General features: G+C 34.5%; 4 protein-coding genes across 4 annotated transcripts; 2 read left to right on the top strand and 2 right to left on the bottom strand.

Moving 5' to 3' along the window:
• Positions 1–31129: 31129 nt before the first annotated feature.
• Positions 31130–52576, top strand: LOC123542492 (ferroxidase HEPHL1-like). Its single transcript, XM_045328390.2, has 14 exons — positions 31130–31527; positions 33047–33294; positions 34602–34814; positions 36027–36169; positions 39204–39388; positions 40020–40126; positions 40360–40522; positions 42124–42404; positions 42754–42965; positions 43569–43716; positions 48192–48404; positions 49320–49551; positions 49803–50834; positions 51292–52576. The coding sequence occupies exons 1-14, from the start codon at positions 31388–31390 to the stop codon at positions 51320–51322; spliced, it is 3348 nt and encodes a 1115-aa protein (XP_045184325.2). The 5' UTR covers positions 31130–31387; the 3' UTR covers positions 51323–52576.
• An 806-nt stretch (positions 52577–53382) lies between these two features.
• On the top strand, positions 53383–80972 carry LOC123542482 (ceruloplasmin-like). Its single transcript, XM_045328379.2, has 15 exons — positions 53383–53741; positions 56550–56797; positions 61297–61509; positions 63613–63755; positions 64053–64237; positions 65224–65330; positions 65875–66040; positions 69259–69539; positions 69918–70129; positions 71914–72064; positions 74968–75180; positions 75660–75954; positions 76308–77552; positions 78607–78659; positions 80805–80972. The coding sequence occupies exons 1-15, from the start codon at positions 53605–53607 to the stop codon at positions 80819–80821; spliced, it is 3666 nt and encodes a 1221-aa protein (XP_045184314.2). The 5' UTR covers positions 53383–53604; the 3' UTR covers positions 80822–80972.
• Positions 80973–80999: 27 nt separating this feature from the next.
• On the bottom strand, positions 81000–87721 carry LOC123523787 (uncharacterized). Its single transcript, XM_045301447.2, has 4 exons — positions 87624–87721; positions 86958–87080; positions 85873–86036; positions 81000–84606 (listed from the first exon to the last, which is right to left on the bottom strand). Exons 1-4 carry the CDS (start codon positions 87719–87721, stop codon positions 84500–84502), a joined length of 492 nt encoding a protein of 163 aa, XP_045157382.1. The 3' UTR covers positions 81000–84499.
• Positions 87722–89216: 1495 nt separating this feature from the next.
• On the bottom strand, positions 89217–133244 carry LOC123523795 (uncharacterized). Its single transcript, XM_045301459.2, has 15 exons — positions 132375–133244; positions 124917–124999; positions 123931–124051; positions 118593–118721; positions 114508–114627; positions 110048–110166; positions 108153–108257; positions 96370–96496; positions 95673–95874; positions 95165–95309; positions 93320–93484; positions 91463–91527; positions 90431–90512; positions 90062–90131; positions 89217–89456 (listed from the first exon to the last, which is right to left on the bottom strand). The coding sequence occupies exons 1-15, from the start codon at positions 132978–132980 to the stop codon at positions 89217–89219; spliced, it is 2379 nt and encodes a 792-aa protein (XP_045157394.2). The 5' UTR covers positions 132981–133244.
• Between the last annotated feature and the right edge of the window lie 10935 nt (positions 133245–144179).

The following is a 144179-nucleotide window of genomic DNA, read 5'->3' as shown; positions in this document are numbered from 1 at the left end:
GGCTCAAAAACTAGGTCACTAGATCATATCAAATAAAATACTTGTTTAAACTCAAGAGACCACATTTTTGGTCCAATTCTAATGAAAATTGGCCAGAATATTTGTTTCCATGAAATCCCTAGGTCAAACATGTTTAAACTGTTATGGTGTGTTTCTCAGGTGAGCGACCTAGGGCCATCTTGGCTCTCTTGTTTGTTTGTTTTTTGTTTATTTTTTATCGTAATCGCACTAATATCCATGCGATGATTATATTAATTGAAATGTTTTTATTTAATTTTCATTTTTAAAACCTCATGTAAAAGTCCTGCCCTTTCGGACAATTGATATCAAAATGCACGAAAAAACGATCATAATTACGGATAAATTGAATGGGCGAATTAAAAGAAGTAAGGTTCATTCTAAAGTTTGAAATCTCAAGGGATTTTAATCGAACTTCAACTTTATACCTTAACTTCGCAAGAGACGTTGAAGGGGAAGGGGAAGGTTGAAATCTCAAACTCTCTTATGTTGAATATTCAACGTTATATCAGGACACTATCAAACTGCAGAAAATTTATACCACAAACTTAAAAGGCACACACCTCTGTTAAATTGTCGTATTTTAAATCATCTACATAAAACAGTGGTGTGATCTCTGTAATTGTCATTCATTTTTTGATTTCCTTATATTTCATAGGGACTGAAAATATATTCTCGTGAATAATATAAATAAGGACTGTAATTGTTGTAGATTTGAAATGAAAGGTTGAAGCAAGTCTATGTTGAATAGGCAACCTTATATCAGAACACTTTACTATGTTTGTAACCGATTGTCCTTTGTTAGTTTTGTCCATTTTATAGATTATTGTGCTAATATCGCTCTATACACACGATCATTTTCCTACACCTGACCTGTTCATTATTAACCTGTAACTGTCCATTCTTAAATTACTGGATATTTAAAGAATGGAAAAGTAGCAGGTAATGTACATCTATAGTAACAATCTTGTGCGTCGAGGGGTGCGAGTACATAACCTTTGGGATTTAAAAAACTGGAAACGAAATTCTGTTCAGGCTGATCATGTTCTGCTCTGTTCGCAATTGCCAGTAAATTTTCAGTGAACACTCCTTCGAATAATAATGGTATTGCCCAAATTGAATGATGGACCAGTCAAATTTAGAAATTTAGCAGGCTAAGGGTTAAAACAAGAAGGTCGTAATTACCCTTATTCGTGAGTAATATGAGTTGCATGTTTTAAATGTCAAGCTGATGCTAAAATATTGAGAAAGTAGGACAGTAGGTCACATTCATGGTCACTAAAAGTAGGTTTTAAGATTGGTGTGCAAAGCTGTATATGTCATTCGAATTTCAACGCTGTTTCTTAAAAAAACAAAGTAGGTCAGTAAGTCAAGCTCTTAGTCAAGTGACCTCTAATTACTTGAGGTCATAGGATAATTATAATTTAAAAGTTAGGAAATATGATCAGATAACTTTTAGTTTATACTAATTTGTTTTAGCTCGATTGTGATGAAAGCTTCAAGCTTATTGGAACCACTCTCGAGTCCGCTTCCTGGAAAAAAGAACAGTACTGGTGTCATATGAGAAGTCATGGTCGTGACCCCAGTGGGGCTCGAACCAACGAACCCTGGATTGAGCGGCTGACACCTTGACCACCGCTCCCCAGATAACTTTTGAAGTATATGTACCTATACAACCCGTATAAAAACTAAGTGAGTTCGGGGTGGGGCTTTGAATGGACCCTGGGTCATGATTAGAACAATTTCAGTAAAAGACCACTAGACAATGCGACATGTTACATGTCTAAGCTTTGTGCCTATCGGTTTCAATGAACTCTACGTAAATTTGCGGGGCTGGACCAATATTGACTATGGGGTCATATTTCGAACAATCTTGGTAAAAATCCACTAGACAATTCCACATACAAATAAGGCGGCCATGTTTTTTTTTTTCTTTTTTTTTTTTTTTTTTTTTTTTAAATAGAACGGCTTAAGCAATCTTGGTAGAAAGTCATCTAGTAGAGATCGTTTATACAAAATATTTTGAAATCCGACCGACAGCTACTGAGAAGAAAATTTTTGAAGATTTTCCTTTCCGTTGCCATGGCAACCACAGTTCTAAATGGATTTTATCTTTTGTTAAGAAGGCCACATAATGATAATTTCTGAGAAGTTTGGTGTAAATCTGCCTAGTGAGTTTAAAGGATTTTTTTTAAATTACAATAAAGTTATACAGGGAAAATAAGTCCTTCCCCCTGGCGGCCATACTTTTTACCAAAATAGAACAGCTTAAACAATTTGGAAGAGTGTCACATAGAGATCATTTCAGCAAAAACAGTTTTGAAATCCGGCTAAAAGTTTCTGAGAAGAAGATTAGTCTTGATGAATGATCCTTTCGGTTGCTATGGCAAACACAGTTCCGAATGGATTTTAATTCCTTGAGCAATTTTGGAAGGGGGCAAGAAACATTCCAGTGAAGTTTGATGTAAATCAGTCTATTTGTTTTGAAGAAGATATTTTTAGAAAATAATGATGTACGGACGACGCACGACAGACGACGGAAATCAAGCAGTCTCAAAAGAGTACCAATTTGAATTTTATTTTCATAACTTAATACTTATTAAGAAAATAAAAATTGTTCTTTACATGTCTGTTTCGTTGTCTGTTTAAAAATGCTGACTAAAATTTGAAAAAATACATACACTGTAGAATGTTTTCACCTGGAATCAAATTACTCGATACAAAATAAAAATGCTAACTTAGCACGAAAAATAAATAAATAAAAAAGAATAGCGGACAGCAATTCCTGCACATATCATAAGACCAAGTTGAATTGTAGTTTTGTAAATGTATTTTAAACATGCAAATATAACAAGGCAAGACATAGGCGTAGGAGCGAGTTAAACTTGAGGGTGGGGGTAGACCTCTTCAACGGGGTGGGGGGAGGGGTTGTTCTGGCAAGGGATTTCCGATGCATTCATGACAAAACCTTGTCCAGGGGCCAAATGGACCGTAAGCAGCCTCAAGCCGCCGTGTTTTAGCAATCACCGAGTTACTCTAATGTATTTCTAGTCGATACCTATATAGGCTTACGACTATGTGCAGAAGCTTCTGCTGTGAAACTTTATCGGTCAAAATATGTATTGTTCTAATTAAGCGAGCCATTTTTTACAGTCTTCGGTTGAAGCCCTGGATATACAATCAAATAGCGCTGCAGTTGTCTTATTGTGATATAAAATAGTGGAAATATTATTTTCCTTGATTAGACAATGAAAAATGTAAAAACATACCTGTGTAAGCTGGCTAAATACATACATCGTTCTGCAGACACCCAAATATAATTGAACAAGTGTTAAATACTCACCTTACGGAGAGAAACAAGTCAGAATGCAAGGATAGGTCAAAAGCAATAATCAGAAATCAGGTTGAAAAAAATTATATGATACTAAATAAATGTTATGTTAGGCTGCAAGTTATACCACTTTTCCAAAATATAAGGAGAGGGGGAGGGGGTGAGGGCAAACTATAGCTTTTACCCCCATCCTAGCTTTGGGGGCAGGCCCCCGCTGACACCCCCCGGCTCCTACGCCTATGCAAAACGAGACCTATTTCAAACTTTTCTATGAATCAGCACTGAATTAACATTATTGTTTAAAAATCTTTTGATCGCAATATATCTTTAAATGCAATTTTATCTTAACTCCGTTTGACTTGTTTTTAGTTAAGAAGAGAGACACAAATCAATCAGTTGTATTAACCCTGAAGATGACAATACTACAGAAATTTTACAGTATTACGACAGTCATTGACTTTTTCGTGTGGACCATGTTTTATGTCAGAGAAAAGCCTCAAACTATCCATCATATGAAATAATAGACAATCTCGGCGTTGTCCATTCTTTTACATAATGGACAATGTTCGGCTTTTCGCCTTTACTGAGTTCTTCAGTGTCCATAAAGGAATATATGTTTTTAGATAAATTCTTATTGTAAATATCAGTCAGTTTAGGTCGCACAGCCTTTGGAAGATTTTTATCAAGCTTGTTGAAAATGAGAGTGCGCTTTCATATGATAGAGAGTAAATCAATGCCATGGATTTAAAGTAAGTTTAAACCTTATGTAGAACTTTTCTTAACTCGTTATTTGCTACACAATATCGGAATAAAAAACTAAAACATGCTGTTTGTCCTCTTCGTTAACACTGATTTCTTTAAAAACATGTTTAGCATTTTTTAATTTGACCATGCATACATACTTCCTTAAAATATTCATTTAGCCATCCTTGAAATTTCACTACCTATTTTATTTATCAGTTTGCTTTTTTTTGGTCATACCCACGTGCGCATCTCCCGAACTAAACTTGATTTTTGCTGTAATATTTCATAACAGTGAATATATATCATAAGACGAGTTACCAAATTAGTACTCATAATTTGTCGACGAAATATTTAACTTTAGTTTTGCTTTTTAAGTTATGAAAAATATCATTCATTACGTTGATAATGAAACATTTTTTTCAGCTCAAGATTAAGCAGTGTCATACAAGAAAAATTTCTAAGTTTCAACTATCTTGGGAAAAGAGACTACGCCCACCCCACCTTGCGATCATGTCTTGTTTTGTATTGTCTTGTTTTTAATAATAATTTGAAAAATCTTGGTGGAGTGGAAAATTACAGAAGGACTATTTGCGAAAAATAATTGCTAAATCTAAAATTATTTCAAAATCGGACAAGCGGTTTAGAAGGGTTTAAACAATGTTTAGCGCTGGCAGTCCCTATGTGCAACCAAAATAATATTTAAATAATTTTGAAAGCGGACCATGTAAGGAACACATAAGCTTCGTTTCGTCTACTTACGTGAAACGGTTTCAGAAGTCCTCTTAAAAAGAAAATGAAGATGGACGACGAAGCCGGACGAACAAGCACCGGATGGTGAGCGGATTCAATAGCCTACCGCGTGAAATTCGTGCTCAGATGAGCTGAAAATGATCACGCCCCTGATCGTTTTTTTTTAAATCAAAATAACTTTGACAACAATCTAGGTAAAGGGTTACACTACGACAATTTGTGTGAAATTATTCTAAAATCGATCAGCAGTTTCATTCAGATTATTTTCATGCTTCCACGATAAACATAAAGGGAAGATTGGCCCTGTCACAGTTTGTGATGAATCGGAACAATTTGAAGAATATTGGTAGAGGTTACATTAAACCAAATGTGTCAAATTATCTTAGAATAGGCCTGGCGGTTAAGGAGAAGATGCCACTTAGCTCCGGTGCCCTCTATGTGCAACCTAGGGAAACGGTTTGTGCACTTTTGGAAGAAGACCATCAAAAATATCTATACTAATTCAACTGAGATGTCATTTTAAGAAAAGTGTAGACGGACGGACAATGCGGAGACGGAGTGACGGACGCCGAACAGGGAGTGATCAAAACATCTCACCCTTAACATTTTGTGCTCAGGTGAGCTAAAGGTGAGCTAGTTCTGTATACGAATTTGTAAACTGTTGTTAAAAATGACAGTAATTCTTCAAATTACGGGCCAAGTTCGTAATAAACAAGTGAAATGTCACGCTAGGACAAACAAATGTGTTATTCGCTATTAAAATCAGTGTGTTTCGTATTATATATATAGGAGAAAAGGCGCATCAGAAAAATGAGTTTCTTGTTACTAAATTATCCATATAACATATAAGTGAGTTTTACTGTACAATATAGTTTTGTTATTAAAATGTTTATATCTTTTTTTTTACTTTCACACACAAAAAATATGTATCGAAAGCTAAACATTGGGAGCTTTCATCCATCTACTATGGACTTCGTCAGCCAACTGATTTTCATTACATTGACTGAGGATTAAGACTAACAACACCCAAGGGTGTGAGCGATGTTTATGCTGTGTCCCATATGTGCGGTTACTGAAAACAGCATTAACATCGCTCACACCCTTGGGTGGTATTATTCTTAATCCTCAGTCAATGTAAAGAAAATCAGTTGGCTGATGAAGTCCATAGTAGATGGATGAAAGCTCCAAAAGCTTAGCTTTCAATACATTTTTTGTGTGTAAAAGTAAAAAGATATAAACATTTTAACAATGACTGAAACCACACAGTAGAATTTTCATTCAAAAATAATATAGTTTTGGTTGACAATAAAATTCATTGAAAAATAACATTTTTATTGTGATTTTATTTAGCGAGTTTATAAATCAGTTTAAAAGTTACAATCGTCTAATGCCTTCTACAATTCGCATATGAAAATGAAAGTAAAAATTTCGAAGTATATTTTAACTGTTAAAGAGAATCAAAATTTAATAGGTAAGGGCAGATTTCTCGGAAGCACAGCACACCAAAACCACAGCCCCAGAGCCAGGCATTTGCATAGTAGGCCCACAACAAAAAGAAGCTGTAATGGAAAAATATTTCAGACGGGTTGCTTCAAGCATCCAACTTATGCTAAATATATAGATGGAGGGGAAGGAAATGGTAAGGGGCAAAATGGGACCGGGGGTGGGGTGAGGAACCCGAAGGGGAAAGTTGAACAAGGACGAACATACAAAGGGAATGCCATGTTCTTTAATAACAGTCACACTGCAACGTAAACCACAATAGCGCAGACACTCATGTACCAAAGATAAACACACAGCCACGATCAACTGAATAACATAGAAAAACGAACAAGCAACACATAAGAAAACAGTAGGCACCGTTATAGACTTACAAGCATTCACACGCACCCACACAAGTAGGAAAAAACAATTGTGTACCGATTCTGGCTGCCAAAACAAAGGGGAGCCACGAAAACTTACTCCAAGTAAATGGGGAAGGGATGTAAAAAGTAGCGTAAATGCAAGGGAAAGGAGGGAGCAATAGGGGGAGTGAAGAGAAGGAAAAAACGCTTACAACAAACAAGAAAACATACGCAACAGACAATACTAAAAAGACAAAACAACCAGTTGAAAGTAGGGACACCGCCTTTGAACGGTCACTAACCTATATAAAGGAACTGGGGGGTTTAAACGCGTTTAGGGCATGCCAACCTCGCACTAACCCTATTTTCAACAAGTAAGCCAATACAATGTAAACAAAATTCCCGCTGAGAAAGGCTCTAACATTAGTGCAAAAATAACAGATAAATAAAGCAAAACATAAAATTAAGGTAAATTTAAAGTATAATAACACCAGTGTACTCAACAACTTGCCTGAAATCAGAGCAACAAGAGCCTAACTTTTAAGGGCACGACTAAGAAAACTGTAAGACAAAAATCAACTCCCTCCGTCCGTTGTATGTAGGATTTAGGAGAAAAGCATCATGGAGACTTACACTTTATTAGTCATCGCACCATCAAATAGGAAAGCGTAGCAATTAACTGTAGAGGGATCAGTCACTTAGCATGCACTGTGCTTCACGATTTTCACAACACTATTTAGACTGACTAATAACTTCTAGACAATGACTAGACAAGTAAATGGAGAAGACGTGCAATACATAAAAACTGTAAACGTTTACTCTTACGCTGTGTGTATATGCGTGCAAAGACGACAAATAACATATTCCTTTCCAATGATTTGTTTATGGTTATTTCACTGTCTGGGTCAGTATAATAGCGATATTGCACGACCTAAAGTTGCTCAACAAGTTGACTAAAGACATAACGCCTGTATATTAAGCTTAACAATTCATGACTTGCTATGTTGTGTTCCCAGCGAGTCCATTCTTACCTTCTTATTATTGAATATGTTTTCATCACTTAGTAGCATACGAAAAAATGATTGTTTTTATTAAAAAATTATATATGTCAGATCCATGTTTTAATGTATTTAAACACGTCGATTAGGTTATGCGCCTATGGAAAAAATTTCACTTGGGAGTTGGCATTTTCATAGAAATCGTGTTCAAAGTTTGTCAAAAGTTTATGTTATAGGTTTCTGATCCGGTAAGTTTTTGGCTTTCTTGGAATACGTGTATTAGCTGGAAAATACATTCTGGATAGAAATATAAAGGCAAAGTTAGATTTCCCGGAAGCACAGAGAACCAAAACACGGTCAGAGAGGCACATTCACATAATCGGTAATCAAGCATCATAAATATTTTCAGTCTTCGTTCTAGTTTAAATCAACATTTTAGAAACAACAGGGCTTTAAGAAATATGCTTCCACGTATCGTATTCACATCTTAACTGTTTTAATGAAAGCATATTCACATAAAATAAATAGGTTTCGTGCCGAACCTTAAGTTTAGTTAAGTATCTTATCGGCTATTTACCATTTATCGTATTTGAATTACCGCATTAAAGCTTTTCTCGTATACATTATGTCAGCTGATCATATGTTATGTGTAAAACGTAAAAAGGAAATATGAGCCGTGCCATGAGAAAACCAGCATAGTGGGTTTGCGACCAGCATGGATCCAGACCAGCCTGCGCATCCGCGCAGTCTGGTCAGGCTCCATGCTGTTCGCTTTTAAAGCCTATTGGAACTTGAGAAACTGTTAGCGAACAGCATGGATCCTGACCAGACTGCGCGGATGCGCAGGCTGGTCTGGATACATGCTGGTCGCAAAGCCACTATGTTGGTTTTCTCATGGCGCGGCTCATATGCTGAAATTTTTAAGAAATACAGAAAGCAGGTTAAAATATATTAGTTTTAAGCTTCCGAACTACACAAAACATCGAGATAAGAGTTATGTTTGTGGATGTGTTTTACCGGACACACTAAAGAACATTTCGAGCATTTTCTGTATATTGCACTGTCTTCCCATTAGAAATTATGAACAGTTCTAAAGGAGTCGTCCATAGGGGGAACCAGTGTCATTCATAAATGAATAAGCTTGCACAAATACATACATTTATATAATTAGGCGGATACAGCAAGTGCCTTTGGAAAACTCAATTTAATTCAGAAACATGTAAGACAGTAAGTAAAAGATTGGAATTAATTTGAAATTACAAGTCATTGTTATAGAATAGAGGTTGTACTAATATTTCTAGCTTAGAGGCGAGTCCATGGTCCTGGATCATCAAACGTTTTGTTGATGTGAATTTCATTTTCTTCTGATCTTTTTGTTCTTTTCGTCTTCCCTATATAAAGACAAAAGCATAAAATCTTACATACAAAGGAGGAAAAACACGAAATCTTGCCTACACAGAAGTAAATGCATTATTTCTACCCTATCACTGACTGTGTACAACTAATAAACCTATTCTGTTGAGCCCCTAAAGTGATATACGACACTTTTATTTTAGGCATAACACTTATTTTTTTTTTGCCGAAAACAAAACCTTTCCTGAAATTTACGAAATATATTGTAGTTTTTTTTATATAAAATGTGTAATATCTGTAATAAAAGTTGCGGACGTCATTTTAGTGACTCCGTACTATTCCATGCTCTCTATGCAATAAGTATTCATATTATATACTCTTCTAAAATGCACTCATTTGACTGGTCGAAATGAATGCACGCGCGGATCCGCAAAAAGCGATATTGACCTGCAAAGGTGATAATGATCCTTGTGATATCACGTTTTCTTATTAGTATGAAATATCGGCCAGTAAAATGAATGCATTTGAAAAGGGCATATAATATAACAATTATAGACTTCTGTTTCGGTCAATATGTGCTTTTACGGACCTACGAAAATGATACTGACCGAGGACGCAGGTCCGTAAAAATACATATTGCCTGAAACATAACTCACATAACTGTATATGATCCTGTTGCTATTCTTGGAAGATAGAATATTAAGACGAGTTCTACAAGAGATGAAAAGATATATTTTTATGAAGCCTAGTTAATTCTTTTTTGAAAGGATGTTATGACTTGCATTTCTTTTCCTCTGTATGCTGGATGCTTCTGTTATTAAATAATCTCTTCAAACATAACGTTGTAATTTGCCTACCAATTTTGATAGAAATCCACCCTCTTACACATTTATTCCCTATTCAGACGGACACACAAGCCTTCTTTAGACAATCTATCTGACAAATCTTCGCATGTAATATTTCAGAATGCAGAAAAAATCTCCTGCAAACAGGTTTTATATCTTACATATTTTTATTTCATATTCCTTTTTTATCAAGTATATTGACACGTCTAAAGTCTATAAAACGTTGGGATCGGAATACATATAATTCTAAATATAATCTTATCTTATTCCGTTCTCGGTAGCTTTTGAGAGATTATTTTACAATTCCTAACTGTATATTTTTAATTCTATGTTCGAAACTGAATACTCACCGTCCAAACTGTATTCCTTGTTCGATAGTCTCCGGCAAATTTCGATTCAACGTCTCAGGAAGGTGAAGTGCTAAAAGACCCGCACATATTGACACAGACTGACAAAGTGCCAAAAACAATCTGTGGAAGTGCTTCCCTAAGCTTCCACTAACAAGGCAATCCTGAAATGCAATTTGAACAAATGGCTACTGTTTGCTAGTTTGTTAAGAAAAAATTACCCTTGTGCATGCTAGAGAGTTTAATCAGTAACAGTTCTTTCTCAGTTGTCTCCACTCATTGTGAAGAGGCCTCTACCTCAATGAATATTTTAAACAGGATTTTGATAAATCTTTTTTATCATTTAATACCAAAATTTAGTTCTTAAAATGATTTTGAATATATTTGATAGGTCATGTCTCTGAGCACGTAAGTAGCTCATGAAGGCTTATTTCCAGCGGGGTCCTTTGTAATCTACTAACTACGAATATATTACACTAACCTTACAATTAAATAAATTAGATACAATGTAATTCTGGATTTTGAAATTTGGAAGTTACTGCATGAGATATTCACCACTTACTCTAGATTTCGAGAGTTATTAATGGAGCAAAATGTAATATATCTCTAAGAAAATCATACAAACCAAATCGGCAATGTATGGAGCTGTCATGCCCCCTACACGGGCCATACAGGAGCTCGAACCCATTCCTGCATTCCGTACTACTGTTGGAAACAGCTCGGCAGAGTAAACGTACACCACTGAGAAAGCAGCGGACGAACCGATCTTTTCTAGCATAGCTAGCACTTTTGTTGCAACACTGTTTTCTGGTAAAAGTGGAACAGATCGTGATAAAACATTTTTTTAGAATGCTTAAGCAATAATGCATTTTCATTAAAAACTATCGCCCAGTCAACTCAGAATCCTGCTTTCAAACCATATAAAATTCACGGTTTCTTCTTTTATGGCGCCAGTACTTAAAGTAGAAAGCGTTTCTGAAATTAGCTTTCATAATTCACGTATGTAAATGATAATCCTAATATGAATTCATACCAACGAAATAATATAGCTGTTTATCAAAATATAAACTTATAAATGTTTGTCTGGTACCTTCTCTGCCGTACATAATGGTAAACACTGTTCCTAGGCAACCGAGCCCTCCGATTCATACTTCCAACTAGCAATGTTTTTCTTCCGGTTCTGTCAAGAAGGACAAATTTGTTGTAGCCGGAAATTCCATTAGAGCTATGAGGAAGAAATTTAGGTACATGCTTCCTCCCAGATCCCCACTATTCAAAGCTAGGCCATAATTATCGTTTTCATTTTCAACAGGAACCCTTGCACCTGAAGAAATACAGAATAAGTGTTCCTTATCATCTATGGAGAACGGATCTATGAATCCCCGGATAGCATTTACTGTCTCACAGACTTCTTGATCACTTCTCTGAATTTCTGCAGGCCGAAGGTTTCTATGCCATGTGCCAGATTCTGAATCAATCAACATATCTGCCATATCAAATGTTGACCTCACATACTTTGATCTTTCATGAGTTATCCGTACCCACCGCTGATATGCATCATAACTTCCAGCTATACCAGTAACACCACAACCACTTCCTCCTGCTACACTTCGACATTTAGCATGTCTCATAAAGGTTTCTTCCATTGTTTTGTCTACAGCACATCTGTTACCAGGAATGAAAGATCTGACAACACTCATAGCACCTCTTTTCAGAAGCTCTGTTGCTCCAGGGTGTGAGTCTTCAAGATTGGCTATGAATACAGAGAAAAATGTTAAACACCTTGCACAGTTTTGTCCATCAAAACTGAAGAAAATGTCTGACATCCGGTATAGACATTCTGCATATAACAGAAAGTCGTTATTCACTGCCCGTATAAGATACAGTACAAGCCAAATATGATCCATATAAGCCACCCAGAACATAGCAGTTTTCCCTAGTTCTCCTTCACGAACATTAAGTTTGTAAGCAGAATACTTTCTAATAAAGCTACTTATATGTTCATCATTCAAAACTTCTTCAAGCATATTCTTTGATGGAGACTGTGTAAGATTTTGCATCTTTTCTCTCGAATGTTTTGGCAGTCTTTCAAAGACATTTTCTATTTCTTCTTGTACTAAAATCTTCTCTAGCAAAATATGCTGTAAACTTTCTAATACAATTTTATGACAGTGCATAGCCCTTTCGTAGTGTTTTCCACTAAAAACACCTTGAATTTAACCAGTTCCAATTAGTCCAGCTTCTAGCATTACATCAGACAATCCAGAACCCGCCATTTTCTTTCCAACCATCTTCAAATAAGCACAGATTAAATGAAATGTTCCGATCATGACAGTATGTTTCTTATATGTCTCAGGATTGTTCCAAATAAACGGGAAAGCTTTCATACACACTCCAAGGTCAAATGTTGTCACCGTATATGTCTGTCCGACTTCTTCTGTCGCTTCTTCAGCATAGCGTTAGCATTCTTGGACTGTCCTGTAATCTGTAATGGGATGGTTAAGCACAGGAAAATAATCAATGGTCGTCAAGTTTCTTGGTTGAATTCCTGTAACAGAGACAAACCCTGCCCACCCTGGTACTTCTAGATCATAAGGAGACCTATCTTGTCTGAGAAATAACCAAGCCATGTTCATATCAGTAGACATATCTATTGACCCCTCACTGCCAGGATAAATCTTATGACTTACTGTATAGCTTGGACTTTTTCTAACACCGACAAAACAGTCAGGTAATTGTTCTTGAATTGGTAGATGTAGGGAGCGATCTTTACTTCTCGGTATTCCTGGTACATCAGGGACTGTACCTCTATGACTTTGTGAATCATCATTAAGTATTTCTTGCATCATTATGCCATGGGCAGTATGAACTGAGTCAGAGCCTGTCATAGTGTTAACCAATTGGTCAAAATTGTCAGTTTCTAGCTCTACTGAGAAAGAGTGACTTTCACAACGATCTAAACGGTTTAGAATTGTTGTCAACTGCTTACTTCTGTACAGGTGACGCAAAGCCATAGCAACAAGAATGTGCTTCGGTAACTTCCATTCCCCATTTGTAACTGCTCTGCAAATGTCCTGACCAACTGAGGTTACAAGTCTGTTTGTCTGTGTAGAAAGATCTTCTACTTTTCCGGAAAAAAAGAAGTTGTTTAGTATTAACGGAATAATTTCTTCTACGCTATCTATATAGTCAGAAATTAGTGGCCATGTTAACTCGTCTGATTTATCGGAAGCATTAAAAATAGTATTTCGCAAAAACAGAGCTGATTCTAACAAAATATCTTTGCTTCTTAATACAAATGCACTCTTAAATGCTGTCTCAAGTTTCAAATTGGTACTGTATACTAGTTGAGATACGAACTTACCTTTTGTTTCTAGCTTACAAAATGCAATCTCTTCTCTAAACTTACTTTCTAGTTTAGCCTTCAGTTTATTACTCCTATACTCGGGATTAGAGAATTCTGTGCCCTCTAGCGCTTTAATGTATGTGTCAAGCAAATCAGTCAACTTTACAACTCATTGCTCTTGCATTATTTCTTTTGTTACTTTTTCACACACCTTGCTAAATGCATTTTCATGTGCTTATTCAATGCTTTCTTGATATAACTTAGCTTTACTATCCATACTTTTCCAGCTCTGAGGATCTATTATATACTTTTTCCTACAGCTTGGATGGAAATGTGCTTCTGATGCAAATTAGTCATAGCCTTTGATTCGTGCCAAAATTTTTCATCACTCTTTATTTCTGCACATTCAAGAACTGTTTTCCACGCATCAGACTGAAACTGTTTTGTTCTACCCGTTGTCTAACGGCCTGACATTTTGACACCAATTTTACCTTCTTTATTGCAAAATATACAGTCTTTCGCAAACAATGTTACTTTATCATCACTATGTCACCTTTGTTTTGTATGAGTATCTGTTGATTGCCCTGCTATAGGCTCTGATATCTTCAACCTAACAATATTCTTCGTAAAATGTTGATAGCAGTCTCTATGGTAGCAATACTGATCTTCAACATCAGACGGTATCAACCCGCATATAGATTCCATTCTATGTTTAGAACCTAGAGGTTTAGACAAACAAAAATCACGTATTTCATGAAGATATTTTAATCTTTCTTCTGGATTTCTTATGTCAGATAAAAATAATGAAAGAGACACATTTTGATATATCAAAATGGAGTATACATATCCGGTTCTTCTTTGATGTTGGTTGGCTTACTTCATCCCCCCTCCAATGCTTTCCGCTTTCTGGCTCTACCCCGTTTAGCATATATTATGTCGTCAACAGATCACTGGAACGTCCCTGCAACACAGTTTTCTAAGTTATATAAACACAATTGGTGATTTTCTACTGTACTAATATATATGGTTATACAGACAAATTGTAACTTGAATTATCTTTAAATGTGCGTAAATCATTACTAGAAAGAAAAAATGCAGGAACTTTTTGTAAATTTTAGTAATACAGATTTCCGGATAAAATATAAATACCTTCTACATTTAATAAATCCAAATATTGCAACTTGAAATCCTCAAAGTTGAACTTTTCCAGTGGTTATTGTTTTGCTGATTACGTTCTAAAGATAGACAGTAAGCATTTCAGAACTGAAATGTTATACATACATAGAGGTAAAGTCTTGCTGAAATCCTGATCTAGAGACCTTTAGACCAAATAAACAATTTCTGATACAACAAATTTGTTTAAAATTGAAAAAGTAATATTTTTTAACAAATTTTCTTCTTGTTTTGTGTGTTCTCATTAATATTCATGAATATGCAAATAAGGTAATTAAAATAAATATAATTTAAATCAAAGGCCAATATCTTAGCTCCACTTTGGTAACATTTTCATTATTCTATCGCCGATACTGACTACGTTATGATGAATTTATCACGATATGGTTGTCATTTTCAACAAGAGGGCCAGGATTGCCCTAGGTCGCTCACCTGAGAAACACACCATAACAGTTTAAACATGTTTGACATAGTGATTTCATGGAAACAAATATTCTGACCAATTGTCATTAAGATTGCATCAAAGATGTGGTCTCTTAAGTGTAAACAAACATTTTCTTCAATTGACCTAGTGACCTAGTTTTCTAGCTAAGATAATCTACATTCGAATTTGACCTTGATTTGATCAAGGCAAATCATTCTGACTAAATTTCATCAACCTCGATTGAAATTTCACCACTCGCACGCTATTGCAAATGCATCAAAACGAACATGTGTAACAGTTCTTTGAAAATGGTGAGTTGACTGTCCGGAAGTGGAACCCCTTTAGGCAGTCCTTTTCCGAAATTCAATGTTTATATTAGTATACTGACACTTGTTTCGTAAAGTAATATACATGTTTTACATGCTGTTCAATTTTCATGTTAAACACTCCTTTCTTTCTATGATTTGGAGTTGTTTGATTTTTGTTTCTCAAAGCGTATTTCTAAGCCTTAATGCAAAACTTACGCAGTATAAATAAGTAGACAGGATGAATCAGAACTAAAGTTTAAAAAATTGAGTCCGGTAACGATGATACCCCTACAACAGTGCTGATAAGAAAAATTGGAAACTTAATTTATAATTGAATCGATTTTTCTCCTTGGTTTTTATGGAAAACATTGCAGTTACAGTAAGGATCAAGGTCAGTTAATAACACAAGTGTGTGCGTGTTTTACTGACATGTACGTTTATTTTTGTTTGTTAAATTGCTCGTCCCTTTAGCCATTGCCTATGTCAAATACCTTATTTATTTGATTTAAAGAGCAAACCTATAGGCATGTAAAGTTCAACGAAAGTACTGTTATATGGACAAGGACATTCAAACAAAATGGGAATACATGTATCATCAGGCAAGTCTCGTGTTCTCGATGAAAACTATGATTCTGTGGGAAAGTTCGTTTATAAAATAATCCTCGGATGTCAATGTTTATAAGTACCACACAGTATTAACAAAACGCGACAACTGTGGCCTTAATTTACTAATACCGGATTAACCCATAACAATGAAATAGGGAATCAGGTGGACACATTATATGACAAATATCTTATATCGCAAAACCAATGCAAGTTGCGGCGTGGTCTAGTGGTTAACACGTATGATTTTTAAGCTTACGGTGCTGGTTCAAATACAGGACGAGTTCCTTTTTTAATTTTTCTAGCATGTTTTTACCTGGAGAAGGAATTCATGTGAAACTATTCACACCCTATAAACGACTGTATCCCCCGCTTCCTCTTGCGAGTGATCAAAACAATCCAATGACACGGAAAAGGTAAGAATCGTCATTAAATTCATTATTTGACTTTACACTGTATGTGTATTTAAGTTAAACGATAAGTCTAACATAAATATGTGAATATGATGATATAATAGATGCAACTGACAGGTAATGTTTAAAACATGTTGACTAATCACACTCATTGCATGAAAATTCTCTCGACCAAGTCACGAAATTGATGAATATCACGCCAGATTGATTTGTAATCCAATTATCCATCATGTTTTCTGTAATAAGTATTCATATTCCATAAATGTATGTAAATAAAATGTTTGTTTCTGTTGCGTTTTTGAATGAAATTAGTTTTTCTCTAGTCGGTGAAAAAACATTTAATGTATGCCGGCTTGCCAATTTTGATATTTGATCTGAATTCGTATTTGCGAGTGATACTGTATTCCATCTTGCGATTACAAAAGGCGATTTATGTCCTTAAAATGCGTAAATGAAATAAAAAGTATGCATACAAAATTGTTTCTTTTGATCAGTCGTCATGTTTATAATGTCATTAAATGTCGAACCCAACACCCCCACCCCCATGCGATGCTTATACTAATCCATTTGGGGTGGTTGGATTCGAGTGTCTGTGACTCGCTATCCTACTTAATTAAATAATCAATTGAATGCTTCAGCATCGTTTACATGCAAGTGTTCAGAGTTGGCTTTACACACATATACTATCATGAAATACGAATTAGAAACTGAATGTATACACAAGGTCCCTACCATGTCTTGCAAAAAATTAATCGTCGATTCCCTATGGAAATCACACGAAGTAATGTTACCTTACGATTTCAAAATATCAGTGAGATAAGACAGGAGAGGACTATAGGTCTGTCCGTCTGCAAGAAAATGATCCTCTGATTTAACAACAACAAACAAAACTATTTCACCCGCAAGTATCCTGCGGATGAACGTATAAATAGAAAAGGATAACGAATATATTATCGGAAAAGTCGATTAAGTCCTTATTAGTAATTCAGAGTTAACTTCATGGTGACTCAGTCAACAAGATTCAAAAGCAGCACAAAATAGCTGAATGGCCTAATGGTTTAACCCCGTTTATCAATAATAAAATAAACATGTTATCGTTACAAATACAGCCGTCATGTTTACTGATTGTCAAGATTTACCGCTATTTCTCATGTTAGAAATAGTTTGCATTTGATAGTGATAACGCACACACGCCAGGAATATGTCCTTGCGGATTTGGTCGTTTTCATTGCTTTTTACAGTTTACAATTTATTAATCAAGTCAATGCTCATAAGGGCCTCTGACAACAATTGTAACAATAACAAGTCATAGTAACAAAATCAGATTAACATGTAAAACCTCGTTGCAGAAGTAACTGATGATGTGGAGGACGAAAACTAACTATTTATCTAAAAGCAGACATAATTTTCTTACAGGAAACAGCCAGTTTTAACAAAGTATTCTTATTGTAATTGTTCATAAGGTCAGAAAATTTGAGAGTATCTGGATATTTAAAATAATATTCATCTATATATAAGATATATAGATGAATATTATATTGATAGAAAAAATATATTACATTTTTAATCAACATTGAAAAATATCTTTGTAATAAAAAGGAAATTCATCTCCTAAATATGTTACTGTTACACAAATGACAAGTACTTTGTTCTCCTGCATTGTTTTCAAATCTACCTTTTTCTATTGGCAACATGATTCATGCATCTGAATTTACAAAGTGAAATGCTAAGGTCAAAATGTAAAAGCTTGAAATATTTTACAAATACAAATTCGTGTTTATACATTCTATAATTTAAACATTTGCTTGGGTTATTAACTGAATAGTTTCAGTTTTGTATAAACTGATTTTTAATTCAAGTGTTAACAACATGTTTGAAGGAGTTACAAGAGCGAATCTTCTGATCTAACGACTAATTAGGTGTACCAAGAGAATCAAGAATTTCTTTAAATTAACATAACCAGTTAAATTTCTTGTTTCGTCTGTGAGACAGTTAGAGAAGTTCTGTACAAAATATTACAAATAACTTACTCCAAAAAGTTAACACTCTACATTTAATACGACTCGAAAGTGGTAAAATACTAAGATCACCATACAACATGTTATAAGGGGTAGTCTGCTTCAAATTTAAAATAAGTTTTATATATTTCAACTGAAATATATCAACAATATCTAAATTTTCAACCCCTCCCCTGTACCTTTGAGCCGTACAAGACAATAGGAGTAACCATGGTATCGAAAAGGTGCAACTGCAAATAAATAGTTAAAAACAACTTCCTGAATTTACTAATAACTGCAAACATAGATTTGCGTGCTTGATCAACTAAATGAGCCTCAGTTCTACCGAACTTGCCATTGAATGAAAATTGAATACCTAGGTATGAGAAGTAGTCAACAATTTCTAAAATATTACCACTCTCAAATTGAAATACTAAAGCATTACGTATACCTCTCTTATTTTTCCAAAATATCACAACTTTTGCCCCTATGAGGTGCAATACTCTGACATAGCATTAAGAGCTGACTGGAGGTCATTAGGGGTCTCTGCTAAGGTGACTGTGTCATCAGCATATAATAGCAAATATAACTTGAAGAAGAAAACTTCAAAATCGTTATCACTTAATATATGACTAGCATTATCAGAAAATAACTGAAGACCATGAAATTTACTAGACAAAAAGCTATTAATCATTCCAGAATAAAGAAAATAGAATAGGAAAGAGATTTTCACCTTGTCTAACTCCTGTATCACAAAAAAAATCAGACAGAGTATTGTTTGATTTTACACAAGACTTCGCTTTATCATACATGTTGAGAATAATTTTAAAACATTGACCATCAATATTTTAACTTAGAATCTTTCGCCACAGAGCAATACGATTGACTGAGTTGAGGGAAATTTGGTTAATCCACAAAAGCACAGTACAGTTTTTTTTATTATTGACAAAAAACATATCTATTAACAATTTTAAAGAAAATATATGATCAACAGGGCTATAATGTTTTCTAAATCCAGCCTGTTCTTCACACAATATGTTATTGACCTCAAAAGTGTTTAACCTAGTGTTTTATAAAGATGTGAACAACTTTCCAAAACAATTTAATATAGTTATGTCCCTGTAATTGTCAGGGTTATTAATGCTACCCTTATTCTTGTACAAAGGTAAATAACACCATTACTCCAGATATCGGGAAAAATACCCGACAACGACAGACGACGGGCACAGGATAGTCACAAAAGCTCTTCTAGAGCACTTCTTGCTCAGGTGAGGTAATAGACCCTCATTTCTTTCCTCTAATGGCACTTCTGCTTGTAAAATGGGGACTTATTTCATTCGCAGAATGTATTTTCAGTAAAATAAGACAAGGTTCATGTTAAAGTTCATGTTTTTATGGCAAATACAAAGACAAAACTAAAATAAAGCTGATTGCTGTGCGACGCTGTCAAGAAAGCGATCGACAAAGGATTAGTAGATTTAATCTCGCGCCGCTTCACCCCATTTACTGTTCATATTCTCACATGTTATTAATTGCAGTTCCGATTATATATTAGTTGGTTTGAAATTCTAGAAAATATAGTCTTGTACGAGACACATTGTCGCATTACGGTCTCATGATGGTGAACATTTGTGTGAAGTTATTTCAAAATCCCTTAATGTATAAAGGCGTTATGGCACTGATACGAAACACAGACCATGTTTCACCTTTAAGTGTAACTTTAAAAAGAAAAAGGAAAGTAATAAGATGGACATTAACTACATATGGCCGATGTTTGTATGAAAACTGTGAGAGAGGTAGGTGCAATAGCACTGAAGAAATTGCACGACTAAATATATGAGGACACATATACAAACAGATCGAACAGACAGACCGCATGGTGACTGCTTTATACCACCCTCCTTCAAACATTGTTTGCGGGTTCTAAATATGAAGAAATACTACAGGAGCATAGGAAACGCCGATATTTTTTAAAGAAGTCACTCACAAACAGGCATACAGTCTTTATACCAAACTCACAAGCACTTGTACAGAAATTAAGCAAGCATGCATACAGTCAGGAAATAGCATTGAATTTTCTTTCCTTTACGGTTAAAAAAACAAATTCGAGTATTTATCAATGGTTTTATTTCATTTTACCAAACTAGTTTTGTTTCTTTATCCATGAAACAGTGGAATTTACGTATAGCAAGAAAATAAGTACTTTTGACGCTGACAATGTATAATTTCTCGACAAAATCAGTGATCAATCGAGTTTTTTGCTATAATTCTACCTGTCATCAGACTAGCACATTATATACAGAAACAAGTCATGTTCAGGTTCTAATAAAATGTAAATATATATACCTTTAAAGCAAATCAGTCACTTTAAAATGCTGTTTTTCAACGTTTAGATGTCAGTTTATAGTTTTGATCACTCGCAAGAGGAAGAGGGGAAATACAGTCGTTTATAGGGTGTGCTATTTATATCATGATTTTTTCTCGTGCACTTATACTGAGTACTTATTGACATTTTTCAGAGGATCACTTATTAGAATAGATATTGAATCTATATACATTGCAATAATAATTAAACAAATATATAAATAAAAAGAATGAAAGAAAAAATACAAAAGACGATATAAACAAAAACCTGCAAAATAGAGTAAGTAAAAATCATTTCTAAAAAAGAAGGGCTCGAACCAACACCATATAAACATAAAAAGAATAGATGTCCGACACACTATCCACAAGACTACAAATCTGTTTTGGAATAAAGGATCGTATTTAGAGTTAAAAATACTACAATATACAAATTAACACCACTTATCGGATAACACACCTGCTTTACCTGTTTTTGGATTTTACCGAGTACCGTTAAAATGAAATTATCGCGATCCATTAATATTATGGCGTTTTTATTTTTAGCAACATGTAAATAAACAATCAGTACTTAGCAATCTCTTTTAAAACAAAATATATTGGAAGTAAGATCAATAGATGGCTTGATGGCGCAGTAGGTTGAGTTGATAGACATGTAATCATTTTGTAGTGATAGTTTTGATGGTTCGAACCTTGCATCCGTAATTTATTACTTTGCATTTAATTTATATACTATGTGTTAGCTTGGTTTTTGCCTGGTTTCTAATTTATTCACAAAAGCCTAGAAAACATTAGATCATATTAAAGATAAAGCGTATTTAAACATGATTAGGTGTTAACAATGACATATATAAGTTAGTGAACAAGTTAGTACTAGATTAACAAACTTTTTTATGTTTTCATTTTTAGTTACATGACATTAACATGAATTCCGTAATACCATAAGCTAACATTATGCTATTTTACAGAAATGATTTCTAGCTTTACAAGAATGATATTACTATATGAATCTATATAGCAACATGATTTATATAAAAAAAAAATGCCAACATGTTTTATTTCTTTCTATGGTGTATTATGCGAGCTTTATTTCGTGTATTATTAAATTCAATGCAAAATCTATAACAAAGAATAATTGATTAGGGTCATGAATTATGTAAGGGAGACAATCCCATTTGAAGGGAATAGCTTTAACACAGTTAATAATTCAGCGAGAGAATTCTCGAAAATTCTTTTTAAAAGCTGACCTTGACTCTGCATGCACTAAGACAGAAAACAAATTTAGCATATGGACTTAAAATCTAGGCCCAAAACTAAACAAAGTAACAGTTATATTCATGTAATCACCCTTATCATCCCCACCTCTCCCCAACCACACACAGAAAAACAGAATTATTCCCCGCCTGGTCAATTTGGCTACACCAACTATTTGAATTTGGTAAATGATTTTTTTTTAAACAGATCTTCTTTTTTACAATATTAACATAAATTGTAAAATGTCAGTTTTAAGTAAAATTACGAATTACTGAACGAAGACAGTTGAGTATAACCAAAATCACAGAGAGTGGCCTTGGTCATACTGAGCAGGTGGTCATGGGAGGAGGGTGCGATACTGGATTTGAATATATTGCATCTGGTCTTTTATATCTCTTTAGAGTCTAGCTTTTGATGTTGTTGCTGCTGTTGTATCACCGAGTTTTAGAATACTGTCATTTATTGTTATGATATTTGATACCGACATCCAATCATTGTTGTATCTGATGACGTTCATAATATGTACAAAATTTAACATTACCCTCTTAATATGTTTATGTGAAGTGACAGTAGGATATAAGGTGTGACAGAAAAACAAAGATTGCCGAGAAACTTTAACCAAGAAAGCCAACGCCGAAGCCGGGGCGAGTCCCTTATACTCTAAATAGTGGAGCTTAAAATACGAAGTTAAAATGAAAAAAGTGTCCTGTCAAACAGATCGGAATAAAAATGTACTGTTAGCGGAAACACGCACACAGATTCTATTTCTGGTCCAAGACGAGGACATCGTTGGTGAAATAAACCAGCAAATACTGTTTGGCTGCCGCATGTATAATACAGTATAAAACTTATATTTATTATTTCATAATGTGTGCAGTGTATTAATCTTATAAGCCCAAACACTTTATAATTTCTTCGATGAATAGGCGTGCAGTGCTTTAGAGAATAGTGGAACAGTTTTATATCAAGTATTGCGACTAGGCGACCAGTTCAGATGCTTGTTGAATTAAACATTATTTCAACTATTCAGGATTGTAAACGCATATTTTTAGGAATAAGCTCATGTGCATGGATTATTAATGAAACATTCAAAAGCAGTTCTGGCACGAATTTCCTTCACAATTCCAAAATAAATGATGGGCATTTTTAGCCTGAATGCGTCTTCTTTTGCTTTGACGATCTGTGTTTTTAGTGAAAAAACGTTTTAATTTCAAGCGTTAATGTCTATTGAACGACTGTGTATTGCAGAGACATTTATCATACAATGAAAAATACATACAACAAGAATAATTATTATAATGATAATATAAACACAATGAGATCAACGTCATTCAAATTTATACTTCAAGGAAACTAATTCATATAGTTACGCCATTTCCTTGAAAATAATATGTATGTTTTGCTCTTATTTAGTTCACTTATATGTTTGCATGCATGTATGCACTGTTTTCGAAATAAATACTATTAATGCAACAACCCAACTTTACACAATTCAAATACAGTACAGTTGAAAACTGTTGAATATCGCCGGGTTGGGGATAAATTTCTTGCATACCACAAAGGGGTTTCCGGTGATTTTACTGGTGTTGAGGATGTCCATTTTACACGCCCAGGGATGTAAGATGACTCTTGTGCTTTCATAAAAAGATCTTCATCTATGTAGCATATGTAGCAGACTTATGATATAGGTTGGATATATATTTCATTGCATTAAACAAGATGAAATTCAAATAATTGTATAAAACAGGATAAAATTCAAATGCATTGATAGTTTCTCTTTGTCCGTTATAGTTTATTTCTCAAAAAAAAATGTAAAAAATGAATAAGGAAACGTTATTTTATGAAAAAAAAAAAATAAATAAATAAGGTTACTTTACAATCCGATAAAACAAAACTGGAAATAAACAGTTATTTGTCTTTGAAACGTCTTTTGTGCACCTAAACTGTAAATTTGTCATCTTGAAGTATAGCTTTCTGTGTAGCTGTATTATACAAGTATATAAGAATGATATTCACGAAGTTCACGTGGAGAAAATAGTAGGTCACTAGTTTGTGGTCTTTAAAGAGGTACCACAAAGTAACTGTTTTCTTTTGTACTTCCATGGTTGTAATTTTACATGACTTGCATGAAAAATATGAGATTTACAATAATTTAGTTTCAAATTGACAGTGATATATATCAGACCAAACCAATGTGATTAATGTCTTAAAGACCCACCACGACCTAGTTACCTACTTTTTTTCACCCAGAAAATCCCCATGAAAATCATTCTTATGATACAGGTAATATAAAGCTATACTAGGCCTTATATGTAGGCCTTTCCTGATTAAATGTGTTTTGACAACTTCATCTGCAAAGTTATTCAGTCAATCTCTTATTAGCTTAGTTTGGAAAATATAGATGAATAACTATCTTACACTGTAGAGACAAAATGTGATTGAAATTTAATCATATATTCGGCTAGTTAAAATATTTATACTTGAAGAAAGCAACGTAGATATATCAATTGACTTTTTTAATGTAAGTGTGGCACCGTAAAATCTTGCAACACCGCTAAATGTCGCAACTACCGTTGGATGTCGCAAGGTTGACGTTAAATATCGAAGCCGCCGCTAAATATATAATTTTCAATTATTTTGCGATAAAAAAGCGTGCATGCATAAGTATGTATTGTCTGGAATATTGTAATGGCTTAGAAGTAACATAATGTTCTGAACTGTATATTTGCTTTTCATTGATGTCGTGCCATACAGACGTTATTGATTTGATATTTATAGGCGGAATTCACCAGAGTACTAAAATTATTTAGGTGTAAACCACGGAATCGTATGAAGTCCTTTTTCTAGCTCATGTAACATTTAACATTATATGTCACATAGTCGTGTCAGCTACATCACGTCTTGATCACATGACATCTTACATGTATCTCGACTGAAAAATGTATGATATATGCGATATAGAAAGGTTTTGCCACTGCGTGATCGAACTCTAATATGTTGAAAGACAATCAATGGCAAACTGATACATAAACTAGAAACGCAAACTGCATCAATCTTAAAAACGTCAGTGCCTGTGCACACATGAGACGAAAATCTGTTCATGAAGTGTTCCTGTGTACCAGTGAAGTTGTAGAAAATGAATGATTTCCTGTCAAGTGATCATGGGTGGAATTTTAGTAAAGGTCATAAGGCGACTATCCAGCTGAAGATCCTAAGTGGTCCTCATTGCACCAGTTTAATTGCCGAGCGGATACCGTTGATACCTTGACGTTCTAAAATAAAACAAAATAAAACAATTCAAATGGCCTTCTTCTATACACTCCAGTAAAAAAATTCAAGTAATAATTACCTAATCATTGCACAACATATTTCGTGGTTTGCATATTAAAACTCAAATTAAGACTGTTATAAGTAAGAAATTACAAGACTTTGTCCAGGACTTACTCTTTGGTGGAAGATTCTTTTGTGGAAGTAATCATTACCGCATGACTTTCTTAAAATTTTAACAGTTTAATGTTAAAGACAAATATAAAAACAGTGTCATTCTCTTATAACTAAATTTCAATTCTAAACAAAAATTTACGAGATGCATTAATTGCAAAAACTGCATTTTCGGTACATTTACGTATTTAAGAAAAAACTAACCCAAGTCAGACATCTTGAAATTTCTGCATCGTGGCTGATTTTTTTTTAATTTATATATAGCAATTTATTGTGTATTGCTGATTAAAGGAGAAGGTTCAATTTTGCCTCAAAATGGCCTAAAAACTGAAAGTTTCTAAATGGAGTAAAGAATACGTTTTCTTTCATCAAGAAATATTCTTTTATCAAATCGCACGAAATAATTTACAAAATATTCATTATAGAAGAAAATATTTGACATAACCGAAAATACGTTTACTATTATGGATATGGGAAGCCTTCAGTTTTTAAGATAATTTTTAAACAAATATGAAATTTTCACTACTAGCACAGCTGTCGACCACAATCAAAAAATGACCATAAATTCTGTGAAAGAAGCTGGACCTATGGTCAAAATATTTTTGTGGTCCTTGAGTGTGCTCACTTCTAAAAATATTCCTATGTGACATAAAATATGGCAAAAAATGCCCATTTTCTTAAAAATCTGCAATTTCAGCAATATTCAGTGATATGTGTAGAACATAATAATGAATCTGTTTATAAAAAACTTAATTCCTTACAATAGATAAACATTCTGGTAGCAAACAATATATAGTTTTTCAAATTTTAGCTAATTTGAAAATTTTCAAAATTGCATAGGCCATATAAGGCTTAAGTGAACTTTGTCATTTGAACATAAAGGTCATAATGTTTTTGTCTGTTTACTCGTAAAAGTATATATTGCTGAGGCCAGAGTGACTAACTGTCAGAAGGTAAATATCATTTAGATGGTAAATGTCAATACTATAGCGCTCTGTATTCGGTTATGATTATTCTAACGCCTTTTATGGAGCGTCGCGTCACTGAGTTGGAATCACCCTGTTTGTTTCCCAACTGGGACTGGGTCATTCAAAGAAACAGATATCAATCATAGAGTCTGTTAATAGCTTAACGATTATGATTCATACATATAGTCGTAATTTCTGTAGCGTTATATAGTATGGGTATGTTCACATCGGAGCTCTAGGGAAGGGTAGGCTGTTGTGTAAATGAAACTTACTCCCACCAGTAAAGTAACCGACCAATCAAAAATTGGGCCCTGGAAACATGTAAAACTTTTTTCCCTGCACATAGAGCACTGTGATGTGAAGCAAGGAACCAGTAAACCCTACCTCGCCATGGAGTTTGCAGAGTTCAGCTATTCAACAGGGAAGGTAAGATTGCTGTACTAACTTATACCGTCCAAGTGGGTTATCGAGTATAGAGTCGGTCTCTACTCTTCCCTAGAGCTTCGATGTGAACTTACCCTATGAGTCACAAAGGGGTGGTTATTGAATATGACTCATACAGATCTAATGATTTTAAACAGAGAAAAAACATATTCCGAATATTTTTTTTTAAATACGTTTCATTCTTGCGCCGATAGTTTGTATACTGTGGTTATATACAAAATGTAGATATATTAAAAATGTTTATAATCGCGTCAACTGGTTCTGAATGTCGTAAAAAGGTCGTTAATACTTTGGTAAAAGCGAAGATGTGTTTAATCGCGTCAGTTGCTACAGAATGTCGTAAAAAGGTCGTTGATACTGATGGAATAAGCGATGACGATAAATGGATCGATTTACGAGCCGTATAGGTTATAACACTCTAAATAATTGTTGTTCTTTATTCTATATAAAATGGACCTATTTCCAATGGCCGCAGCACACATCAAGACCCATTTTAAATGTCTGTTACTAACATTTTCTTGAAGAATATTGTCAGTGCTAAATAAAAATCAAAAGAAAAGTGGGGCTCTACAGAGCAAAAAAACAAAATGAGGACAATTTGTATCCGCCATTATGCGACTACCTTTTTTGTCGCGCCATTTTTCTATTTGGTGTCTGTATGCCTTTAACTTAATTTCAGGATATTAGGTCTTCTTTTTCGTTGTTGCCCGATAAATATTTTTCTTCCCAATTTCAGTTCTTCAAGTTTCAAGTTTATTCAATATCAAGGCTTATTATAAGCATGTAATAAGAATAAAAAAGAACAACAACATAAAATTGAAAAGCTGTAGCAAGACATGTGAAAATGAGACCAAAAAAAACGGCACACGTATTATATAAGGAATGAACAAGACCAAATAAGGAATGAATAAACAAACAAAAGTATCCGTACAAAATGCAAAGGTTGAAAATGTACCAGAAAATATGTTAAGTTTACAGGATGACCAAAGATAAAAATCATTTCAACATCACTTTTTTTTTCAATTTGTTGTTCTGCTTTTTTATTCTTTTTCTCTTTTATGTGTTTACCTTAAAACCATGCGGCGTAAGTGATCAGTTGACTCATCTAATCTCTCTGAAGGATGAGCTATGACTCGTTTCATTAATATCTCGAGGAAGTGCCCTATGACTCATGTGATCTATTTAAATATCTTATGATTTGAATTCCCTTTCGGATCGTTTTATCACTTATTGGATATCTGTTGACTCACTCAGAAGAATGGGCTTTGACTCGCTTCATAAAATCTCGAGGAAGGGCCCTATGACTCGTGTCTGACATATGACCTAGATAATGTCAAAAGAGCCCTTTGACTTGAATCTGACCTGTGACCTAGATGATTTCATTCCCCTATACGTCACCCGTGACTCACTGACCCGCGTCACCGTTACGTTATCCCCATTGTAAAACTGGTACCACTGGTACCACCTTACAACCAATTCTGTGAAACTGTCCGTTCTATACTTCCGTCTTAAACGCCTCATATTTTTTGATATAATGGAGATTTTGCCGATATATTTGGCATACAAAGAGATGGAATATTGGACTTTTATTTGAGTTTAATGTCGAACTTGTTGCCTCAGAAATGAGAAAAAAAAATCCTCGGTTCAATATCCAAAAGAATAGAAATCTTGCCGTGGATTAACCATTTGTGTGATTATTTGGTGATCGTTTTAATTCAGAAACCATTCCTTTAGATGCCTAACCTGGTAGGAATCTGGTTTTCATTAATTCACACTGTGTACACAAAATTTAAAATACTTACTGACTTACTGCAAAACGAAAACAATCTTGGAAAAGTGTCACGCTGTCCGAACTGGTGTCATGTTCTCTTTAAGTGTTGCGTTATGCGAAGAATAAGTTTGGTGTATTATAAACCTTTCCAAAAATCGATCCATGTAAAAATTATGATATTTTTAAGTACTTTTCTCAGTGGATGAAAGTTGAGACAGGCATAGGTAAGGAAATTACTACTTGAATCTGTTTTAGAAAAGAAGTCTTGCAGCAGCAATAATAGAAACTAGTAACAAAATTGTCTCTAGAAGGAAACTGATGTTGAACCTATTTACATGGGAGGAGCGTATTCTTTCAGGTCAATAATATCATATAAATACTACATTCTAAGAGGGTGATATGAAAACTTTTCACCGCAAGATATTCGAATATCCGAGGTTTGTATTTATATATCGAGGGGTGAACTGTTTTAATATCACCCTCTCAGGAATGCAATTTATCATCTTATTTTACCGAAAATATATAAAGGTAAAACATCAACATATTGAGTTCAATGGTTTATTAAACATTCTCACACGACCAGCGAATAACCTACAAACATGTAGAGCAAAAGCTATCTCGGGTTATTCTGCAATAAACCACTCGCATGCAATGACGTCATCTGATCCAGGTGCGTAGCACAGTCGTAAAAAGTAGTTACCATTTTTTCTAACACTGTTGATAAGCATGCCGTGTTAGAATCGAAATAACAAGTTCCCACGTGTGATTTATCGTAGAGGTTTTCGTTCTTATATTACTACGCGTATTTCAACGTTGCACCATGCCGAAACCGATAGCAGTAACATTCCAAAACGGCGATAATATTTTACATCTAAAAGAAACATATAAGTGTGAGTTAGAGCATTTTCTATCCGAAGATTATAGCTCCGATTCAATAGTTCATAAAAACTGTTTTCGATTTTTTTTGGCATGGGGAGCAAAGCAATAAAATGAAAAATTTCGACAGGGTTCACACATACTTGAACAAAGAAAAAAGTAACTATATCTTTTAACATATATAAGCGCATCGTCAATATTGAGCGTTGCATTCTGGTAATCAATGCAAAAGTGTCAGTCTCTTATAAAAAAAGTATGAGAACCCCACCCCCCCCCCCCCCCCCCCGCCAAAAAAAAAAAAACAACAAAAAACCTCACATGCATAGAAAAACATAATAATGATACCGCGCATGAGGTATGAAATCAATGGGAAAAATGATACATTATTCAAATCAAACTAACGTAAAATATGAATTAATATGAGGTATTATAAAAACAATCAGGCAAGTGAATTAAGGCACTTTTCATAGTAGTCACGTGAAAACGAATGGTAATTCTCTAAATGTGATTTGTTTAATCCTAAATATGCATAAGTTCTTTAAAAGTGAACATGTGCAATGATATACAACATCGAAGCAGGTAAGTTCCAAGAAGGGAGGTTAACAGATTGAAAAAAGACGTTATATTGAAAGGTAAAAACTGTTTTTGGGGTTCACTGTTGTATACGTTGAACATCGAATAGCACATCAAAACGTTCACAAACTGCGACAATATCCTTGTTGTTGCAATCGTTTTCACTGTCTGTGTGTATACTTACATAACTGCTGTTTGCTATAAAGGCATTTCTTTTCTATACATATTTAGGCGACGTCTTGTTACGCGTAATTGCTAGCTCTTAAACACAAAAAGCTATCTGCCCCCACACTATGATATTATACACTGCTAGTTACTTTATGTGAACAATTGCCGTCTCTTTCGAGAAAGGAGGATGCTCTTTGTCTGTAAGTCATGGTTTTCAGTAACAAAGATATATCTTCTAAACGGCCTTATGCTGATAGCACGTATAATTGTTGTCCTAAACTTATAGCTTTAAATTTTGAAGATATCTCTATATATTAAAATGACTAATTAGTAAAACGGCATGCCATACATTTTGACAGTTTTAAAAGATGACCATTTGTCATGTCGCACATAGTTTCTTACTTTGCTATCAGTAAGCTTTCAGAAACAGGCAAAATATCCAATATAAAACCTGAAAATCCCATTTTCATCTGAATTTCAATCTGAATATTGTTCAACTATTACCAGGAAAAGTAACGACGATCTAAATTTATCTTACATTAAAATACATTAAACCACATACAACAACGTGATTATTTGAGTGAATAAATAGATATTATTGTCATGTCATGATAACGTATTTTTGCTCACGTAAGCATAGAACAAATGTAGAAATAATAGCGTTTAACTTTTTTCTCTATCTAATGGGAATAGTATTTTGCAATAAATTTGACGTAAAGTGATTAATACTTGTAAATTGCCGATAAATTATTTACAACTACATAAAAGCACTCCGAATAAAACTAGCTTGTTTAAACAATCATATTTTCTATGAATAGCCATCAATCTTAAGACAAAAGATATTGTATATATTGTTTCAACGTCACATTTCAATGTCATCCCTTTAAAGCAGTTGCAAAACGTGCAAGGTCATTGAAACTAAACGTCATAGGGACATTTGCGGTGACACGGCTGGTGTATATATCCAGACGATAAAGTGTATTTTCAGTTATTATTTGCTTGAAAGGCCAAGTAAATTGATTTTCTTTTTACTTATCATGATGTTAGTTTGGTTTTTGGCTTTATCTTTCCGAATACCGGCGGCTGTCGCATTGGACCGACATTACTTCATAGCTGCGCTAGATATAGATTGGAATTACGCCCCGACAGGACATAATTTGGTTACAGATGACAATAAGTATGATTTTATTTATGTACATGAAATGTCGTATTCCAATAATTTGATTATATAAATTTTGCATTATTACACACACCTTTACCTGAAATTTGTTACAATAATGGAATTACCACAAACATGTTTTTTTTTTTTTTTTGTTTACAGGTTATTTGAAATATATAATATAGTTTTAAACTTGGTTAATTATAGGTCTAATTTAATTCGAAAAGTCAACAGTGTGGTCCAGCGTTTATTGTCGGGCCACGAAGTGGAAAAGTGGGTCTTTTGCACCCAACTATTTTTTAACAAATTCTCCAACAGTCTAGGGAGGGGAGGGAGGTCACCCTTATAAAACTATGCTTATGTATTAGAAGACAGTAAGCGGGTCTCTTTGATTATAAATGATTGGTGGGTTAAAATTTTATATACAAACTTTATAGTGGCCCTTTAATTAATCAAATAGATCAACAAATAAAAAGTGCAAGAAACGTACTGGAAATTAGGCGATCGTATACCAAAGTATACAACCTTTATCCGTTCTAATTGGTCATTTAGGAAAACCAACCAAACAAGCAATTGGTTTTCTCATTTTCTGCATTTTTTCAGTATATTATTATACATGTCGACAGTATTTGCTACATCTTATGTGAATTGAAAAAAAAGTTATATAACAATGTATCTTCGTACTCCCACGCAATTCACGTAGATAAAGTATCATTATTTGCAAGTTTTTACTAGATATATTGCTGGTACTACATGTAAGATGGAGATTAGATATACGTATTTTGATTTATGGAAGGCCTTACACACCATAATGATACGATGGAAGTCTGTGGGAAAACGATTGGTGGTCTCTTACCATAAAATACATTTTTTATTACATAAATTTAATGAAAAGTAGACGTTGACACCGTTAAAAGTATAGAAAACTTGGTCTATAATAGGTTAATACCGACAAATTTTGATGTGTCAGCAGAAAAAGATTACATGTGAGAAAAAGAATATCGACTTTACGTCTTTTCACATTGGATTTATTAATCTCGTTGGATAAAATTAATAATTAATTTATTATCTTATTTAACGAGTTTGATAAATTTAATATGGGAAGACAGACATTTTATGTAATATTCTCTGTGTAAACAAGTTTCAGAAATTATATCTTCAACATCATATTCTGTTTTTCTTAATGGAGAAATTACGAGTAGAACATTGACATTAAAGAAGGGGTGTAGTTTTATAATGATTAACAGTTGTTGTTAGAGAAAGATGTAGCTTATAATGACCGGATCTCGCATTTCTTATACGTACTTGCCTGTGTAGAACAATGTTGGGAAAACGCCCGTCTGACAGAGTACATGTAAGATCAAAATAATAAAATTGCACACATGCAAGCCTGTACCTCGTCCCAGATAAGGTGGGCACTAAGATATCTTTGTCTCCCCACGCCAGGAGGTCAAGAAATAACTTTCAGTAACGCTATGTCTACTAAATGTAGCACTTGTCAAAATGAAAATATTTGATTTACCACATTTATTTTCAGAAAGTCTAGAGAAAAGATCGAAACTCGCAAAGACAGAATTGGCAGTATCTACAAGAAGGCAATATACCGTGGTTACACAGACAATACTTTTACACAGCCTATTCCTGTACCTGAATGGGCAGGTCTTCTCGGGCCACCAATCAAAGCGGAAGTCGGAGATATTGTATACATTCACTTTCAAAACATGGCTACCGGAAGTAACTTCAGCGTTCATCCGCATGGTTTCCTTTACAACAAGATACATGAAGGTTCTTATTATTTTTTTGATTAAAAATAATCTTTGTGTTATATGACATTTTGAAAGAAATGAGAAAGAGATGCATTGTTAGATTTCCCTTAAATGAAACACATCTGCTCATGTAAACATGTTCTGAGCATAAACGTACCTGATCTTATTTCGTTCAATATTATAAAAGTGATAAATCACAAATATACCATACATCAATATGTATTAACGACTAGAAAGAAAAAGATGCCCGTACTGCCTAACTGTAGTCATACGTTGATTGATTACAAAACACGAAGTATCCTTGTTGATTTTTACTTTTTTATGTTAAAATCTTTATTATATTAAAAAAAAAACAATAAGCAATTAACGAAAATATATGAAAGGTATTCGTTTATAATATGGCTGCAAAATTTCTATATACAGAAAATTTGTTTTTGTGTTTTATCTAGTGAATGTGAAATGCAACATTTTTAAAATGAGTAGAGTTTCATTAAAAGCGTCGAAACAGTAAATGAATTTCTAACAGCGAAATGGAAGTTTTTATCGTCGACTTTACTCATCATTTTAAACCGTACTTTAATAATATTTATGAATCATATGTCATTAGGTTTAAACTAAAAGCCACCTTTACATAAATACGAGTAGTGAACTTCAGTTCTTACAAAATAAAATGTGCGGGTGAAACGTGAAACATTAGTTTTTGTGCGCATGTCTTAAAGCTACGTCACCTTATTAATATTCCTCGCATGCTCAAACTAAGGCTAGTGTTTATTGTTTATATGTTTATACAGCCGTCAGCAAAAATGTTTAAAATGTTTGATAAATCGTTTAGTGCTGAGATAACTTATGACAATTTTAGAATAAATGTTTGCTGTATTTAAAATTTTCAACACGTTGTATAAAATTTGATAGGATAAGGCATTGTTTATCAAACTGGAATATGCATTAATGAAACAAATTAAAACACTACAAATATAAGTACAGTGCAACCTCTGCAGAGCAACACCCTTTGGGAGATGCAGATATTGACCTCTGTTGAGAGGTTGTTACTCTATAGAGGTTAAATTGATAGTAAATTTCAACTATGGGAAATTTTGATGATGCTGTTGTGAAGAGGTTTTTGCTGTACAGAGGGCCGCTCTGTAGAGGTTGCACTGTATACTAATAATCCTTTCAAGCTGACGTATAGTGTGATTAAAAACAATAAAACATACATTTTAAGAAGGATCTTATTCTATTAAATGACATTTTTGTTCCCTAAATAAGACTCTAACAGATAATGAAATACGCAAACAAAGGTGTGTCATTTCGATTTACCCTCTTTAGGAGCACTTTATATAGACGGTACAAGTGGAAATGAAAAGCTAGAGGATGCGGTGCCTCCTGGCGGTACTGCCACTTACGTATGGAAAATTGGCGACGAACACGCGCCGACGAACGATGATGATAATTGTGCGGCCTACACATATCATTCGCACACACGGGCACCAAAAGATGTTGACACAGGCCTTGTTGGTGTAGCGGTGCTATGCAAGAAAGGTACGCAGTTTTTAATAATAATGGTGATTCAGATTAAATTATCAAATTCATTTACATAATTTATTGTGATCTTGAAATTTGATATATATCCCCCTTTTGTATTCTATGTTTTACGTGTTCTCATTCACATTCGATTAACCTTGTCAATAATGATGAAATTTAAAATGTTTGATACAGTTACATAATTATTATAACTCTAACTTTAATTTGATCTACTTAACCCTTACTCTGCTAAATTTCTATAATGAACTTGTCCATAATTCAATTTGGACAATACCAATAACTGTTAAAAGGAGTGCTTACAAAAAAGATACTGACTGAATAGTGAACAATGCAAATCTTGATCAGACTGCACGGAAGTGCAGGCTTATCATGATCTACACTGGTTGCAAAGACAGGATCAGTCGTGTCTAGCATGATAAGGGTTAAGTTTTATCCCACATTTTGTAATTTTTTAATAGTCCCATGTCCCTATTGAAAAGAGGTGGATATATTGGCTTGACCATTGTGTTTATCTGTCGGCCCGTTGACCATTTGGTTTCCTATCAATAACTACAGGATGTTTGGTCTAACAAGATCAAACTTCATAATATGATTGTCTTCGGACACTAACTGACCTTTATCGTTTTAGAGGTCAGTAGATCAAAGGTCATGGCCATAGTAACCTCTTGACTGAATATGGTATCTGTTAAATGACTAAAGAACGTTTTGACCTACAGTCTTCAAACTTTACAGGATGGTTGCACATGGTTTGTGGATAAACCTTTTTATTTGGTTGTCAGTAGGTCAAAAGTCTAGGTCACAATAATGATAAGACTGAAAACTGAGAATGGTTTTCGCTTGATAACTTTAGTTCAATTAGGTCTACTGCCTTTGTTCAATAGATGATCTCTATTGTTTCAGGGGGTCAGTAGGTCAAAGATCAAGGTCACATTGATCTCAAGAATGAAAATGGAAAGGCCGTTATGCGGGGCATACGTGCTTTACAAACAGCAGTTGTTTACATTAAAGACAATATCTATAACTCCACTGAAGGTATTGAAAATATAGTATTTAGAGCATTGTAAGCAGAAAAAAAGGTTTGCTGGTTGTGGGGTGTGGAGTATGAATCACTTTCGGTGATCGCTCTAGTTTCCTATGCACTTTTGAAAATTTGCTTTGAAATTTAAGCCGATAAAGACTGCTTTCAATGTCATTTTAAAACTATTCCAGGAACGCTTCATACTGATGGGCGACGTAAAGACGTTGACAAGGAATTTTATCTTTATGCAGATGTAACAGATGAAAATAACAGTTGGTATAGTGATCAGAATTTACATAAATGTCGAAATTACACCGCTTGCAAGAGCCTAAAGGTAATCTTATAGCTTATCCAAACTGTAAAAGAATTAGACCTTTTCGGCGTTAATGTAAATGTACTAGACAACGTACAAATATTATGTGCTTAGGTCAAAACTGGGCGTTTTCTCAAGACAACAACGAATAGCATATAAAGTCTGATACTTATACAATGTAGTACATTTAAGTTTTACCACCTAAGAAGTGCCTGTCTTGCTTATCGCCATTATTAAATCTTGAACGAGTTAAAGCATTCTAATTATCCTTTTAAGTATATAAAAGTGATCAAAAATATTTGCCTCATCTTCCACTTGACCTTCTTGTTTTAGTTCCGTAGTTATGTCGCCCGGCGTGAAATGCTGCCACATTTCATTGGCGACTTGGATCCATCAAACTATTCATATCTTAACATAATGGGAATGACCATTAGAAAATCAGGGGCGAGGCTGGCAGAAAAGTAAATAAATACTTACGTATTCCGGTTTAGATATTAACAGTAACAGAAACTGGTTGTCCGATCGCAGTTAAAGGAAATAATGTCCAGGAAATATATTGTAAAGCCTCAAAATGGCATTTTGCTCTTTTCGCTCTTGATAAATATTCCAATAACATATTCCACTACCTCCTCGCCAGGGCCAGTTTGCATAAACATCTTACGATCAGGCCTCTGTTAAAGGACATTCTCGATTATTCAAGAAAAATATGGGCGTTTCGCTCTAACAGCTACTATTATTTTGTTCTGTTCCATATCATTCACATTCAGTATCAGAAAATGTATTGTAAATTTGGCTTCAGTTCAAGGAAGGAAATCTCAAAATATTCAATTACATATGAATTGATTCGCTCGCAGTATTACTGTAGTAAATGCTAGTTGACATTTTTATAATTTAAGATGGTATGTCAAAACTCTACCTTTGTGCCAAGGCGTCTACTAAGTTCTTACTGTTGTTTCATTCATTAATACATGTTTATTTACACATAATATCATTAACAGAAGACGTAAAATAAGGATTAACAATTGAGCTCTCGAAAGTGTAAATTTATTCTAGGTAAATAGATTATTCAGACCTATATGCATAAAAGAAACAATAAAAAAAACGACACATGATCCTGAGTAAAATCTGGCAGCCAAAGCTCCTCTAATTATCTAATTGTCGTTCCAAATCTTAACAAAACTACCACCAACAGAAAATTTGATTAATTTCTATTCACCGGTTGAAGACCCGTGGGGCGCACGGTATCCGCCTTCTGTCCGTCCATCCATCCTTCGCAGTAACTTGCGTTTTACGTTTCCTTTGCAATTTTCATAACATTCAAGTAAAACTTCTTATAAATAACGAACATAAAGTTAAGATGCATATATCATCGGGATGTTGTGCCAGACTCTTCTGTGTTGACTTCTTGTATAAACTGGCTGAAATATTCATTAAAATCATCCCTGTTCAAAATATGTTCTGTCCAGTATTTTGGGAAATCCAAGAAATCGATCGAAATTACGTTTTTATTTACGTAGTCGTGTACAATTCCATTTACGCCGGAAAGGTCTAGTATATTCTAATTTTACTGGTGAAAAATATAATTATAACGATTCGTGCGATTCGTGCGTCAGATTTCAAGTCACGTGACAACTTGAGTATACTGAAAAAGGCATCTATCGTCAGTGGTAAACACATTTTACCTGGACATAAGTCTGTTTTGTTCATTGATAAAATTGCATACACATCATTGTAGTATGAGCAGGATCTGGGTCGAGGAATTTTAAATTTGTTCATTAATTTGTTTGCAATAACTATTCATCAGGTTAAGCTGAACCGTTTAATGCCTTCATGTGCTTTACCTACCAAAAAGTATATATGACTTATGCTGTATAAAGTGATTTGATATAAAGGTTTTCTGAAAAAGTACTAATTATCTTTTTACATTCCCCTTTTTAATATGTTCCTTGAAAGTAATCAGTACAATATAGAATTAATAGGCTTTTTTCAGTCAGTAAGGACCCTTGTAAGGCTTAAGGACATTTTATATATGAGCCGTGCCATGAGAAAACCAAGATAGATAAAGGTTTTGAAAAGCTAAAGGATCCTTAACATTCCTCGTTCCTGAAGTTTCAGTACAATTATCGAAACTATAGTTTTTTCTCAGTGGCCTGAGGCTACATTTATATATTGTCAAACCTAAGGTTTAAAGGTGGTTAATCAGATTTTGGACAACTTTCAGATTTTTTTCAAACTTTACCAACTGATAATTTACACTTATTTTTGTTTATCAAGTTCATAATACAAATCAGATTTTCACTGGAAGAATTTTTAAACTATGATTTTCCTATCCTGGTTGCCCAACCAAGATAGCGTTATTTTAGCATTAGTATAAATTTAATAAACATACATCGCCTAAGGAATGTTATGAATATAAGCACTACTGTTTTAGAGTTGTAAAAGATTTGCATTGACAAGAACATATTTTGCCAAATTCATTAGAAATTCAAGTTTATAAAATATTATTACCTCCCTTTGTCTATCTTGGTTGCGCAACCCAGATAGATTTAAAATAAATCAATTCCAAAGCTACACTTTGTTTCAAAACTTGCCATTTGTTTCAGGTAGTTGTAATATTCCAATATATATCAAATGCAAATGTAAAACTAGAAATTATATTGAAATTAAAAGAAATAATCCATTTTTTAAACACTTTTGTATTAAAGGGAGATAATTACAGAATTTCTTAAGAAGTAATAAATCATACATTTCCAATAGGGATCTAACTTTATGTAATGGGTCTTTTTGTTCCTTAAATAAATCTCAGAATATATAAAGACTGAAAAATGTCAGAAAATGTTCCTCAAATGTGATTGACCACCTTTAAAATACCCTAATATATATTTATCTACTGAAGAGTTGTATTTAAACAGATTTGCTGTTTTGTCCGACGATCTGTTTTCATAAAATACATATGTATGGATTAAAGAAACATAATTATTTGTATTCGTTTCCTTTACACCTTGCCAAAGGAGGCGATAACTTACTTTAATATTAAGTTATTATCAATTTACAGGACAAGAAGTGCATGAAGTTCCTGCAAAGCAACAGGATGCCCCATATCAATGGTTATGTTTATGGGAACCTCCGAGACTTCATAGCTTGTGAGGGAGAAAAAGTGGTGTGGTATTTCATGTCTATTAACCGTGCAACGCATACAGTACAAGCGCTAGGACAGACCATGATTATTGAAAGGAAACGGTAAACAAATAAATATTAGATAATTCGATGTACGCATGTGTACACGTATATGTATCCCTTTTAGAAATACTAAGCATCTGCATGAGGTAATTGAATGTCCTGATACATGTAAAAGTACAATGATATAATTGGTAAACTACTTGAAAAAGCACGTACGACTTTCGTTGAATTCTTAGCAATGTTTTATGTATATTATCAAGAAAAATATTTTTAGAAAGTTAAAGCGACAATACATCCACCGTATTTAGTTCTTGAGGGCAATTTTTTCAGGCACACAATAGCAAATGATGAGAAGCAATAGTTTGTAACTAAGCTCTGTATGCCTTTTTTGCTTATTTTCGTATCATTAAATGAGCCGTGCCATGAGAAAATCAACATAGTGGGTTTGCGACCAGCATGGATCCAGACCAGCCTGCGCATCCGCGCAGTCTGGTCAGGATCCATGCTGTTCGCTATCAAAGCCTATTGCAATTAGAGAAACCGTTAACGAACAGCATGGATCCTGACCAGACTGCGCGGATGCGCAGGCTGGTCTGGATCCTTGCTGGTCGCAAACCCACTATGTTGATTTTCTCATGGCATGGCTCAAATAGCAAAAAGTGAACAATGGCGTCGCCAATTTCTGTTTCAGCACAGACACTGCAGTTTTATTTCCGGCCAGCGTTTACTCCGGCTATATGATACCATCCAATCCAGGGCGATGGCTGCTCTACTGTAGAAACCTCAATCATTACGACGGTAATTAAGAAATACGAACAGTTTTATTTTTAAGATACATTCAGATAAAAATTTTGAATATGTATGTTTAAATATTAACAATATCACATAAGTTATGCTTATTCTTGGAATGAATGCAATTAAATAACAAATTGTCAACATGGTGAAGGATGAAAAAACAATAATAGTAGGAAATGATATAAGGAAATGGGAGAATATTGCAGAGAGTGAAGAAAGGGTGTTTTATCTTTCAGGCGGGATGTCAAGTTTTCTAACTGTAACCAAATACTCACCGTCATGTGCAGGATTACCGGTCATTCCTCCAGTAACAAACCCTACTCTGACTCGGACATATTTCCTTGCCATAGAGGAAGTCCTTTGGGACTATGCACCTGGCTTTGATAACAACAAAACAATGTAAGACAGTATACAGCATTATGACTATCATCACCATTGTCATCCTCACTGCTGGTAATAATCATAATTATTTCACTACTTGTCCTAAGCGCTACGGTATTCTGATACACATTCTACGGTGCCTTACAGAATATTTTTCGAAAATGCAAGCGATGACAAATCCAAAATACTGCTATATGGATTAAGCACGAATATGAAAATACAGACATAAAACCATAACAGTTATAGTTGCTATTGTCTTTGGCACAACAAATGGCACAAAGATTTCTAGCTAGTAGGAACACTCCTGTCATGCCTCTTATACATCATGGGAAAATATCATGTAAAGTATTTTTTTGTATTTTTATACCTTTGAATTGTTTTCTGTAACCCTTGTCTAACGGGGAGCAGCAAGGGAGGTCCTTTAGAACAGGGCTAATATTACTGTGTCGCGTCCTCCTGGTTATAGTGTGAGCTGTATTTTTTCAACATTTCAACAAGAAAGTCAACATACAGGGGAACGTAGTATTTAAGAAAATGATCACTGATTGTTTGGAAATTCAAATATTTATGATAGCATATATAACTTGCATTTATATCTAACATCATACTAAACATTGAAGTTTTAGTTACAGTAACATATTTTGTTTCTAAAGTACCTTAAGTGTAGAAATTGTCGACATGTTGTGAACAAAAGCACTATAAAGCAAAATATTGTCTTCAAGTTGTTTGGATTCTCCCAATATCTTACCGTCAGTCTAAAGTTGAGCACTTAATCGTTTTGAAAGCATGTTTCGTAAGAAAATGTTTGTCGCAGATGTTCTTTTACATGAAATTTAGCGATGCAAGTTTTTTCGGTATACAAACTGGCGTATACGTGTCGTTATTTAAAATGATTTATACAGCTATAACTAAATGCTTATTTCTTTATGTAAAATGCTTTAGTAGGCATTTATAAGACATTACTATAATTGTAACAAGTTGTTTAACATGTAATTATCAACTTTAAAAAACCTACGTGACACTCTGTAAATTTTGCTGTTTAACAAATGATCAAGGCCTTTAAGTTGCTTATCGTCTGATTTACCACGGTTTAGAGGTCAGATGCGTCGGAATTGAACCACGAGGGCGTTAGCCCGAGTGGTTAAATACTGAATCATGTGATTGTTTTCATTCTGACATGCCCATTGAAATATTTTAATAAATGTTATGCTGGACTTCATTACCCGAGAAGTAATGTACCGGTCGTCATGAGCCAATTTGACGTCATAATTGTCGTCATAATGCTCTCTTACCGGTCCGCGCGTCAACTGTTGTTTATCGCAGAATATACATATCTTGATTTCTTTCTTTGTTTAACTGGAAATCAAATCAGTAATGGTAGAATGATTTTTATAGAAAAAGAGTAAACATATATTGTTTTCTGACAATATATTTCTTGATTCGTAAATTTTACTTGCGTTGAATAGCAATATGATAATATTTGTGGAAAGGGCAATTGTAAACTCTGCCGAAATGCATGACATACCGGCGATTTATATCTATTTGTCAAGATGTACGGTTATGTTTATTTCATACAATCAAAAAGTAGGTTCAATTTCTATAATTGTCTTTTTTTCTAGCGTGGTTTCCAAGTTTCTAAATCGCGGTAAACAACGGATTGGGTCTGTTTACAAAAAAGCTATGTACATAGAATATACCGATGGGACATTTACTGTGCAGAAAGCACGTAACATACGACATATGCATTATGGTTTGGCTGGTCCACCAATAAAAGCGCAAGTTGGGGAGCGAGTTATTGTTGTCGTTTTGAACAAAGCATCAAGACATTTCTCTTTCCTTGCTAATGGTGTGTCAATGACCAAAGAAAATGAAGGAGCGTACTACAAAAATGCGCGGCTCGGTATGACAGTTTGCTTTTAATTGATGTAAATTGTAGTATTATCCTGATTTGTTTTTATAATATCTGTTTATCTATTTATCTACAATACTAAATGCGGCGGCGTCATGTTTAGTGCGAATTGAAAGTCGCTATGGAGCTGTAGACATCTTTCCGAGTACAATTTAATTTGACATAAGAAGTTTTAATATTCCGCCGCATTATGACTTCAACTATTAATTTAAGTTAAATATCACGGTCAAACTAAACCATTTGTGCCGTACAATTTTGAACATTAAATCCGCCATAGTCCTAAGCGCATTGTTTCAATATCAAATAATTTTTATATCTCTTTATCGTTTACCGCTTTCAGGTAAACATATGAATGGAGCGATAATCAAACCTGGGGCAGTCAGAACTTATGAATTTGATGTGACCAAACATTCTGCACCAACACCTTGGAATGAAGACTGCATCACATATATGTATCACTCCGCGGTAGATATAACTAGAGATATTTATGCAGGCCTCTTTGGTCCTCTCTTAGTTTGTAAACCAGGGACTTTGGCACTTGATGGAAGTCAGGTATGTCATTTTCTGTGTTTTTTTCGCACTTTAAGAATACAGTGTTAGCTTTTTAGATGGACAAGAATAATGTTGCACAAAGTTCATGTAGAAAATTGCCTGTAAGTCAAACCATTTACATGTTCCTTATTAAATGAATAATAAAAGATAATAGGTAAGGGTAGATTTCTCGGAAGCACAGAGCACCGCAACCACAGCCTCAGAGCCAAGCAGACCAGCATGTGTATTGCTGTTATTAGTGTATCTTATCACAGTACATTATAGCCGTCTATACTGGGAAAATGCAGCAGTTGGCTCTTACTTCAGTGGAAGCCTCATTAGAGCACTTCAGACATCCCCATTGCCTGGAATAGGATTCACCCACATAGCAGTCTTCACTGGGGAAATCTAGTTCTGGGCTCGTAGTTGAGTGGGAGACTCTAAAGAAAATCTGGAATATTTTCTTTGCCTGTATTGGGATTTGAACCAAAACCAGTCGATCGATACCACTAGACCACCAGGCTCAATATGTAGCACGCTTATATCACCACAAACACTAAATCAAAGAGTAGTATTTAACGTTTCGTAATCAATGCACACGTGAACATTCTGTTGTTATTTCAGAATGGTGTTGATCGAGAATTCTTTGTAAACTGGATGGTGATAGATGAGAACCTGTCTTGGTATATTGATGACAACATTGCCAGATTTACATCACAGATGGCGGTGAACAAAACGGATCAAAAGTTCAAAACATCTAATAAGATAAGAGGTTTGTCAATATTTCTTCAGCTAAATGTGCATTGTGTACACTAAACATGACATTAGCTGCTTATTTGCCATATTTGATACTGTATGTTCTTTGATAGCTTTAACACATTTCTATCTACCTATTACAACAAAGAGTTACATTCAAGTAAAGGTAGGAAACATTAATATCACAATGCGTATTGATAAATGTTTTAATTAAAATCTACATGTGAAAATATTTACAATCGTCCTATTCCTTTCCATTGAAAATTATGACGTTCATTTTGTATGAACAGCAAAATGAAAGGCGTCATTAAAGTGACGTCAATGATGCTTAGCGATAACGGGCCGCTGAGGACGCGCACGTATTGTCAGGGAGAACGTTCCTTAGATGACGTTGCAGTTGTTCCGTCTGGCGAACAGAATGGGCGGAAAGCTGATTGTAAATACAAAAATGTGTATATTTTATAATATAATCTTGTTTACAAATGGAAAGGAAATATTATGTTAATAAAAGAAATGAAACTTTTTTTTCGGTGTTCATGCGAAATGAACGACAGAATAGGATCGGCAAATTAAACATGAATCGCTAGCGCGATTGATGGATTTGGCGATCCTATATCTGTCGTTCATTTTGCATGAACACCGAAATATAATATTTCATTTCTAAAATAAGTAAAAGAATAGCAGCTGATAATGGAGGATAACACTGACATGCCACAAAAGCTTTAAATATACCCTCCCCCACAAGTTTCCTTAACAAATGTTACTGATCTCTCTAGCCCCAAACATCATCCTTGCTTTTGGTACACATTGTATTATATGTTATTTTCCTTGTTACATGTTTATGACGTTACCACGCCCTCTCTGTGTCCTTTTATCTCAACACTCTAAATTTATGGGCATTCTATTTTAGCAGAGTATGACCCTGATTACGGCCTGATGTTTTGGTACATGGCTTTGATTGTGACCTGGTTTAATAATATATGGCTCACGTTACGATCTGGTTAAGTGGTGTATGGTACTGCCTGTGGTCTGGTTTAATGATGTATGGCTCTGATTGTGGTCGACTTTAGTGTCTTATAGCTCTGTTTGTGGTCATGACTTTGATTGCGGTCTGGTTTAGTAGTGTATAGCTCTAATTGCGTTCTTGTCTAGTGATCATGACTTTGAGCGCTACAAGCTTTGATTGCGGCCTAGTTTTGTGGAGTAGGGCTTTGATTGCAGCCTGGTTTAGTGGTAAATGGCACTGATATTGCGGCCTGATTTTGTGGTGTATGACTCTGATTGCAGCCGAGTTAAAAAGTGTGTGGCTCTGACTGTGGCTTCTGTTAGTGGTGCCTCGCTCTTATTGCAGTATAGTTTAGTGATGAATGACTCTGATTGTGGCCTGGATTTGTGGTGTATGGCTCTGATTGTGGCCTGAATTATTGGTGTATATCTTTGATTGTAGTCGAGTTTTATGGTGTATTTTTCTGATTGTGGCGTGAATAAGTGGTGTATAGCTCTAATTGCAGCCAAGTTTAATGGTGTAGGGCTCTGCTTGCAGCCTGGATTTGTGGTGTATGGCTCTGATTGCAATCTGAATTTGTGGTGTATGGCTCCGATTGCAGCCCAGTGTAATGGTGTATTTTTTTTATTGTGGCCTGGATTTGAGATGTATGGCTCTGATTTCGGTCTGAATAAGTGGTATATGGCTCTGATTGCAGCCTAGTTTAGTGATGTATGACTCTGATTGCGGCCTGGATTTGTGGTTTATGGCTCGGCTCTGATTGCGGCCTGGATTTATGATGAATGGCTCTGACTGAGGCCTGGATTTGTGGTGTATGGCTCTGATTGCGACCCGGATTTCTTGTGTATGGCTCTGATTGCGGCCTGAATTTGTGGTGTATGGCTCTGATTGCAATCTGAATTTGTGGTGTATGGCTCCGATTGCAGCCCAGTGTAATGGTGTATTGTTTTGATTGTGGCCTGGATTTGTGGTGTATGGCTCTGATTTCGGTCTGAATAAGTGGTGTATGGCTCTGATTGCAGCCTAGTTTAGTGATGTATGGCTCTGATTGCGGCCTTGATTTGTGGTTTATGGCTCTGATTGCGGCCTGGATTTGTGGTGTATGGCTCTGATTGCGCGGCCTGGATTTGTGGTGTATGGCTCTGATTGCGACCTGGATTTGTTGTGTATGGCTCTGATTGCGGCCTGAATTTGTGGTGTAAAGCTCTGATTGATGCCTGAATTTGTGGTGTATGGCTCTGATTGCGACCTGGATTTGTGGTGTATGGCTCTGATTGCGGCCTGGATTTGTGGTGTGTGGCTCTGATTGCGGCCTGGATTTGTGGTGTAATGCATGCTCTGATTGTGGCCTGGATTTGAGGTGTTTGGCTCTGATTGCAGCCGAAATATATTTCTCAATTAGTTCGGTTTGTCAGAGCGTGTAATCTGGTTGAGGATTTCAATGAACGTTATCAATATATTACAAACAAGCTTCTTCAGCAAAGCTATCGTTACTTTAAATTACGTAAATATTCAAAGTTTACTATAATAGTAGCTTCTATCATCGTCCGAAACTGTTTTGTGTCCTCCCCAAATCTCTTTTACCATTTGTAAACAAGTGATCTTGCTACATGAGTTTCTCCGGATGCCGGCCCCAGCATTTCGATTGTTTCCGGTGGCGTCGTCTGTAGATTTACACAAAACTAAATTCGCCCGCATTTTCAACTTGTTATTTTTAGCTCTAGCGTTTGTTTGGTGTAAGCACAATTTGCGATGCAAATACGTAATGAGAGCATAAAATTTAAAATTGAAATAACGTACTTACGCTAAAATGACATCAAATAGTGCAAATGACGATATCAAGCGTAAAACTATGGAAAATGAGTATCATTTTGACATGGAAACATAACAATAATTCTTTATTTTTGAACTGTGGCCCTTGGCATTAACTCGTGTTGTCACAACAACTATATCAAATTAACGTCGTTAGCTACATAGGATTTTTTTTCATATAAACTCGAAATAAATTTATATCATTGCTAACCAATTTGAAAATTGTGCAATGACGAAAAAAAAACTTGTCCACGAACTTTTTGATAGCCGTTCATATTTCATATTTGTTTCTAAAATTTAATTTATATACCACTTTTGCGAGAATGTATGGTTAACAAACTTCGTACGATTTTGGATGATGGAAATTTTGCAATTGCATTTAGTAAAGACAGAACAGGCGGAGGACTCTTGGGACTGAGCTATTTTGTCTTCTTGCCTGTTTCATCGTGCCATTCATGGTGATTTTCTTGTTTCTATGTTTTCTTCAAGGGCATTGAGTACATTTTTGTTCCTAAGAATTGCTTTTAATACAATGTATGAATTAACGAGAGCATTGTTGTGTTTTGCATAATATGCCCTTCTGTTGCAGTTGCATTTGTTAGGGATTCACCTGTTGGGGATAACTTTTATTTACACAGTCCTGTGGCTTGGGAACATGGTGGTTAGAATGAGGTTAGATTTACGATAAACCGGTTAAAGCTCCCCAGTGTTTTTTTGGGGGGGGGCACGGAACGTTCTAAGGTGGTACCCACTGCGTTTCTTTATTTGGTCGTTTTGTCTTCATGTGTTTGCTTTGTATGAGATTGTGTGCGTTGGTCGTGTGCATGTCCGTGTGCTTGGTTGCGGTTTGGGGAGGTTACGTTTTTGCACATTTTGGTAATAATGTTTGTTGTTTACCCTTGTTTTTAATGGTGCTTGGCTCTGATTCCGGTCTGGTTTAGTAATGTATGACTCTGATTGCGGTCTTGGTCCGATTGTGGCCTGTTTAAGTGGTGCACAGCTCTTGCTGCAGTCTGGTATATGACCCTGATTGCGGTCTGAGTTAGTGGTGAATATCTCTAATAATGGCCTGGTTTAATGGTAAATGGCTCTGATTGTGGCCTGGAATAATGATACATTGCTCTGATTGTGGTATGGTTTTATGGTGTATTTCTGCGGACTGAATATTGTATGGCTGTGATTGCGGCCTGAATTTGTGGTGTATGGCTGTGATTGCGGCCTGACTTTTTTATGTATGGCTCTGATTGCGGCCTGAAGTTCTGGTACATGGCTCTGATTGCTGGTCTGGGTTAGTGGTTTATGTCTCTGATTGCCGCCCAAATTAATGGTGTGTGGCTCCTCTTGCGGCCTATATTAGTGGTGTATGGCTCTGATTGTGGCCTGGTTTAATGGTGTATGGCTCTGATTGCGGTCTGGTTAAGTTGTGTACGGCTATGATTGCGGCCTGGTTTTGCTGTGTATGGCTGTAATTGTGGTTGTTTTGCTGTGTATCGCTCTAATTGTGGTTTGGATTAGTGGTGTATTGTTCTCATTGAGGTCTGGATTAACGGTGTATTACTCTAATACTTTAATTGCTACCGGGTTTATTACTCTTTTTTGTAGAACATAAATATGTATACATATTTTAAAACCATTTCGTGCGTTTGTAAATAAATAAAGGTTGTAAATTTTAGCAATTAACGGGCGGACATTCGGCACCTTGGACGGTTTGCAAATGTGCACAGGTGAGAATGTAAAATGGCATATGTATGGGCTAGGCGGGCAGGTAGATCACCATCACTTCAGTTTTGAAGGCAACAATTTCAAATTCGACAGCAGGAATCTAGACACAGCCTCTGTGTTTCCAGGGGTTGGACATTCTGTAAATATGATACCGGACCAAACAGGTATATATTTTATAAGTTATATACTTGTTTATTTATTCACTGCCGCTTATTTGAATATTTGCAGTAATTCAGTGTTACATCTTAGTAACGTGTTGTCGGATGAGTACTTTTATTGCAAAAATACTTTTGTTACGGAAGAGAAAGTGTTCTAAATTTAAAGTACTATTTTTCATAGGGAATTGATCAATTGTATGGGTTGGTAATCTAGCTATAGTATAGTCACACACTTCCATCATGGTATAAAAGTTGAAACTAGAATGTCTGTTTACTTTAAGTAAAAATGAAATGTTTCATACCTATCTAGTGTCAAATTAATATTCTGTATATAATTTTGAAAATATTACACATGTACATGCTTCTGATTATATCACAAATATTATTTAAGTTATAACTTTCAAATACATATAAATATTTCTTCACAGTGAAATCATTGTTGATTACACTTTCACAGGTTTATACTAAAGAAGCAATGGTCACCTACTTCCATGCTCAGAATTTTGATAATCTACGTTGTAACGTTATCTAGATAATATTCCTGTTTATTTGAACGTTGTCTTTTGCACTAAACTGTTTTATCTTTATATATTTACGTCAGATGTACAACACTCTCATAAAACGTATTAAACTTTACCAAGCGTATGAATTAATTGTGTATTTAGAACTACATCCCCATTAATATTTTTATAATACAGTAATTTCCCACTGGTTAAGTGAGTACTGTTTTAAACTGTAATACAAATATATTATAAAGTTTATGTTTACATAAACTATATATAGCATTTTTTCAAATCTTAATATATGAAATTTGGGTCTAATATACACATTTTAAAGTTGAACTGGAAGAATATAAAGACAATTTACAGGAGTCTAATATTAACATAGCGTGGTTGCTTTATGTATGTGATATTTTTACAGGACACCTTTTACTACGCGACGGTCAGCTTGGTTTTGAATCAGAAGGAATGTATGCATGGTACAATGTACAGTCTTGCAAGAAAAAAATAACACTAAATTATCCGACACAACGTGTAAAACACAGAAGGGGAATGGTCAGGCGATATTACATTGGCGTCATTGAACGTAGTTGGGACTACGCAGAGGCAAAGATAGATCCAATCGATGGGTCTGACCTTCTAAACCCGAAACAGTGAGCATGCCACTTAGTGTTTTCTTTGTTCACAGATAAGGTATTTACCACGTATCCCTCAGACTGAATCCAAATCAGAGTTGCCTTGAAAATGCTAAAAAATATTTATATAATGTTAAGTTTATTTTTATCGGTTAATCATCTTGTTATTATCAGAAATATAACGTACAACATCTTCGTTTTAATTTTGTTTTAATCATCTTGTTTATATTGAGAAAAACGACATTTCATCATTTAATATTTATTTACAGTAAAGGATACACATATGTTCGCAGTGACCCGCCGTTTTTAGGCTCTGTATACCATAAAGCGATGTACGTGGAATTTACTGATAACACGTTTTTAAAAATGAAACAACGAACCCCTGAAGAGAGGCATTTAGGGCTGCTTGGTCCATTTATCCGTGGTAATGCCGGAGACACCATTGAAATTGTTTTGAAAAACTTTGCATCTCATCCCTACAATATTGTTCCGAGAAATGTGATATTTAATGACGGTTCTCCAATAACAAATGCTCCGTTGACAATGCCTGGAGAGACACGAGTGTACGCATATGTTATCCCAAAGAGGTCTGGTCCTACCTTGAATCAGCCGAACTGTGTTGGCTCCCTCTACGTATCTAGAGTAGCGCCCTTAAACGATACCCATAGTGGGCTGGTTGGACCTTTCGTTGTATGTAAGCCTGGTACTCTGGACACTTTTGGACGAAGAACAGACAATATCAAGAAAGAATTTGCAACTGGATATATTATTTTTGATGAAAGCAAAAGCAATTACAGAAACCTTAATTTTGGTTTAATTACGCCAAACTCTTTGAAAAACCCAGACTTTATCGAAAGCAATCTGTATCATTCGATAAATGGATATATATATGGAAACCTTAAAGGACTTATATTTAGTGAAGGAGAACACTCGGCCTGGTATGTCTTTGGTCTTGGATCAGTTCAGGATATACATACAGTACATTATCATGGCCAGTTGTACCTGCGTAAAACATCTTTAAGCCTAAAACGTGATGTTTTAGAAGTATTTGCAGGAACATATGAAACTGTGGAAATGATTGGATATAATCCTGGGACCTGGCTATTCCATTGCCACGTAGCTCCTCATGCAATGGAAGGAATGGAAGCATCTTATACAGTTTTACCTCAAAATGGGCAACTTGAACCAGGACAAGGAAGATATATACAAGGGTATGGACAACGTTCACGTTTTGTTCAACGTGGGCATCGGGGGTGTTGTGGACATCAACACTCAGGACGTAGGTTGCGAGTCAGGTCTAGGTGAGGAATCATTCGTATTAACACTTATATGTTAATGCATATGAAATAAATAATGTTTGGTCTATACAGTATCGTTTTCTAGGTTCTTATAAAATTAAATTTTCAAACACTTTTAAAATTAATATAGCACCTGCTTGATGTCCTGGGCGTGGAAAAAAAGTCATAGTTTTAATATTACACTTTCTCATTGAATTTGTGTGTAATATAGAAGAATTTGGTCGTATTTGCATGGTCTATAATGGATTAAAAGAAAGAATTACGCTGTTCGAGCGGAAAAGAAACTGTTATGTGATTAAAAGAATATTACATTTGTGTTTGACACATTGAATTTATTAAACATTTTAATAAAAATGACAAGATGCTTGTAAAGTCTTGTTCTAAATCATTTTATTCACCCCGTTTAATGACTTTAATATGAAAAGACACTAATAAGATATATCCTCTATTTTACCTTCAGGAGAAGACAGAGACGAAGATGGCGTAATTAAGGAATTAAAAAGAACCGCTTTTACTAATTAATTTATTGGATATGAACTATGTTTTTGTACCTTTTTGAATTTATTGTACTTGCACCGTAACTGTAATATCAATAAAATGCATTCATCAAATGTCTTCGCAAGTCTAACTATGCCTAGTTGTTTGAATGAAGATTTGTAATTTGGGAATTTTTGAGGTATTTCATTCATTGTATGTTTGCCTGTATTAAATACGAAACGCGCTTCAAGCTGAAGTTGTTTCTTTTTTTTGTACCCAGATTGAAAGTCTGCATATTTAAAATGCAAGTGCAAAGACTTGTTATTGCGGCAAGACTATACAGACATTATGAAACAGCATTTAGACAAACTATTTACAAGATTTAGCCATTTTAACAAGACTAGAACTTTTATTTCTGGCCTCGCTTTCCACCACACTATTCTTAAGTTCAGGTTTTCACTCCTCAGTTTATGTTCTAACAGTCTGGCACGCAGTCCTGTCTGTAACACTCGTGAGAGGGGTCGGCGATAAACAAAAGTACACAGATAGATAGATAGATAGATAGATAGATATTATTTATTTCTAGTTAATTACTTATTTAAACTAAGTTTATTAAAAAAATAACATTTTTTCTAAATGTTTTATAAGAAATGGTTCATACTTAACAAAGTGCATAGAAGCGCTCGGATCTTTATCATAGATAGACAGATTTTTAATTTAAAACGGGTAGATATCATATATTTTTTGAAAAAGCATTAGACAGATCATTCGTGTTAAAATATTTGGAGTCCAGTAGAAATATGTCTCGGATTTGAGAGCACTTTCCAAACAATTCATGTTAGTTTAAATACTTTACATTATAAAAAATAGCTCGACTATGTCAGACAAACACTGGTTGTAAATGAACTATGAGATATATGACCTTTTATGATGTTTCATAGTAATAATGCGATTTATATTATTAAATATGGGTTAATTATTATGGTCAAATTAGTATTTTGTTTGAATGTTGATATTATTTCCTTTGAATATGTATACATAAAGTTTGACTTGTTTACTAAATAAATATCTATCTATTTAGATATGTAATAAAATCAATTTTTCTTATCGTGTCCATAGTTTTCCTGCAGTACGTGAACGAAACGAATGTCGCAGTATAAAAAACTACACATGATCAGGTATCATGAGTTTTCGGACGTTACAAAATTGTTATAAAATTACATGTGTTTAATAGATGTGTTATATTAAATTCTAAAAACTCAAACTCAGTTTTGCTTCGTTGTTATCTTTAGACATGAAATACATAGGTTTATTTAGAGTGTTTGTCGCAAGTACTTTTAATGGAAAAGTGCTCAAACTTAAGATACAAATTTGTTTATTCCTTTTTATCCGCATTCTTGAAAATTGCACAATTCCATCTTACAACACCAATTGGCTTTCTTTGATGTGAATATATTCATAGGAATTGAAATAACAACACTGTATATAATATGCATAAGGACTGTGATTGTTGTATGCTCTATTTTCTTGGATTTGGAAAGAAGGGTCTATATATAGTAGCACTATTTCTCCCAAAGAAGCAAGTCGATGTTTAACATGCACGTTATTTCAGGACACTTTACGATGTCTGACAAACTTGCTGTAAAATCATATTATAAACTTAAAGGACATGCACCCGCATTTTCAAAAATGTACTAACGACAGCGAATGTTTTTTGCATAATCCATGGATTATTATGCTCTAAACAATAAAAATATTGATTCATTTTTAATAACTTTAGTTGGTGAAATGTACAACTCTGACTGTGATATCCATTTGTTCAATTGTTAGCCCACAACACCGTGTAATTTTGTGATATTATTTACTCTTTGGTTTAAAATTAAGCGTTATTTAGTGCACTCTTTTTGTTTAAGACGATGCATTACTTGTATTGTCACTTTTAATTAGAAATTATGCTATTCAACAAAGCGTATTAGTTTGACAAATAAACGTCGACTTACGTAGTATTATCACGACTGATGAGGAGCAGAAAGTTTCTTATAATTAATGACACATTATTTTGTGAAAACTGATTGGACGTCTGTATATTATAACCACATACAGTACGATGATTGAACAGATTTGCATAAAAACGACTTAATAACGCAACTGTTTTATAGAGAATTATACTTTCATGTATAAAATAAATATGGAGTAGCTGCTTTCTCATGCAATGCATACTTAAGTAAAAATAAATAGTGCATTATTTAAGCATTGTTGTAGCTAAGGAAATCAGATATACCGTGAAAATCTTATAATGTTTGCCACGCTATTGACCATATGTTTAGGAATTTCTTCGGCTTCGGCAATGGAGCGACATTTTTATATAGCCGCAGAAGATGTTTTCTGGAACTATGCACCCTCCGGGCGTAACCTAGTAACAGCCGATAGCAAGTAAGATTTTTCATTACATGATTTTAAGTGAATTATTGAACATGAAAGACAATGTGCCCACGTTCCCGAACGGCGTAGTCGTGGCTGAAAATATGCACCTTGTGTTTTCTTATTATAAGACATGTGTAAAAATAAAAACATATATATTTCATTTCAATATCCGTCTATTGCACCAGCTCAATAGTTGCTATTGGTATAAAAATTAAGAACTTGAAAACTTTAACAACAGAAAACAACCTTAAATAATTTTTTTTGCACTTTCATTGCGGTAATTTAGTATCACTTTTATTTGTTGGTCATATACATGTTTAAGTTTCGTTTACGGAAGTATGAACAAGGAGTTTCACTGGTTCAGATGTAGTTCGTGCGTTCATACGGTAATCTTTTCTCAGAACGTTTTTTTCTCTTACCTCTTGGGAGATTTTTACTAGATTCTAATTTGAAAGCTTCGCATATACATGTAAATTTCAAATCATGCCCTTGTGTCAAAATTATACCTGTACCATTTTCATAATATTTTTTCAAAAAAAACCAAAAAAAACAACAAACAACTTCTTTTTCAAAAGGACAAGTTCTGATGCTTTAACATTTTATGTACCGTTATCTAATGATTTCCTCGAGGTTTATTCAAGCCACCATCCTTATGGTTGTATTTGCTCTGCGTCGGGGATTTATCCGTGTTCCGTAGAGAATTTTGATAATATTATAGCTCTTGTTTTTCTCTGAGCGACTTCTCTTCCTTAAATTTGGAGCCACAAAAAAGGATTAAAACTTATGTTTTACGTAATGTAATGTAAGGAAAACGAACATTTAAAGTTAATATTCTGTTCTTTAAGCTCTGGCCAGAATACCCCTACATAGTCTGCTCATGCTAGATCTCTTGGACCAAATTTGAGCAAACATTACAAATGTTTGAGGAATCAAACTTTGAGCTGCAACTGAAGTAAATGTTTTACAAAGGCTAACCAAGAGTTACATATTGAAATCTGTTAAACATCCTCATATTTTCTTTTCACGCTTGTTCTTGTAGGTTCCATGAACCTAATTTTGGGCAGCTATTGTTACAAAAGAGAACATTTCCTTCTTAAAAGTAAAAACGTTTTTTGTTAAACAACTTATCCCTATGAACCGCCCGATGAACGTTTCTATTAATCTTAGCTCACAAGCCTTATACAATCCTTTTCGCGCAAAGGTAAAATAGAATAATAATATCTGTCATGTGTTTACGAATCGGATAGAAATATCCGTCTCGAGGGAACCTGCGCATTGGGCGGTAACGAGGCTTTTTTTCTTGCATATCGTACACCTACAAGCTTTTTATTCTGACAGATTAATTTTCTACATACATGTACCGTATTTTACAAATAATAGAATAAAAAAAGGAAATAGAAATACTTTCTTCGTATCACTCTTTCTTATAATAGAGTATGTACACAAAGCGCGGGAAATTAACGTCCGTAAGCAGAAGTGACGTCATGAACTGGCTGATGAATGCTCAAATTTTACGGGTGGTAAACGCGCAATCCAATTCCCACTGGGAATACGCTAAAAATGGGTTGCGCAACTTCCAGTGCTGGTGTTGCGCATCAATATATACAAAATCGAGGTAGGTGGGTTTTTGTTTTTGTAAATAATGACACATTTACGAGTGCTTTCGAAAAAAAGCAAAATGCTATTCGACACAAAAATGAATAACGATCATATGTGTGAAATACCAACTTATTAATTTAAGAATCAACTCTGTTATCACGAAAACTCTGCTGGCTCGAACTGTCAAAAAAGCATGGAATCATGAAAAATGCAATTTTTCTAACTCTTGTGCCTTCTTTCTGGAAATGTGACGCTTGTAATGATCAAACACGTGTAAAACAGTCATGAATATTACATACACTTGAATGAAATGTTGCTTTTGGGGGAAAGATTGGCAAAAAATAATAGGGAATGGGGTTGCGCCCCGGGAATGGAGTTGTGCGTATACATTATATACATTATGATGTATACGAGCAACTCCATTCCCAGTGCGCAACCCCATTCCCGATTATTTTTTTGTCAATTATGACCCCGTAAGCAGGATTCGAAGCAAATAATTTTGATATTCGTTAGTTTGTAACAGTTGAGTTATCATAAAAAGCATCAGATGTCCTCAGATTAGGCATATGAGGTCAGAAACTTCCATTTTTGTTGATTTCATACTTTTTTCACGCTTCATGTCGCCAGAGTTTTTGTGATAATAGAGCAGAATCATAAAATACCAACCAGATATTTTATATATATGATGTATTATCATATTTGTGTCGAATAGCATTTTGCTTTTTTTCGAGAAAATTTATTGTTGTCTCATACTAAGCAAAATCAGAACTTCACATACCTCAATTTCGTCCCTTTTTACGCGCAGCACCAGCACCGGACGTTGCGCAACCCATTTTAAGCGTATTCCCAGCGGGAATTGGATTGCGCGTTTACCACCCTTGAATTTGGTGAAAAGCATAAATGTATAAAATTGATAATTTGTCTTCTAATGGTTCTGCTCCACTCTAAATACGATTGCCCACGGCTGAAATAAATGTTTTAAAATGGTTTCGTCTATCAATGATTACTAAACTTAGTCTAAAGAATACCCGAATTAAAATTTCTTAAGTTTCTTCAAATAGTTTTGGTCTGTTTACCCACCAGGGTAACAGAACAGAAAAAAATACAACTTCTGAACCGTTTCATTTACGTTGTTTATAAAACTCCTTCAGCCATGCCACCTTTGTAATCAGTCAGGTGATCGTTTAAGGCTTAATTGGACCTCATGTTCATTTTAAGAGCTTCTAGCGAAAAGATCGTAACTGGTCCAGACAGGATTGGTAACATCTACAAGAAAGCGATTTATCGAGGTTATACCGATGGAAGCTTTACACAACGTGTTCAGGTACCCGAATGGGCGGGATTCGTTGGACCACTCATTGCAGCGGAAGTGGAGGATGTGGTTTTTATTCATTTTCGAAACATGGCTACTGGAAGTAACTTTAGTGTTCATCCGCATGGCTATCAGTACAACAAAGCAAATGAAGGTAGTATTATTTAATCATACAAATTGAATATAGTTCTTGACTTTTAAGATGGAATGTATATCTAGAAAAGATTCAATCCAGTCCCGACTTTCAGCCATATCAGATTTGTTTCAAAATATAAAAGTTAAAACTTGTAATATTATTTCTATTCATTAATTAGTCAATTAGTTGCAGACCGCTTAATATTAAAACAATCACAGGGCATTTAAGGACAGGGCAAGGTTGTTTCATTCCTTTATCAAAATTTATGCATATACTCTTAATGGATTACAACTGAGATAGATCTGAAACATATTCCTGACATTATCACCAAAGCATTAACATAAAATGTAAATTATTATAAAATTATATGTATTCATTGAATTCGTTTTCTCATAAACATGAGTTTGAATATCTTTATTATCTGTACATCTATATGTATACTTTCAAGAAATAAAAACGCTCCGCAGACAAGTACAGTATGATTTTTTTTTTCTAAAAACTCCTGTTTTCATTAACAACCTCATCTCCACATCGCTACCCTCTCAACGTGTCCTATTATCTTTACAATCGACAATGCATATAACAAACGAGTCTGAGGTTAGCGTTGATTTAGATATCGTGTAACAAAACACTTTTGCTTAATGAAACCAAGGAATATTGAAATAAATTAAAAGCATTCTGAAAATAAACGATGAATTTTAGAATATTTAAGGATCGCTGTGTCACAAATAAAACAAAATCACGCAGTCTTTTAATAAATGCTGACGCCATTTTCATGTGACATAACTAAACTTAAACCTACGATCTTATGGATTATACCAGTTCTTCCATATGTATGCGATACGTTTCATTTCAAGTCATGAATTTTTTATATGTTGTATGGGATGGTGCTAAAGTTTATTAATGTTGAATAATCAAAAGGCAATAACTCAGTGAAAAAATCACCTGAGAGAAACATGAAAATTATACGCTCATTTGCTCTTGAGAGTTAAGCTTCCTATGAAGTTTCGATGAATTACAGCGAGTGGTTGCTAAGGTCTACTATGGAATAGTATACTTATGTTGAATAATCAAACGGCCACTACTCAGTGAAAAAAAAAAATCATCCGACCGGAACAAAAAGACAGTATACGAATTTCCTTTTGCGAATGAAGCTGGGACGGACAGACGCACGCGACTATATGCTTCCCAAATCAGGGAACATAAAATACGACAGAAATCATAAAACTCTCTCCAAATTAAGACGCTTACCATTTAAAAAGATATTATTCATTATATTTAGCATTATTTCAATATTCACTTCCATAATTATACTAAGTATAACGAATAAAAATATTAAAAAGTATAATATTAACCGCGAAATTAATTTCTAAAAATAAACCGCGGCTTTCGCACTTTACCGCCATTCTCCGAACAAAACCGATTGTTCGCGAATATAGGTGAAGGGTACGGGAATTAGGAACAACCTATTTCTACTGTCTATCGATCTTTTTCTGTAGATGAAGATTCATCGTCAGTTGGTAAAAAAACGGAGAGTAGGTAATTTTGATTGACTTTGGGTCATATGTCAATGGCCAATACCACAGTGTCTGTATGATTAAAATTTTAATTTCATAAAAAATGGAATTGAAGTCATATTATTATATTGATCATACGTCACTGTTCGAATCACCAAAGGTCAAACTGTTTAATAAACAGGGTTATGCACAGTTGGCATACTCTCTAATTTTTAGACTTGAGTGTCATTATATGCTTTGCACCCCGGTAAAGCATATTTATTTAAATAAATGTACTTTTGTTTAATAACAGGAAAGGAAATATGTGTTAATTGTTGTAGTTAATAGATAATTGTTAGAGAAATGTCCTTCTTTTTTTGTACAAACAAATGTCAAAATTGTATAAGAATTATTAGGTTGGCTTTACCTGTTTTTCCTTGCCTATCCTCCATACAGTTTGAAAACGCCCCTACGCAGATGAGGTACATATTATACAGTTAGTTACACAATGGACATGTCAGCATTACTATAAGCACGTTATATAGCTTTCTACTTTACCAGAAGTATGTCCCAGCAACCATTGTTCCTCAGTTAGACGAGACAGAAAAACCTAAAAATGATTTATCACAACTACTTTTAAATATATTTAGAAATAAACCGTCATCATGCTTTGCATCTTGTCTTAATGTTATAATTATACATGGATATTTACTAGGACAAGGTCATTCGACAATTTGTTGTACGTGGTATTTTTCTCGTACCTAAATTATTAGGTGGTGTTTAATATTCTTTGTAGCATTTCAAACAGATAGATTAACCAATTAGCGATTAAATTCATATGTGCGTGATATTTATTCAAATTTGAAATATGACCAAACTTAAAGTTAAAATGAATAAACCATTAAATATCAGACAGATGAGGTACAGTTGTTAGCTTAAGTACTGTTTTAGCATTGGTAGCGTTTTTACCCCAGCAGCGATAATTTTGCTTATTGTTCCCCGCCTTTTCCGAAGAAAAAATATGGACCTAGAAATGGGATTCGACCATTTGTCCTAGATTTAGAAATAACTTGGCATAACATTTTCCCAGTGAGACGACGTTTCGTGTGCAAGACCCATACTACTTGTTCCAAGGTCAGTGTCACACTTAGAAGTCAAGTGTTAACCAGGTCTATTTTCTGTCCGGTCAATAACACTGCTATTCCTCAAGTGAAATTACTTCGCACACATGTTTCTCATAATGAGAAGGCGTGTCATGCGCAAGACCAATACCCCTAGTCTAGAGCTCAAGGTCACACTCGGAGGTCACAGGTTTAGAGCATCATGTCCGGTCCATAACTCTACCATTACCATTCATTAAGTGAATTCATAATCACTTGGCCCAACTGTTCCCCATATTTAGACGACATGTTCTGTGCAAGACACAGGCCCGTATCTCTAAGATCAAAGTCAAACTTAGAGGTCAAAGATAATAGGTCCTTTTAGGTCAATAAATTTACTTTGCATGGATGGATATTCAAGTAACTTGACAAAGTCACCATAACAAATTGATTTCTCGCATGACTTCTCGTACGACACAGACAACAAGCTCAAGGTCAAGGTCACAAGACTTTTTGGATATTTTTGGCATAAATATTCACCATTACATGACATTATGATATGTGCGAATGTCAAGGTCACAGATACCCAAGTAGTTATCTTTCTGTTTTTGTTGATACACGAAATTACTTCCCTTATATATAATAAAGTACAAAACATGTGTTTTTCATCAGTTTTAAAAAGGAAATTATGTTTAAAGTAAGATGATCGGTATTGATAGATATAAAAAGCTATTAACAACTGTTGGTAGTAACAACACACGCACACGTAATAACTTTATAGAGAGAGAGAAGAAGAGAGAGAGAGAGAGGGAGATATATATATATATATATATATATATATATATATATATATATATATATATTGTTCGTATAAATTCTCTCTACTATATAATAATTTATAATGCGAACTTGTATCCTAGCGGATCTCACGTATGGGAAAGTCAACTGTTCTGAATATTACTATATCCCTAAATGCAAATTATCTATATATATATTCAATGTATCCTCGAGATCCAGTTAACTTTCAGAGAGAGAAAATATAGCTTCTCTGGTCCCAATCAGTTAAAAAGACTATTAGTAAAATGTCATTGCTGATTTGTGAGACATGAAAACAGAGATTTGAGTATATATATGCAATTGTTGAACCAATACGAAAGTGTAGTACAATTCGAGCTCGTATATAAAGCAGCATTGAAACTTATCTTATTGGGTTGGTGGACTGGCTGTGGCATGTACGTGTTCGTTTGTACTGCTAGGCGCTTTGCCGTAATTGGTCTGGTATATTGTGGTTGTGATTTAGTTCGTATAAATTCTCTTTACTACAATATATTGTGGTGGTGATTTAGTTCGTATAAATTCTCTCTACTATATATATATATATATATGTAAACACAGCATTATTATGGTTCAAGATGCAGTGCAGCTTGACAAATCTTGTATTAACCCTTACTGTTGTGTAACTTCCCTTTAATATGATAAAATATATCATTACATGTTTAATTTCGTTTTTTTTTCTTACCAGATTGAAAATAAAATAACAGTAAGTTTTTAAAATACAGATATTAAAATTTGAAAGCTTTCACCAATTATTGATTTCCAGACTTCCTCAAACTACATTACTTTAAAGAAATGTTTGTATCGGCATGTAATATGTTTTGTGAAAAATGTTCCTAGACGAGGGACTTCGGTAACTCTGTTGCAATTTCTTTTTGACTTACATATTGTTATGATATTGCATTTATTGAAAACCAGAACAAATTGGTAAATGAAATTATTAGGAGAATATATTGCAGGAGTTCTCTTCAGGCTGGAAAGGTAAATACACTTGTACAACTACGAGTACATGCTTATTGGTTTAACTGTTATGTGAATTATTAGTAACAAAACAACAGGGTTTCAAACATCTAATTTGTTCCGCAAGGTGCTGTTTACATTGATGGCACGAGCGGAAATGACAAATTAGAAGATGCCGTACCACCAGGGGGCAGCGTCACATACATGTGGCATGCATCCAGAATTCATGGACCTACGGACCAAGATGACAATTGCTATGCTTTCACTTACCATTCACATACAATGGCTCCGAAGGATGTAGATACTGGTTTGGTTGGAGTAGGACTAATTTGCAGAAAAGGTTAGACAGTTTAGTAGTTTAGTGGGTGTGTTCTAAATGAACTAACTACTTAATTTTGATGAAACAAAATTAGGAATTAATTAACTTCATAAAAATGTTCTTAGAGAAATAATATCCTGGCATCATGTCTTCTCGACAGACTAACAAAACCAGACATATTTTAAAAATAAATAAGATAAACTCATCTTTCAAATCACCATTTTCTCAAAATTTTATCCCTTCCTGATCATCCTGATATAAAAAAAGACAATTCAATTTTCGTTGAGTTCACAGTAACACATTTTATCAGTGACCTACTTTCTAGTTCAAGGAAGCGCCGGTCAGATATTCCCGACTGATATTTTTACGATTTCTGTTAAAATCACAGTTGTGAAACTGTACCAATGCAAAAAGTATATAATTTGGACATATTACCTGTTTTATAAAAATGGAATATGATATTATTTTTAGAATATTTCTAAATTAAAACAACAGGTATGCTCAAATAATATGGTTTCCTAGCAACTTGTGTGACAATTGAAATAATTCGAAAACCCCCAATTGCTACACAATTTTCATACATCTAAAGGCTATAATCTGAACTTCTTTTTAAAGTTAACACTTTTCTATAATATTTCTTTATAGATAGCCCTGATTTATATCTAAGAAAATAAAGATGTGTTTCAGTTCTTTCTCGTAACGCCTATTGCTACTTTACGCCGTCCACATCTCTAACAATGAACATCAGGCAGATTGATGTCATCAAGCTTTATTTTGATTTACATCCAGTGCAGAAGGTTTGATAGCAGTAATGATGTTTACGGAAGATTTAAGGATATATACCAACTTTTTTACCATGTTTAAAGTTACATTAAGATTTTCTAGCTTAATTACATAATTTGAAATCAGACTACACAAAGTAAACTGTTTATTTTTTCATTTGTAAAACAGCAGATACAATGTTTACAATCTTGTTAGGATCATGTTGCATGAAAAATATACAGGTCATTCCCATAATAGCTCGAGAATACATGTATGTTGATAACACATGACGTCAGGATATTGTTCTGCCGGAACTCCTGCCTAGGACCGGGAACAGTTGTTGAGTTGGGTTCGGACAAAGAGTAATGACTATGTACCTATATCTCTAGCAAAGAGGCAAAAAGTGTGTTCAGTCACATATCTTTTATTCAGATGTAAAGTTCAGGCAGTTTCGTGGTAAAACATTCAGTAGTTCACAAAATATTCATATATATATATATATATATATATATATATATATATATATATATATATATATATATATATATATATATATTCCACATATCTCCAGAAGTAACTGCTCTATGATTCATATACAGTATGCTTATGTCAGGATAAATTAAGTTTTGTGGAGCCGATCTTTATGCATTCAATATAAGGGTTACTGTCTTCAGGATGGAGAAACGAGTGACAAATTAAATGAGGAGCTGAAAAACGGTCCTTACATAGTTTTAGCACCGCTCCTCAAACGTCAACGGTACGTGACGTACGTGAAGATAGTCTACTATCCAATCAAAAATGACGTTACATAAAACGTACCGTGACCCCGGAGCAACCGGAAGTAAACAAATGTCGCGGAGCGAAAGACCGATATCTGCGATGTATTTCTCGCATATCTTTCTGGATAACAATATATTAAGAATCACCGATATATATTGATTAAGAACAGACAGGGCTATCGATTAATATCGTGGTTTAGGTTTGACATAAACTACGCGCGTCGAAATTGTTGATGTAACTTCTGGTTCTATGTGATCAAAAATATACATGTACAAGTTTCTGGTTACTATTCATGTTTAGATCAGTTGGACGGCCTAACAATACGTAATTCGTTCTAAATTTGCACTTTGTGATACGAAGCTGTTTAGAATATTCTCTTTCGTTTACAACTTAATAAAAAAATTCAAGGATAAAGATACTAAAGGATTAATTGTGACTATAAAAGTGTAAGCCCTACAGACAAACGCACAATACACAGAAAAAGGCGTGCTTGAAATAGTCAAGTATGGAATATGTAATGTATTTTTATCAATAATAACAACGGTGTAATGAAAAAAAGAACATTTGGATATACTTTAACAGGAACTCTAGACGCACAGGGGAATCGAATAGATGTTGACAGAGAATTTTATCTATATGCGGATGTTGCTGATGAAAATAATAACTGGTACGCCGATGAGCATGTACTTAGCTGTGGAAACGTAACTTTGTGCCAAAGTCTCAAGGTAGAGAACATTCATTTGAAGACATTCATACTTGTTTTGGAAGCATTATAAGTAACTGTTCCGTCTTAGTATAAATACAATGTATCTACATTATTTCATGTAAGACGTAATATAACTAAACCCTCCGTCAACTTACTGGAGTATTTTCGAGTGTTGTTGAGTATACTGAAGATAGCGTCACGGATATTTCAGTAGCATTGATACAAAAATGTTACAAGGAATAAGACCCTTACATAAAAACCATAAAAGTACTTGATCAGTTAGTTTCTCATGCTTTGCCTCTCTTTACATTAACAGGAAGCTGACAATGAGGATTTCATGGAAAGCAACAAAATGTCACATATTAATGGATTTGTGTATGGCAACTTACCCGACTTTACAACTTGTGAAGGGGAAAATATTGTGTGGTACTTCATGTCCATAAATCAAGGCATTCATACCATACACGCAAACGGACAAACAATGATTATAGAAAAGAAAAGGTAGTTTGTTGTCAGTTTCACAATAATTACTAAACAGGTGAATAAACTACCTGATTACTGATCAAATTAAACTTATTTTTCAAAGTTGCTAAGTAAAACGATAACAGACTGGCTTTGATTTAATCTACTTACAATTAAATCGATGGCATTGCCCCCCAAAGACTAGAATAATTCAACGCTAAGCAATGTTACTCTAGATAAAGGCTATATAAAAATCCTAAAATGATAGATTTTATATTCAATAAAATCAATTTGAATATTATGATTGTTCTTGAATGCAAATGTTGTTTTTGCATTAATATCGCCATTTAACAATGCATCTCACACAGCAATCCCAATCTGTTTAACTTATTATATCATACAAGAATTAAATAGGACCCTTTTCATGACAAACACGTTCAGAGGCGCTACACATACAAAGACAGCCACACAGGGCGCTAGTATTGATTCAGAATGACATTACAAGAGGGATAGAGCGGGAGAAAGCCCCACACCCCCTTGCAACGGAGATAGAGAATACCATTAGATACAGGCCTGTCCGGCTATCTTAGCCTAGCTCTTTGCAAATAGACAGTCTGGTTCTTTAATGTGTCCTTTGTGAAACATCGATGTACGCGAAGCCATTTTTTCCGCGAAGAACCAGTACTGGTCTCTTAGTTAGGTGGGAGACACTCAAGAGTATCTCCCCAGACCTCTAGATTGACAGTTAGGCGTATTACCACCAGACCACCGGGCCGCCACACTATAACTTGTTCAACATTCCGTATGTGATGCATAGTGAAGTATCAATGTAACAAAACTATGTCGTTATTTCGAAAATAAATAAACTTTTGAAACTACAAAAATCATTCAGTGACAAGGAAAAAAACGAAGTAAGGTTAGAACATTGTTGCTTCTGATTTTGCGAGAAGCCGCTTTGACATATATGTATGCAGCCATTAATGCTCGTAAAACTTCCATTACATTGTTCTTGCCTTCCGTTTCAGAACAGATACGGCGGTTTTACATCCAGCCAGTGTTTACTCTGGGTACATGACTCCAGTTAACCCTGGACGTTGGTTGCTTTATTGTAGGAACCAAAAACATTATGACGGTATTATACTTATCTTGTTATATTATAACTGTAAGACATTTTATTTGTATTCTTTTAATTTGATACATTATAGTTATATAAAAAGTTTATCTATAAAATGGCAACTTCAGAGCTTTAGCGAGCAGTGAATATTAACTGTCAATGTATTCTTAAGCCTAACCAGGTACGTGGTCGAGTAAAGACTTCAAGGTTCCTGCCTATTAAGCCAACTGCAGCAGTAGCTCAGTATAACATGGTTTGTTGCATCTACAGAATGAATTAAAAATAAATAAATGCAGAAATAGTACCAAGAGTAAGGATTTTTATTTACATTTTTAAAAGATAGATAACATGTCACTACAGGCTAACAGTAGATGTTCGGTAATATTGAGAAATTGCAAAAAAAAATATATTCAATCAAATTATTTTTAAATAAAATACTCCTTAGATAAATAACAGTCATATTATGCTTTAATGCAATTTACAGATGAAGCATGACTTAATCGAAAGTTGAATAAACACTGTATACTATACTTATGTCTATGGTGTTTTTTTCCTTTTCCAGAGGGAATGCAAGCATTTTTAAACGTAAGGCAATGGCCACAACTACCAGAAGAAAGACTTCCAGAGCCAGTCGGAGTGGTTCGCCCTGGCTATACCCGGCGATTCTTTATAGCTATCGAGGAGGTGCTTTGGGATTACGCCCCGGGAGTAGATATTAATACAATTCCGTTAGTAGTTACAAGTAGTATAATTATGTGGTTGGGCTTTTTAAAGTCTAAGTGATATTTTAGAAATCTTTTAAATAAAGCAGTCGATATAGACCAAAAACATAGATGACCCGAATTTTACACTTGAACCATACTGTTGCTAAAGCAACAAAATTTTAAGAGCAGTACCTTTAAACCTTTAATTCAGATAGTAACACTAACGCGGTGTACATCATCTGTAGGGAAAAGTGTCTTATAATATGCACCTTCTTGTGCCGGTTATAACTTTGTTATCCTTCACCCGATTATATTTTAACTCGATATCAATATTCGTCACTATATTCGCCACGGGTGGTAAACGCGCAATCCAATTCCCGCTGGGAATACGCTTAAAATGGGTTGCGCAACGTCCGATGCTGGTGTTGCGCGTAAAAAAGACGAAATTGAGGTATGTGAAGTTATGATTTTGCTTAGTATGAGACAAGAATAAAATTTCTCGAGAAAAGCAAAATGCTATTCGACACAAGTATGATAATACATCATATGTGTCAAATATCTGGTTTGTAATTTATGATTCGGCTCTAATATCACAAAAACTCAGGCGACACGAAGCTTGTAAAAATATGAAATCAACAAAAATGGAAGTTTCTGACCTCATATGCCTAATCTGAGGACATCTGCTTTTTATGATAACTCAAATGTTATAAAGTAACGAATATCAAAATTATTTACTTCAACTCCTGCTTATGGGGATATAATGGACAAAAAATCATCGGGAATGGGGTTGCGCACCGGGAATGGAGTTGCTCGTATACATCATAATGTATATAATGTATACGCGCAACTCCATTCCCGGGGCGCATCCCCATTCCCTATTATTTTTTGCCAATCTTTTTCGCAAAAGCAACATTTCATTCAAGTGTATGTAATATTCATGACTGTTTTACACATGTTTGATCATTAGAAACGTCACATTTCCAGAAAGAAGGCACAAGAGTTAGAAAATTTGCATTTTTCATGATTCCATGCTTTTTTGACAGTTCGAGCCAGCAGAGTTTTCGTGATAACAGAGCTGATTCTTAAATTAATAAGTTGGTATTTCACAAATATGATCTTTATTCATTTTTGTGTCGAATAGCATTTTGCTTTTTTTCGAAAGCACTCGTAAATGTGTTATTATTTACAAAAACAAAAACCCACCTACCTCGATTTTGTATATATTGATGCGCAACACCAGCACCGGAAGTCGCACAACCCATTTTTAGCGTATTCCCAGTGGGAATTGGATTGCGCGTTTACCACCCGTGATTCACGGGTGGTAAACGCGCAATCCAATTCCCGCTGGGAATACGCTTAAAATGGGTTGCGCAACGTCCGGTGCTGGTGTTGCGCGTAAAATAGGACGAAATTGAGGTATGTGAAGGTATGATTTTGCTTAGTATGAGACAACAATAAATTTTCTCGAAAAAAGTAAAATACTATTCGACACAAATATGATAATACATCATATGAGTAAAATATCTGGTTTGTAATTTATGATTCGGCTCTATTATCACAAAAACTCAGGCGACACGAAGCGTGAAAAAAATATGAAATCAACAAAAATGGAAGTTTCTGTCCTCATATGCCTAATCTGAGGACATCTGATGCTTTTTATGATAACTAAACTGTTATAAAGTAACGAATATCAAAATTATTTGCTTCAAATCCTGCTTACGGGGACATAATTGACAAAAAAATCATCGGGAATGGGGTTGCGCCCCGGGAATGGAGTTGCTCGTATACATCATAATGTATATAATGTATACGCGCAACTCCATTCCCGCGGCGCAACCCCATTCCCGATTATTTTTTAACAATCTTTCCCCCAAAAGAAACATTTCATTCAAGTGTATGTAATATTCATGACTGTTTTACACGTGTTTGATAATTAGAAGCGTCACATTTCCAGAAAGAAGGCACAAGAGTTAGAAAATTTGCATTTTTCATGATTCCATGCTTTTTTGACAGTTCGAGCCAGCAGAGTTTTCGTGATAACAGAGTTGATTCTTAAATTAATAAGTTGGTATTTCACAAATATGATCTTTATTCATTTTTGTGTCGAATAGCATTTTGCTTTTTTTCGAAAGCACTCGTAAATGTGTTATTATTTACAAAAACAAAAACCCACCTACCTCGATTTTGTATATATTGATGCGCAACACCAGCACCGGAAGTCGCGCAACCCGTTTTTAGCGTATTCCCAGTGGGAATTGGATTGCGCGTTTACCACCCGTGATATTGTAGTGTTCATTGCACGGATTCCATTGACCTATCCCGGAAGATATAAAGATTCTTTTTTATATTAATCTGTATTTTGTATTATTTCACAATATGGTGATATGCACTGTATGTAATCAATGTAACTGTCACGAAGGTTAAAATGTAGATACTGAACATTTTTGTCTAGGTCCATAACTTTTCTAATCCTTGTCTGGATTTTTAAATCTTTTTGTTGCGTTGTTATCAATGCATGGCTCCCTGGCTGTGTTTGGGAGGATCTGTATTCCGGTAAATCCACCTAAACCTTTTATTCATATTTTGATACACTTAAACAGGTGTGCGAAACTTGGAAATCACCTATAACTTTTTTAAAAAAGGTCACATGGGGCATCAGAAAGCTACAAAATATTGTACATTTTTGTTCGGTTCATTTTCTCATTTTTTTTTCTAATTTTGGAAAAGTATCAGTATCACTACGCTGGGTGTGTGGAACATGGACTGCGAGGTTCATGACACTAGGGGTCAAATTGATTTTTTAATCATAAACTGTATTAGGTATCTAGAAAACAATTACAAATTGCAATATGTTTTAGTTGAACGGTCCTCCAAATAATGTTTTGTATTATAACGATATATAAATAATACAATCTCTTAGCTGTATTTCCAGACGGGATCAATGGCAGAGTGGTAACGGATGTTGACTTGCAATCACTTGCCCCACACCGATGTAGGTCAATGACCTCACTTGGAGTGTAAAATTCTTCATGTAAGGAAGTGATCCAGCTTGCTTAGGGAAAACCGATGATTTAGCAAAATGCCGCCCCCGCCCCCCTCACAAGTAGTTTTGTTTGATACTTCTTCTCAGTAAAAGCCCTTTCCGTGAAAGAGACGATTTTTGGATTATAAGTAATCAAAAACATTTTAATTAATAAAAAGACTATTTTGTTTATTTTACGTTGTCTTTATTCCTTTTGCAGCGGTGCATCCACTTTTCTTGAAAGAGGTAACAATCGTATAGGAAATGTTTACAAAAAAGCGATGTATGTCGAATATGCAGACCCATCTTTTACTGTAAGGAAGCAATATGGTTTCCCACAGCTGCATTACGGGTTGTCTGGGCCACCAATCAAAGTGGAAGAAGGGGAACGTGTCGTTGTCGTCGTCATGAACAAGGCATCAAGACAATATTCCTTTCTAGCTAATGGTGTAAGAATGACAAAAGACAATGAAGGGGCGTATTACAAAAACATCCGGATGGGTAGGAATGTTGTTGTCTTGTAGAGAACGTAATACAATATAAAGACTATGAATTAGACGATATATTATAGCCAGTACTTTCTAGATATGTTCAATTGTACAGTCAATCATGTATAGTAAGTTTTCTAACGATAAAGAATGGCAGAGAAACATTAATATGCAAAACTATGTTCCATTCATGCAAAATCAACAAAGGAAATTTTTTTCTGTGTACATCACATACGTGTACCATCCCATTATACCATTTAAGAAGTTTGTAAAATAGTAAATTATCTAAAGTAAATGCAATACCATTGCTTATTCTTTCATTCAGATACTTTACAGCACGGTCATACAGTAAAACTCCTTCGTAGCTAGAAACCTTTATTCTTTAATTTAGATTCGCAGATGACCGGAGCAATTGTCTCTCCTGGATTTTCAAGGACATATGAATTCGATGTTCCAACAGAAGCGGCATTAACGTCACATAATACGGACTGTGTCACGTACATGTACCACTCCGCTGTAGATTTAACAAGAGATATCTACACAGGATTGTTCGGTCCACTTCTAGTTTGCAAATATGGGACGTTAGCACCCAATGGGAGACAGGTACTATATTTTTCCGTTACATCTTCTTTTTGTCGTGGGCCCACCTTGCATTGCATGGCTCTATGGCTGTGTTTGGAGTCTGCTGTGCTTCCGGGAAATCTACCCTTACCTTTTATCTTTTATCAAGCATAATGAGTCATAAAAAGGAAGTAACGAGTATTGCCTGATAGAAAACGCCATTTATTATACCTCACTTTTGTTTACAATGATAAAATCCCATTACCCGAGAAAGAGATATTTTGACTATCAGAAACATTTTCAACCTTTTTGACACGTGACCAAGTGAAAGTGACTGTCAGGTCATGTGACCGCGCTGATATTTTGAATGTCATATAAGGGCAAATAACTGCTTCAATTTTTTAGCCAAATCATGAAATGATTGCCTCCCTTGTACACATATAGTAATGACGTCACTATTCAATGTGTACACAGGCGATTACCGCGCTAAAGATGAAACTGTTGAATTAAATGAATTAAAAACATGTTTAAAAACTTTTTTTGTGCTTAATTTTGTTCAGTATAATAAAATAAATATCATATGACAGCGTGTGTGGCAATGATATTGTCAACTCTCGAAACAGAATGTCACCACTCGGCTTTCGCCTCGGGTGACATTCTGCCCTCGGGTTGATAATATCAATGTCACACACGCTGCCATATGATATTTATATAATAACAGGTGTTTAATAGATATCTTATAAATCATGAAATAATATATTTCAAACCAGACGTTTGATAGAATTATGTTGAGCGTCCTGCTAATTCTTATTTCATATACAGTCCATTTACTTAGAAACGTTATTTCGACATTTTCTAGAATGTCAGTTTTGAGGACACTTATATTCTCATCAAGAACTATATCGCTACTATTGAAAAAGAAAATCGGGTGTTAACTTTTGTTAAAGAAAGCTTAACTTTATTAAATAGAAAACTCTGAACTTACTCTTTCCGCTTCTTTCATTGTCTCTTTTCGAGACATAAAATTCTTACGCCGCCATTTAACTAGCATGTGATCTGAATATGCTGATTTCGAGAGCATGCTAAACATACATACTGTATTGCAAAGGAAAAAACGATGATATTGAGAAAGGGTACGAAGAAAAGAAGAAGTATTAGAAGACTATTTATATTTACTACATTTGATAGACCTGTGTAGGCTTTCGTCTTTTACAGTAGTGATAAGCCTAGAAATGAATTGAGGAGGTGGGGGTGGGGGGGGGGGGGGGGGGGGGTTAAAGCTTAAGTGTAAGATGAAATGATTTATTAATTGTCTCGTTATTAACAATCACATTACATATATAATCATAAAGCCTATATTTAGTCGAGACAACATACATTTAAAATATATATACATGTAAAATAATAAAATGAATGCTAAAAGTACAAAATATGTATTAATACAAATTCGCCACGGGTTTAAGCAATTTAAGATATTTATTAATTGTATTTTTCATGTGTGCAAGAGGGAAATTGATGGAAAACCAGTGTAAATTTGATCTAATTTAACACATAAGCGCGTTGAATTTTCAAATCTAATCAAATTTTTGAATATTTTAGAATTTTAATTTCAAAATGACATAACGTTATCCAAAATGGTAACATTATATTATCTAAATCAACGACATTTTTCAAATCATGGCATTACATGTATATTATCGAAAGGATGCAATTCTACTATCCAAACTGATTACATACATAATTCTACCCAAAAATGATGTCTGTCCATTATCCAAAGTGATGACATTTTGCCAACTAAATGATGCCACTGCACGTATATTTTCAAGATTGGTGTTGATCGGGAGTGGTTCCTAAACTGGATGGTTATAGACGAGAACAAGTCTTGGTATATTGATGAAAATATTGCGAGATTCACAGGACAGCCCACGACAGTGGACAAGTCTGATTCTGAATTCCAGCTATCAAACAAGATGAGGGGTATATATCTTATTGTGTCAAATTTGTTTATCAAATACTTTATTTCCATTCGCCGAAAGCGGGGTTGTCGATGATTTCGTTCTTTCGTCTCCCCAACTATCTGTTTGTCCATCCGAAGTCATGTCTTAGAGATGGTTTAGAATATTTTTTTTTAAAAAATCGTGGAAATGTTTACTACTACAGAGAAATGCCACACTGAAAGTTTGAATCATTTTGCCTGAAGAAGAATTTTGTCCTTAACGTCATTGACATTTTTCTGAAGATCCATATTAATGGTGAAACCGGTTGAGATTTTTAAGTTGTATCTTTACTCAATTAAACTATGTAATACCAAAAAGGCATTCCCTTCAATATAAATCTTATCCCATTTTTGTCCGCGCATGGCTCAGTCAGACTGCTGGAATCCGTAAGTCCGGAGGCGTACCTAAAACATGGTTTAGGTTATTTCAATAAATTAGAGTCATGGCGTTTTATATGGTATTTCTTTGCAAATGAAATGGTCTAACTTTGCTATGGGGTGTTTCGACTAAGCCTAGTATATATGTAGCTTCCTTGGAGACCGAGGTATGCGTTTTTATATTAACTGGAATCAAGATCATTGACGCCGTTATTTAAAATAGAAGATAATTTCTGCCCATTAACTATGAATAACCTTCGAATTTTGGACGCTTGCATGGGGGGCCATTGTTTTAGTTGTGTTTTGGGATGCTTGGGTTAAGGCATTGGTGCACACGTGTATGTGAAATATGAAATGTGCTTTTTGTTAGCTGTTAGCAGAAACTGCTCCTTTAAAGATAATCCTTTTATCCATGATGAACCTGTGTAGTGGAAAAGCTTATATATGTGTTGAATACGCTATTTTAAATGATTCTAATCTAAAATGTACTAAATGAAAGACTCAATGAAAAGATATCGAAATTGGACTTAAAACAAAACAAATATATTCATTTAATTGGTATCCATGGAAATAAAGACTTTGACATTATTGATTCTTTCCTTGTTTTGGCACCATTTTGTTGATAACAACTAATTCAAAGTACTTGTATATATTTATTCTAAATTAACGTTTTTTATTATTACCTACTAAATTATTCTTTCATTAGTTTACCATATAATGGTAATGCCCATAACAAGAACGACTGATTAATGAAGTAAAAGCTCTTAAAATGTCACTTCTCATACATAAACTGGATTTTAGAACAACTGTTTCTTCAGTATTGCTTGTCTGATTTTATATGTGATTTATTTCAGTTTTTATTACAAAAAACTTTGTATTTCTGTTTTGAAATGTCAAAATAACGCTTCTTCAGAACAAATGATAAGGAACAAATGATAAGGACATTAAAAAAGACATCAACACCTATATCCGTCCATTGTTACAATATTGTTGAACTGTTTTCAGCCCAGTTTTTTTTTACAAATGATGAATACTCTAAACTGGCAAACATTGGAACAGTATTTCCTGCTGGTCTACAAAATCAAATGTCGGAAAAAATAACTTAACCACAATCAGCAATCGTAACTATGTAACTCCTCATTCACACACCCAGTTCTACTCAAACTCCATTTTTTCAAGAACAAGTTGCATCTTCAGAACAGTTCTAAACCATTAACATAACAACAATAGCCTTAGTCTATTTTCTGAGCGGCTGATGACTAATCACATCCTTTTCATGAGGGCTGTTCCAAAATAACGTAGACTTTTCATATCATATGCCGCCCATTGTGTATTGTGAAATGTTAAAACTATCATAGTAATTCGTAGTCATTTTGTAATTTGAGCATATACCGTTCATAACATTTTCGCTGAAAGGTGGCCGCACTGAATGTTTTAATAATCGTGGACGATAATTGATCTGTAATAAATTGAATTCGACTGCTAATGTTTTCACAGTCTATTAATTCTTCGAAAAATACCTCACAATACGGCAAGACGTCCAAGCGACGTTCACCGAAATCATGGCGTCACTCGGACGTTGGAGACGGAAACAAACACCGCTTAAACTAAATGCACGTTGTTACTTATAACACACGTTACGTTTTCAGAGGATAACACAGAAAATCGGTTCGTTATTTAGTTCTGAAGAGGTTTTTAGAAACACAAACTGAGTTCATCTACAAGTAATTAAGCAGACGTCGGTCATCTGAGTCACGGTCTTCGTGTTGTACAAACGATTCGCAAACAGTCCCGATTGGCAAGACCTTGACAAGCGAGGAAAAAAAAACAACAATTAGTGACTCGACTTTAACGTTAACATGTGACGCTTGGGGTAAAGACCAAACAATTACTATTTATACACTGTCTGAGCCGAACAAAAATATACCTTAGATATTATTTATCAAAATCAATCGAAGTAATTTCAAAATAAGTATTCACGTCAAATTTACTGTATGGTTAGTAGAAAGAATTCGCATTATGATAAAGCATTTCTTATTTTGCGTCATTAAAGTATACATAGATAGTGGCAGTCTACGTTTTTAACAGCCCTCATAGTTTGAACATCGGCACCAAACTTGCGTTTACGCATCATTATCATTTGTTTGTAGAGGAGTATCACGTAATTGGTACTGTAACATCAACTTTAATCCATAGTATCAGTTTTGAGCGTACATTTTTCGTGCAAATCTAAATAAATGCATTAGGTAAAATTTAGACAATGTTAATTTCAACACAAAAAGTTTCCATTTTAACACCAAGTTTAAGTAAATCTAAAATAACCTGTATGTGCATTTAACTGTTCTGGATCATAGTAATAGAGATTTAATGCAATTTAATACACGTAAGGTTGTGGGCTCGTTGCCTTTATAGAGACACCTTTTATATGTTTTGTTTACAAGGATATCTCTGATATCAAGGACATGTTTATTTCTTAAAACGCTTAACTTCTACTTATATCTTTAAGCAATCAACGGACGGACATTTGGTACACTTAACGGTTTGCAAATGTGCACAAGTGAAACAGTAAAATGGCATATGTACGGTCTGGGCGGGCAAGTTGATCATCACCACTTTAGTTTCGAGGGCAACAATTTCAAATTTGACAACAGGAATCTAGACACAGCATCTGTGTTTCCTGGTGTAGGACAAACTGTGACAATGTCACCAGATCAAACAGGTATGAGCCAAGAACAATGTAGAAGTAAACTTAAGCTAAAATCATGGAACATACGTTGTTTCGTATAAATTAATGCATATTGTTTGATTAACTGCCCCATTGCATCGGATTTTAGAATTGATTAAATGTGTAAATGTTTTAACATTGAGAGATAGCAGAAGGTCATCGGTTTTAACAAGGCGTTCTCTTGCTCAGACGGGCACGTGTTGTCCCCCATAAGACACTTGTCCTAAACTTAATCACTTCGACTTAAAACACAGCAACAAATGATTTTTGTTGATCCGATGAAGCCAGTGCGGATAAGTCGAAAACTTCCTATTAATTACTGTTGTTTCGCGCAACATGAAGCTAAATAATGATAGTGATAATCTCTCACAAGAATCTACCGTAAGTACATTTGCATCTGTTTGATAGTATATCAAAATATTGGACGTCCTGTCTAATATTCCTCTTGTAAGTTTTCAGTTTTGTGTTTTCAGGACAACTGCTATTACGCGACGGTCAACTTGGATTTGAAGCAGAAGGAATGTATGCCTGGTATAATGTTTTAACTTGCGGGGGACAAAGTCCTAGGAATATGCCAGCCTCTGTGCTGCGAGATTTAAATAGTCCAGTGGAGCTTCAAGCACGAACTGCAAATATTCCGAAGCCCCTTCTGCCTAGAATGGAAGGAATCGTCAGACGTTTCTATATTGCTGCTGTTGAACAGAACTGGGATTACGCTCCTATAAAGGTTGATCCAATCGATGGATCAAGTCTTTTAAATCCAGACCAGTAAGAACTTTGGATGCATTTTACGATTAATATTTGTATTAAATACACAATCATAACATTCTTTTTAATTGTTGACATCTATGTAAATGCTGGATACCTTCTAAAATCTTGATTCTTATGTATTAATACCTCCTGATCATCTGTAGGATCAGTATTGTATCTTTCAGACGGCAGTTTCTCATTTTTTTAGAATACATATTAAATTAGTTTTGCCATTGTGTAAGAAACATTCATGTTGACTAATATTTAGTCCGCATTAGATGGAAAATTGAAATAAACGTATGTTTTCTAAATTGTTTTAAGCGATAGATGTTTGCAAAATAAGATGTAGCGGATTGTTTTCGTTTTTCCAGTAAAGGGTACATATTTATTCGAAATGATCCTCCGTATCGTGGAACCATTTACTACAAAGCCCTTTACAGAGAATTCACAGATAGCACTTTCACCAAAATGAAACAAAGAACTCCAAACGAGCTGCACCTCGGAGTTCTAGGTCCTGTGGTTAATGGCAACGTATTTGACACCATCGAGATTGTTTTCAGAAATTTTGCAACATTTCCGTACAATATTATTCCAAGGAATGTCGTATTTAAGGATGGCTCTTCCATAACAAGTGCTCCATCAACGATGCCCGGCGAGACTCGTGTATACACGTACATCATTCCCGAAAGATCAGGACCTACATCAAAACAACCGAACTGTGTAGGCTCTCTTTACGTTTCTAGGGTAACCCCTATGAAAGATACTTACAGTGGACTAGTTGGACCCTTCGTTGTCTGCAAGGAAGGTATTTTAGACTCTTTTGGAAGAAGAACAGACGGAGTGACGAAAGAATTTGCTACCGGGTTTATTATATTTGATGAGAATAAAAGCAATTACAGAGATGTGAACTTCGCAAACACACCTCCCCAGTCAATTACCGATCCCGACTTTATTGAAAGTAATATAATGCACTCAATAAATGGCTTTATATATGGAAATCTGAAAGGTCTCGTGTTCAGTGAAATGGAACATTCAGCATGGTATGTTTTCGGACTTGGCTCTGTTGAGGATATACACACCGTACATTACCACGGTCAGCTTTACATACGCAAAACATCGCTAACTTTGAAACGCGATGTGCTCGAAGTATTTGCAGGAACTTATGAAACTGTGGAAATGCTTGGATATAATCCGGGTACATGGTTGTTTCATTGTCATGTAGGTGCACATGCGTTAGAAGGCATGGAGACTACATATACTGTTTTACCTAGATTTGACTCAGATAAACCAGTACATAAACCACATAACCCGAGACATGAACCACAAAATCCAGGTTATGGACGTAGGAGAGGGCAAAAACAACGTAATCCAGGTTATGGACGCATGAGAGGGCAACAACAACGTAATCCAGGCTATGGACGTACGAGAGGGCATAAACAACGTAAGTCTGAAAGTGGACAACTCTTGACTGGTCATGGAACACTGAGAAATGTTCAGCCTGCTCCTGTTGCATCCGGGATCACACAACAAACAAACAAATTAAAACAGAGAACCATTCCTTCTAGGAATCGAGCGGATACCACCTTTAAACTGCGAAAACCCACTCAAAAGAAAAGGTTAGCAAATATAAGAACGTTTCTTGCTAAATTGTGTTAGATAGATTTATAACCTATATGAAAGGTGACTTATTTACCCTAAAACGCATTAGACATTATACTATTCTTCTATATTTAATTTTCTATATCTAAAAAAGAGATTTCAAGTCATAAAAACAAAAAACACACGAAAAAACAAAGCTAGGCAAATATAGAATTTTTGATTTCAGTTTCAACTGCCCCAATATTAGAGACTGAAATTTTATAATTAGCAAACAATTAAATTAGGTTTTAAGAATTTGGATTTTCTTTTGAATCCTTTTATCAACTTAATATACATGTCAGTGAAACTGTGTCAATCAATGTTCTAAATGGCAATTGTTTCTGTTAAGTACGTATGTGTCCTCTGCAGTATACGGACATCCAAATCAATTGCCAATTGCATAAATCATTAAACTGCAAGTTTTCCGGACAAGAGCAAGTTATGTATTGATTCCGCATTTTAAAATAATAGACATGCTAGAAATGCATATCGTAATATAATCCCTTCTTTTAAAAATATGTATAAACTGTATTAACTGTAAATAACAAAACGCCTCGTTAGGGGATCAACCCAACGGTACACACGGTACATGTATCAAAAGGATATTTCATGTTTCGCAAATATCAGATATTGACACAATTTTCAGTTATAATGCGTACAATTTACAAGAATATGTACACCGTATGTTGCAAACTTAGAACATGAAAATGCTGAGTAGTTGGAAAAACAGGACTAAATGTCCAATGGGCAAAGTAACATTTCTAAAACGCAACCCCGTGACAACGTAACCGAATAGCAGTATATGCATGGATGTGTACACGATTAAATAACATTGATAAGAAGATTTTTTGAAAGCATAGAACGCTACGGGCAACTCAGACTCGGATTGGTTCAGCATGTTCAAGAGAAGTATTGAATGTACCATACTCCAAACGCCCCATGGCATCTTAAGTCTTCCTATCAGAACTATATGAATTCTTTCGAATGACATTTCTGTTCAGGAAATACTTTATTTGATACGATACTTTTCAGGCAAAGAACAGGACAGCGAGGTAGCAGTAAAGATGCTTTGTTTCATAAGAGAAGTAAGTTTACAGTACTTTCATGATTTTTGGGATATGAATTTAGACTGTAGAATTGGGATTTTAAGTTTCATGTTTTAAGTGAGAGCATAGTTTTGTTGGTATGATGCAACTGATTTGTTTATTTTTCCTAGTAATTATTAATAAGAAATAATCAGTGAATAAATGTTTTAACTTTTAGCAGCGAATAATAATTCATTGTGTTACTATCATTTCTGTGTTTGTAGCATTAAAGAAATATACAGGTAAAATCGTGGATGAAAATTCAAATCCTTTAAATCATTGAAGAAACAACATTACATATTTTACTGGCATGCTTATTTAAAAAAAGATATATGATTCCTCACTTTGACTATGTCGTTGTGCGATGTTCATGCTTTTGCTAACCTGACCTACGAATACCAGGTTAGGATAGTGCCATTCATTTTTTTTCGACGGACATAGTGTGATAATTAAAGTTCGATGGTCAAATTCTTGGTTAGACGATTTTTCATATTATTATTTTTCGCGACGATTTTACATACAATCACACAGCGAAAAACACAGCAATATTTACTTCAACAAAACCGTCTCTTTCTGTTTCTTTTAATAAATTTAGTAAAATATGAATCTGACGTCATTCACTGAAAAAAATGTTTCAAAAATGGACTCCAAAATTTCAAAAAGAACATTGAATTATTTTCTGAAGAAACGATCAAAAGTTAATCGACACGGCTTTATGATATGTTTTGGATTTGAATATAAAAATAATATATGAGCCGTGCCACGGGAAAACCAACATAGTGGGTATGCGACCAGCATGGATCAAGACCAGCCTGCGCATCCGCGCAGTCTGGTCAGGCTCCAGGCTGTCCGCTAATAGTTTCTCCAATTCCAATAGGCTTTAAAAGCGAACAGCATGGAGCCTGACCAGACTGCGCAGATGCGCAGGCTGGTCTGGATCCATGCTGGTCGCATACCCACTATGTTGGTTTTCTCATGGCACGGCTCATATATTTCAAATAAAAAAGCAGGAACTGTATTATTATATTGCAATTCATATATAGCATGGGAATGCGTTGATGATTCCTGATTTGTCAGAAGAAAGCATATTCTAATATCTATGCATTAAAGATTCCACTAAATGTGCGCTAATAAGTGTTAACTGGCATTCATTGAGGTTCTATAGTACTAACGTATCAATTTGCAGATAGAAAATAAAGTTAGAAATTGTCAGACAGGATTCCCAGGCTAGGTGTTCTATTTAAATACCTAAAGATCGATATACTATGTTTATTTTGATTTCTGACTAGCGAATAGTGCGATTCATTGATTTGCAAAAAGTCCCAATAAAGTTTATATGTTGTGTTAGTGGTACTGTTTAGTTTTTCAGCTAGAACATTTCAGCTTGAGTGGTTCAAATACTCCCGCTTTCGTATTTTTATGTATTGTCTCATCACCCCATGGGTATGGTGCCTGCTTTTTAATTTTGTTCTTTGGCGGTTTATGTAATATACAAGCTCCGTAACCTCAGATCCCCTCTCTAAATTTCAGTTTGTTTAGTTCTGCCCATTGCATTAGGGCAGCCCCATTCTAACTGGCGACAATACGCCGTTTTTCATGGAATTGCACCACTTTTGAAGGTTCCATGTACACGGCCGTATGAACACATCTGTGGATATTTCTAAATTGTTTTGTTTGTAATTATAACATATGCACATGTTGAGTTCTGCTCAACCCAGGACTGGAGGGCGTAGACGGTGGCATGCATTTACATTACTGTCCATGAACTCTATCAAAGATGTGGTATGATCATAATTCTATTTGCAAGCATGACCGGTTGTCGTATAATATTGAAGTGGTTCGTGTCAGAAATATAAAACTTACTATATAAAACGTACAGTGTAGTATATCTTTATTTATGTAAATGTATCTTTATTTATGTAAATGTGTTATTACATTCTACAACCGTTCGCATTCGTACCACATTCACGTCAGACTTTGTATGCCATTTGGGAAAATCACAAGTACCTGAAATAATGTCCAGAGGGGAACCAGTCGTCTTTCTCCACCTATGAAAGTTGAAAAAATGCTTTATTAACTTTAAGTGTTCATTATTGATGAAATTTGTGTCGAAGATGATTTATGTTTGAATACTTCTGTTTTCAGGTTATTTTGCCCATTGATCAGAATGAATTGCTGGCGACAATTAGTTAAAGCTATTAACTCTTCGGATAAGTGTCACTCCAGAATGAAACGCATTAACACGACTGCTGTATTTGAAATTTAATGATAACAATCAATTTGCATTGATACAAACAATGAATAAGATATATATAAATGATAATGTTTTGATTAGTTTCTATATTTGAACACTTCATGCGTATTATGTCAAAAACAGGTACAACTTGAGTTGATTTACAACGACATGTTACCAGTTTCCATTTTTAAGTATCGTTTGAAGGCTTTATCTATAAGTCGCTTAGAATGCAACAGTTGTTGCTTCTGGCGGATAAACACATGGTACTGACAGAATGTGAGTTTAATCATATCTTATAGCCTACATAGAAATGTATCGGGTTTATACAAAACAGAACGCCCATTTTCATACTGTACTGCAGTGACCATTATCAGCTGAGAAATAGTCACAGAATTCCTTATACTGTCAACATGATGCCAGTGTATATATACAACCAAATGACTTATGTGAAAAACTATGATACGATAACGAAAGTAAGTGACGTTAATGTGTTGCAATAACTATTTCTATAACTATGTGAGGTTGTATGACAAAGGTTAGTGACGTGCGGTGATTTCTTCGGTGAAATAAATGTTCCACCGGCATGGTTGGTTGTATAAAAAGTATGAGTAATATTCTGTAGTGCTATTAATGTATTTTTGACATATTAGATGACCGTATGACACAAGTGGCACATTCTGTTGTGAAGTGAGTGCTTTTCTGAAACGTTTTGTAAACGGCGTGTTATAAAGTGAAACAAATGTTAAACCGACATACTGCATTCTAAAACAGAAGTAAGACTCGTCCTTAAGCCGCAAGCTTGGTATCTTGACTTTCTGAATTATATGTAAAAATCAATTACAATAACTTTAAAACAGTTAATGAAAGTAAAAGAAATATTTACATAACCAATTAAAAAGTACGATGAAAACGAACAATATAAAATGATAACAAAATATAAATAGAGAATGAAAGACTAAACATAAAGCAATTACAGTTTCCGCAAAATTAATGCTAGATATCACCATACATTTGACTTAAGTATATAGAAACTGTTCTTTTTTTAAATATTCCATCGACTTGAAATTTACGATTAATTTCAATAAAGATCAATAAATATCAGTTCTTATAAGGTTGTGTCTTTAAAGACCCACCACATCCCGGTAAGCTACTCACTTACACTTCGTATAATTATTCTGATAATACTGGTACTGATGATAAACCCGGACAGATGATAAAGTCGACCACCTTGGAAATATTCGATTGCAATCGGTTATTCATAAAATTGAACACACCATCTAACAGTTTCCACTTACAACACCAACTGGTGTAAACAAAAACAAAATTGGTAAATATTCTGTATAAATAAACGACTTACATAAATTTGTATAAAAAATATTTATCCAAAATTACTGGGGAAGAGGGTGTTTTTTGCGCATGCTCACTGTCGAAACATGAAGGCCTGACATTTGGTAACTTTTCATTACTTGATCAGGAATGACTGTTGCAGCTTTTTGGGGAAAGTTTCAATATAATAATACCAAGAAAATTTTGTAAATGACAAAGTGTTCGAATTTATCATCAGTCAACGTTCATACAGTCCCCTTTTTACATACCCCTTTCAGGGCCTCACTTCGTGTGAGTTTGTTTACTAAATATAAATTTGAATTATGTAAAGTTTTCAGGAAAGGTTAAGCTTTATTTTGATACTGACCGTTGATTACAATTTGCAGAAATAAAAAAGTTACAGGTAAAATACCTCATTTTCTGTTCGGGTTTATCATCAGTACCAGTACAGGTGTAATCTCATGCAATCTCTTTTAAGTATATTTTCCAGTTTCAAAAACACATCTGGTTAAATATCTTACACTAAGGAAACAAAGTGTGGTATATACTTTACTGAGTACATACTGCTACATTAATTCAACAAAAAAATATTAGACATTAAACACATTATCTTGGCTTCCTATATGTCACAGACAATTTGTTACTGTATAAGCAAAATAGATTATTGTATTTCTCAAGTTTTCAATGCAAATCATGTACAATAAGCAACATGGAAGTACAAAAGAATACATCTGATGGGTCTTTTAACACATTCACAAAGTCACCTACTTAATGTACCATATTACTATATTTCAAAACAATAGCGTAACCATTATGATGAATTGTGATAACAGACGAAAAAAGAAAACAAGTATTAAAATAAAATTAACAAATGTTACTTAAGTGTACTGTCATCAAAGATTTATGAAATACAGGCATGTATTTCAGTTTCAAGATATTGGCCAATAAACTATAAAAATCTCTATGAAATTAAGTGAAGTAAAGCGCCTTAAACACTTCTTTTATGGTGTATAAAATTGGTATTCTATATTGGTTTTCCCAAATATTTAATTCCGATATTTACTAAGTTTGTTAGTTGTCTGCATCATGTACATGTACACACTTTATATAACAAATATGTGAATACAGTAAAACAGTAAAACAACAATCCCTCGAGGTTGCAATGGGATTAGAAAAATTACCCAGTTAACAAAGGTTTTGTGCAATCAAAGGTTGCGATATAAATAGCTCGAGTGAGTTGGGAGGCTTGGGCAACCGATGCTATGTCGAGCGGTGTTTCACTGTTACGATATCAATTATGTACATACCAAACTGTTATGATCAAGATGCTTTAAAATTAAAAACGAGTCTAGTGACATACTTTTAGGCGTTAGTGGCAATATACCATCTTATAAGGTAAACTTCAGTAAACTTATTACAGGCAACCAGTCACCTATATTTTCAGAACATAGCAGAAGCTGTGCTTCCCTTGTGTATATCACCATTTAATATGTATGCCACCTTCACAAGCTTGTATTGCTTTTACGTAGACTTGTAACTTACAACAAGCAAACTCACGTTCGTATGCAGAACAAAATGTTAAAGTTTTACACTCAAGATTTGTCTATTTAGATCTGAGTCATAAAAGGCAACATCTACATCGTAATAGATAGTGTTAAATTTTAGTATTGACTCACAATTGTAAAAGTGGATACAAAATGGAGAAAATGCTGTCATGATACTATGTATGAAAATAAGCTAAGCTTTTAAATTAAATCATTCCTGAAAAGACATTGAAAAGGCACAATCTTTAATACAAATAAATTGCAAAGCCTTAATTTTCTTTTTGTTCAAACACCACGATTGAATTTGGGTTCTGACACGCTTTCATCATAGTTATTTGATAATATTATCACAAAGTTTCCAAACCTATACTAAAATTATTGGCAGCCATTGACTCCGAAACATCGACTTTAAATAGGTTCATATATAATTATGCAATACAAGCCTAACCATTGACAAATTTGCCAAAATATGAGATAGAATACAAAATATATAATTGAGTCGCGTCATGAGAAAACCAACATAGTGCGTTTGCGACCAGCATGGATCCAGACCAGCCTGCGCTTCACAGTCAGGATCCATTTTGTTCGCTTTCAAAGCCTATTGCAATTAGAGGAAAAGTCAGCGGCATGGATCCTGACCAGACTGAGCGGATGCGCAGGTTGGTTTTGATCCATGCTGGTCGCAAACGCACTATGTTGGTTTTCTCATGGTGAGGCTCAATTGTAATCGTTTACTATGTAAGACTCAGCATTCTTATTTTTTGGTAGTCTGTGTCCACGTTGTTCAAGTCAGCTTCCAGCTCGAATAGTTGCTGTAAAAGCAGTTCCGTCTTTGTCCAACCTGAAAAAAGTCCTTAAGTAAACAATTTCTTTTTATCTTTTTTCATTCTTTTTCATGCGAAATTAAGGGCAAAATCTAGGGGTATAATAATTTTTGTTTTATTAGGTCTGTGTCGAAATAAAGTTTTGCCGGATTTCATTTTTAACATTGTTTTCAAATTGACGCCATCTTGTTTTTGAGAACAACTGCTCAAGACAAAAAATTAATTTATGCAACAATCGAGTCTAGAGGATTTTTATAAACTAGCTTTTATTAGGCACGTAACACCGTCACAAAAATGTATATTAGCAATTACCACAAGAAAATTTATAACGGAATCGCTCAAAGAAATGGAAGCTGATCATCCAGATCCTTTAGGAAGAATTTCAGATCTCTGTAGTTAAAGCAAGATATAATGCACATGGAAAGGAATATTATCAAATCGAATCGTAGATGAAACGATTATCTACTTTTTTCTGTCAAGCGGTGTTATATGTACGGCCTGTTGATAAGTTTAACCCAGTTCTAACGTTTGATTGGTGGAAATGGGTATCCGCCATGTAACTGAACTTCGAATTAAACGTCACTTGGCAGGAAATCCAAGTTATTTCATCATGTTTAGCAGTACACAGAACTCGGGTACAAAACATCAGGTAAGTCTTATTTTTTTCTCTTTTAATTTATTATGTTAGGGATTTTTAAGAACTATTTCAGTTCAAATAACCAAAGACGCTGTGTTGGCCACATGCATTAGTGGTAAACTAATTTTTTAAGTGTTGTTTATGGCAAACACATAACTAGTTTGTGAATAATGTTTTTAATCGGACGGTACGTACAGCAGAACATTAAACAATAGGTTACTGTCTTTATAAATCTAGATTATTTAGGTTCGTCTACGAATAAATAAAAGTCTCGGCTAAAGCCTCGACTTTTACATTTCTAATAAATTTAAATTTATTAGACAGTAACCTAATATTCTCTATGTCACTACATACAGTCCATAAAATAAACAAACGTGTCTGTAAACATGGACGGTCCAACCGGAAGGGGAAGAAGCATTTTATAGAAATATTTCATTGGCAAAATACAATACATATCCGTAGCTCTGACAAACCTATAAACCGGGCCAGTCTATTTTATAAATACAACACGGTTGACCCATTTAAACGAGTTGCAGATGCTTTACTTTATATTCAAGGCTCATCAGTATAATACAAAATACCAAAACATATAGCATTATAGTAATAATACATAATTATTAGAAACCCATAAATTTGAATTACGTACCACGTTTCTTCATATGAAATCTTATTCCATCGTATCTTGATAGGTTTGGTTTCAGATGTCCCTTATGTCTCATAGTCAGTTTTCTAAACATACTTTTAGTGTGGAACATTTCCCCGCCATTTTCCTCTGTTTTCTTCTTTTCTTCTTCAGTTATTTCCATACCCCTAAATATAGACATAAATATACAAATTTGTAGAAAGCATGTTGGTGTTTCAAACAGTTTGTATTCAAATTTAGATTGTATTAAAATTTTGGACGAAATCTCGATATCTTCTTTTTTAATTACCCGGGCTTCTTTTTGCTTGAAAAATCATTTCCTCGTATTGTTGCTCTATGGGTTTTTTTTTCACACGAGCTACAAAGTATGACATATATTGTTAGAACTTTACTTTTTTAGCTTGTTCTCTGACCCATCTTTATAATCTGTTTGGAATTTTAATCCCTTACATGGCTGCAAGTTTAATAAAGGATGGTCATTACTTGAAATTTCGGGAAGTGTCCATAGTCGTTTTGACAACCTGTATCTAGATTTAGATTGAACCGTGACTGTCTGAATTGATATTACTTTGTTACCAAGCAGACCTTTGGTTATTTTTTAGTACAAGTCAAAATATGATAGGGCTGTTATAGCATTAGCTTAATCTGGGGTGCTGTATTCGGCTAAAATGGATTTTGTCAGGGCGCCGAGTGTGAACCTTGCAAAATCCACGACAGCCAAATACGAAATTCCAGACCTAGCTACTGTTACGATGACCTTTTTATTACATACCCTCACCTTTTTGTTTGTTGTGTTGTTGTCGAACGAAATCTTTAATGTTTATCCATGTTTCTTTTTAACTGAGTGTAGCGTTTTGTATGCGTTATCTTTAAAACTTTGATATGTCATGCATATTAAATAAAGGTAGCTCAAGTGCATGCAAAACAAAAGGTACAATACGGATTTTTTTTCTGCCTGCTCGTATTAACTTGTGAAATATAAGCCGTTTGTTTACAGAAATTATGTAGATGATGATAAATGAACGTATTGTAAAGAAAAATGTGAAACAACCTAATGGTATATATACGAAGCAATAGCAGATTCTTACGTTTCGTCGTCAATGCCTAGGTTCAGCTTCTTTATCGTCATCTCAACCTGGGTATCAAGATAGCCTTTCTTGGAAAATGTATACTCATACATAAACATATCCAAAATAAATGCAGTCACAATACTGAAAAATAAAGAACATCAAATACTACATTATAATACTGTGAACAGTATCGCGATGCATTTATCGATAGGATTTAAAAATACAATGTAATAATAAAGTCTACAAGTCATCGTAGAGCAAACATGTTTCACACCACTGAGCGATGGTCATGTACATGTACACACGTCCAGTGCGCACATTACGACAAATACATAACAAATCAAATGGTATTTTGAAGTGTTCACATAATGAGTCGACTGTCATTTTTGACACATTATAATGCAGTTATTGCTCCTTAATGTCGATGTATAACTTTTACTTACCTTACAATTTTATAATATCATTTAATACAAGAAACGATGTGTTTTGATTCTTATTTCATATCTTTAAAACGTTATAAAATTGTCAAAATACTGACTTATTCAGTAACAGGTATAATAGTAGAAAGGGTATTAAAAGGTCCGAGAAGAACATGCTGTATAAATACGAGGTACCCAGCTGTTCACATTAACTTTATAACCTGTATCAAACCTGCAGACGTAAGTAAGTAATTTAATGCCTTACTTCATAACAACAACTGCTACACAGAGATGAAAGCTCATGAAGTATACCCTCGCAGCTTGACTCGTGACAAGAACAAACCCTTCACATATCAGTGTCATTGTTAAGGAAAAATATCAAATATCAAATATCAAGCTATTTCTCACATATTCAGGCAATCTATCTTCTTATATTGCAAGAGGTAATGATCGTTTGCGGTAGATGGTTAGACTATACTTTGTTGAACAAGATTGGTTCAAATTTTAATGCTACATGAAGAAACTAGCGTTATTCCTAATAAAGTGCCTACTACATACTCACGTTGTTCTGTTCGTGTCATCGTTGAGTCGCTTCTTTGCCCTATTTACTGAAAAGGCAAACAGAGCGCGGTAATACGATGCGTAGACGCGAAGGTACGATCCGTTTGCGCGATAATACGATGCGTAGACGCGACGGTACGATCCGTTTGCGCGATAATACGATGTGAAAATACCTGAAAAACGCGATATTAAGACCATAATTTTTCATTGTTTTTTTCGGATTTTCACATTGTAGTATCTCCCCTTCACCCCAGAAGTAAGAGTGTTCGACATTAACATCACCCTTTCGCATCGTAATATCGTAATTTCGAGTGAACGATATAGTGTCAATACGATACGAAAACTGCCACCCTGATGTCGTGTCTTCGCATTTTATTATTGCGCTAACACATGGTATTACACATGGTATTATCGCAGTGTCACCCCTTTCCTGTCTATAGCGTGAAGCAGCGAAACATCGATTGCATCAATGAAACAAGAATGTAAATGAAACCACGAAGCGATGCTGTTATCATACCCTTATATCTGATATATTGACATTTAGTTTCGTTAAAACAATAAAATGAAACGCAATTTAATAGATCTATATTTTTGACATTTTTGAAATATTATCAGGGGCACCAGGTGCTTATTACAGTGAATGTAATCCAATTCCAAAGCCGACGCTATATTCAGAATAATGAAAAAACGATATTAGAAACTGACTGTATCAGAGACTTTATAAAAGTTGGTAAAATATTCCGATACTGAAAGGCTTTTAACATTATCTATAAATATACTTAAAAACTCAAACACATACTAAACGTTTTGGGCAAAATCCTTCATAAAAGCTGAAGGACATTTACAGATATCATCACTTATTAACACAAATATGTTGTTGAGAACATACTAAAATTGTAAAAAAAAAATGGAACAGATAATTTTTATTCATTTTACAAACTATTCCACTTTTAGAAAGTAAAAACAAAAAAAAAGTTTAAAATTTGTTTTTATTCAAAAGACATGCCATGTTTGTTTGTGTAGTTTTTGGCTTTTCAAAATTTAGATGACGTAAAATATGTAAAATGATAAAATTAAACTATTTTGTTTACAAATTGATATGTTACTTACAACAGAATTTTCGTATGGACAGAGATGTAGTAAATGTACTTTCAGAATTCTGATACAGCTTATATATTTCGGGGTGTTAGATGTTTCGTTATGTGTATTTTCTGCGCAACAACTTCACTTTTAAGGAATGAAGTCGCGCTCTTCCAGTTGAAACCATTTTTTCAACTTCGGTGCTACTGTAATGTTATCACATGAAAAGGATATCATGCCAATTGTTTCCAATGAGCAAAGATGCAAGGACTACAAATGAGTTCAAGATATCATTGAAATTGATCTTGCAATAGCCGTTAGCAGTAAAAAGGCTTCCGTTCAGTGCAGGATTGTCGCAGTATACTGCTCGTTCTGTAGCGTTTGGTGCATCTCCGAGAAATTCAATCTTCCCCGCAAATATTTCCATCCCAATGATTGCGAAACAGTAGAAAACAATCTAAAAAAGAAGAAGGATTGATCAACAATTAAATTTCTAAAAGTTAAGGCAAAACTCCAACAAACTTTTGTAAGTTACAGCTTTTAACTTTTTTAAAAATTTTACATCCCAAAATGTTCTTAACATTAACTTCATGAATAATTTACATAAGGATGCACCCTTAAGCAGTCCTCACTTCTTCTTTAGGTAGTGAATCCGTAATGACACTCGGCATGTGTCGTGTGATTACGTAACCCTCGTTTAGACGATTCGGAATTCTTCGGACATATATATAGCTCAACGTTTACATGGTTTTTCGTAAAAGTCGATGAATGCCGAAACCATGTATAGAAAATACGTAACATACTTAGGGTCAATACCGGCCACTGACACTTACGTTTAAATCTATTTAAACTTCGTCATAAATGAGCTTCGTTTTACATGCCAAGAGAACAGTATATTAAGTCAATTAGTTTCTACTACTTCCCGAATAATGGAATTGTCTTAATCTCATATAACTTAAAACACCTACATTATAATGAAATTGACGATGTATGTTAATTATTATCTCCCTTTATCTATTAATTTAAAACAGAATGCAATTGTAATAAACGTGTTTTTCTTACAAACAATATTCCGCAGTAGGTAAATATGGAAAATGAAACGTTGAAAACAGCATCGAAAATAATTCGAAACCTGCGGGGGAAAAAGAAAAAAAAGGTGTTAAAAAGCTATCACGCTCATTTTACTTAATACCTATCATGTTAATAATTTGAAATAACGTTAAATTCCAGGTGAAACGCCGGTCATTTAATGTACCCATCTATCAATGAATATATTGAAAATTTCTTAAAACTGAAAACAGGTAAGGAAAAATTTGAATAAAAATGTCTATGTTTACTAAATTGATACATACTCTAAATTTATGATACTAGTTAAACTAATTCAATGTAAGGCTTATGAAGAAAGAATAATTATAATTTTCATTGTTTTACCTTTCGAATTCTATGAGGCATCGGAGAATTCTGAAGATTCTGAACACATTAAGCACGCTGAGGATTTCTGAATTCGTGCTACCTGAAATTATATGCAAATGTATAATAAAAATTATATATGAATGAGTCGGACAAGTTAGAAACGAAAGAAGCATTAAGGTAATAAGTAAAAACATTTTGGATACTTGATTTGGTACAAGTCGGGTAAGGTCATGGCTAATAACAAAATGCATTTGTTGTTTTTTTCTGTTGCCATTTTTCAACAGCTGCTTTGATTTAAGGCAGTTAACTTCAGTTCGTCTTCGATAAGTAATAACAAAATCTATACAATAGTAAGACGCAACAAAGTAGAATAATTGTTGAGTCTGTTCATGCGAGGTTATGAGAATTGAAACACGTCTTCTTCACCAGAAGCTCGACTCCATGACCTTAAAGAACTACAACAACTCTTAAGTCGTTTTTATGCAGATAACATTTGAGCCGCGCCATGAGAAAACCAACATAATGCATTTGCGACCAGCATGGATCCAGACCAGCCTGCGCATCTGCGCAGTCTGGTCAGGATCCATACTGTTCGCTTTCAAAGCCTATTGAAATTAGAGAAACTGTTAGCGAACATCATGGATCCTGACCAGACTGCGCGGATGCGCAGGCTGGTCTGGGGTCTGGATCCATGCTGGTGGCAAACGCACTATGAGGGTTTTCTCACGGCGCGGCTCATTTTGACAACTCTTTGCATTGGAACAAAGTATTAAACAAACTTTTTTGTTCTATTCATATTTATTTTCAATTGGAAATGGCATTTTTCAAATTGTTACTGACAACATTTATCCTGTTTTAACATAAACTTTCTTTTGTTCGTCGACAAAATGTCCTATAAAGTCGAAGGATAAAGGTTCTGTACCAGTTTCCGTAATACCTGAAACTACTTATCACACAATTGTTATTATAACTTCAGTCTGTAAAGTCAACAAAAGCTACTTATAACAAATCTGTTACATAAGGTCAGTCTCCTAAAGTCAAAAGACATACCTGCTGTACCAGTTTCGGTTACAACCAAAACTACTAATGACAAAATTGTTATGATAACGTCAGTCCTGTGAATCAAAAAGAAATAAAAAGAAGAAATATATATATATGCAGAAGTGTAAGTTAACTGTTTTATATAGAAAATGTTAGGCACATTCTTTTTGAAAGCGTGACAATCTAAACAAAAAGACATTAAATTGCCGATTCAAATATATTTCTTACACTGTACAATGTAGCTTTAAATGTAACCACTTTTCTTCGAGTTTCGTAAGCCTTTGCTTCAATCTAGTTCAAATAGACTTTAAATTGCGTGTAGCAAACTTAGGTAGCCGACATCCGTTTGATTGCTCATGTTTGATATTTGTCAATATCTTCATACTCTTCTGTTAAAGGCACTGACTTCCAAATTTTGGCTAAAAATGATCTTTCTTTAAAGCTGAAGTTTGGTCATATTATGAACATTAGTATATTAGCATTTATTTCTAAACTGTCTTAAAAAAGTTATATCAAAAGAAAAAAGACGCCTGCGTCGGGAATCGAACCCGGACTGCCGCGGCAGTAAAGAACTTTTCCGCTGTCGTTACCAATACCAGTATGGAGGACTTTGTTGTTAGTGTGTGTTTATAATTATGGCAATTGACCTCGAGTTAAGCGTTACAAACGCTTTTTGATTTTTACTGTAAAAATTAGTAAAAACAACTAATTCTCATGAGTTTCTATAACATATAGCCTGCCAGTAATTAAGTTTCAAAGCATTCTTAAGAAATATAGCATTAATTTCATGATTTCTAAAAAATATTTTGTCGTACGATCTGGAGGCCAAAGCCTTTAAGTAGTGAACAGTGTTATTAAGATTAATTGCAAATAAATGTATCAAATTATTCAAGACATTCCGTTCGGGGTTTAGCTGTATTTCAGAAAATATGTTATGCACATAGGCTAATATATATGTTGATATCCTTATTATAGCATTGAATATTATGCAATTATTACCTTGTAGATAGGTCTTAATGAGGATTAAACGACATTGAAAAAGACCGAGATCGTAGTCACGTGTTCAAAGTCGATAAAATCCTCATACCTACCTAACCTAAAAGGTAACAATGATTTATCATTAAATGTCACTTGAGAAAAAGAGTAATCAAATCCAAATATTTGCAGCGATTTGTTCCTTTTAATAGTGTTCAGTTTTAAATTATAACATCATATTGCTATGATGTCAAACTGACGTCACTACTGACGTTCAATACGTGTCTCCGGCTCCGCCTACATGCCAATACGACTTTATATCATTAATCAACTGACTATAGTCAGACCAGTTGAAACGAATGTAATATAAAAAAGATAGTACTGATAGCTCTCTGATTCATCTCTGTATATAAAACATGAAAAAGCTAACATTTACATTAAAACAATTTATTCAAACACATTACTGAAAACCAATAGCCCTTCAATTTATCTAAAGGTTTGTTAGTTTACATTATACTTTATCATTTTGACCTCATTCAGTAGATGCATCAATGAATACTTCCCGTAATGACATTAATGACATTAAAAGGCATTATTTCAATCCATTGTTGCCACGTACAATATAAAAATCTGATAGAGATTTTACACTGTTTTGTCAAAAAAAAAGCTTATATATTATTTTCTTAAATGCTCCTTTACAGTTATGTAAACAAGATACTTGACTATAAATCTAAGTTTCGTTATTCAATACATTTTTTTTCTTTAGAAACTAAATCATATCTGTGTACACAAACATATTCTGTTATTTACAATAATAATTATGATCTGGAAAGGCAACAGTCCTTAAAAGAGTATAATAGAAAGTGTTTTTACACAGAATTATTTTCTTACCAGTTTTGAAAATTGTAGAAATATCTTTTGGTACCGAAAGTATACCACTTTAAAGCAATTTCTAATACATACAAAGCCAGAAAGAACCAGTCGGCATCGTCGACATTGAGACATAATAGTACTACATTGATAGCCACAATGCCGTCATAGGCTAAACTGAAATATCTGAAAAGGAAAACAAGCTGATACAAAGAATCGAACCCATGCCGACACGACGACATCGCTTAACACTGGCTTTTCAATCCGTTACAAAATTATATCACAGAATATAAATACACCAAACAGCTTTTGTTCTTTATTCTGTATAAGACTGACACACTTTAAATGACCACAGCACACACTAGCCTGTAACTTAAGTGTCTAAATGACCACTGTCAGTGCTGAAAAAAACAATCAAATGAAAAGTGAGGATCATGTAAGATGCAAGAGGAATACTTTCAATCAGTAAAAAAGTGCAAAGAAGCTATAAATGGGACCCATGATTTTAGTAGTGGTGTATGACATAATTTTCCCTACATAATTTTAAATTGAAACCATTTTATCATGAAAACGCTACCAAAATGCAAGGCATAAACCTCTCGTTTGATGTAAGTAAGAATGGTTTGCAGGGCAAAAGCATTCAGAACAATTTAGTTTTGATGTATTAATGTTTCGAGTGTTTTCTGCTTATGGCAATATTTGCGTAAAATTTGCAAATTCTGAATTGTGTTGAACAATACAGATGCTTACAGAAATTGATATTGAAATTTTACACGTTCCGTAAGCTTGTCTAACTGTGAAATCTCAGTTTCTTTATTATCACGATTTTATCAATACTATTGTACAGAGAATTCTATACGATCTATACAATGTTACGGCAATAAAACAGGAATTATGATATTTGTAATTTCATGATGTTCAGACATTAGACGCTATTTCACCTGTAGCACGCAAAAATCAATCTGAATCAGGTCATTATTTTGCCGCTAGGATCCATTGTTATAAAGCAGAGTTTACAGCAAGAAAACGAGACTAAAATATTTAACAACAAGAGCTGTCACTACACTGTGATCTGACATATGCTCCTGAAGTGTATCGGCCTTTCGCCGCTTACCTACATATTACAACATATACTATAAATATTACAGTTTGACACTTTCTAATATATAATATTGAACAAATGTTGGTACTTTTCGAAAAAAGAGCAAATTTGCAATTTCTAAAGGCAACAATAAAAAGAAGAATGACGACAAAAAATAAATTCTGAAAGAATGCAGTTTATTCGTTTTGTTAAGATCCCATTTCTCAGTTTTAGTAAAATTGAACTTGCCATATACCTACATTCTTAGTTTGAAGCTAATGTCTCGCAGGGATGAGCCGAACATATGAAGAGGAAACAGGCGGAAGGACGGTTCATTTAAGATATACCGTTCCTGGGAACTGCAGGAGAGGGGGCAAAAATGAAAATTCGTAAATATTAAAAAGCAAAACCGAAGATACATAGGTAACACCGATAAAAATCTTATGTTCGTCTAACATAGCGTTGTTAAACTTTAAGGAAGACCAATGTTAAGGCTTTGCAACCAAAATGAGTCCACACCACCCTGCACATTCGAGCGGTCTGATCTTGATACTGTTCTTTTATTAGTTCTATGCAAGTGCTGAAACTGATGAGCAAACAGTATGAATTACAGTTTTCTGGATTCCTACCGATCGCAGTCCTAACGTCGGTTTTCGCACAGCGGCGCTCAATTTTGTACTTAGAACAAGCATAAGGGATTCTCAGCACGATACGTTCTTATTGATAATGTCTTTGAATTATCGTTTACAGCATAAAATATCAATATAAAATATCAAATGACTTACATCGAATCAACCATTTTTCTCAGATTTTTACTCAGTTTTGATTTGTAGATCTTTTTAAAGTGCAGTTCCATGAAATTTTTCCTCTCTGATACAACTGATATAGGAACATTCAACAAATCGGCAATATTAAGAAACTGCTGTCGACCTGTAAAAAGTTTGTATTTTGCAATTTAGTTTTTCTTATAAGAATGTAAACACATGAGTTAGCATCAATGCAATAAAATTGGTATAGATATTGCTTGATTTGTTTTGAAAAAAAGTTTTCTAAATTTCTATGGGCTGAAAGTTTACGCAAATACATTCCGATAAAAATCTAAATTTGTCATAAGATTAAAACAAAAAAGCATAATAACTTAATTCAACAGTTCAATCTACCACCCCTTTATATCGTTAGACTAATTTATGTTATAATTAAAATTTGATTCTTGCAATATTAAAAACGAAATTCTCAAAAAAATCCTGTTACATAATTAGTGGACCAAATAACAGGGACAATTATATTGCATACTTATAAACCCGGATCTGTCAGTATCCAGGACCATCATAAGAAGATCAATTTGATGGTTAGTTTTTCCGGGATGTGCCAGCCTGATGAGCCTTTTCCACGTCTTGTATGTCACCATTTCGTTGCCATCTACATTTATTTTAATGACTTCGAATGCTTGATGTAAAATTTTTCTTTTCATATGTGCTGAATGTTTTATCTGATCCTGCAGTATGTATAAAACTTCTGTACATGTTCATCTCCGCGTTCTCAATTTATTCTATTTGGATGTAATGCAATGTTACAGTTCGTTTTCCCCTACCTACCCTAACTACTCGTAATATATTCTGCTGTTTTTCTTCTTCTTTTCTTAAACTTTTAAGCACACGGACTATGAATTTGCAAGCACTTAACATTAATCATTATTCTTTTGTAGAAGGCCCTGACCTGAATTTAGAGCTCAATAAACTTTCATGCTGCGGGAAGTATATAAACATTTTTGATACAATTAGAAATATTTATGGCTCTTCAGAAGTTTTTCATCATTGCTTTTACAAAGAGAATAATGAGTATTGGAAGTGGTATTCATAAAATATTTCATCTGCATGATTGATAGCTATACAACTGTACTAAAACCATTATAACTGTGTATATAATTTGATATCAACACTGAAAAGCCTCACTTTGCGTGACAATTAATGTAACTTTACTGTATATTTACCTTCATATTTTCTCTGTAGCTGTTGTAGGTAACAGCAAGCAGTATGTTCAACATGAGATATAGGCACAATATGATATACACAGTGAAAAACAGACAATACCAGCGATTTTTGTCATATGCAGGCATCCTGAAATAATAAAATATAAATTATATTTGCTCTATCATATGTAAAAGTATGTATTTCAACCAGATTCCGGAAACTAGGTTTAATGTTGATGTCGGCTGTTGTTAATACCTGTTTTATCTGACCCCCTTCTGAACCGATAGATAGGATTGTGCCGGATAGAGCAATTTGCTGGTTAAACAAGGGTTTTCAGTGTACCATGTGCTCTTTGAGTTAATGCAACTTAAAATGGCATGTACATATGTACACACAAAATTCTTGTTATCACATGCTGTTTTCATCCATATCCAGTAATGATTAACATACCTTCAAAATGCATCCTTGAATTTGTGAATTTCCGAAAGCATGCTGTATTTACTCAAATTTTCTGCTGAGGGTAAGCAATTTGCAATATTAAACCAATAATGATTAAGTTTATTTATTTGTGGAAACCGATCACATTTAAGATGCTTAACGGACGTCGCGTGTCGGTTAAGAAGGTGTGAAGTAAGACCTGTACAAACTGGGGCGACTGAAGTAATCCGATAACAGGAAGGTCATGTCTGGTTAAACAGACTAATATAGAATTTAGAGGCATTAAATGCGGTCCAGGTGATCTGACTGGAGCAATCTTCGTAGAGGACAACTACCACGTGCTTGGTTTATAAAACAAAACTTGATATCTGGAAAAAAGAAGCCACTGAATTTGATCAATGCTCCTCTGATCAAACAATAAAGATTAAAAGGGCCATGATAAGAGGGATTAGATCATTGGATCCAGAGACTGGGAATCTAAAAACGCCTTGACTTCTAGGTGTAACAATGGCCTTTAAACTAGGGTTCTGAAATATATATCCGACAAATTGTCTTGTTATCGGAAATATGTGTGCCAAGTAATATGAAAGTCCGTTAATGGATGGCTGAGTTACTTAACAGGGTATTAAATCAAAGTAAATCTTTGACCATCAAATATAACACTTACTTTGAGCTAGTGGTCTGAATGTTATGCATGGCACGTTGTCAAAATATGAGAAAGTAATATTATAATCTCTTGGCCAATGATTAGAGTTTTAGATCGGATACGAAACATGCTCGGTTAAAACCATGTTAACATTTAACATTCAAGGTTTGCCTTGACATTTAATGTTGGGGTCTAAATGTTGCTCATGACATGTCATCTCATTATCATCTTATTATCTCATCTGATGCAAAGTAATATTAAATTCCCTGGGTAGATTGTAGAGACACGGAACAGGCAGGATCAATTGCCTGTTGACCTTTGATCTTCGCGTGTGACATTGACCGTTGAACTAGGGGCCTGGGTTTTGTGGACAGGCGGATTAGAAGATGAATAGATTGCAGGAAAACAGTCCTACAGTGCCCGATACTTGTTTTAAACTATTAGAATACTAATAACAACTTCTGGAGAGCCCAGAACTGTCATTGGTGAAGCTAATTATTCCGTTTAAGCAATAATAAGATTTCTATATTATGAAGTAACGTTTTTATATAAAGTCTTGCTAAAAATGTACTCAGAATAAGTCTTCAATCATCATCATTCAACATTATGTCATCAGAAGAAAGACTGGTCTGAATAATTATTTTAACCAGCAGTCATACGCTATAGATTTGAATGTTCTTAGCGTATAATGTTGTATTTTTGTGGAAGTACAGCAAGTTCATATAGTATTATATCCTTTCCGCGGCCGTAACGTAATAAAACGTATCAGCGTCTAATGGCTCTTTAATGCTTCCTTAGAATCAACATTTATTACACGAAACTTATTTTGAAAATATTTCTGAAATGTCTATGTCTGCGGAAAATATCGGAAATATCATCCGAGGCATATACTGACACTTTTAGACAACATCGAAAAGGACCTTCTGAACGACTTGACGAAAATAAATCTCCATATACCCTTATTCCGTTACGGACCCATCTGGGATTTTTGTTTATTCCGAGTGCAAATATTGTTTCATAGATGAAAAGCTGACATGTCGTGCTAAAGTCCAGGAGGTAGCTTCAAATTGTTAGAAAATGATGAAATTGACTCCTCATTAACAACAAAAAAAATGTCCACGCGATTACATTTTGACGGGGTGACACGTGCGCGTAAACCCTGGCTATTGACCAATGCAAATACGACTTTCGTTTACAAGTTAAGCCTGTGTACTTTTATTGTCTTTACTTCAGAGAAAAGTTGGAGGTCATCTGATGTCATTTTCTGTGTTGACATAAACATACGTATGCCTGACGAAATTGTATAAAAATGTGCTTGCCGTCCTAAAGATATATGATCATATTACGTTTTACACGAGTCAGTTCAGCCAATTTTATCTTCTTCTCAATCTTTGAAAATAGTTAAAAAATACATATACATTTCTTTATTTTATCACATGATCATTTTCAAGGTTATATCATGTAAACCATTTCATAAGTAACATGCATATCGAATAAAGTGTTTTATGAGAAATTAGTACGTTACCGAACAGACAAATAAACCTAGATACGGAAATTAATCCTTATGATTTGAGAAGAAGCATTTGCCAAAAGCGATTTTACAGTTTCAATGCTTGTCTGCACAAAAAATTTGGAAACATTATTTAAGTCCATGACCACTGTACTGGACGTAATACAACTAAAACAATGAGTGGTCATTTCGTCCAGAAATAAGGAGCCATTGTCACATGATCTCTTTCGACCATTAAGGAATTAAGTTTAAATTGAAAAACAAATGTAGATATATTTAACCAATAGCGTTATATTTTATATGCAATTATAATAGTCTGACATTTTACGACCATCTAGTATTTCCCATATTGATACATCTTAATTTGAATTAAATTTATCAGGCAAAATATACCAATAAGATATTTTAACCAACATAAGATAGTTTCATTATCAAGCAGACATCCTTGAAATATGACTTTTAGATATTATTTTAGACTACAGTTAGTTACTTCAGACAATATAATTATCTCATTTACTTTGAAAATGGTATTTTCTAAAAGAAGCTTTGGGAATTTATTAGCCATCCATTCTCAATTTAATGAACATTATTGAAGCGTAATTTCATCTGTATGAGTAAATGAGGTAAAAGACTGTACACACTTAATTCTTACGCAGAAGGAGGCAATGAGAAATAACACTAGGACAGCTGTATTCAGAGGTCCCCGCAGAACAAAAACAGTTTTCAATGTGTCATTGTTGTCTTTGTATCTCAGTGTCGTTGCAGACACTGTGACATGTCACGAAATTTGCAGTTAAAATAGATTGCTTTACTACCTCAGGTATGATTCGTAACCTGAAAGGTATGAATTTTTTCTAGTTATTTGCACAGATATTAATTTACTGAATCTCAATGGATGACACTGTTCAATTTTCAATAACAGGTATGCATTTCAGAAAGTTCTATCGAATCTCAAAGACTGCAAACTCAATTAAAACAAGCAAATTCGATGAATTGGTATCCCCCGCCGAAAGGGTTTGTGGTGAGGAACGGCAAAACAGTATATCCGCCAAAACGTTAAGGATGTTACTAAGAGGCAAATTATTTCATTAGTCAAAATCAATTTAACAGAAAATGAATGCTATTTTTGGTTGGGGGTGGTGGGGATGCGTGGGGTGCGGGGGCAGCGGGGGTGACTGGGTGAGAGTACAAAACATCATATGTTGATTATAAATATTGATGGAAAATTAAAGATTAAAAAAAATGGGGGGGGGGTGGTAGGGTGGGGGGGGCGTGGTGATGAATGCTTGGGTGGTGGGCATGACTGGGTGAAGGAGTGAGGTGGGGGAATGGGGGGGGGGGGGGGGGAGGGAGAGGGGGTGAAACCAAGGCAAGGTGGTGACCAGGTGTGGGTACACAACTTCACATGTTTATAATAAATGTTCATGGAAAAGAATGAAAGACGTTTAATGAAATTCTACCAAATGGTTGGTTTGTAATGTACAATCTGTAGATTTTTAAACAATTAAAGGGCAATAACTCTAAGGAAAATTGACCAATTAAAAAAATATGACAGACATCGAAGTATGTTGGTTCATATTTATTTCAAGTTTCATGAAATTCTACCAGCTTGTTACTGAGAAATTGCTGCAGACGTGGATTTTTCATTAAATCAAGGGCAATAACTCTAAGGGAAATTGACCAATCAAAATCAAAAACTTGACGGGCATCATCGCGATATGTTGGTTCATATTTATTTCAAGTTTCATGAAATTCTACCGGCTAGTTACTGAGATATGGCTGCGGAAGGACGCACGGACGCACGGACGGACAACGCCATTTCAATACCCCCCTCCCGATTTCATCGGCGGGGGATAACTAGGCTAGGCGCTGAAAATCCAATTAGTTCTTAACAATAAAATCCAATTAATTCTTAACAATGGATGGATTTGTAACAACACTTAGTCCCTGAAGGAAAGAATCACAATCAAAATAATGTTTGCTTTTCTCCTTCATGTGTCATTTAAAATTATCTCTATTATTTCATTTTCCTTCTCTCTCCCAAGGCGATGCATTAATAGACGTAAAAAAAGAAATTGAAATCAAACAAGAATGTATCAAAGACTCGTACAAAGCAGCTTAGAATATAATCAATTTGTTCAAATGAAAGTGACTGGACCGAAATGTCACGAATAATTTCTAATTTTAAATCTTTATCTAAGAAACATTCTTTAGTCCAATACAAAAGAAAATTGCTTACTGTTTTAAATTCAATGTAAATAATATATAATAGTAACCTTCAGTTTTTGTGAAGTTTGGTGATATATTTTTCATTGCATTTTCGGTGAAAGTGGAACAGCTTAGAATGACTTGCTTCCCATGACAACGCATAATCGGCGGAGTTGCTCTTTAATCGGTTATTATTTGAACTCGACTCTATTGTTCTCAATGACATGTATATCAGAAATAATGTCAATGTGCAGCAAGACATCCAGCCAACGTGCACAAAAATTATGGCATCACTTGGACAGCGGAAGTGGATGTAAATAACGTTTAAAATGAGTATCTCAGTGCTGTTTATACGTAAAGCAGGGAAAATCGAGCGGTTACTAAGTTCTATAAATATCTTTTTGCAAACACCATCATATTTGTAAATATATATTAATGAATTAGACTCCACCCCCAATCTATGACTCTGACGGTCCGTCCACAGAGTCACAAGCAACGACTATTCAAAATCGGCGTGATTGAGTTAGAATCTATTTCAGTTTTTCTTTATATATGAATATTAGCACATTTAATATCGAAAAGAAAATTATTTCTGAATAGCAAATTTACCCTTGTACTTGTTTTTGTGTAATACGCTATATGTCATATGATATTATTAGCACTTCGCTATGGCGTACCATTTGGGTCGAAAGTTTCCAGGTACCACAGGTAGTAATAAAGTTATACATGCAGGTATAAATTTATAACTGCGGGTATAAATTTGAAATGTATCCGAGGGTATAAAAACTGTACCCGCGGGTACAATTGTATACATGCAGGTATAATTTTATACCCACAGATATAAAAATTGTACCCGCGGGTATAAAATTGTACCCGCGATATAAAATTATACCCGCAGGTACAAAATTATACCCGCGGGTATAAAAATTGTATCTGCAGGTATAATTTTGTACCCGTAGGTATAATTTTATACCCGCAGGTATACTTTTGTACCCGCGGGTATAAAAATTATACCTACGGCTATAAATAATACCCGCGGGTACAAAATTATATCCGCAGGTATAAAATTTATACCCGCGGGTATAAAAATTGTACCTACGGGGAATAATTGTATACCCGCAGTTACACTTTTATACCCGCGGGTACAATTTTATACCCGCGTGTACAATTTGTATACCCGCGGGCATAAAATTGTACCCGCGGGTATAGAAGTATATCTGCGGGTATAAAAATTTTACCACCAACAACAACAACAACAACAAACTTTATTAGCAATATCGACATAACATGTCTTTGGCTGATGAACAGATAAAACTATAATAAATAACTAGATCTACATGCACATGAGTAAACATTACAATTATATGTATAATAAAAGAAATTCATATCAATGGTCTTAACTATAACGTTTCTGCCCTTAATTTATATGACTCGTTGATAAATTTACAAATATTTATTACAGTTTTTCTTTTTCTTGACCTCATTAATCTGTTGAATTTTTGCATAGTAGGCCATGAAAGATGTGGTATGTATTTTGATCGAATATTGGAATATTTGCAGCAAGTCATCAAAAAATGATATTCTGATTCTACGACATTATGATTACAATTTCTACAAATTCTATTAGCTCTATCGGTACCAACATATCTTCTTGTTTCTATAGCCAGGCTGTGTGCTGAAAGACGAAAACATGTAAGCAACTTTCTAAGATAGTCATTTTCTACAATATCAAGATAAGGCTCATATCTAAATTCGATTTTGAATTCTGAATAATAATCAAGTTTTGCCATATTGTTGATATCAAAGTGCCAGTTTTGCTTAAATTGGTCTCGGAGACGATTCTGTAACATAGGAAAATAATTTATATTTTCATTAATGTTGACCCACAAATTGCTATAACCTAAGTCATTCAATAATGATTTCACATGTTTAGCCCAATTTAAACATCTTGGGGAGTCAATATTATTACACTGCATAATAAAAACATGGTACATAAGTGAATTTTTATTATTCATCAGTTTCATCCAGTACTTCAAAACTCTTTCCTTACACAGTATAGACAAAGAATATCTTCCTAATTCACCAAGAACAGCCATATTAGGAGTTTGGGGTTTAACCCCAAGTATTTTTTTGCAAAATTTCAAGTGAACCCTATCTATAGATTTGGTATCATATACACCCCATATCTCTGAGCAGTAGAATAAAATTGGTTCAACCATGCGATCAAATAATAAAAGCTTAGTTTTCAGATCAAATTTAAGTCTAGAAAAGATTGAATATAAACCATTTATTGCTTTGAGGGCCTGGTCGGACAAAGATTTAATTGCCTCCGCCATTGATCCATTACTACTAAACTTTACCCCGAGGTAACAAAAAGAGTCTACGATTTCTAACGGTTCATTATTAATACACCATTGGTAATTTTCTACTTTTCTTCGTTTTCTAAAGATACATATTTTTGTTTTATTAATATTGATCTTTAATCCCCATTTAACGGAATATACATATAAACTATCTAATTGAGCTTGGAGGCTTTGTTTGTTCGTAGTAAAAAGGACCATGTCGTCTGCAAATAACAACATATAAATACAAAGTTGAATTAAATCAGTTTCAGTCAGGGAATTAAAATCAAGGTTTGATGTTACATCGTTAACGAAAAGAATAAAAAGTATCGGCGAGAGTGGTTCCCCTTGTTTCAAGCCAAGCGACACCTCGAAAAAATCAGACATATTTGAGAAAACCTTAATACAGGCTGATACATGTTCATAAACTGATGTTAACATTTTAATCATTTTACTACTCACGCCAATGTCAAGTAGTTTATACCACAATATTTCTCTGTCGATAGTATCAAAGGCCTTTTCATAATCTATAAAAGCACAATATAGTATTTCATTGGCTGACAAAAGTTTCTGAATAATACTGTGGAGGATGAATACACAGTCAGAAGTACTTCTATTATTACGAAATCCAAACTGTACATCACTGAATATAGATTGACTCTCACACCAGTTATTTAGTCTGCCACGTAAAATAAGAGAACAAATCTTTGCCATTGTACTTATAAGGGATATGCCTCTATAATTACTAGGGTCAGGCATTGTATTTCTACGAGTTTATCCATATCATTAGATATATTAGGGATGAAATTACTCTCAACCTTCCTGTTAAGAATTTCAGAAAAATATGAAGCAAACTGGGCTGCATCAATTTGTGATGATTTTGCATTTTTCAAATTTCTGTATGTATTGACTTTGCTCCAAAATTGTTTTGGGAAAGTTTTGCTCAAGTCGTAAAAATTTCTTTTTTCTTTCGAGAAATATTTAAATTTGGCTTTTCTTTTGGCGTCAGAAAAATGTTTTCTACTTTCTAAGAATGCAAACTTATTGACTAAAGAAGAGTCTAACTTGAATTTTCTCTTGGCATTAAAAAATCTTGCCTTAGCAGCTCTGCAGTTATCATCAAACCATTTACTTTTACGCTTATTTGTTTTTGGTCTAACTTTAAAAGTTTTTCCAAATACCTTATTTGTACATTCATATATGGTTTCAGTAAACGAAGTAATATTAGAGTCAAGGTCACCCACATCATTTACAATATTGTAAGTGATGTTTTCAAATACATCTCTGCTCCTCTCTAATACATTTGTTAATTGATCTTTAATGCTAGCGTCCCATACAATTTTAGTGCTTTGAACGCATTTATTATCTAACGGTGTGCACAGGTTATTTTGACATATAATATCAAAAGATATAGGACAATGGTCAGAGTATTCATTCATATCTAAAATTGACATATTCGAAATATTCTCACAATTGCGGTAATTGGTGATTAAATAATCCACTACACTAGAACCAGTTCTGTTCCTGTTTAAGCAGTGATACGTAAACTCTCCCGGCTCCAAACGCCCGTTAGCTATAACAAGTCCGTGCTCTTTACATAAATTAATCAATTTATGGCCAAATGAATTTACCCTTTCATCACTAGAATTTCTGCATTCGATTGTTAAACCTTCATTTTGCGGCAAATCTAAAAATCTATCAAGGTTAATATTTTCTATAAAGTCCCACAAATTTCCCGTTCTACAGTTCAAATCACCTGTCAAAAACACCTCGCCTAGGGCACTATATCGCAAAATGTCATCACTTAACGAATCGAAAAAGTCATATTCATATATACACGAGTTTTCATTTCTATATACAGGCGATTCCTCCGGTGGAATGTAGCACGCGCAGAAATACAATTCTTTTTCCTCATTTGATTGAATACATTTCAGTTTAAACCATAGTATACCGTTACGATTAACTTTTATTAACTCAGTACTACTATTTAATGACTCTTTTATATAGACCACAATACCTCCGCTATGCCTTTTTGCTTTTTTATTCGTCTTTGGTCCCGGGCAATTAAAGCAGTCGTACCCTTTCAAATTAATATTTGTAACGTTAGAGTTCCATGTCTCGCTAAATATTAAGATGTCATACTTCCAAATAAAGCATAAAAATTCTTCGTCATTTAATTTACTCGCCAAGCCCTGTACATTCCACTGGAGGAAAGAAATTGTCTGTTCATTTTGTTCCTAGCCATCATTAGTGGAAGTGCTATCTGAGTCCATGTTGCTGCGGTGATTTCCATTTAGATGCTGCTGACTGTAATTTCGCCGTCTATCCTTAATGACAAGTCGATCATATGAGAGCACAGCATTTTTTCCCTCCTGTCTGGCTTTCACCAGTTCCGGTACCAGTTGCCGGCGTCGCTCCTGTATAGCCTTAGGGAAATGATCGCTCACCCTGTAATCCGTATTTTTCATTTTATCGAAAACGGCTTGCTTAACTGTTAATTTGTCAGGGTAGAAATTGAACTTAGCAACAATAGGTCTCGTTTTGCCATTTGAGTATTTCCCTAGGCGATGCGCACGATCCAGTTTAATCGTTGTTGATGCATTTTCAATGCCAAGGTTATCTTCACAAAATGATAACAGTTTTGCTGAACAGTTTTCGGCCATTCTATCATCAACACTCTGTGCCTCTTTAAATCCAAAAAACAATAACCTATTACCTACGGGTATAAAATTATACCTACGGGTATACAATTATAACCGCAGTTACAATTTTTATACCCGTAGGTATAATTTTTATACCCGCGGGTATAATTTTGTACCCGCGGTACAATTTTATACCCGCAGGTATAATTTTGTACCCACGGGTATAATTTTGTACCCGCGGGTATAATTTTTATACCCGCGGGTACAATTTTATACCTGCGGGTATAAAATTGTACCCGCGGGTATAAAAGTATACCTGTGGGTTTAAAAATTATACCTACGGGTATAAGATTATAACTACGGGTATACAATTATACCCGCAGGTACAATTTTTATACCCGTAGGTATAATTTTTATACCCGCGGGTACAATTATATACCTGCGGGTATAAAATTGTACCCGGGGGTATAAAAGTATACCTGCGGGTATAAAAATTATTCCTACGGGTATAAAATTATACCTACGGGTATACAATTATACCCGCAGGTACAATTTTTATACCCGTAGGTATAATTTTTATACCCGCGGGTATAATTTTGTACCTGCGGGTATAATTTTATACCTGCGGTGTAAAATTATACCCGCAGGTATAAAAATTATACCAACGGGTATAAAATTATACACCGCTGGTATAAAATTATACCCGCGGGTAAATATTTTTATACCCGCGGGTACATTTCCAATTTATACCCGCAGGTATAAATTTATACCTGCAGGTATAATTTTATTACTACCTGTGGTACCAGGAAACTTTCGACCCAAATGGTACGCCATACTTCGCAGTACCTGAAGTCACCCACTGACCTATATTATCGGCATGTTTTCCTCCATTGGTGACGTCACCGCTTTATTACGTCACTGTTGGCGTATTTCATTCACCGTCATACCACGGTACTGGATAAGAGTAAATGGGGAGAACACCCTCTCGGACTAATTTAAGTGTACTAGCGTATTATTAGTTGTATTTTTACAAGGATTTAACATCATATTACAACATTTGAAAACAAGTCTATTTTTATATCTTCTCGTGTGCTTGTCCTTTCATGAACATGCGGCATAAAGTGTGTTGGACAAATCGAGCATGACTTTAAACTGTGATAAATGCCGTATGTTTAGACATATTTTGGCTGTTTTAGACGTTTTATGCAGTGCATGCAAAAGAATGTTTTTGTTCACGAGATAAATGTATTATCTACAGCTAATTAAAATATTTCTTCCGTTTCCTGTACTCTACAGCTTATTACTTATGTTTGTATGTGAAGCACTAACGATTATGCCTGTTTAAAATGTGGCCGATTCGGACGTGCTATCAGACTAAAATAGTATGAAAGTGTTAATTACGTCACGAGTTGGACTGGACTCCACCGTAATATTCGTTCATCCATGTTCTCCAAGTTTACCAAATGTCTTGCAGATGGCCAAGGATTGGTAAAGGACAACAAAGAACAAGGAGAAAGCAGTGTGTCGCCGTAAACGTCAATCTAAGGCGTCTTGGATAAAGACCGACTGCACAAGGTGCGCAACTTGTTTGTGATGGTTAACAGACATGTTGATACTGTTTAAAGTAATTCAGTCGAACAAAAGATACTAGGTACTGTTTGTCCATTAAAATAAAATTAGTTACAAATATAAATCATTGCAAAGATATAGGAAGAATCATGCTAGAGACAGAGCGTCATTAACATCATTGAAATATAATCATCATGCACTGAGTTCCTGTAAGTCATAGTTTTGCAAAACAAGATTACTCATGACAGCGATACTCTATTCACACAGTGAAGCAAAAATTTAGCATTTTCAAGTCCAAATCTAATTTATAACTTAAAACACTGATGAATTCGTCTCAGGGATAGCGTCATTTGTGCATATTTTGAGGTACGGAGCATGAAACTGTATATCTTTAAATTTTGACAAATTGTACAGTTGTATAGACTGTGGTATAAAAAAAATAACTTACATGACATCTGGGTTATTTGCGGTTGTAACTAGGATATACAATTGCCAGAAACTCTCCAAATAATTTTTGAAGTACTCGCTTCCATCAGGAAACTTCATGTCTCCCCTGTAAATGATTTATATAGTCCTTTTAATACTAACGAATGAAAAGAAAATCAAACAAAACTGGAAAAGCCATAATATCATAAGACAAGGTATTATCGTTACCCTAGTGGGGTTCGAATCAAAGTCCACCGGGTTGAGCGGCTGATACCTAAACCACACTTGAACATCGCTCTGGAGGTTCAGGTCAAATGGTATAGATAATTTTTCGCAATTAAAATATTTCTAGGGGGCTTCCGTTGTCGAGTGGTTAAGGCCGCTGACTTTAAATCATTAGCCCCTCATCGATGTGGATTCGAGCCTCGCTCGGGGCGTTGAAATCTTCATGTGAGGAAGCCATCAAGCTGGCTTATGGAAGGTCGGTGGTTCTACCCAGGTGCCCACTCGTGAAGAAATAATGCATGGAGGGGTATTATGGGTCTTCCTCCACCATCAAAGCTGGAAAGTCGTCATATGACCTATAGCTGTGCCGGTGCGACGTTTAACCCAACAAAATAAATAAGTAAATAAGTGAAATAAAATATTTTAAAAATTTTAGACGTGGATCTCACGGGGAGTTTTTTTTATAATAAATACAATTTTGATCATAACATTGAAACGGTCAAAGAAGTTTTCAATGTCCAAAAGGTTAATACCATCGCCCTTGGATACCTTCAGAATGATGTTTAAGTTGACTTCAGTCTATCAATGTATCTGACTTGTATAAATTTGGATGCTCTTTCTTTTTTTATATCACGTAGTAACATAATCCATACGTCATGTGCAGATTTTTGTAACTATTTAATGAGATTTTTATTACAGGAGAATATTGTTATTCATTTTAAAGCAGCTGTTTAATCTTCGTTTGCATTTATTTTAGTATAACATAAGGTGAGTTTCAAAAAACAATCTCAATCAAACCGAATCTGCTTTTATTTTTCTAGGCTGCATTCTTTGTCTTTAAAGGAGATGCACTCGGCGATATATGACCATTTTGTGTCGATTCGCCGTAAAACCCAATTCACTCACTCACTTAAAGGATATGCGTGTGGACCGGAACATCAATATTTAAGAGTGGTATGGCGGTCGTAAAAAATCGCGCCGTACCTGGACTCGTTAAGTCTATGAAATGAGCTGGTTTAAAGCGAAAAAATCATCTTCTCTATGGTCTTTCAGTTTGATTGTAGGTAATGTCAATTATATGTTACTATGAAGTGAGACAAGACTGCTGATTAAAACTATTAGGATTTACTAGCTTATTTTGTAGACTGTGTTGTGATAATTTCTGGTATTTTGTAACATGGAGTCTAATCAACGTTATTGTATTGTAGACCTTTGCTAACGCCGATGCTTAAATGCGTAAAGGGTGTTGTAAAATTACTGTTCAAACTGTATTTGCTATTAATTTCTCCAAAGGACCTCGTTATAGATTTGAATATACACTACATTTTGTGTGTGTATAAACAAAAGTACTATTCGTCGTCGGGAAGTTTCGTAAGTTAGTGGTTTATTTTATTTTAGTGGCTTTCTAACTTTTTTGGTGCGAAAAAGAATTGTTAAATTTGATATGTGGACATTAGTGAAGAACCATCGATATTCCTCTTGCTAAACGAATACTTAACCTTTAGCCTGCTGGCGGCAAGTGATTTTGCTTTTGCGACCAGTGCAGTCCACTATTCAGTCAGTAAATTTTCATTTAACAACCTTTTGAATAATAACCGGTACTGCCCAAAATTGAATGATAGACCAGACAATTTTAGAAATATATAGGGTAGAGTTTGAATATGTAATAGGAATATAAACAGATTTATTAACCTGTACTGGAACATTTTCATAGCCACGAGGGAGAATACCACGATCAAAAAATAGAACAGAACGATGACATGAACGATTTGTTTCAATGTCATCCGAATATTGGCCCAGGCTCGCTTCAACTGAAATAAAAATAGTTTGAATTAAACTGACATGCATTTATTAAATCTGCAAGAATAAAAGTAAACAATGAAGCCTTCGCAATAAACTTTTGACCTTACGGCACATTTAACATAATTAAAATAAGCGGATGAATTATTCACAATTCTGTGAAATAAAGACAATTCTCTGTAAAACTATATCTACCTTCCCCTAATAAATTTAATACAAAATAAGTGTCATTGGCATGTAAGAATATTGTAAACTATTAAACAGCATAGAAAACTCACTGATTCTTTGATGGCAATATTTGAAGCTCAAAGCAAGTAACAGTCAAATGTGCTAAAAGAACATGTGGGCGAATATATACTGATTAAAGTGCATATTAAGACCTGTTTTTACTCCATTTACGTTGTCAATACTCATTAAAACAATCCGCAGTCATCATTTATCTTGTTTTTATGTTTACCTTATGAAGTCGATTTGTCTTTTCTCGAGGGATTTTAGCTGAAGCAGATATCTGATTTATGGCGGAATATAATTTAGATGCGTCATTTGTTATAATGGATAAGTTTGTTTCAATTAGAAAATATTTGCTTACTCCCGTGGATTGTATAAGGCCATACAAAATTTGATCAGTATAAGTTAAGCGTCGTCATTTTTCAGAATCTAATCAGACAGGAAAATACGAATGAAATAGTTATCTTTACATCCCGATAGCTTTTACAGCCATGCAAATTTAAGCCCGTTATTTTACAATGCCTGCAATTTAAGAGTTTGTAAGCATTTTAACTAATATAATAAATCTGCAAGGAATATGAATGGCCATTGTGATTATTTTGGGTACGTTATCAATTGTGTTTCTTAACATTTTAGAAAAATAAATCCTGGTCGGACAACCAAGATACTACGAGGACGCTAAACATTGATCCAGTTTGGTATAGCCAGCTCATATTTGCATTTTAAATGTATTGGAAATGGAGCTATAATATTATATTCTTATATCATTCAGAGAATAATGATAATAAAACAAATGTTAAGTAAAACAAATCGGAATCAAAGGCCTGAGTCGGCTAATGATTGATGTACTGACAGTATAGTCTACCAGTTTCAGTTTGTTTTAGTTTTTTCTTAAAATTTCATAACACAGCTCGATATTTACCCAAAATATTATATCCGGATACGATTACACTTTTCTCCAGTTTGAACAATATATTTTACAAATTGTGATGATACGAAGACATTTAGCAGCAATTGGCAGTATCTGACATTGAAGTTTACGGTTAAATTACCTCTTATTTAAATCTTTTATAAAAAAGTTGTTTCGTTTCGTGAAAGCAGCCAAACATAGACGATCTACTTTCGATTTCAAAAACTACAAGAAAATACAATTTAATGTTTCGCCGATTTGTTTATTTCTCGAAAAATAAGAATTAAAATCATTTTTAATATCAGTAGTAACTAACAAACCAGTAAGAGCTTCTTCTTCCGATAATTTATCCGTTTACTGACTGCAAAATTCAACCCACGCAAAGTTTATAGAAATCATACGATGCGTGTTTACGTTCAATGTGGGAAAATTAAGGTTGATCGGCTATGTTACCTAACGCATCCAGACGATTCAGATTTTGTTTTTAAAACAGCATTGTGTGCGTTTCTGTAATTTTATATGCGTTTTTATAGCTTAGAAATTATTAGTCATGCGTATTTGCATTATTTCTATACGTAATTTACGCTAATACGCATCTTATCTGGAGCCCTGTGGAACTATTTTTTGTCTTTCGCTGGATGTTACCCAAGCTTTGTAAGCCTGCGCAATTCTTAAAATGCACCTTTGTGCTTAATGAGTTACATTCGAGAATTGCACAATAACATGTCATAAATATGACAGATTACATCGTATATTGGTCATAGCAAAGGGAATTGACACAACTTAACTTCATTCATGCAGTGAACTGTTTGAAGTTTGAGAAATCTAATGGAACTACATCCCTTCATTGTGTTATTTGGTCCATTTAGAGAATCGTTGGATAGCAAGGACTCGTCAAAAGGCTTTCAGCCTTTAGCCGACTCAAAAAACTAAATTATTTGGACAAATTTGCAAAACATAACTAAATAAATAACACAGACCAGCGAGGAAGATATGGGATATGGGATATTGTCCACCTGAGTATTTCGGGTGTCGCTTTTTTCGAAGGTTGACAATAACCCATATCCAGATATGTGTTATTTGCTTTGTTATTTGTTTGCAGTACCTTAACAATGAGTGACTTTTAAATCATATGATTAGCCTACCGCTGTTACATATATAAAAAATTAGGACTGAGGCGATCATTCTTTAACTTTTTCACAGAACAGTGAGAAAATCAACATGATAATAAGCAGCGAGTGTCTTTAGTGATGTGTGTAACTTTTAGAAATATTATTTCAATACTACTTCATGCATGCGCACTTGTCGCGAATCTCCATACATATAAATAAGTGTCATGTTTATACCTTTATGCTTTCGTAACATGATTGCGTAAGACTAACACGTGAGTAAGTGGATGTATGACATGTGAACTATTCAAATTGTGATACGTTGATTATCTGTGCAGTAATATTCAAATATTAAAAAATACTTACCCCAATTCCTAGCAAATCCTATATATCGTGATATACGATTTATATTTATATCGGAATGTAAGAGAATCACTGTCAAAATTGGGGAAGCAGTACAGGGTTCAGAAAGTCATGTTTAGAGAATGTGTAAAGCTAATTTGTCATATTAGATATATATTGATAGATCTTGTGAATCTTGTGTATGTTTCGAACGTTACAAACAACAACTTTGAAGCATAATATAAGAACACTTGGAAGTATTTCCAAGGTCACAGAGATTACTTCATTTGTATATTAGACTCAAGGAAAATATGACTTATATTTCTTAACGGCGAGGGATCAAATAAGAAATGTGCATTTCTTGAATTCAGAACTTTGAAAAAAATCTAAAATATCTGCCCAATATATTGCCCATATTTATAGATCTGTATTATCTTTTGAATTAATATATTTGAGATTGACATCTCTATGACAGTTATGATCAGCTAGAAGAAAACAGGACGAGGAGCTAGAGTTGCCCCCCTCTCTGTCAATCACAAAGTTTCATTTTTTAGATTGTTGTCATCTTCTAAGCACAAAGTCCAATTACATATATGTAAATATTTAAAAGAAGTATATGTTTTAATAATTTGAAATGTGAATAATATGTGTATATATATGAATTGAATTGGATTGAATTGAAGTAACTTACTCACATTTTATGGTGTTACCTAAGTCAGTTGTTTCAAGTTGCAGTTATTAAAAGATTCCGATGCGAATTTTCATAACTTCACCCAATTAAAGTAAATATTTCAAAAGGAGGCTAACTCATTCCAAAACATTTTTGAAAGGATAAATAAAATATTCCATGATATGTACCAATGTCAAAGATACTTCAGGCATCACACTATTAGCACATATAGAGATTTACAATAGTAATCGAAAGGGTATGCAAGAAGCCCTCAGTGACCAAACTTGTATTAAATGGACACACAAATGTAGAAACCTTTCTGAAATATATTTTCAAATGTTTGATTTTCATTCTACCTTTGACAAAAATATTGTGTTATTGTACGTTTTATGATCGGGTTTTGTGTTGCATGTCTTTACTTGTTTAAAATCCTTATACTTCTTGTGTTTTTGTGATTGTTATAAACTTTAGGTTTGGTAGTAAAATGCAGATGATTTAAATTTATTTTACTGCTGTTTTAATATGAAATTCCCTGTTAAATTCTGTACGCATATACAAAATTTCACCAATGTAACCAAGGAAACGAGGAAACACGTAAGATGTTAACAAAATCGCGTTGCGTTAGAAGACTTGTAAACTGTTTGGTTTCCTTTTGTGTTCCCTGTTTCACCTTCAAAGAGCTTTGAAGTGATAATAGTTAAAACCTGAGGGCCATGGTTTCTGACTTTAATGGATATAAAAATATATTACAACTAATCTGGGACAAGCATAGCAATTCAATAAATTGAAACGAGACTTTGTGCAATAACTTGAAATAAATGTCGATAAAATTGATCAAATTCTTGAAGTAGTAGTACACCTGAAATCCAGAAATTCTAAGACCAGCATTATTTCATGTAAGCAATATAAAGATCTGAGTGGTATCTACAAAGACGAAGGTGAAGATGTATACTCGCGTGCTTATCACTACAAAACCCATGAAAGGGTTTTGACGAATAGGAATAAATAAAGAAAGATGCACATACTGACAAATGAGGTTATGACTGGGAATCGTGAGAATATCACTGGGAATCGTAAGAAAAGATCCACTTACGTGTGTACCATCGGAGAAGTTCATTATCAGCAGTGGCCTCAATGACCTTGACCACCTTACAGCTTTGCTTCCAGTGAATTGAATAACAAGAACATATGCAATCATGTCAAGCGCCGTAATCTAAAATTAAATAATTACATGTATAATAAGCTGAAGAGCAATGCGATGCCAATCATTATGATATATAATAACATAGTTATACGAACAAGAATCAAGGGTACATTTCAATAACTGGAATCTTGAAAATTAACAGAGTAACACGTGCAAAACTAATGCTATATTCAGCGGAGAATGGTGCGATTTCGGTATTCAATGTTGCCAACCCATGTGACTTTTCGGTATTGCATACACAGGAAATATAGTTCGATTCAGGGAACATTTTTGCTTATATTTTTGTGTTTGTAGATGGATTTTAATAAAAACAAGTGCTTTTATCGGCACAAGCTTCTGTCACGCATACTCAATACTAACTTCAAACATTCCGTCCAAATCCAAGGGTGCACGTTACCTTCTCATTTGGTCAGTGAAAAAAAAACAACAAAACATTTAGCCAGAATGTTTGAGAAAACTATTGAGAATGTCCGGCAGATGCTTTCTATCGAGGTAAGCGCTCGATTTCCTGTTTTCGACGCTTCTTAACTTATAAAAATCAGTCAAATAATAAGGAAATCTTAAGTAAAAATGTAACCATAAGGCATAATTGAATGATTTTCCACGTGTGTACGAAACCGAAATGTCAAGTGGGTTGGTCATTCGGGTATTGCTCGTGCACATTGCTTGATATTCACAATTAAAAATTATTAACTTGAAAGAGGCTTGCATCTGTTCTTTTAGATAATAATGTCAATACGGCACACAATTACGTATGGGAAGCAGAACTGGCGTTTAAGATTAAATCGTACAACATGCCATTTATGTGCATTTATCTGAATAATTGTGGTCATGATTAATTAAAGCAAAATTTTGTTGTTTTTTTTTAAATAAAAAAATATTCAAAATAGAGAAAAGTGGAAACTTCACAGGTCGCTCAACACGACAAAAAACGAAACTGTTGCAGGCTCGGTTTGATTGAGCCGGTTCATGGACGGTAGTGGAAATGCATGCTACCGTCCACGCCCTCTATCCGCAGATGTATTCAAACGGCGATGACCATGAAAACCTTCAATGATACACGCGTTGAGGCGCGTAATTTAAGGTTAAATCGTACAGCATGCCATTTATGTGCATTTATCTGAATATTTGTGGTCATGATTAATTAAAGCAAAATTTTGGGTTGTTCTTTTTAAATAACAAATAACATTTCAAATCAAACTTCAGCCAATTTCATATACTAAAAGTATGCAATTTATACGTGTTACGAAATGATACTCTTAACTGTTCTGTAATAGTCTTTCTCAACGAAATGGTCGGCACGGCAATTCTTCTTAAGAAAAATAACGGCAAAGAAATTGTAAGCAATTCTAATCTGATTAAAATAATCAATAAACCTTTGAAATCATAATGCTAATAAGAGATTTATTAATGATGGGGAATGCATGGAGATAATTTAGATCCCGTATAGTAACCTCGAGAACTATTGTAACTACGAACATCAAGTAACTAAAGAAGAAAAGATGTCATGAAAGTATCATCTGCATCAGAAACTTATTAGCATCTTTATGAAATCAGAACATCTAATTTTGCTAATTTTGATCAACGAGTGAGGACCAAGTCAGAGAAATACAATAAAGAAATATAATATGAAGGAAAAACTAAAAAAAGGTATTGTTGATAATAGTTTCAATTGCAGGCATAAAAATCTACTGCAATACTGTCTGACAGCGACTTTCGAAATAAATTGCACACAATGACAATTTTCTTAGACAACGGGACTAATTAGGATTAAAGGTATTATTTCGACAATAGTAGAGCAAAACAAAGATGTTTTATCATTCTTTAAAAAAAAATATATATCACTATTTTTGTATTGAGACTTAAGTTATTCTTTTGTTTTTATTTGCTTAAATACACGAACATTTAGATTTACGCTATGGGCAGGATAAACCATGTTGCATATAATTAAAAAATATATATTTCCATATTTTTGATATCTTAACTTTTGAAATATTAACGGTGTTTGATTTTATTTTCTATTAACATAGTTGTCCCTGTCGCAATTTCGCACCTACGAGCCGGACGTGGCATGCAGTTGCTGTACGACGGAGCACCGGTCTATACCGCTCGTACGACACAGATATAACTACAACAAAAGAACGTGCGGAAGCTCCCTTTCCCGCCTAAGTCATCGGATCTCAATGTTATTGAGCACCTGTTGGACGAGCTGAACATGCGAGTACGGAGTCGACCTGCAGCCCCTTGGTTTAAACAGTATTTATTAAATATGTCAGATCAAATATAATCAAAATAATGCAAAGGATTTGAGAACAAGCTTTCATAGAAAACTTATATTAATTCATTTCCTTGACAGTAAAACATGTCATAAGGGTAGGGTGTAACGAAAGTATGTTTTTTTTGTCTACTTATTTGTTTGTTTAAACTCTTTATAATTTTTTAGCTAGATAGTGAAAATTTTGGAATTAGTCGAGAAACGCTGTTTTGTACTAACAATGTGCTGCATGTGGCCAGTTCGCGACAATGGTCCACCGCATGCGTCGGCGCGCCGGTCACGTGGAGAACCGCTTCGAGGCAACGATGTATTGCTGCATTTCAGAGAAGACAGATATATTCTGAGTCTTAGTTAGGTGTTCATTACCAAACAGTAAGTTATTAATGGTCGGTGCGCAAGGTAATTCATTTAGGAGCACTTGTCCTTCTGGCATATAAATCGGACATGACAAAAGGTAGTGATTTGTTGTTTCTACTTCACCGCATGTACAATAGGGACTTTTTGATATTGATTTACGAAAAAGGTCATAATTTAGGGAACTACAGTCCAGACGAAGACGAGTATGTAGTATTTGACCAATCCTACTTCCTGATAAGTTATGCGGCGGGGGTTTGGATACGTTGCTATTTAAGAGTTTCTTAAATATTACTAAGGAAGGACTTGCTTTGATTTCTTCGGACAACGCGTTCCATTCACGAATCAAGGATGGAATAAATGAATCTTTGTATAATTGTGTACGACAACATGATAAGGGTATATCCGTGTTATTTCTTAATTGATATCTATTTTGTGTAGAAGGAGGGATAAGGTTACATAAGTAACTTGGGGAAATGCCATTTTTCATTTTGTAGAATAGTATTAATTTATGTTTCTTTCTTCTGCTCGATAGTGTTTCCCATTTTAAGTCGGTATACAGGTTGTTAATATTGCAGAGCTTCGTCGCGCCGGTATTAATTCTTGCTGCTTCAGTTTGTATTGCTTCTAGTTCGCGCTTAAGTTCTTCAGTACAGATATCCCAAAGGACATAACTGTACTCAAGAAGTGGTCTTATAAAAGATGTATAAAGGCGTTCGGGCGATTTTTTGTTGATGATAAATTTCATTGACCTTAATATTCCTATTCTCTGCCACGCACGAGAAATAATGGACGATATATGCAGCCCCTTGAACTGGACCAAGCCTTTGTGCAGGAATGGAGGAATATTCCCCCAATGGTTCATCCAGAATTACGTGCTGTCGGTAAAGCAGAGGTATGTGCATGTTGTGAGGGCCATGGGAGTACATACGAGGTATTTATTACTCAGACGTACAAACTGTGATTCAGTTACTTTTCAAATTGTTAGAATTTTGCGTTATACCATTTTTGTGACTTCAGATTTTTTTTATTTGATATTTTTATTTGTTAAGTTTTAACCTACAATGTTTATCAACTGGAAATAAATTACGGTAAAGTAAGTCTAATGTGTTGAATTATTCATATTTCAAATTTAAACGAAATCCGTTCAAAATAATCGAACTAAATAGCATTATATAAGGGTCGGGTTAGAAATGGCCCAAAGTGTATAGAGAATGGCAGATATCTTAGGCGGTGGGCTGTCTTGCCCAGGGAGATTTATTATTTATCTTACATTCCATACGTGTTTATTGAAACTGATATTAAGAAGAATATATATTAAACATTGTAATAATATTTGACTTACAATGATGCAAGCAATAGCGATGATCATCTTAAGATCCTTTTTGAAGTCTCGAGGAATTCTCCAGTGGGCGTGATGACAAATTCGAAATATGAAGAACAAAAGACAAGTTGTTTCCACCGACATTGTGACCTGTAAATTCAAAAGGAAGATTCTACACTTAGTCAGTTAAGATATAATTCCACTTCAATCACACATGTATACTGAGAAAGTCACGTGAGATCAGATGCGTTATCAATCAGTACAGATGTTGCTATCAAGCAGATCAGACGAGAATTTGCTGCTTAGAGTTTTTACAGTAGATGATTTAATTTAGGGACTACGTGTAATATAAAAATAGGAATTATTATAACTAATTTGGAGAATGGATACATTGATTAATCAGACCTTAATTGTGATTTATCAAAACATTTTTGGATTATTTTATACTGTGATTAGACTTTGATTTTCAAGGAGTGTTATTACATGCAGTGTCAGTGTGATGAAGATTTAGTTATGGATGAAACATCAGAACAATCCTATTCAACAAATCTTGTAATTATGGATGAAACATCAAAGCAGTCCTGTTCAACAAAGCTTGTGGGCCATAGTATGCCCAATATTTAGGGTCAAAGTATACCCATTTATGCGGACCAAAGTATGTCCAAATCTGCGGACCAAAGCATGTCTGCAAATGAACCAATGCAAGCAATGTTGCAACAGTAGGATTTACTTATGAATACGTTGAAAACTCTGCAGAGTTCAAGTTCAAATGACCAAGAAAAAGTGATTTTATCAGACTACGATAAAGTCTGGTTAGAAAGTGTGTGGTTAGAAAATATGTACGTATAATGTGAATGACACTATCCCTGCATGCTACGACCTTGAGGAAGTGTCATCAGAAAGTGAAGAGGATAGTGCAGATGAGTCTGAAGGGCTTGCTGACATGAAAAAATTGTATGATGAAAGTGACAGTGTTGGTGAAAAAATTCATGATAGAATTTTAATGTGAACTTGTCATTTAGAAAACGGTTGTCGAAAGAACAAACAAAGTCAAGGGAATCCATTTTATCAACTGTATAACTCCCTTGGTGGACCCCACAGTGCGAGGTTTACACAGCTAGGAGATAGTCATGTTTTTGATTGATCTAATACAATATTTCAACTTTTACTGAATCTGATACAAATGTTACTTTTTAGGAATACTGTTCCTATTACAAGGATAAGGTTTCTTTATTACATATATTTTGCAATCATTTCACAATGCATACATGTAGTACAACTATGGAAGAAGATTGTCTGAATGGCATTTCTTTCTATTTGAAAGAGGGGGAATATTAATAAGCCGAAATGGCATAGACCTGATAGGGTTGTGATGAGGCCGAAATGGCATACTCCTGATAGAGTTGTGATGAGGCCGAAATAGACCCGATAGGGTTGTGATGAGGCCGAAATGGCATAGACCCAATAGGGTTGTGATGAGGCCGAAATTCTATAGATGGCGTAGACCGATAGGGTTGAGATGAAGCCGAAATGGCATAGAACCGAAAGGGTTGAGATAAAGCCAAAATGGCAATTAGGACACGAAAGGGTGATATTTATCAAGCCAAAATGGTAGATTCCCACAGGGTACCATACCACGTATAAAAGATTAAAAAACTACATGGTCAAGACAACTGTACATAAAACTTCAAGGGTTATTAGGGACATATGTCCAAATTACATGCTTTTAGCTTACCATTTCATGAAAAGGTCATGGTTTTCAATGAGCTTAATTGTTTTAATTAAAAGCAATTTAAATACTAATATGGTAATCCAAAAAATGAATGTTAAAAGTACATGTAACATTGTACAATATTCATTTATTGATACTGACTCAATAGGATTATAGTTTGACCTTTTTTCTGAAAAAAAACAAAAACGGTCAGTTAGATCATAGTGATAAATATAATGGAGCAATACATCTTAGCTCTACACTGATCTTTAGATGGGGTCTTAGATAAGATCTTAAGATAAAACTGGTGAAGCAATTTACTGCTCTGCTTTTCAGACATTTTCTCATGGATTCTGAGAGTGGAAGTGGGTCACTTCCTGCTTAAGTGACCACAGAGGCAATTGAAGGGCAAAACAGCATGTCAAGATTTATGGATAAAGGGGAGAAACTCCTACTGAATTTGACCGAAACAGCTGTCATCAAAGTGGTCAGAACTTCAAAATTCTATGAGAAAGTTGCAACAAGACGTTAATAACTTGAAAAGGAAAAACGAAACAGAGCCTTATGCTAAGTAAAGCAGAAAACTGTCTGAGGAGGGGGAAAGTACTAGTAAATCTTAAGACCAGATTGATATTGATGAAATAATTGATCAGTTCCTGTAAGATAATGAAGAGTTCTCCAATACTGGATTTGATGAGGATTTTTCTCTAAGAACTTGGGGAGTTTTATCCAATCTCAAGCAGAAACAGGGGAGAAGGTATCTGATAGTCTTGCAACATTGGCAGATGACTGCTTGAAAGCACCCATAGAAAAGGACAAGCTTAAAAAAAATTGCATTTAAAATATTTGGGACCAGAAAACATTGAATACCTTCAGACTCCTATGGTGGACAATAATTTATGGAGACAGTCAGATGCGGAGGCAAAGTCCATCGATGCTCAATATAAAAAACCATTTCCCAGTTGTCAACAGTTCTTGTGCCAATAATTCATGCACTTAACTCCATAAAATCGAAAGATCCAGCAGCACCACAAAAGATAAAGGAATATGTTGGGGACGCCACTGTTATGAATAAGAAATCAACAGGTGGTCAATTCATACAACCAGTTCATACAACCATATTAACTACCTACAGCTTAAGGCTGTTTTATTAGCACTGCAGTCTTTTTTTAAAGACTGCAGGATATTCACATCAGAATACGATCAGATAATACAGTCACAGTTATTTGCATAAACAAACAAGGGTCAAGTAAATCAAAGCTTAATGACATAACCCGGGAAATATGGCTGTTTGCCATAGAGAGGAAGATATGGTTATCTGCGGAATATGTAAAGAGCTCTGACAATGTGCAGGAAGACCAGGAATCACGAAAGTTTAACTTAGACACAGAATGGAAGTTAAATGAACATGTGTTCAAATCTATTTGTAATGTTGTCAGTACACCAGATACTGATCTTTTTGCAAATAGACTGAATTGTCAAGTGTCTAGATATTATTCATGGAAGGCATACCCAAATGCTGTTGCAGTAGATGCATTTTTACAGTCTTGGTCAAATGAACTTAACTATCTTTTCCCTCCTTTCAACGTGATAGGGCAGGTATTACAAAAATACAACAAGAACAAGAGGAAGCAATAATTGTTGCACAAGCATGGCAGACACAAGTCTGGTTCCCGCAAATGATAAAAATGTGCATAACAAGCCCACTTTTGGTACCAGTCAGAGAAAACCTACTCATGTTACCGGACAAAATATGTAATCATCCATTAAAGTAACTACATTTAGCAGTTTTTCGAGTCTTGGGAGAAGCTCAAAGCCAAAGGCTTATCAAACAATGTTACTGACATCATCTTGCAATCGTGGAAAAGTACCACAAAAACTCAGTATGGGGATTATTTTTGTTGTGAATGGAATACCATCCATTTTCACCACATGTGAATAATGTTTTAGAATTCTTAGCTTGTTTGTATCATTGTGGATTAAGTTATAGTGCCAATAATACTGCAAGATCAGCCATCAGTTCATTTGTCATGACAGATGGTCTAAATTACCCTGTTGGTCAACATAATTTGGGGGAAAATTTATGAGTTTTCTTGTTACGACCTGCCTTGCCCAGGTATAATGTTACATGGGATGTAAATAGAGTTACCTTGAAAATGTAAATGTTGAGAATAATTTGAAACAGCTTACAATGAATGTTGTTATGTTATTATGTTTATTGTCTGGACAAAGACTGCAATCTTTGCACTTAATTGATATTAGGAATATTGAAATTTCAGATTCATATGTAAAATAAGGTACGGAGATCCTTTGAAACAATCCAGGCCAAATTATCATTATAAGCGAATTAATGTTTAAGGAATATCCAGTCAAAACATTGTGTATTCAACGGTTTTCTCTTTTTCGGCAGTATCTCAATGAGACAATACCGCTTAGAGTGAATAAAGAATAAATGTTAATAAGTTTTTTGCAAACCGCATAAAAAGGTATCTAAGGATACTTATAAGGACGATGGGTGAAAGAAATTTTAAAACATGCATGGATAGACGGTTCTATATTCAGGCTGCACAGCTGTAGATTAGCATCAGTTTCTCAGGCGAATAGAACAAGATTGCTATTGGCAACACTATTGAGAACACAATGGTGGTCAAGGGAGTGCATATTTAGGAAGTTTTATGATAGGCCAGTTACTAATGGCACTTCATTTGCTGAAGTTGAGTTATCTAGAACTCAGATCTGTTTACCTTCAACTTGATAAATTGCTTATCCAGGATTTATTTACCCAGGTGGCAGTCAAAAACTGTGGGAAATTTTATATATCTTCCTAATAGGTCACAGTACAGATTCATGCATGTAAGAGGCATTATGCTTCACTGATAACAGTATATTGAGGTAAATAAACTTGATTATTCTAAGTGTATGTCAATTATTTCTAAGTTTTAATTGTAGTCCCAAAAATAGCAGTTGTAGCTGGATGGTCTCTAAAATTCTCACGTGACTTTCTCAGTATACATGTGTGATTGAAGTGGAATTAATAAATTATACGAAATTTATTGAAGTATGATTATGATTCCATGAAATCACACATGATACTGAGACAGTTACGTGCCCAGCCCTTCCCAGCCCGTTTGGGGAATTAACATCCAGCTACTAGTACTCTGAAATCTGATTGATAACGCATCTGATCTCACGTAACTGTCTCAGTATCATGTGTGATTTCATGGAATCATAATCATACTTCAATAAATTTCGTATAACTTATTAATTATCTATTTGTCTGTCTACAACATGTGTTCACCTCATGACTAACTTTTGAATACACAAGGAAAGTGTGATATAAAAAACGACAGACTGACCAACATATACATTTGATGTCTCAAACACTTAAAAATCGGCTATTTTTAGTTTTGCATGCAGTAGCGTTATTTTTTTCACATGTTTTCAAAAGCGTGTGTTCCATTTGCTTGGAAGCTCCAGTAACTGTGCCAGTTAAGAATACTAATGTCAAATATGTATTATAATTTGGGGTATTTTAGCTACGAGTACAGAGTTAAAAAAGGAATAGATTTTTGTCCCATAGGAATGACATTTTAATAGTTCTTTTTAAATATCTGTTAACACGGATAGGAAAATAGGGAAGTAACTCACCCAGTAAGGTAGATCCAGACCCGGTACCGCAGGTTCCTCGAATACAGCCAACACCAATGTTACTATGATAGCGACGTATAGCGGTAGCCGAAGATATATGGACTTAAAAAGATTGTACGACCTACAAAACAAAGCTGTAGCGAGGAACAATAACACGACTGAAAACCAGTAACAGTAAACTAAGTATAATTAATAAACCGACAGTGGCGACATACATTTTAAATGAGTTTGTGAAGTAACGAAAGATGATCATACGCCTAACACATCTATACGGTAAACTAAGTCCAACATATAACGATAGGCGAAGCCAAGTGCATGACCTGACTGAAGAGGTTGTGAAAAAAATAAGCAAAACGATATCGTCGCCGACACACCTCAACGGTAAAGTAAGTGCAACGTGTATCAGTTGCTACAGACAAACAAACTTGAATTGAAGAGGTTGTGAAAAAATAAGCTAACATGATAACATGACCGGTAACCCCAATCGCTTGCCCCTCATCGATGTGGGGTCGAGCCTCACTCGGGGCGTTGAATTCTTTATGTGAGGAAGCCATCCAGCTGGCTTTTACGGAAGGTCGGTAGTTCTACCCAGGTGCCCGCTCGTGATGAAGTAATGCACGGAGGGGCACCTGGGGTCTTCATCCACTATCAAGCTGAAAAGTCGCCATATGACCTTTAATTGTGTCAGTGAGACATTAAACCCAACAAAAAATATTCACATAAGTAAATTGACATTTTATGGTAAACATTCATTCAAAACTGACAAATGTGCAATAATACTAAAAGGACTGTCTTCCAGAACGACTATTTTGCCAACACTTTACAAGTGGGTAACGCCCATATTTTTCTTAAAGTTATTTTAAAACAAACATACACCTGCTTTGCAAAGACAAGACAGATATAAAAAATATTTTTTAAAAATCCGAAACATAAAAAAGCAGAATATCAAAATATTTACACTCACTAGGTACAATAATTCGTATTACCTGACATATCTTGGCTCTCGTTTGACATCAAATTTATGTCCCTGCATCGCATTGGCAACAAGCGTAGCAGCTAAAAGCAGATCCTGAAATAGTTTCATAAAATTGAAACTCGGTATCGCGATTTCAAAGGAATTTTGCGTTTTTTTTTTCGAGGTAACCGAAAATCGACATAAAATGGTATTTCGGCACGTGCTTTTGTAACGGGACTTGAATTGATAACATAAGCGAGTTCGAGATAGGGAGTTTCAGCTATAATTTTATTTTATTTATATTCAGCATTATCATTGATGTTACCTGAAGTCGGATATTATGCAAGTCATGTGTATTGTCGTAAACAAATGAAGAGACACCTACAAGTGCGCTAAATTCAGTGCTCAACCTCGCTGAAATAATCTTCTCAAGAAACTGTTAAATTGACATTTTCCACGCGTCGTCTTCATGTTTATCATAGAAATCAAAGGAAATATAAGACGCTTTCCATTCAAGCAATAGCGTCTTCTGCGTTTTAATGTAAAATCAGACTGTCTGCCATACATAATGAGACAATATAGACACTGTTTCGATATACAAGACTTATATCGATATTGTAGCGGAAATTTAGTTTTGAGACATCGCTCAATAAACTTTTTTTCAAATATTTTGTGAATGAAAATTCTAAAATAACTATTCTAATATGCTTTTCTCTGTTAAAATACTCTTACGCTAGAATAAGGTCACGTTAACGTGCGGTGACGTCAATATTTTTGTTGCGACCAAGAGCGCTACTATATTTTACCTACTGTTTTAGATTAAGGGCATATTAGAACTGAAATAATTCATAGCAAAACCATGTTTTAACACTATTTATACACTCGGGCGGTAATACGTCGTACAAATAATTTCACTCGGGCTGCGCCCTCATGAAATTATTTCGCCCGACGTATAACCGCCCATCGTGCATACATAGTGTTAAAGCACTCTTTAGCTATAAATTATTTCTTAAATCATTTTAACCTAACGATTATTTTCAGCAGTTCTTGTCATGAAATACTCAGTTTACCAAAACAAATTTTAATATTTAACGCTTCTTGCCTAGTTTCAAATTGGTGGCATCTTATCTAACAGCAATATTGGTGGTATAAATGGTTGTTTGTACTTAAGTTCCAACGTTACTTTGTACATAACGATTCAAATAATAGAACAATTTACTTGAATTCGTATTTCAAAAGGTATTCTTATTATAGAATTTGATCATTACAGATGTTTATGAAGTATTACGTAAATGAAAGTATTGATATTAGAATTTAAATGGCAAATTGTTTCCATGAATATATCTAAAACGATGAGAACCAAGCATTTATCAATGTATTTAAACAATTTATGATCCCACAATACCTTCATTTAGAAAGGAGCCGCTGGCGCGTTATTCTGAGTATGCGGATATATATTGAGGACCTCATGCTGTAAACGCAACTGCTAAATCTGGCTAAAATACGGTCCTCGATACTTCACACAAAACATATATAGTTTTACCATGCAGTACTCAGCATGGAAATATGTGTTTAACACAAAAGGATGCAATAATAACATTTATTTTACACCTAGATAAATTTTGTCAAAAATACTGCTTGTATTTCAGAAGTAAATATGAACAGGCAGAAAAAAATCCGTATTGTATATTGCCGGACTACTTTCATTTATTATGCATGACCTGACATAGTTCTATAAATAACGTACATTAGACTTCACTCAGTTCTATTTTAACATCGAGAAATATTGAAAGGCTGGAGGTATATAATCAAAGGGTCATTATAACAGTAGCTAGATCTGGGATTTTGTATTCGGCTCTCGTGGATTTTGTAAGGTCGGAACACACTTGGCGCTGGAGCGCCTTGTGAGAGAATGCACCCGAGCCGACAGGTTATTATTATAATAACTCTATGAGAAGTAACACACAGACAGAAACATACACTAACAACGAACACAGCAAGGGACCGATTACGAACGGTCAGTACAAAAAATACCAGTAGACTAACTAGATCGCTGGCGCCAAATCTCACTCTTTAACTGCTGCCAAAAGTTCACTTCATATACAACAACATAAACATGTGCCAAAAAAGGACAAATAAGCAAGTAACTTTAATACATAATTCCAGTCTCAGAGTCAGTCTAATATCATGTGTCACAGAAATGATAATTAAAACTGAAAAAGAACCCGATTAATTTGATTAAACGCCTATTTCGATGCAATAACATAATCAATGGCGTTGTACATTTGATTTAATTAACATTAGAAGTATAAATTTAATGATGAAATGTTAAAACACACAAACATTTAAAAACTAACACCTGCTGTTATCTCATGTAAAACAATTATCAAAACTTTTTAAACAATGCCATCAAGTCTCTAAAATACAGTGTCTTAAGATTTTTTTGAATGTATCAAGCGATTTACTTTTGCGTAATGCTACCACAGACCAACAGTTAGTCGTAACTGTGTTTATTTTTCAGTTATAGGTAGGTATATAATAATCTCATAATTACATTTTAGTTTGATCAACATAAAAATAATCAATAACAATAATGCATTAAAGCAGCAATTTCACATGGAAATTTACACTTGGGAATGGTGGTTCGCGTTGTTATATATTGAAGAAATGAACGTTTGATATTCATTATCATATTACATGATACCTGTCAAGAATGTTTGCTATTTGACCAGTCTATTGATTAGTCGCTTCTAAATAACTTCTATGCTTAGCCTAGCAGGCACGGCATAGAAAAAAAGACCTTGGCTCTGAAGGAATCGAGATGTGATTTCACCATATTTTATTGCTTATATATACATGCAAGTAGATACATAAAATTACAACAATACAAACGCAAATGGGTTGGGCAACAAGTTCTATCAACATTACATTAAGCCCTTCCCAGTAGAGAAAATTACAGAAAAAATACATGTATATGCAGTTAATGATTTAAATGTTATTTGTCATTTAGTCATTGTTTGAAAGGTACATAGCAGTCGCTTCTAAATAACTTCTGTGCTAACATATTCTTGAATAAAACCTTTGTTTTTTGCCGATTTCGACCATGCACAAACAGGGAAAAAACGTATACAAACAAGGAGATTCTCGTGAGCACGCGCTGTTGGTGAACGTTTTGAATATGCTGTTGCGGATCCAACGTAAGCAAATTATGGATCCCGAATCAATTTTGGCCGAAGTCGAAAGGTCCTAGACTGATGAAATCTTTTCATCTGCATTTTTATTAAAAATATCATTTTTCAACCTAACTTTACTTTAACTTGTAGTAAGTGCTACCTCTCTTGATACGCGACTGCATTGACGTTCCTTATTTTTGTATTATTATGCGTATTTGACTCAAAGTAAGTTTACACGCCGCGATTTAATCCCTGAAAATGATATGCCAACAATAAATACAAAAATGCAATTTCGTTTTTCAAATTATTTTGAGTCGAGAAAGTTGACATGCTAACTTTAAATCTTACACTAAAAGTTAAAAAAAAAATGTTTGTGTCTACTTTACACATCTATGCAGTCTACTGATGTAGTGATGGTGTGTAATGTAAAGCATAAACATGATGAAGCGTTTAAGTTTGAAGGATTTTTCCATAGTTAATGAACATTTGATGAACAGAAGGTATTTATTATATATTTTTCAATTTATTTGTAAATCTCACCAACCATGTTTGAGTTTATGAATTCAATATAAGTTGATTATATCGATGTTGGAAAAATTCAAAATTTTGTGTTTATCAAACTTTGATCAAGATGGGGTTGGGGGCAAAGCAAAATTTTCTACGATATAGGCCTAGAGATTTCATTTCTAACGATATGAAGAATATAGGTATCGATACCAATTTCTATTGCACGAAAATGTTTACAAAAAAGCGTAAGGGACAGACTATCAATTTAAACTAAGCAGAATTGTGTTCTGTCTGCATCTCACTACACCTGCAAATATTGTGTAAAGACAGGATGCCGTGTATGCCCTTTTCTCATAAATCCGAGTCTCTAAAGCTAAAGTTCCTACCGATATATCGGAAAAAGGGGGAATCATACTTATTTTACATATATTTAATATTATAGAAATTACCACATCAAGAATGCCCGTTCAGCATGTATAAAATATGTACTGTTTCTGTTGGCCCTGGAAATGCATAAATAAAACATGTGTCCATAACAACCTGAAAGGGCCGACTTCGATCGGCTAATGTCAGCTGAATAGTTTTGTTTTTTCGATATTTCCAGCACTTTAGTTGTGTTTTATGCAAGAATAGCGATAACACACGTTTGTTTCGTGAAACAACATCTGCAGAATCCCTCGGGCTATGTTGATGCACTCGCCCTACGGGCTCGTGCACCGACCAATCCCTTGGGATTCTGCAGATGTTGTTACACAAAAAAACGTGCGTTAACCCTACATTTGTGAATGTAAACTGTAAAAAAGTAAAATTTATTCAGTAACATTACTGAAGCGAAGATACGTACTGAGATCCTATTCGTCACCGGTCACTATCAACGGTTTCGGGCCCAAGTTAATAACTTCCACCTAGTATTAATAGTGAGCCACAGGGTTTGTTGTTATAAATACTCGGAACAATTCAATTGTGTTATATTGAGATTAATATGTAAAAAGTATAAGCGATCAAAAAGTAAAACTGCACTTCGTCAGCATTGAAAAATGTCCTCATTTATGTACTCTTATCGCGTCTATTGTTGCACATTATTCATTTGACAAATAAGCAATCTTACTAAAGTTCTCGATCTTCCTAAAAGTTAGAAGTCTGAAGAAAGCCAATTCAAATTCATCTCCTGTATAATCGGATAGCAAATATTGCTATTCTTATTTCCACCAATCTATTTTTATTTGAGCCAATTAGACGACTCGTTTCAACTAGCATTTGGCTAAAAGGGACTGGATTCAGATTTTGGCTAAAATATTCTTTCTTTAGAATAAAAGTTTCGTCATTTTATGAACATAAGAACATGGTATTTTGTTTCTTAAATTATCTTTAAAAATGTGAAATCAAGAGAAAGTCACGACCGAGTCAGGAATCGAACCCGTGCCGCTGCGGCATTAAATGTTTTTCGTACTTGACCAGTACACCACAGAAGAACACGTAATTATCGATGGTTGAATATAAAGCTTTATAATTAAGGCAGTTTACCTCCGTTATCCCTTACAACGCTTTTCAGTTATTAATGGAAAAATAGGAAAAACAATTAATTCCCGTGCGTTTATTTAAGCTTAAATATTAGAATTATAAACCCGTACGTGATAATCACATATCGAAAACTGGAATCCCAGGTTAAATATAGAGTTTTCTAAACTTATACATTCACTTTCAAAATGTTGAAAGCAAGGTTCGGATTGGTGAAGGGGTTTCTCAATAGCCTGTCCTCAGACCCAATGTTCGTAGCGTTAATTGGATACGATTTTAATCAGATTGACAAATAAGAAAAATATTTTACATGATATTATGTTACATTTTTTTTTCATAGAACTATTTTGGTATATGTTTAGTATATGTTTATCATTAACTTTTCCTTTTAGCAACACCGGTGAAAGAATTATCACCAAGCAACGGAAAATGTTTGAGAAAATTAAAATTTGATATTCTAAAACATGACTGCGTTCCTAATCAATGAAAACGAAAATGCACACAGTTTTAGAACGCAATGCAGTCAGACAAATATGTTAATCAACTTGTCGTTAGCAGTTCTTATTAATCAAAAGTTGGTCAGTTCTAATTTCTCGCTAGAAGTGAGAATATTTCGACCTCTGAACTTAGTGCAAGAAGTCCCGGTGAAACATTGATCCTAGAATTTATTCTTTCTTGATCCATGTCTTTCCTTTTTTATTCAAAACATTTTATACGATATTTAGGCAGCTGCATTTGATATCGAATTATCCTCGTGTTATTATCGTTATTATTATCATTAACATCAGTATCTTGCGCGAAACCATGAATTTGCTAGTGTTGGGAGAGCTCGCGGATTCAGTCGTCAGCCTTTCATTTTACTAGGGCGCTAGTCACTCGTTTATAAAATTAAACAAGGACAGTCATATGTATAATTTATATATATGATACTGAGCGAAACATGCGTAACCTTTAACAAATCGTGAATATGACAGTAAGGGTAGTTAACAATCAATAAGGTAATTTTACGGGTAGACCAATGACATATTATATGTATAATTACTAGCATATTGAATTCCATTGGCAAAAGTATAGGATCTTCTATCCATGGTAAATGAAATCCAACTATCTGCATTGATTTTGCAATTACATATGTACCTCCGGTTATTATATATCATTAGCTGAAATGAGAATGTACATGGAAAGGTAACAACTGTTTCACGGTGCATTGTAATCAATCAAAAAAGTAAGCAGATTTATAGACACAACAACGAGCGGTAAAAGTTCTAGCTTTTCCAGTTAAACGTCTACACAGCATGATGTTTAAATGATAGAAGAAAAACTTGAACACACTTCGTTTCAAAGTCTTGGCAAAGTAGAAATAAATCATTACATTTTTATAAGTTGTGCTTACACATGTAATGTTACAGTTTGCGTATATTGTTCTTCTGTTTTGACTCGATGTTTCCAACCCGCTTATCAAAAAACTCCGCCTATCTCAAAGATATTTTCAAGTCCCGTCCCTAACAACGTGCGCAAAATAGCATTTTAAGTCGAATTTCGGTTATCTCGAAGTAAAACTCTCGGTTTGGTTGAGTTCGAGATGTCGAGTTTCATCTGTAAATGATTATTAGTACTGTAACCAAGATACAAATGCCAAACTTTTACATGAAGCTACTTGTTTTTAGATATTTGAAGTGCTTTCGGTATATGCGTTAATGTCTGCAAACTCGTTATATAACAACAGATAAAGTGGTGATACGATAATATTTAGGGGAAAATTGAAATTTATTATAAACTTTGATGGCTGTTTACTATTGCATGCAAATAGTTTAGTTTGTACAACTTTGAATGCGAAAAAAATATTGCATAAAATTGCCTAAAACTATTCCATTGAATAGTTTATTGGTGACAAAATAGTGTACAGAAAAATATAAACACATTAGAAAATGCCTTGGTGTATTTCTAACATAAATGTGCAAACGAAAATTTCAAGAACGGACTTTATTTCAATGCTGAGTACGGATATAACAAAATTACTAGAAATAGTAATTCAAACATACAAACTCTTTACATATAGTAATTATAACTCGCTGTACTGTCGATACTTTTGGGTAGCTTAATACTTTACCGTTGTAAACATTCATTTATCGTTTTCTTTCGTTCTTTTCGGAGCAGGTTTTTAACAAGATCATTTAATGATAAAATTAGCAGTGCATGTTGTATTTAAAAAATTAATCTGTAGCTCTTTATTCAAGGGACCTCATATAATCACAACTAAATATAAAATATAAAATGTATAATTTTCTTACATCATTTGTTATAAGGTCTTCTGATCCAATTTTTGCTCTTCGCCGTGACCTTACTTGTTGTGGGAGATACGTTGGAACATCTTCATTTTCGACACTGTTCACAGAGTCCTTATTTGTCACAACATTTACAACGTCTTCAAATGTTTCTGTGCTTAATGATTCATGTCCGTTTGGACTGAGATAGTTCTTGTTCAATTCGTCAGTGTCTACGTTTTGTATCGATGCACAATTATCATGAATGTCTTGGCTGCTGTTGGTAAAAGCTTCATTGTCTTTTCCCATTCTTGACTCGTCTTTGAATATACGCGGGCAATTTGATAACGGTTTATTAACTTCTTCCTCAAGAAAGTTCCCTACATTTCTGTTGTCCGTGGTATTCAAATCCGTACCATTTTGCAGCGTTGAATCATGTTTCTGTCCAACCTTGTTGTCATCTTCCAGATTGTTTTCCGGTGCTTTTACATTTTCCATATTATTATCATATATTTCTGTGTCTACTCCGCTCATATTCTCATTAATTAAACCATTGTTCTCAATTTGAACAACACTTTCTGTATTGATACTCTCAACAAAATTTTCATTCGAATTTTGGAAAGTTTCCTTCATTTTGCAGGTATATCCGTACGCTGCGTGTCTAGTTCATAATTATCAACTGGATTGTGCAATAGATCAATACACTATTATAGAATCAGAATTGTTGGTAATCTGCTGAAAAGTCTATATATCCTAGAATGGCGTGCATTCCAATATAAATTGAATTACTCCCTCAGGAAGGGTCATGTACACTACTTTAGAAACAATCTGATGAATCCGATTTGATCATATCAATATAATATTCTCCTCTTCTGAAGCTATGAATATAGTTGTTGTCACTGTCGATAGACGTAGCAATTGGAGGAATATATGTATATTGTCTCGTTTTAAACGTTTTCAGAGAATTCACGTATTTGAGATTGGTTTTCCAATAAAAGAAATATCGTTGCTTTACGTGTTGATATACAATTATTCCTACATTAGCAAAATCATTTTAGTCCTCCTTCACCCATTTGCTACCGTTCAGTCCGATCCTGCTTAACTTTTTTTTAAATGTTTTTTTTCCACAGCTATTACGCTTCTTCAAGTCTAATAGATTGAAATACATTTAAACATTCATGTCGATAAATTTGGACAAAATGATGTAGTTATTACAAAATATTGAATCTTGTTTTAAATACTTTCTGGTTTTGGCGATAGAAGTCTTCTTAAAAACGTGCGCTTCTGCTTTTTTGCCTTGATTTTTTCTCCAGATCTGTTAATATTTATTTCTTCAAATTTAAACATGCTATATGTCATAATATCAATTAAATAAAGCCGCGACCTGTTCCCATTAGGGTTGACCGTGATTTCTCGGGGGCGGTAATTCCACCGGTATTTACCGGGAGTTCTCGTTTTGGAAAATACTCCTAAACTTGCTTGCAAAAAGTGGGAAATAGTGACAAAATGACTCCAAGTTCAAAAGAAAATGCTGTTTATTGTGACAAAAACAAAACACATCTGACTGATAATTAATATCTAAATGAGAACTTGCATGAGAAATACTGTACAAGTACTTAGCACATATATCAAACATAGTTCACTGCTGAGAAATGGACTTTGAATTTTACATAGTTCAACAATCATACGACTTAGTGGCATCTAAAACAATTCATGCAGGTTGCATTTTTACTATCAAATGGTACAATAATGCCTGAACTAAAACAGTGTATTTGAAGTACTGCATGTATAAGGCATAACTGAATAAATGTTAGGGCTGAATTTCATGATTTTCTTGAATTTATTTTATCTTTCAGTTAAAATGACAGTAATATTGTAATACTTATTTTGAGTCAGAAGACTGCAACAAATGAACATAATATTTAAGATGCTTTTTTAACCGCCTATGATAGTAGTATTAAACAGTGTCAACTTAAATAGTATAATGAGCTGTAAAAGAGAGTAAGAATGATCTGAGTTACAATAACAGCCAAGTAAAACAAACCTGTACACACAATTACTACATATTCAAATGATACATGTAATAAAATGTGTATAGATGACAACAATGGGCTGTTATATATATATATATATATATATATATATATATATATAAGTCAGTAAAATCCTTGTGCAGGTATAAAATATATAAAAGTTCAATTTGTAAGGAATAAACAGCAGCAGACTTCTGTGTTTTACAGTTATTTTAATTCTTCACTGGATATATCAGTTAAGAAATAATATCAAGATGATTACTTAAAAGTTGATGATTATCAACTGTGTACATTTAACGTACTATATTGCTTTGTTTTTGAATTTTTATCTCTTTTCTTTCCTGAAATACAGTTTTAGCTTTAAATTTTATTACCGCCCTTTAATTTTTGATGCTATTTCTATAATTGGCTATATACCACTTTTGTCATAAAGAACGTGAGGGTAATTTGAGCAATTCTTTCTCTTTACTGTATCCATAATTGATTTTTAAGCTATTATTACCTTTTAACTAATATTTGATTTTATTTCTTTACTGATATATCACATAAATATTTTTAAGTACATTTTAACTCCCTATTTTAAATGTACATATAATCTGTTTCAAGTTTTGTGTGCAACATAAAAGGAATCTGAGTGTAAATACATTTTCTGGTTTCCACTCTTTACTTTCCCGTAATTTTTTGTTATGACGATTGACGTCATTGACTACACAAAGTAAAGAAGTTTGAAGTGTTAGTTCGATTTGTTTATTTCATATTAAATGTAAACTTCCTGAAGATATGTGTATTGAAAGCGCTTTGTGAAGAATTAAAATAATTGTAAAACACAGAAGTCTGCTGCTGTTTATTCCTTATAAACTGAATTTATATATATATGCTAAAACAAGCAATAGGCATAATAAAACATCCATTATAGCTACATTAGAAGTTCTCTAGAAAAATAAATTGGATTTTGTAATGATTTACTGGAATAATACAAACTGGTGCTACTAAGTTGTGCCTGAGGCATTGTGTATTATTGTCACTGATCACTACCAACTAATGTGTGTATTGTGTACTGTCATTGACTTCTCACCTTAATGTTATTGACACCTTTGGATTGTTTGTTTGTTTGTTTGGGGTTTAACGCCGTTTTGCAACAGTATTTCAGTCATGTAACGGCGGGCAGTTAACCTAACCAGTGTTCCTGGATTCTGTACCAGTACAAACCTGTTCTCCGGAAGTAACTGCCCACTTCCCCACATGAATCAGAGGTGGAGGACTGAACCTTTGGATTGGTATGATGAGATCATAAAAATAATCTAGTATAGCTTATGTAAAGGATATGATATATTGATCTTAATCATATTTCCCAGTAATTCCCAGGAATTACCAGTATTTCCCGGGAATTCCCATATTTTCCGACGTTTTGGGGAAATACCAGTATTGTATTTCCCGTTTTATAGTTTCCCGCTAAGCTTTTTGTGTTTATTGTTGTATTTTTAATGCTAATATGAATAGTTTTAGAACATTTGTACTAACGTTGTGTCTCATCAAAGCTCTGTATATTCTGCCTTGGTGGTAGCCTGTCTTCAATTGGTCTTTGCATTAAGCAGTAACGATAGGCACACTACCCGAAAGATAATTTGTCCTAAATGCCACCTGACTTAGGCAACCGCCTGCTGTTATAAATAACAGGTTCAACTGTCATCAATAAAATAAGGGGATTTCCTTATTAAAAAAAACAACAAAAAAAAAAAAAAGAAAGAAAAACAAAACTGGGAGCGGTAGATTCAATTAATCTCGCTGCATTGTTAACAGCCCGCATATTAACCGATATATCACACATTTTAAGATGCTGAAATGACGAAAACCAGTTTTTCTTGCCTACCTAGCGGGGATGTATACATTTGTCCGAGCACGCACCAGGGATTCCTGCCTTTCTATAGGGAAAAACCTTGTCTAAAATAGCGTTAACTCCGGTGACATCACATAGTACTGACACTATTATGACGTCATAAACTATATAAATAATGCCAGGAAATACCCAAATCTATTCGTCATTACTATCTATTTTGGACGTGATAGGCAAGAAAAATGATCCAATATGTTTTCCTCTGTAAGACAGTTATTTTCCCGACCTTCGGGACAGCTTGGATAAAAAACCTCGCTAGCGCTCTTTTTTTCATTCCACACTGTCCCTCGGGTAGGAAAAAGCCTTTCTTACACATGCAGGCAAGTCTTGATTCCGAAGTTTAATCATACTACTTATCTGTTTTTCGCATAAAATGATATCCTCCAGGCCTAGGGTGACGTCAAGGTTAGGTTGTGGCATTGATTGAGACATATTGTGAGTGTTAGACTTGAAGTAATTTTGATTTTCACGTAAAATAACAATTACAAGTTGTCAGTTACAGCATCATGCATTTTTAACATTCACTTTATTCTTTGTTATTTGTTTCATGTTGAGAACGCATTTTTATTTTGTCAGATTTCGCAAATAATAAGTTCCGCCCATCCGCTCTTCACACTTTCATGTTTACTTAAATTCTCTACAGTCGAAATGAAACTTCGTATGTACAATGGCATAAAGTGAACATGCGCATGTTGTTGGAAATTTATTGTAAGATTATTTTTCTTGAATAGCATCCCTCTATTTGGACTGCATTATATTACAATCACATTTGTACCTTGTGGTCAACATGAGTTATGTCCTTTTTCGGACTTAACAATGTTACTATAACTTTTATATTCAGTTCTTCATACGGCTTCCATCCATTTCAAATGCAACGTGGAAAACATCATTAACATAAAGTTGAGAAGCGCACATTGCTGAAACTTGCATGCCCAATTCTTTTTTTTTCTTGGATAGCGCCCGTATTTGAACTATATAATATCACAACAAAATTTGTATCTTGTGTACTCACTTTATTCTACAGTTTCTATCCAATTTATACTTCTTCGAATTCATCATCAAGAGGGCATGCATTTTTAATTGTTATTACAGGACTCCATATATAAATCGCGGAAAAAATAGCGTGAAAATCAATCTCCTATGGCATGTAATAAAACACTTATCAAATGACTTGCGAGTCAATAGTCAATGATATTTCACTCGGTCCTCTTCGGACCGAGGGTAATAGTTTTGACTACTTACCAGCCAGCCACTCAATAAATGTATACTATCGGTATATTTCAAATGATAAACAGATTTGCCAATGTGAAACGAGTTAGATAAAAATGTTTTGTTTCTGGTCTCATTTAGTTGTATATAGTGGAATAATGTAAGCCATTCATTAATTACTAGTAAATTCTGTCCCCGTTATCGGTACGACACATGGCTATCTTCACATCTCTACGGAATTCCGTAAGGGCCATCGCCTCTGAATGTGTTGATCTGAAACACGATACTTGATAGTACGATGATAAAAACGCAAAACGCGATAATACGTTAATTAGTACGATGGTGATAATGCGATATGCTATTGTGTTTTTACCGTCGTACTGTGGCGTTTTCACCATCGTAATATCGTGAAGTCGCGTTTTCGTTATCGTAGTATCATGATTGTGCAATTTCGTTATCGTCCTATCGCGTTATCACCATCGTACTATCGCGTTATCACCACCGTACTGTTGCGTTATCACCATCGTACTGTCGCGTCATCATCATCGTACTGTCGCGTTATCATCATCGTACTGTCGCGTTATCACCATCGTACTGTCGCGTTATCATCATCGTACTGCCTCGTTATCATCTTCGTACTGTCGCGTTATCACCATCGTACTGTCGCGTTATCATCATCGGACTGTCGCACTATCACCACCGTACTGTCACGTAATCTCTACCGTACTGTCGCGTTATCATCATCGTACTGTCGCGCTATCACCTTCGCACTGTCACGTTATCTCAATCGTACTATCCCGATATCTCCATCGTACTATCGCGTTATTATCATAGTACTGTCGCGCTATTACCATCGTACTGTCACGTTATGTCCATGGTACTATCGCGTTATCTCCATCGTACGATCGCGTTATCATCATCGTACTATCGCCTTCCGGTATTTATAGGGATAGTTACATTATCACGGGTACTAAACAGTGTCTGCAGTACCGCCTGTGCCGATGAGAAATGAAGGACTTCGCTTCCGGTACCACAGGTACTTCGCCAATGTTTACAAATCAAGCGAGATTGGTGAGCGACTTTTTTTCATTCATTTTTGTCTTTTTGATACTGCATGGAGCATTTTTACAAAAATCGGGGACTGTAGCGCGATGTAGATGTACCTTATGTACATATCCATGCTAAATAGTGGCAAATGATCAATTTCCTTGAAACTCAAGGACAAATGAATTGGGAATGAAACGTGATTTTTTCACATCAGCGACTGTTTAGACTAATTTCTTTTCGCTGACCAAAACCGTATCGTCTCTGCCGTCGTAAATTCTATTTATAAATGACATGTGATCTGCCAAAACATCAAATGTGTCCAGGAAATTCCGAATTTGAACGTTATGCCAATTTTGGAAAAGTGCCGCAGGCATTTCGACGATGCCGCAGTCCCTTCGAGGTTCTCTTCATTGTTTTCTATTTGTCTTGTTATTTAAGCACTGCTAAAATTCATGATTTCTATTGCTTGTTCATGGGTTGTACAACGTTTTTTTCAGCTCTAACCAAATATGTAATTTGGCGAAAGCTCTGCAGGTCAATCGTTTTGAGTTTTCTATATAGTATAATAACAACGGAAAAGAATATCATATTTTATCATGATCAGAGCGTTATTTTGTCGGACATGAATATTTTCACAAATATGATGGCTTTTATTTTTACAAAGAAAATTGAAGCAAATGCATGTCTGGTAAAGCTCAAGTTATCGATGTTGAATTTCTTAAGACGCATAACCGCACTGAAATCGCAAGACACCATTCGAAAATATTCGAAGAATATATTTTGCAGTTTGCATGGCATATATTTTCATTTAATGCATCAAAGTCTGCCAACTTTCTGCGAAAATAGATAGCATTTTATTTTCGATAGCATTTTGAACCTGTTCAACATCCCACACGCAATCATTCTCTGTAAATACCTCTTAAGTTGACAACAGGTTAAAAGGCATACAAAATGAATGGTTATGTTGCTTTTGGCTAACTAGTAACTAGCTATACCAGGATCATTAATTAAATCATGGTTTTCACACACGAGAACCCGCGTTCCCTATCGGGAGAGCGGGGTTGGAACTTTTGAGAGCTGTAGTTCTAAAAGCATAACTATGCCATACATAGTCAAGTCTAGAACCTCTCGAACATACTGATTTCTAAGTTCATAAGACAAGCATAATTATATATCATTCTATAACAATGTGATGAAGAGTAGATCATATACAAGTAACAATACCTATAGCTCCATTTTTGAATATTCTAAAATTACAAATGTATATCCATTTTTTTTACTTCATTTATCACATTTTTATATTCAAGATGATAATTTTCTTTCCATATCAACGAACTTTAAGCAGTTACTTGTGGTCGGTGATGCTGCTGGCTTGTTTCCACCTTTTGAGTGATACTTCTGATCGATTTCAGAATCACTATACATCTCTTTATGTCAGTTATACAAAATAATAAAAATGTTTATCATTAATTCAGAGATTGATAATTCTAAATTCAACGCAAGCTGGACAGAGGGACTCTAGTTTTCACATCGTGCCCTTATAATTTGAATTTTATTCTGCTCAAAAGCAAGACAATTTAATGAGTGTTAATATGATTTATCGATAAAATTATGCTTAATTGCTTAGCTCAGCGACTAAATATTCTATTGCCTATGTCTTGTCTAAGAATTTAAAATTATGTTAGGTTTCATGCAACGTGTTCAAACGTCCATTTCCCTTTATTACAAAGACTGCCAGTCGTTCCAAGGATCAGTCCGACTTTTCAACTTGCTTGTCCGTACCATTTTATTATTTATGATAAGGACTTTTATATCTATTTTTGTATGTTTGTGCCTTCCTTCCCTTCCCCCATTTAGGTAACAATTGTTGATAACTGTTGAATATCTATTGATAGGTAACATCGTATTTTTACTACAATTTCATTCTTAGATTAGTTACAATTGAAAACATAACGTAAAAGGAATTAATTGCAAATTATACAAAAATTTGGTCCACATGGCCTGACTTTTTATGTCGCCATTCATGCATTAATAGTGATTACAGACTGATGCAGAAAGATAACCTAAAATATGTTTAACCTCTTAGTATGACCTGGGCCTTTTTATGACATACATTCGTCCGAGGTAATTTTAACATCCATATAATTTGGAGGGTAGAGAGTGTCGGCAGTTATTGAGCGCACGTGAAAAAGACCCTGTTGATATTTGACTTTGAGGTGTGGCATTAGGTAATGTCTAGGTCTTGCACATGACACGCCTTCTCGGTTTAGTTAATATTTATGGCAAGGGATTTGAAAATCGAGCATTGCTCAAGTAAATAGCAAAGCGGATCCTGCAGTTCGAGAAACTGGTAGTTTATGTAGGAGACTTATAAAAAGTCGCTAAGTACGGAGCACAGAACAGGCATATTTAGATTAGATAAAGCGATGTTAAAACATAACAAGTCTGTATTGCATGGCAATTCTTTAATCACTTGTTTTTGGACCATAAGAAAGTTAATTAAATCACAATCGCTTTGTAAGAAGTTTAGTCCATTTTATATATCAATATGAGACATGTGTAGGATATGTTATAATCTGAAAGATCGATTATGTCATATTAGAAATCTTGACATTCTTTAGACTGAAAATACTTTTTCAAGAAAACTAAATTATAACAGAGACATAAATAGATACATACATTATTCCTGATTATAATTTTAATGTCCTTGAATTAAATGAATTAGATAATGTTTTGAATTGATAAAAGACCATGACATCATACCCTTGCTCTGTTAATATCTCCACAAATGCAAGGTTTCCGTTACAAGACCAATTATTGCATCGTCTTTGATTTCATTATATCATGCTAATTGCCATTTACGTATACAACTGTGGGATGCCGACAAACTGCACACGTGACCTTCTTCACGCACGGGCATTAATAAAATAATAATGACTACTTAGCACGTAACTCGCCGCAAGTTGAGAAACTAGCGTGTCGTAATTACTTGATTATTCATATAGGAGTATATGCTTACTCTAAATATGTAAACATATATTTAGACAAATAAAACAACAAAACCGTCTAAACCATGACGATGCCTTTCGAATTTTGTTATAACAAATTGCCATGAAGAGGAGTGTTTACCGCTATCGTGTTTAGAACTAGTCTTAATTCATCATAAATAAGGGAGCAATGCCTCTAATGAGGTGGTTTTATGGTCAATACAGCAGAGGTCTCATTCAAATCTCAATTTTAACAATATCTACACACGATGCATGGCATTGGTCTTTCTTCACATTTCTAATATGTTTGAACCATGGAACTTTATACTGAGGGTATTTTGTATAGCTTTCGTTTATTTACCTATATTTTACATTTATTATTGTTCTCGGCAGTCATGCACACAAAGGCATCCATCACAATCACCGAATATAAGAGCCACTAACCGCTTGAACGACTTAACTCCTAGCATTTAAACACTAAAAAAGAACCTTAAATAAGATTTCTATTTAGGCCATATGGCAGTTTTCCGGTGTGGGGTGAAATAAGTGGAGCCATGAAAAAAGTGGGCAGAAGGTCATATGCGCCTGCGCAAACCTATATATAACTAATGGGAGGAGCGCGCTTAATATAACCCCAGAGTACATCTCAAAACATGAATTGACTAGTTCGCTGATTGATAATACGCCCAGTAACTAATAAATCTCCTCTGGATTTATTATATTTATCTAAGCTTCCGTGCATACATTGGGCTAATAAACTGGTATGACTGACTAAAAGTTCCTCATAAGGTCTAAAAATGGTTTCTGTTTGTTTTTCTTTCAGGTTATATTTTCTTATCGACATTGTATTTTACATATGTCTTTGTGACTGAGTGGTCTAGGGCGCTGGCATTTTGTATGAAATTTACAGCATTTTTGATTTCAAACAATGGTGATTTTGCCCAGTGGGTATCAATTTTCATTAAGAACTATACGTCATTTCTTGTTGATTGTTTAAGAATGGCATGCAACAGGGATATAGAAGTATATGAAATATACATATACACATGAGGAATTAGTAAACATACAAAGAATCCACTGGAAAACAAGTGAGAGAGAAATGCGGTATTGGTACACATAATAAGATTATCTGGTAAATAATTAGACACAATGTTATTATTATACTAGATTTATATAGCGCCTTTTTCATGATAAAAGCGTTCAAAGGCGCTTTACATGTAGCAAACGCAGCCGCACAGGGCGCGAAGTCCATCCTCTACTAGTACAGACACAGAACGATCTAACCAGACGGACAGAATGAGATAAAAAAAAACCAGAACAGATAGAGAGAAATCATTTTAGATACAGGATTGTCCGGCTAACTTAGCCTAGCTATTTGCTAATAGACAGTCAAGTTCCTTGACGTACCCGGTGTATAGTTAGGTTGGAGACACTCAAGAGCATCACAGAAATGTCCAGTGTCTGAACATGGATTCGAACCCCAGCCCACATAATTACAATCTATATATATATGAGACATAGCGATGGTATATATATGGTAGACATAATAAGAATCACCTGGGAAATAAGTGGGCACACTGCAGAGAAATGCTGTACTTTAAAACAACCTATTTCGAAATAATAAGTTGTCGCGATATTTAGCAGACACATCTGAGAAAATGGTAGGCATAATAAGAAACTTGGAAACTGGAAACGATATATATAGGACACAGCTGAGGAACTGATAGACATGATGAGAATCATCTGGGAAATAAGTGAACGCATGAGACACAGCTGAGGAATTGTATGTCATAATAAAAATCTTCTGGGAAAGAAGTGGACAAGATATATTTGAGACAAAGCTAAGGAATTGGAAGACATAGAGTTAGAATCATCTGGTAAATATTTGAACACGATATATATGAGACACAGCTGAGGGATTTGAAGACATAATAAGAATCTTCTTGAAAATAAGTGGTCATGATATATGTGAGACACAGCTGAGGAATTGAAAGACACAATAAGAATTATCTGGGAAATAAGTGGTCACGAATTATGAGACACAGAGGTGAAAATGGCAAACACATTTAGATTCCACTAAGAAATAAGAGGACACGATATATATTTATTTTTTTTGTTAGGTTTAACGTCACACCGACACAATTATAAATCACATGGCGACTTCCAGCTTTGATGGTGGAGGAAGACCCCAGGTACCCTCACGAGCAGGCACCTGGGTAGAACCACCGACCTTTCGTAAGCAAGCTGGATGGCTTCCTCGCGAATAATTCAACACCCCGAGTGAGACTCGAACCCACATCGATGCGGGGCAAATGATTTGATGTCAGCCACTTAGCCACAGAGCCCCCCCCCCCCCCCCCCCCCCCCAGCCCCTGGACACGATATATATGAGACGCAGCTGACGATATCGTAGATACAGTTAGAATCTCCGGGTGAATAAGTGGACACAGTATATATACACAACTTAGGAAAAGGTAGATATAATTTATATGTTCTGGGAAATAAGTGAACACGATATTATGAGACACGACTGAATAATTTGTAGATATACATGTAATAAAAATCTCTTTTGGAAATAAGTGGACACTGTCTATAAAAAACACAGCTGAGAAATAAGAAGATATAATAAGAATCATATAGAAAATTAGTGGACACAATACGT

The sequence above is a fragment of the Mercenaria mercenaria genome, chromosome 1 (assembly GCF_021730395.1).
Source record: "Mercenaria mercenaria strain notata chromosome 1, MADL_Memer_1, whole genome shotgun sequence".
NCBI lineage: Eukaryota > Metazoa > Mollusca > Bivalvia > Venerida > Veneridae > Mercenaria > Mercenaria mercenaria.
Note: the sequence above shows the minus strand (reverse complement) of the source record. Positions and strands in the feature narration are given on the sequence as shown.

What these genes read in the sequence shown, in the direction of transcription:
- LOC123542492 (XM_045328390.2), top strand. Translation starts at nt 31,388, where the DNA reads ATGATGTTAGTTTGGTTTTTGGCTTTATCTTTCCGAATACCGGCGGCT. An exon ending in CTACAAAAATGCGCGGCTCG is followed by an intron (nt 42,405 to 42,753) that starts GTATGACAGTTT and finishes TACCGCTTTCAG; the next exon opens with GTAAACATATGAATGGAGCG. An exon ending in AGGTTGCGAGTCAGGTCTAG is followed by an intron (nt 50,835 to 51,291) that starts GTGAGGAATCAT and finishes TTTTACCTTCAG; the next exon opens with GAGAAGACAGAGACGAAGAT.
- LOC123542482 (XM_045328379.2), top strand. Translation starts at nt 53,605, where the DNA reads ATGTTTGCCACGCTATTGACCATATGTTTAGGAATTTCTTCGGCTTCG. An exon ending in GAACCAAAAACATTATGACG is followed by an intron (nt 65,331 to 65,874) that starts GTATTATACTTA and finishes TTCCTTTTCCAG; the next exon opens with AGGGAATGCAAGCATTTTTA. An exon ending in GTAGATATTAATACAATTCC is followed by an intron (nt 66,041 to 69,258) that starts GTTAGTAGTTAC and finishes TTCCTTTTGCAG; the next exon opens with CGGTGCATCCACTTTTCTTG.
- LOC123523787 (XM_045301447.2), bottom strand. Translation starts at nt 87,721, where the DNA reads ATGACACTGATATGTGAAGGGTTTGTTCTTGTCACGAGTCAAGCTGCG. An exon ending in CTAGGCATTGACGACGAAAC is followed by an intron (nt 86,037 to 86,957) that starts GTAAGAATCTGC and finishes GTCTATATTTAG; the next exon opens with GGGTATGGAAATAACTGAAG. An exon ending in ATTTCATATGAAGAAACGTG is followed by an intron (nt 84,607 to 85,872) that starts GTACGTAATTCA and finishes GACTTTTTTCAG; the next exon opens with GTTGGACAAAGACGGAACTG.
- LOC123523795 (XM_045301459.2), bottom strand. Translation starts at nt 132,980, where the DNA reads ATGAAGGAAACTTTCCAAAATTCGAATGAAAATTTTGTTGAGAGTATC. An exon ending in GTCTGGATCTACCTTACTGG is followed by an intron (nt 118,722 to 123,930) that starts GTGAGTTACTTC and finishes TTGAATTTACAG; the next exon opens with GTCACAATGTCGGTGGAAAC. An exon ending in TGCCTCATAGAATTCGAAAG is followed by an intron (nt 90,132 to 90,430) that starts GTAAAACAATGA and finishes TTTCCCCCGCAG; the next exon opens with GTTTCGAATTATTTTCGATG.